General features: G+C 30.3%; 1 protein-coding gene across 1 annotated transcript; it reads left to right on the top strand.

Annotated features, from left to right (window-relative positions):
- The first annotated feature begins 5882 nt into the window (after positions 1–5882).
- Positions 5883–66085, top strand: LOC129958320 (sushi, von Willebrand factor type A, EGF and pentraxin domain-containing protein 1-like). Its single transcript, XM_056070718.1, has 32 exons — positions 5883–6500; positions 14198–14412; positions 15604–15783; positions 18084–18233; positions 20173–20409; positions 20550–20729; positions 23391–23484; positions 25862–25977; positions 28322–28576; positions 31508–31608; positions 32225–32369; positions 34432–34659; positions 35876–35988; positions 37749–37949; positions 38082–38262; positions 40514–40675; positions 42979–43140; positions 44447–44608; positions 44784–45035; positions 47910–48064; positions 48540–48819; positions 50735–51008; positions 51828–52035; positions 54218–54368; positions 57101–57157; positions 60002–60133; positions 60314–60436; positions 60574–60611; positions 60725–60823; positions 60949–61000; positions 63238–63734; positions 65815–66085. Exons 1-32 carry the CDS (start codon positions 6064–6066, stop codon positions 65965–65967), a joined length of 5790 nt encoding a protein of 1929 aa, XP_055926693.1. The 5' UTR covers positions 5883–6063; the 3' UTR covers positions 65968–66085.
- Positions 66086–111587: the final 45502 nt, after the last annotated feature.

The raw sequence follows: 111587 nt of genomic DNA, 5'->3' as shown, positions 1-111587 counted from the left end.
GAAAAGACTTATTTCACGGGATATGACAAATGGTGCCCTTTTTACATTCAGAATCTATTCCCACGGGGGCACCTCAGCAATGAGGATGAGAAGCTTCCGGTATGGTGAATGGTTCTCCCCACCCTGGTGGATGCAGAAATGGTGGGGGTCTGTTACCTCTTGTCGATGACAGGACATACTTCCTACGGAAAGTGTTGTACCGTGACCGGTGATAGCCCTTAGGATTCAACCATAGTTCCCAGCAATGTTGGTGTCGCAGTGGTCCGGTCATTCAGATTTTTCCTGAAGGGTTGGAGTAGCCGGTTATGGTTACATTCTGAATCTATTCCATCAGTAGAAGAATTCACAGAAACTCTTACTGTATGTACCATTACCCATCATAGAGGGTCTATTTCAAACTATATGAAAAAGATCTATTTTCACTACAAATAGTTTTCCTCAGTTCCTTGAACACACCAAACAAGCAATTTTTCTTTCAAATAAATTATTTCTGAATCATAGAATAGTTAGAATTTTTTGAGCTATAATAAAGATTATACAGAAATAAATTACCTGAAGCATTTATTTCAGGAAAAAAAGTAAATGAATGAACCAAGGAAGGGAGAGACGATTGATCAGCGAATCAGTTAAACAATATTTGCTTCCTGAAAGTTATTTTCAAATTCCCAAGGCAATTTAAGATTCACAATTTCTAAATGCTTTTGAAAACTCTTTTCAGGACAATGTATAAGATATCGTTGTACTCGGAGTACAATATTTTTTAAAGGTAGATATTACATTAGATATCTTTTCTAAATATTACATAGTGAACGCCAAAGCTGTTTCCGGATGGGGATCTGTAATCTCAAGAAATAACAGCTTGAAATGCCAAGATTTAATCTGTTCATTGTGTCTAAGATCGGCTCTTTCTCATATCTTTCTCTTTCTCAGGACTGTTATTTTACATTTCACTTTTATGAAACAACTGCCATTTTCTTTAGGAAACAACTTGAGCTAACCAAAGGAAGTGGTCTGCCTGAAAATTTTTCTCACTCACCCAAATGAGGGTGCCATCCTCTCGACCAGCCGCTTAAAAATTGGAGACCTTGAGCAAGACCGTGAATGTTTCGAGTGTTCAGATTTTTATTTTCAGAGTTTCGCACGTGAGCTTTTTGTGTTTAGAAATATAGTGAAGAAAACCGAGTATGCATTTTGAAAGACTTTTTACGACACATTGATATCAAAATTTGGTACAGAATTGAAATTTTACTAACAAAAACACTTACCAAATTTCCTTTTACTAAAAAGTTATATTTTTGAGTTATCGTATTTACATGCATCCGAAAATACATACTGACAGACTGTCAACCCCAGAATAGATCTGGTTCAAAATTCGATTTAATTCTACGCTTTAGATGTTAAAACTGAATATCAAATTTGATCTAGCTAGTGTTTTGTGTTCTGCAATATCGTGTATTCATGCATTCGAACAGGCGGGGAGGCATATTTCCTGCGAATGAATTCCTTTCAAAATTTGATAGAAATCTACAGATTTGGTGTAAAGGCCATATACCAAATTTCATACGTGTAACTCAAGATGATTTTGAATTTTCATGTTCACAAGCAGAAATATGTTTTTCGTGCCCCCCCCCCCAAAAAAAAAGGCCGAAGCGTGAGGATTCATCAAAATTTCAATACCGATTTTTTTTTTTTTTTTTGACGATTACAATACTTTCTTTTTATATATTTTGCATCTGAGAAAATTAAAAATAGTACATCATATAAAATTTTTTAATCGATGTTTCTCATGTGGTTTCAGCCCCAGAGTTTATTTAATGAAAGCATATAAATTTATATATCAACTTTAAATATACTAAACTAAATAATATAATAAACTAAAGTAATATATTAACTTTACGTTTGGAATGACCAAAGGTAAAGTTAAAAACATCGAAACTGATGAGAACGAGGGTTTGAAGGTTGAATTCGATAATTTCAGCAAATGATTATTATATTGCTGATACTCACTGAATTTATTTCCGTGGCGTTCCGTTCCGAATAAGTATGTTTATATTTATTTCTCTCTCTCTCTTTATTTTTAACGGTTCGCAAAGTTTGCAAAAAGTAAGGTGAGTGGGATTTCATTGAAAGGAGGGAGAAAGAGAAAAAACACGTGTCTATCTATTTATGAAAGTGCGTAGGATATGTTTATTTATCCCACTTTGCTTTTGTGATCTTTGTTCCTTTGACTTTGTTGCTGAGTTGTCTTTTTTTCTCTTTCAATACAAGTTCACAGTTAAAAAGGTTTCCATTGTCATTCATTTTGTACGTGTAATTGATGTCGGATGGTTGTATCTTTTCCTCAATTTATATCCTTGCTACCACAATAAATATATCACAAATTTCAAAATGAAACCAAATTTCGGATCGTATTTATTTGCATATATAATATACTATAACAACACGTTCATAGATATTGCCTTTTTGTGCTTTGTATAAATTTTTTTTTACAGCGCTTTTGAATAAAAAAATTAAATTCTAAAATCTAAGTCTGACTTAATATTATTTCGACTTTGAGCCTTTCAGTCGAAAGGGAATTAAATCATATATTGAGAAACACCTGCGAATATTTTACGTATGTTAACATAACAGCATTTGTTTATTTTGTTTCAAGAATAAAGACGTAAGCGTTTATTCTTTATGGTTGATTTCATTTATAAATTTTGTTATCTTAAATCTTAGAAAAATATTCCAATCGTCCTTTGTGCCGTTTTGTACATGCATTGACAATACCCCCCCCCCCCACACACACACATTATTTAAGCAGTAAATTCTATGCGTTTTCTCATAGTATATATTATTTTAACTTTTTTGTTTTTCTTAATTAATATTTTATGTCTGCTGATTTTATATTTTTGATTCCACCTGTGTTGCTGGGTCTCTAGTTCAAAATTCGTTTACATTTGTATGTTTGTCTTATGAAAAATTTATTTTCATTATGTTTCTTCACCTTCCACTTTGTACAACTCAACAGCATGTGAACAATTATTGAATTTTGTTTCATATATTTGTATGTGATTTGTATGCCTGTCTCTTTTTTCCTTAGAATTTCATTCCAGTGTTGATTGAGTTTTTGTTTACATCTGAAAGCTTTAATGTTACTAGCCCACAAGGAGCCTTTTCCTAGATTGTTTATGAAAAAAAAAAAATGTTTCAAAACAATTCATTTTCAAATCAATCAAAACTTGATAGTATTTTTTTAATGGGAATAGTTCGTATTTCTTTTTCATGACAATAATATAAAAATGATGCTCGCTTTTACTTTTTTATTTCGTTGTTTTATTTATTTGTTTAATTATCCTTTTATTTTATCGGTCAAATTCTGGAACTCTTTCTAAAGAATATAAACTGAAGACAGTTTGAACTTGCGTAATAGTCAAAAGAATAGCAGTATGTTACTTTTTATGTTACATTAACAATAATAGTAAGGGATAATAATAATATCAAATATAATTAATAATCAAATATATTTAATATAAAATATATTTAATAATATCAAATGAAAGCAAGCTATATATTTAGAATCAGTGAAAGAATAAAATGATACTGAAAATCATTTCTATTCTTTCAGTGATTAGTCATTTTACTTAGTGCGTTTATAGGCTATTCACATATAATCTCGTAATCACTTCTAGCAAAATATATCTTTTTGTCTGGCAAAAATCAAATTCATATCTGTCGCAATTTCAATTTTTTCAATGTAATTTTATTATTTTAAAATCAGATTGTTTTCCTGGCACTGTTTATTTATTGCATTGATTTTGTAACTCGTATTTCAGTTAATTTGGGGGATTTTCTGGATGTCTGTGCCAAATCCCAATTTAAGAATGGAATTATTTTTTTAAATTAATTTCATTTTTTTTTCATACGTTATACTTTAATAATATGTCAAAAAATTAGCATACTTAATATATGACAAGAAACTAGTATTTCATTGCTATGGCTAATATTCTTAACGACTTTTAAAGCCCCAATATAATTTTTTGCTTAATTTGTTAAGTATACGCATGTATTCAAATCTGTGTTTTTTTTTCAAATGATTAATTGTGTTTATATTTTTAAAAGGTTTGATTAAAAGGAAACAAATTATTTATATCCTCAGTTTTTAAATGCAAATATTGACCCATATTCTTCCTTCTTTCAAATACACGATATATCCATATAGTATAATATCAGTATTTTATTAAATGAATTCATGAAATCAGTATTTATTTATGACATTGATTATTTTCTGATAATACAGCAGTACTTCCTTCATTCATTTATTTAAGAAATAACCTGAAAAATAAGCAAACACCCAGATAAGTTTTATGATATCTATTTTGCATCGAAATCATAATGCAGAATATATATATATATATATATATATATATATATATATATATATATATATATATATATATATATATATATATATATATATATATATATATATATATATATATATATATATATATATTGTTTACTTTAAAAGAAAGATTTTGAAGCACTTTGGTAAGTATAATTTTGGTAACATTTAAATTCACATTTTATTTATAAAAACTCTTTCTTACGGTGAATTTTTATGAACATTTCCCATTTCGTATGTTGTTATAATCCTGAATAATAGTTTCTGTTGAGTAGTCTAAATCTGATATTTAATATTTAGAATAAAAGTAAATTGAGGAAATAAAAATATGTTAGATATACAACATGCAAAGCTATAAAACTGAAATACTTTTTTATCTTATTTTATATGAAACACCTCCCCCCCCCCAACAAAAAAAAAAAATCCGTATAACTCTTTTGATATCCGCCTAAAATAAAGCAGCGTGAACTTTTTTGAAAAAAAAAACGTTGATGTAAACATTGAAAATTAAATTGATTTTCAATTTCTTTGTCATTATCATGTCTATATCCATTTCTCATTACTATTATCTATCGTAGACATTATAATATATCATTTAAATGATATCATAAATTAATACTAGGAAATCGATTTTCACAATTTTTATTTTAAGTACCAAAAGACAAAATTTGACTTTTTAAAAGAAAGCTTAACTATATAAGCCCTTTTTGTTAATTGGAATTTTGATTTTTCAAGATTCTAATTGGATATATTACTACTAACTGGATAAATTTATAAACAAAGAAGTAATAAAATTTTTCACTTATTAATTTCCTATCATTAAAAAATAAATATTTCCAACATGTTATTAATAAAACCGATAATCATAAATTATCGACAGCATTGCGCATTAATTAAATAAAAAAAAGCCAAGAAAATAAATAAAAGATCGAATTACGTTCTTTCAAATCATTCTTTGTAAAGTACTGTCAAATTTTAGTTATTTTCAACAATTTTTCTCTTTATTTTTTTTCTCTTTCTTCTGAAAATAATGTAAACACTCACTTTGGTATTATGAAAATTTTCGTTGTTATGCAACTTACGTTTTTTAAAAAAAATATGTGAAAACTTCTAAGAATACCCGCTTTCTGAACACTCTATACTGCCAGACATTCAGAGATTAGTATTAAATAAACTATTACTAGGAATATCTTTTTAACGATGCATTAATCTTTTTCTGTATGCAACAAATTCTCAACAAAAACGTTTTATTTGTACAATTAATGAACAATTTCAAGCATCATTCTTCATCAAAGAATTTATTCCACTATTCTTCTACCTCAAAAGCTCTTCCAATTAATGTTCTTAAAACGAGGAACATTTTAACGGAATTACTATTTCCGTTAACCAACTTCCAATTAACTCGCCCTTAATTTGTGCATGGATCCCTAACGCTGCGACTCACATGAGCGCGATGGAAGTGCCGAATGAGATGTGCTGAAATTGCGGGTTTTCCCCTTCCTTTCAGACGTTGACTTTTATTAGCAAAATATATTGGGTAATCCTTATCAATTCAGAGGAACCAGCGTCTTAGTCTTGATCTTTGATGTGTATTGCATTTGAAGCACTACACAACACACTTAAGAGGAATCGACAGGTCTTAAAATCTTTTCAGTCTTATAAAGCCATTTATTAAGATGAAATTCATAACCTTTGTTTGCTTTGTTGTTGTTTTAATTACTATTACACTATGTGATAGAGTAATAGTTGAAGAAGAACTACAGCCTTTCCTATCAAGTTTGGAAAAATATGCCCTAACTCCAAATGCGGTGGTTTTCGTAGTGGATGAATCTGGAAGTATTGGCTCTAAGACATACCAAGATGTCAAACATTTTATCCATCTAATAGCTCGACGTTTTTCAGTGTCAAGCGAACACAGCAGAGTTGCAGTTGTTTCCTTTTCTGATTTTCCTAGGACGCATCTTAATTACATTAAAAACACACAAGGAAGCAATATGTGCAAACTTTTGAAAGTTGTCGATAACATGGATTACATCGGTTCATGGACGCATACTAATTTAGCTATGGATTCAGCTAGAGATATACTTGTGCAAGCCAGACCCAACGCAAACAAGTAAGTGCATTTTTATATTTTTCAATGATCTGAGCATGTTAATCTGGTAAATATCGATTTTCAAATTCAGATTGCAATTATGGAAAAAAAAATGCAATAAGTGTGAGGTGTATTTTATGTAAAATATCGTGAACAAATTAATAAATGACAAAATGTCCTAACGTCATTAGATGGATCATAATCGTTGCACGCTTCGATTTAATTTCGTTGATGATGGAATTTATCATGATGAATTGAAATTTTTTAACCGTTTAATTACTTATTTCCCAATACAAAGAAGTAAGTGTTTAATAGACATTCCTTAATATTCTAAACATCTTAATTTGGCAAATATTAATTGTCAAGTTCACATTGCGGTTAAAATAGCGTCGCTTATTTAGCAGCACCATCTATCTCAATTTTCTGAAAGGCGTTAGAAGAAGCTAAATTTTTCGTTAGAAATAGCGAATAGTTTTGACTTTTTTTTTTTTTTTTAATAAGCATGACTTGCTTTCTCATGCTTCTACCAGATGTGAACCAGTTACTATTCATGAATTGTAGCGAAACTTTATTTTTCATCTTATAATAACATTTGGCAAATTCCGATAAGTAATGTTGCTTATAAAGTGGCTATAAGTGTAATCAGTAAGCTCATTCTGATCATGAAATATCATGTACAAAGTAATAAATATCTGATAATAGTTTTACAAAAATAATTACTCTACCATAATCCTTATACACATTTGTTTGATTTAACTTCTTTCCTGTTTGTAAGGATAGAATTTGGCGCTCGATTTTTCACTTATTTTCTTATGTTCTGAAATTGTGTATAGTTGCCTGCTCCCGATAACAATAAAATATTTTACTATTTTTATAACTTAATTATCAGTTAATCAATTGATTGTAATTAAATTTTGATTCCATATGAGAGATACCATATAGAAGTAAATTTGTGAAATAGTTCATTAAAAGATTTCATAATATTTATAGCGATGGATAAAGAAATATATTAAATTCTGAAAAGTAGAAAATGATCAAAGTATTGACATTTTATAAGAAAGAACGATTTTGTCAGTGTACAAAGATCAGGAGGTTAAAACAAAATCGCAAAACCTTGGGGCACTAAAGGCAAAATGATAAAGCTTTTTTTTTTTGTATATTTTTATTAACGTCCCTCTTTGAGATGCAGAATGCTATGAAACCAATGATATTAACTGATAATCGAAACCAAGTATACTTTTAGAGATGCAAAATTTAAACTTTTTTCAGTGACTTAATATCATTTTTCAGGAAGTAAAATGTTATATAATCTGAAGATTCAGTATTCTATTAATAAGGACCAGAAATGAAAAATAAAACACTAGCTTAGATAATTGATCTATAACCTTTCTAAAGTAAATTTCGTGTAGATGATTAGCATTTAGAGCGTCATATATCAATTGCAAAATAAAGGAAAGTTTGTGTAAAGTAATAATAAGGTTGCTAATGTTTAAACTTAATAGCAGTACTACTTTATAAAGAATTTACAAAGTTTTCCCAAAATGATTTCAATCCGTACCAAAACAGATGTTCGTTGTTTTTTTTTTTTTTTTTTTTTTTTTTTTCGTTTTGTTGACAAAAATATATCCATTGTAAAAGATTTTTGGATATTGTTATATAAAGTACCTGAGAGTACTACACCCATTCTCATTTCAAATTAAAGTTGTGGCGTTTGTGGCAATGCTGAAAAAAAAATGAAAATTCGTATTTAATATTGTAGTCATGATGTTTGTTTGTTTAAATATAAAATAATTTTTAATATAAAATAATCTTTTGATTTTCACTTTCAAATTAAAATTTTGTTGAGCACCTTTTTTTTTAAAGGTAATTGAATCGTTTTCCTGTTTTCCTCGATAAAGCCCACTTCTATTCAATTTTATTTCAAATAGTCAAATAAAGCAATAATAAAAAAAATACAGTTTCCTTATTTTTATTTGAAAAACTTATTTGATTCTATTTTAAATTATTCAAATAAAAAAAAGGAATTAAAAAAAATAAAAGGTTTTTCAAATTGCTTTCGAAAATTCAAATGGTCAAAAAGTTTGAATCCGTCACCTTAACATATGAGATAGGGCAGATAATTTTTAAAAAGTTTTTTTAATTTTGAAGGAATAATAACATGTAGGAAGTTTAGAGAAAACTTATCTATTATTACTAGATATGCCCATCTAGAAGGGCTGTTATCCTGCTACCAAAATTTCATTTGAATGCCCATCTAGAAGGGCTGTTATCCTGCTACCAAAATTTCATCAGAATGCCCATCTAGAAGGGCTGTTATCCTGCTACCAAAATTTCATCTGAATGCCCATCTAGAAGGGCTGTTATCCTGCTAAAAAAATTTCATCTGAATGCCCATCTAGAAGGGCTGTTATCCTACTACCAAAATTTCATCTGAATGCCCATCTAGAAGAGCTGTTATCCTGCTACCAAAATTTCATCTGAATGCCCATCTAGAAGTGCTGTTATCCTGCTACCAAAATTTCATCTGAATGCCCATCTAAAAGGGCTGTTATCCTGCTACCAAAATTTCATCTGAATGCCCATCTAGAAGGGCTGTTATCCTGCTAAAAAAATTTCATCTATGATTATTTCAGATCAACTAACGAAAGTTTAAGTAGAGAATTAGCAGAGTGTTTAAGAAATTAAAAATATTATTTGTAATAACTTTAGATGTAAGTACATAGCAACATAAAAAGTTTTGTTTCTTTGCGGTGGAATCATCTTTATTAATAATGTCAACGGACACTCAAATCAAAACTAACCACTAAAATTAATCTGAAGTAAATAGAGATCCACTAACAGAAAACAAATGTAAAACCAAATACAAAATGAAATTAATTATGAAAGAAAATATCAGCAACAACCTCTAACTGAAATGAGAATATTATGAATTTGCACAAACATAAGATGATTAAAATTGCAAGCATCAGTTTATTAATCTTTACTACAATCCAGTATAAAAATTTGATTAAATATGAAATTTAAGATCCAATAACTAATTTCTATTCATGCTATACTTAGCTTTACTCACACCCCGATAAATCATCCAATTTAAACTCTAAAAAAATTTGATTTGTTTGATGTCAAAACGGAAATTCGGATTTCCTATTCGATGAAGACATAAACCAAATAACTCCACGCAGAGTTACAGGCAGCAGTGGTCGATTATGTATATTGATTGAGGATGAATGGAAATATTATCAGGCGAATAGTAAATCATATTTCATCTATTCAATAAATATTAAAAAATATATACGATATCAAAGAAAAAATGGCCACTTTGGAAGGCAATAAACATTTATACACAGATTTCATCATCCACATGAAGGATTATTGGACTAATTCAGCTAAGCGTACTGCTATTGTATTTTTTAAAATTTTCTTTTCAAGATGAAAGAGCCTATTTTCTGGTAAAAATTTAAATTAATGCTCAGACCACCAAGTGGCTATATTAGTAGCACTGGCTGTATTATCTTCAGATATCTTATTTGTAATAACTATGAGGCAATATAGCAATCAGTATCGGATATTTTTCACGTATGCATGTATTACTGCGCAATTTTAGGCCGCGTTGGCCTGGTGGTAAGGTCTCGGCTTTGAGCCGTAGGGTTTCAGGTTCGAGACCCGATTCCACCGACGAACCGTCGTGTAAGGGGATCTGTTGCACGTTAAATCCGTCATGCCAAACGACCTCCCGCTGGTGTGGTGTGGTGTGGTGTGGAGAGGGGGGTGTCAGCTTAGGTGTCGTCCTCGTCATCTGATCGCGGTTCAAAATTACGAGGTCCGTCCCAAAATAGCCCTAGTGTTGCTTTACAACGGGACGTTAATATAACTAAACTGCACAATTTTAATATGCAATTTTTTTTTATCAAATATAGATTTTATTCACGTATGTACGTAATTCTATACTGTTTAAATTGGAATTTTAATAGATATTATTTGCATAACCATATAATAAATTCAAATATCCGCAGCCTTAAGACAAATTCTTTTTAATGCTACTTAATTCCTAAAAATTAAATCCATTAAAACGTCATCCTAATTAAAGCATTTGTATGTTAATTTAATTAGTCTAGTTTTCTTCTTTAACGCCATTCAAAATCTAATAACAACAAATTATAAGCGCACTGCTATTTTTCTACGAATTCCCTTCTCTGTCTATTTCTTAAAGGCGGTTGCGGATTAGATAGCTGAAAGTAACAACTAAGATGATCTAAATTTATATTTATTTTTCCTTCATTAAATACATTTGAAATGAAATTAACAATATAAACTTATTTTGGATTATCATCGACAACTGCAAATCTTTTTAAATGACACTTACTGCACAAACAAATCTTTTTTTATGAAAACTTGAAGATAATTGAATTGATTAGTGAAAAGTAGAGATATTGTTTTCATCTGCATGCATTTCTTAATGGAATCATTATTGTTTAGCCGAAATATAATTGCACCATAAGAGTCCCTCAAAACTCCTGATTAAATATGAGACATTTTTCAAATAATGCTGAAATTTTGTACATATAGCAGATACTGTACTCTTCAATTTCTTTTATGCATGGATACTCTATGGAAATTGTGCATTTTTTCAAATTTAATTAACCGTAGTTTTTCTTAAACATCTTTTTCTTTTTATCTGCAGTTTTATAATTTAAAGAATAAATTCTCATAAAATATTTTGAACAATTTTGATATTATGTACCATGGTAGTTAAAAATAAAAAATAAAGAGATAAAATATTTGTTAAAAATAAAATAAAAAATAAACATTAAATGTCTTTTATTTATAAAAAAATATAAAAACTCGATTTCGAATATAAAATTCTTACTCTGATTTTCTTCAAAATATAAAAATAATAAATGGGCAACAAAGCCCATTCTTCCGAAAGCGAGGCTTTAAACTCTTGGAGGGTATTAGGAGGGGGGTTACGCTGTGCAATGGCTCTTCCGAGACCATCCCAAACATGTTCAATAGGATTGAGATCCGGAGACCTCGATTGCCAGTTCATACGTCGAATATCCTCTTCCTCAAGAAAATCATCAACGATCTGGACTCTGTATGGACGCACGTTATCGTCCATAAACATGAAGTCTGGGCCAAAAGCACAGCGGAGCAACCTCACATAGGCTTCAAGGATCACATCCTAAAGCGATGTGCATTGACAGTACCCGCATCTAAGACGTGCAATGGTGCACAACTGCCCAACATTATGCCACCCCAAACAAGGATTCCTCTGCCACCAAATCTGTCGATTTCTTTTACGTAGGAGGGATGATTGCGAGCTCCTCGCTCTTTCCAGTTGAAGATTCGACGAGTGTCACTCTGTGTGGTAAATCACGACTCATCACTGAAAAGAACACGCCCCCATTCTAGCTGCGCCAAGACTGATGTGTTCGGCACCAGAACAACCGGGCTTTTCTGTTGGGTGCAGTCAAAGGGACGCACTCAACTGGTCGCCGGGCATAAAGGACCCTGCTAGACGTCTGTATACTGTTTGTCTGGAAATTCTTATTCCAGACACAGCAGCAAGGTCACAAGCAAGTTGAGGAGACGTTGTCAGTCTATGCCGTCGTGCGCTTAGTGCCAAGTAGCGATCCTGTGCAGGCGTCGTTGCTCTGTGACAGTCTTGGCCGTCTTTCCTGGTTACAGTACCACTTGTTTGGAATTGATTCCACAACCTGAATACCACTTGCGGTGTCACTTGTAACCATCGAGACACCTCCGCCTGAGACTGCCCAGCTTCAAGCCTGCCAACGGCTCTCCATCTCAAGGAATTGTCTAAACGATTATGAGAACTCATTCTCACTGGAAACAGGTTAAATTTTTTTGTTTTAATGCAATATTCAAAAAATTGCAGGCAAAACACCCAGATGCTTAAACGGTCTAATTTCAGTAGTTCCTCAAAAACTGGATTTTGAGGAATTAAATTTTACTGGTAGCTATTTAGAATTGCATTGAAAAACATTTTTGTGACCTTAATTTTGGAAATGACTGTATATATACCTTTTCCTTCTCCTCTTCGACAATTTTACAGATTTTTTTAATAATTTTATGTTTTCGTTTATCCATGACTCTTCTCAATAGTCCCCACATGGTAAAGTTTACATGTGATAAATTTGGGGGTTGAGCAGGATTATGAATCAAAGATATTCAAAGGGCATCAATTCCTTTTTCACTTTTTCTAAGAATTTAACAGGGATTTTATATATATATATATATATATATACTATATATAGTTACTTACTTTGTCTTGACAAAATTCATCTGTTTCATGGTTGACCAGATAAAAGAATGATATTTCTTCTCTAAATATTAGCTATAAAAGATTATTTTGGCAATATGAGCAATTGATGTTTACATGTTTTTTTCCAATTTTTTATACTTTTGATTTTCCATCATATACAGAAACAGTTACAAACATTTTTTAATATTTTACGAAACAAGTCTTCAAATTTTCTCTTCTTCTTTTACAGTATCTTGCGATAATCCATTTTTATCAAATTTTGAGTAAAATGTATTCAGAGAAAGTGTGCCTGTCCTACTGTTTAAATATATGTTAACATGGTAATTACAAAATGAAGAGAGTTACATGAATTAAGTTATTTACGTAGATTTAACATCTCTAGTGTAGACATCTATCAAATTTTGAGCCAAATCAAACAAAAGGGGGACATTCTATCTGTCTGTACTTTCAGAAAAATATAAACGCGATAATTCAAAAACGCAATGACTGAAATATATCAAATTTGAAATGTGATTTCGAGATTGCATGTATAGTTCTGTGTAAAATTTTTGTTTCAATCAGTTGGGAAAAATGCGTTTAAAATACAAATTCTATTTTCGGATACTATTATCGGCATGCCAGGGATTAATCGCCAAAAACCTCGCCAAGAATCATACGATAGATTGAGTAAAAATGCTGAACTCACGTCCAAGGTTAGTATTTCATAACTATGTGCATCAATACTATGCAAGGCTTTCTCTGAGGGATAACACTTTTATTAGAAAGTATTCTAGAAAAGTTTGGGGATATAACTCCCGTTTGTTTTCCTACGCATACATTTTTTACTATATTTTTTCATTCGAAATGTGATTTATTTTGATCAAAAGTTCCTTCTGCACATAAATTCTTTCGTACATATTTGCGAAACGTTACAATATGAGCTTAGTGTATCCTCATAGTAGCTGTATGCCTTTTTTCGGGGTTTTACATTGTTTTCAACAATAAATTGTATATGTTTCATGCCAGTAGCTTTCGTGATTATTTTTAACCCTCAGAAGCCTGAAAAATGAAATGTATCAGAGATTTATTTCGCTAACCTTTTTCTAAAAATGTCATTCGTTCAATACTTCGAGAAAACAAAATGTCATATTATTTGAACAATTTAGACAGCTGAAGTTTATTTTTTGTAAACTTTTGTTCAAAAGAATATAATGCAATGTTAATATACATACAGCCAAATATTAAAAACTAATCAATTGCAAGTGTACAATTTGATTTAAAAGTTCGGTATCAAATTTGAAACTTAGGGCATTTAAAGGTTAAAAGCATAAAACAATTCTAATTTAACAATTATTATTTTATTATTCTTATGCTTCACTTTGTTAATTGTGGAAGACTTTTCATGTAGTTTCTTAAGACCATTAATCAGTTTCTTTCTTTCTTTCTTTTTTTAAAGAATCATAATTCTCATCACTGATGGTGAGAGCAACGCAGGTTATAGTCCTGTAGATGCAGCTCAGAAACTCAAACGAGATGGAGTTGTTATATTTGCAGTCGGAGTGGCCAACGTGAACACTGAAGAAGTGAACGCTGTTGCAACTTCACCGGATCATATTTATATATTGAAGAATTTCGATTACATAAAACAACTGAATACATACCTGAAAAAAGGCAAGATAAATCTCTAATTTCATTAAAGTTGTATTGAAATATTATATTTCTATTTACGGTGAAATAATTCGCATTTATTTGGACCAAATATTGACTAACCTTATACACAATATAATACCATATTACATGCGCAAGATTTACGAGTATATTTCAATACCAAAAACTCATTAGAGATTTCACCTTTCTTACAAAATACTTTACACACGGTAAAGTTTGCAAGAAAAATAGGAATTGAAGCTTGTTCTTACTATATGCGAATGTTTAAAATTAAAAGAATTTTTGCTTTTGGTCGATTATCCCTAGAAGTACAGGACATATTTTAATAAAATTTGATAGGTAATAGATTGAGATAATACAAAAAGAAAAACCTTACAACAATTATGATCAGCTATCATGATTGTGTATATGGGCCATCAACATAGGAAAGTGTTAAACAGTATCACGCTTTGTTTGCATTCTGCGCACTCATTTTCAGAAATAAAAGGGCTTACAACGCTTGGTTGGTGTAATAAGAAAGGCAAAAACAATGGCCAGAATAAAAAAGTATTTTTCAAGTTTACAATTCTGAATTATTAAAATCATAGACTGTGAACATGTTTGATAAGGCTGTATCGCCCTGTGTTCTTTTAGGTTTAATTCGGATAATGTCAACCAACACACCAGGCTATATACTTATTCACTAAATTATAAAAAAATGAACAGTTATATAACAAAAAATTTAAGAAAAATTAACTAAATACATTTTAAGTTCTAAAAAACTTTAATATAATTTAAATTAAACTAACTCCGATAATGATAATGAAAACGAATTTTTCGGATATAAACTGTAAATGGTATTAAATGTATAAAGCTTAAGAACTAAAAAAAAATGCTAGTTCTAATAAATGAACTAGAATTATATTATCTCAGAAAATATGGAGTAAAGATTAATTATTTCAACCAGTAAATAATTTTTATTACCGTTATGAGCAGAAATTTAAAAATGAGCAGTAGATCAATTCAAAATTTGAAGTTGCGCTGGTCCATTTACGTTTACTATCTATGCATAAATCGGGCTTACATCGAGCGATTGCGATATACGAAAACTGTAGGCACAACAGCTTTGCCGTGTTTTAAAAATTCGGGTTATAAGATTTCTCATAATACTGGAATCTATCCCATTTCAGTTTTCTTATAAGTTTTCTTTTTCAGAAACTCGTGAAGTGAGCTGGGATTACACTCCGGACGTATCAATGTGCAATAATTTTTGTGACAACAAAACCAACTGTTGTGATGACCATGCTAAATGTTACTGTGGAACACTGAGTGGAGATTATCAATGTGTTTGTGATCCAGGCTACAATGGAACAGGTGGCAGAAATAGTTGCCAAAGTAATACATTTTTATTTAATTCTTAACCTATTATAATTTTATTAAACACTAGTTGATATAAACAGTGTTGCCTGGATTTAAAATCCTTTCATGTGAAATATTTTTATAGTAAAATCTACTTTTGTATAAAATATTACAATCTTCTTCTTCGTGAACAAAACAGCCCCTTGCAGGCCTTGACTGCCTCAATCACGCGCACTTTTTAGCGCTTTCTATTTCCTGCAACTCCCTTCCAGTTCTTTATCCTCAGAACATTCAGATTTCTTTCCACGTCATCCAGCCATCTAGTTGGAGATCTTCTGGCCCGGGATTCCATAGATTTTTAAAAGTGCATATTTTGAGGACGCTGTTTTCAGAGCTTCTGCAGATATGGCCGAGCCATCTTAACCTATTGCTCCAGATAACCAGTGTTATCTGTGGTTGCCTATAGAGTTTGTATAATTCAAAATTGAATCTGGTTCGCCAACATCCTCTCTCTAGTACTGGGCCGAAGATAGTTCTAAGGATCTTTCTCTCGGGCATGTTCAGAGAACGCTGAGTGTCCAAGTTTCATTTGTGTAGAGCAGAACAGGCATAATAAGAGTCTTATAAATTTTTAGTTTAGTTTTTCGACTGATTAAGTTGGATCTTAAAAATATTACAATATGTATGTAAAATATTTTTACCGTCTAAAATTTTTATCTTCTGTTCTTAATTCAAATGAGAATAACACATGAATGAGGCTATTTGAAAGTAGCGCCGATTGCTTTTCTCATAAATGCTGGAGAATAAGAAAAGTTGTCTTCGTTTGAGCAATTGACTTAACCTTAAGGTTATATCATTGCTTTAAGATCAATAAGAGAATTGTCAAACATAAATGAAAGAGAATTTGTAAAAAATACTGGTAGAGTAATTCAAAGAGTAGGAAAAGCAAAATTTCTGATTAATTGAATGCTTGATTAATTTTTGTGGTTGTATATGAAAAGTTGACAGAATTCTTTCTCATATCTTATATATAAAAAAAAATGTGCAAAATTTCATTGAATTTGATTTAGTTGTTTAGAGATGTGAAGAACACATAAATAGTTATAATGACTTTTTATTTATATTTAGTTTTTTATAAGCTTTTAGTAAAAAGGTACGAGTTAATTAATACGTACCCGTAATTTAATACGTAAATATGTTTTGTTTCCAGCAAATAATAGATACTTAAATGTGTAAAATATGTTCTGGTTTTACCTTTTGTTGATGGACATAAACTGATTCAGAATTGTTCATTAAATTGCACATTGACATAAAATTGTACATTACATGAAAAAAACTATATATTTGGCAAATTAATTAAATAATTTTTTAATATTTTTTTTCAAAATTATTTTTAAAGCGTCTTTAAAATAACTACACAAGGTGATTCAAAATTCAACCTGCAAGCTATCAGCAGGAAAATGAGGGAAACAAAGAACAAGCTATAATGACATAGGAATGCATGAGTGGTAAACTCGCCTGGATGAGCGAGAGGATACAGGAAGATGCAAAGATGACAAACTAATAACAGTCGGAAACTAATAACAGACAACGGTGTGGGAGCTTCATGCGTCGAATTCGGTTATCGAACATCCCATAGACCATGGCTTTGAGGGTTTCTCACTAAAGTCTTATATAAGATATATTGGGTTGTACCAATGTATCCAGTTACTCAACTGGCGAATAGTAGATTCTCCAGTTGAATCCATTTAGATTCTCCAGTTGGCATTTTGGATCAAATTTTTCTATGAGGTTTTTGATTGTTTTTTTTTATATCTTACAACATCTAGCAATTTGTTTAGCGAATTATTATTATTATTATTTTGCCTGTAGTATTTTTTGCGATTTTTTTTGTAAGTTTTTTTTTCGGAATTCATTTTTTCGTGTTTTTGACAGTCTATATATGAAAGTAGCTTCATCCCCCTCGTTAGTTTTAGCTGCAGATGCCTTCAAATAGGTAAAGTTATTTCATGATTACCCTGTACATACTTTGCTATCTTCATAAAAAAATGAAGCCAAACTTAAAATGCGATGTATCGTTGAATGAAACAAAAAAGGCAAAAGAAGAACACAGCTGCTGATTAATTTTATTATTCTGTTCTTTTATTACCCTGTACATACTCTGTTATCTTCACAAAGTGATGAATCCAAACCCAAAATGTGCTGTATCTTAGAATTTACCCGAAAAAGACAAAAATAGAACACACCCGCTGTTTATTTTTATAATTCTGTTTTCTTAATAAATTTCTAAATATCTTTTTGTTAATTTCTTTCTTTTTTTCTTTTGTTGTTTTCAGAGTGTCCTAAGGGAACTTACAAAAGTGCTCTTGACATTGATGGTTGCAAAAAGTGCCCGGAACATTCGACGACTGCAAGTGTCGGAAGTCTTTCTTTTGAAGACTGCACATGTAATGTTGGCTATGTCATGGCAGGAAATTACTGCAAACGTAGGTAGATAATTTTCTGACTGAGGAAATGAGTATTATTACGAAATATATTATACCTTAGTCGGAACTTTCTAGATTGTTCAGAGTATCTCAATTTTTTTGGCCAGTTTAGAATACTTCAAATCAATTTTAAATAATTTCACATTCAGCACAATATTTACGATTTAATCTATTTTCCCTTTTAAAAAAAGACAAAGCAATAAAATGTAATTTTATAGACTTATCTTTTCTTTCTGGCATTAAATAAATTAGCTTGTTTTACAGAACAGCATCTTAAAAACAGTTCTTCTCCTTTGAAAAAAAAAATGCGATCTCACTTTTAAAATCGCAATATTTTTTTCTAAATTTAATCTGAGCATACATATGAAAACAATAAACTACAAAATTATTAATTTAAAAAATGAAAATCAATATAATGCAATTAATCTGAGAAACTAAGTGAAATACTACTTTAAATGAAATGAGTTGCTTTAATTATTTGTACATGCTTTTATTTTTCGTTTTTTTTTTGTTTTTTTGTTTGTTTGTTTGTAAAGATAGAATTTTGTAATCGATTTTTCAATAAGTTTCTGATGTGTTAGAGTCCTAAACTTCTTTTACACATATGTTATGTGTTTTCAGCAGTAATAACTATTTAAACATTTTCAGAACTTAATTATCGGTCAAGTGATGCATTACATTAAATGACAATTTTGTAGGAATGATAACACTTGGTTATGAGTTTGAAAGAAATAATTTTTAAAATTTTATAATGTTTACAACAATGTGGAATGGAGTATATTGTAAGATAAAAGACAGAAAATATTAAAAGTAAAAAAAAGTTTTAAACAACTTGTTTCTGATTTCAACTTGTATTTATTAATTAATGAAAAGTAGAATTCTTTAAATCGGAAATATAAACAAGAAAGTAGATTCGTAAAAACATGAGACGTTGAAAAAATATAATAAAGTAATTAAACCGCAATATATATCATAAAAAAAATTCTGCAATTTTCATTAAACATTAAAATATATTATAAATGTGATTAAAATATTCCAGTTTACTTTGAATATTCTGTCAGCTCATTATGCTCTTAAGTTTTGTTTTGATCTCCGTATTGTCGAAAAAGAAATATATATATTCTACTGTTTAGTACTCTAATAAAAGAGATTATAAAAATAGTGTAAATTAGCAGTCTTGTAAAAAAAGGGTTATCATTCTGTTTATTTCTGTTCTTTCATAATAAGGAATAATTTATATCTCATGGGCTGATTTGATAAGGAAGTAAATAAAATCAGATTTGTAAAAGTTGTAAAATGGGTATAATTAAAATTTGTAATTATTAAACGCCACGACCTTCAAATAATAATTATAAAGAAGTGATTAATTCAAAAAGAGGGTGAACAGATTTCGATTTTAGTTAAAGTATTAAAAGTCCCGAAGACATACTTTCACACTTAAAATGAACCAGGTTCTTAAATAATCTAATGACATTTATAGTATTGAAAGTATCAGTCATAATAAATATATAATTTTGTATTAGAAGAATTTTTAAATCTCAGACAAGATTTCAATATTTTTCAAGCTTTTATTTTTAGTATTCATTTTTCTTATGATTTTTTTTTTTGTGCTACAGAATCCATATTGCTTAAAAATCATTGCAATTGCATGTTATATTGAAAATTCGCTTGATTCAGAAAATTAGACAGAAATAGATAGTATATCAATCATCGTTTCATTATAGATATTATCTTATTCCTGAAGAGCATTTTCCTCATACCATTTCTACTAAATGAAACTCTTTTAAATAATATTTAATCAGTTATTCAGCAACTTTAAATTTTATAAACTAATAAAAACTGAATTATCGCAAATTACTTATTTTCTTTTTATTGTTAACTTGAACTTAAATTTAAAAATGCACATTTTAACTGCTGTCCTTTCTTTATGCTATTTCAGCTATCGAATGCGCTCAGCTGAATCCTCCGGAAGGTGGAGTTCTGATCCCTAAGAATTGCAAAAATACCTATGGAGCTAAATGCGAACTGAAATGCAAAGAAGGCTACTGTCCTTTCTCCTGCAATCTGGCTTTTTCAGGTGCAGATTCAACTGTTCTGCCATGGAACCGTAGTCCCTTGCCTTCTAGACAATGTTTAGAAACTGGGAAATGGACCGGTGAAGACTTTTATTGCGAAAGTAATAAGGATTTTTTTTTCTATTTTTGATATTATTTATTAATTATTATTAAGAGACTCACAATTTTTTAGAATAATTTTAGGAATGAATTCTTATTTAATAATGTATTTTTCTTAGATTTTTTTTTATTTGATTGTTAGAAATGAGATGTCCCGCGTTGGATCATCCTCTTCATGGCAAGCACAACTGTGCTGGACTGGATTTCGAATTCGGCATATCATGCGAATTTGAGTGTGATGCAGGCTACGAATTACAAGGTTCCAGCGCTCGAACTTGTCTTATAAACGGTTCTTGGACTGGCACGCAGACTATCTGCAAAGGTATTTGCAAATTTTTTACGAATATTTTCTAAAGATAAGACTGTTTTCTGATTAAAGTGTAATAAGTAATTGTTAAATTCTTTCCTCGCATATAACCCTTTTTAATGAAACCAGCGTTAAAAAACATTATAATGTTGATTTTTTAAAAACTGTATCTCATATATGAATTTTCAACAAGTTAGCTATTGAGATAAAAACTATACAAAAAAAAGTAATAATGGGATTATTTTTTTTTCACTACTTTCTACTTCAGCCCTTGATTATATTCTTAAATATTTGAACCAGACTTAATTTAGCGCTTGGTAATTGCATACTGTTTAACCAGAATCGACTTCCCTCGCCATGCTAATATTTTTGGGGTAATCGAAAGACTGAACTATCATGATAAAATAGTCAGGCGCTAAATTGAACGCAAAATGGCCTACATTACAGCGCAATCCATACGCTCACACCCCCATGAAAAGGGGGCGACCGACATTGTCATGGAGGCAGCTCAGCCCCTCCATCCACCACTTTTCAATACCCTCCTTGGAAGCAAGAGCTTGATTACTTATACGGCAACTTCTCATCTTCATATCTGAGGTGCTTCCCATTGTGATTATATAATGGGTACTTGATTGTCTTTGAAAATCATTGCATTTCGTATAAAAATAAATGAATACCAAATCAGTTTATTATTTATGTGTATGTTTTTCCTCGCAATATTTGATTTTTATATTTGAATATTTGAAATATTTTTTGATTTCTAAAAACATAATCTCTCTGGGCGATGCGACGAGTGCGTGGATGATATGTCGCTGGATACGTGAGGGAATTTTCGCTTTTTGGAGGGTACAGAAATGAGGTGAAATTATTGTTGATGATGGGTCTTATTTCCCATCAATGAAATTAGGGCATTCGCCAGTGATGATTATTTTATAGCTGACTGTAATGATTTCGGCACGTGATCATGCTTTGCATTAGTGACCAAGATGTTGGATTACCGTTTTACGTTGTGGTTCAAAAATTACAGCAACAAGAGTTCTTAAGGTGTGGTAATTTCACGTGCGAATCAAATTTCGTTTTTATATAGAACATATGATCACGGCATTTAACCCCCCCCCCCAATTGGAGATAATTATGCCATAGCTCTCCGAAATCTCTGTTAGAAGAAGGCAGAATTTACGTCTATATGGTCGGCAACTGACGTGAAAAGTGTAATAAGGTTTATGAGTACTGAAAACATCCCCAGTAGAAATGCATTGCTAATTTACGGAAATTTGAGGAGAAAATGAAGTGTAAGAAAAATAGGTGAGGTGACGATCCAAGGAATTTGAAATAAACAGCACAGATATGCAAGGCAAGCAAAGATGAGGTGGACAAGCCTGTCCATCACTGATGACGCTATGTGCTGTATCGAAGCTCTGACTCGAGATGATCGTCAAATTCATGTAAAGGAGATTGCATCCATTCGAGATCTCCAACTAATTTCCAGCTCGATATCTCCATTGGCAGTATACTGGATATTGCGCACAAAAAACTGACTTACTGGAAGGCGTGTTCTCACTGGGCACTTTGGCAACTCAGAGACAACAATAATGTCTCCCGAATAGGAGTGTCTTTGTAGCGTTTAATTCGATATCAAGAGGAAGGTTTCAGGAATCCTACACCAAATCGTTAATATGGGAGCATCAACTGACATCTGATACGAAGAAAGAATTCCAGAACCAATGGCGAAGTTTAAGAAGCAATCGTTAATTAGCTCTGCAATTTGGATCCTGATTTTTTTCTATGGTATTTAGATAGATTAGTTTACCAATGGCACAAATGTTTCAACAACCATGGTTATTATGTGAAAAAGTAATATGCATAAATTCCTTTCTACCTTTGTCTATTTCTTTGATTTCGTACATAAACTTTTTCTCTGTGAGAATTTGTTACTTTTCTTTTTGAACCTCCCTTGTATTTCTTGTTGAGAAACAAAGTTCCTAAAATTATCTCATTTGAAAGGGAAAGGAAAACAAAAGGAGACCAAGAAACATAAAAATTAAGATTGTTAAAGCTAAAATTCTAAATCAAGCAACAGAAGTCTTCTGTTCTTCTTTTAATGCATTGAGCTTTTCTTAAAAATTCCTTTAAAATCTTAAGATAGAGAGAAACCATTCATAAAATTTCAGTTTATTCCTGGAACATAAATTAGTTTTCCTCATTTTCATGAATGGAGAAATTATCAAATGGGCATTAAAAAATTAATGCTTTCAGTATTTTAGGTGAAAATAAAACAATTTTCAAATTTATCATTGTACAATTTGATTATACAATCAAGTAAGACAGAGTTCTTAAAAACTTACATCACTATTAATTTATTGCATTCAAAAAAATCAAACAAGAGGGCCAATTTGCTAAGTTAATTTATTGACTAATTAATTAATAAATTAATAAAGTTCTCTCAATATTAGTAAAACTTGAATGGAAAAGCATGCATCTCCATTATCTTAAAAGAATACGTTAATGGAATTTTCTTTCTTTTTTAGTATTTTAGAGAGCTAATAGATTTACCTTTATATATATATATATATATATATATATATATATATATATATATATATATATATATATATATATAATATAAAATTAAACAGATTTTATGTACCACATTTGAAGTAAATGTCTTCATTTTAGCGATGAAGTGTGAACCTCTAAAACGAAATCAGCATTTGAAAGTGAAACCGAAAAAGTGCAGTAGTGAAAAAATGCCGGTCGGATCACTTTGTCGGTAAGTTGAATTAAATCCATTTTTAAATTAGCAATTTGATGTTTGTTTACTTAAATTTATAGTAAAAGTAGTTTATTTCGTATAAATATTGTGAATTCTATTTTAGTAATATTGACTTAGTATTATAACATTTAATTGCACAGAATTCACCATTAGAACTTATTAACCATTGCAAAATTAGACATTTTTTTATTTTTCGCAAAATATAAGATAAAATGTCATTTAAATTTAAGTTAGTAGCTTTTCTGCCTTTTATGTTGTTGCTAATAAGGGACAGTACAAATATATTTAAATTAATAAAATTTTAATCGACTATATTTATCGATTATATATATACACATATTGCATGTAAACTGGTTTGGATGAACGAAACTTAATTCCAAAATGCGACATTTTACCCAAAACGTAATGTCCATAAAGCAAATATTTAGGTTTACTACGTATATTGTTAGCTATAAAGGAATAAAACTTTGCGCCAATAACGACAAACCTTTAACACGTCAACACATATTAGAGGCTGGTAAAAAAAAAGTATATGTGGCATTGAGCAACTAATTGGAGCATCCTACAATTTTCTCTAAACATCATATAAAATAAACAACGAATTTCTAGTCTATTTTTATAAATTTCTATTCTAGAACATCATTTCTAGTCATCATATTAAAATGAACAACAAATTATTTTATTCTAAAACCAGAATGGCTAAAAAGACTTTTGGATGTCCCATACTAGACAGTAGGAATTGCCAAATGATTTGCTTACAATATTTATAAAATGTAATTCTGAGCTGAAGTTAGAGAAAATTGTGGCTTGACCTACCCAGATACTTAGTGTCTGGTATTATTTAAAAGATTTGCATTAATTAGTTTTCATCCAATTAAAAAAAAATCTTTAAAAGAAAAGGAAACTATTAATGGACTGCACTGTAGAAATGCTTCGAAAATTTACGATTTATCTATTTTTCATGTATAATGTCTTTATTCTGAAATGATGATATGGATGGTTTGTGCATGTTGAGTGTTATCTTCGCCGTCAAATCACAGGTAAAATCAATGACATCCAAATGTAGAGCATACTCATAGTTTCTAAACCTGTTCGCAAATCAAATAAAATGGAACCTAATTCTCATGTATGTATTATACGAGAAGAAACAGTTATTGAAAAATTGTTTATCTCTTTCATATTTCAGTTTTATTTTATTGTTACTACACATTTGAAACTAAGCGCATTTGTCCAGAGTTGTTGTCATAAATTAAGCAATGCCGGAACACTCAGACTTGATTGGTATTATAGAAGGGGTGGAGGCACACAGTGGAGTGAATAACAGAGAGATTACCAGGGGATTATTTCACAATATATATATATATATATATAATATAATGTTTTTAAAATATGTAATTATATTATCTAGATACTGGAATCACGAAATAGTAAAATGTCAACAATGTATAATTTGAAATTACTATTTGATATTTCATTTTGATTAAACATTAACATGAAGCGTATTATAGCTCAAATGTTGGACAAAAATTTTTGGAAAAGATTATATTAATTTCAAGGTTAACTAAAAGTAATAATTTTTTACGTAAAACTATGACATGAGTAATGCAGAAAAAAATAATGGATTTTCAGAATCAAAGCATAAAATGCGTTTAAATGTTTATGATCTTAACATTTTTAAATTTCTACTCACCACTGCGTGCTAATGGTTTATTATTTTTATTAATTAGAAATATTAATGACATTTAAGAAGATAAGAATAAGACAAAGTTACGTTAATTTAAGATGATATTTTAGAAGGATTTTTTTCCCTTATTTATTATTCTTAAGAGAAAAAAATATAGTTCCACCACCTTCCGATTCCACTAAATCCTCACATTTATCCCAAGCTGTAAATTTAATTAAAAAAACCATTTTAATTAATTCTGTGCACTCTTTTAATAAGATTTTTTTATGTTTGTAAAGATAGAATAGTGTAATCGATTTTCCCCTCACTTTCTGTTGTGTTACTTTTATTGTCCTAAAAGTTGAATACTTATATATTTTTGATGGTAAGGAACTGTTGAAACAATTTCAGAGTTTAATTATTATTCAAATCAGTAAACATTGATTTTGTATTAAGTGCACCACCGGGTAGAGGATTCAAAGAAAATCAATTTCAAAATTCAAAAATAGTTAAAATAAAAATAAAAAAAAAATCTACTCTTTTGCATACTTATGAATGAAGGTTTTTAAAATGATCTTTTTAATTAAATTCATTATTATTACAACTATCAAAACAAGTCATTATCTAAACATTAGTATAAATTATTTAGAAGTTTGCTGTCTGAATGGTAAATTCGGGATGAATTTGAAAAGCTGTTTCTTATATTTATAGGTATTACTGTACTGAAGGTTACAGTTTGGTTTCAGACAATGGCAAAGCTGATGGAATCAACGAGTGTCTTGTTAATAAAACTTGGTCGAATGCTGGTCAAAAAATATCATGCGCTGGTAAATTTTTAAATACTATTTATGTGACCATTATTTCATACTTTATATTATACATTATGATAAATATGCATGTGCTATGAAAACAATTCAGGCAGTACATGAACAAGTTTAAAAATTAGAATTATCTTATTATTGCTTCCGAATTGTTTTAATACTGTATATTGTTACCTATAAATTAGTGCATAGATGTAGTTGACATTTTGATTTGTTTTAATTTCAAAATGTACTCTTTTTGTATGTGATCGAAAATTTTTAGGTCATACATGTTTAAAACATCTAAAATTATTTAAGAATATTTTTAATTAAATTCGTTGATGTATTTGTTTAATTCAAAAAATATTTCTTGCTGTGAGAGATACATTTAACTGCAGCGCACATCGCTACCAAAATGTATTACTAACTCGAAATACGTTTATAATTGCATTTTGGTGTAGGTCTGGGCAATTATAAATATATTTATTCTTAATCAAGTTACCTTCATGTATCTATTCTTTTAACAATGAATTTTGCGCAAGTTCTTGTTGACGAGATTCTTGACGACGTTCTTGTTGATTTTTTTGTCTTGTTGCAACAAAAGCTAAATGGGTGTAAAAAAATCAATTTTTTCGATTATGATTCAAAAATGAAGCTTCTTAGTTATTTCATTATTAATTATGAAATGCTGTCAAATACATTTAGTTTTCAAGACCCAAGTAACATATTTTGTCTTACATTTTTATGGGTAGGCAGGTCATCGTCTGGTGTATTATTTTGTTTTCAAGAGAATCTTATATTTCTTTTACAGCAATAATTTTCGAAGATGCAAAATATCACATAATCCCAAAATAATCTCTAAATTCCTTTGTATGAAATCCATAATCTTCGTTATTTCTGCAGATACCTCCCCTGTTTATATATATTTTGAAAACAAATTTCTTTTAATTAATCTGAATGTATCTTTTTTAAACTGTTGTCAAACTAAAACAGCAATGACATGAAATCTGAATTTCAAGTCTAATAAAGATATTTTATAATATACGACTATCAATCTGTTATTCTTATTGAAATTTACTGTAATTGAAAGGTTCAAAAATTTCTGCTTTGTTCACAAATTTGTTTACCTTTATTGCGTGCGTGATTCTATTTAAATAATAAAGTTACATATATGTAGCCATAAACTTTTTAGACTTCTGTATGAACATTATTCCTAAACAACAAGAATGGTTTCTCCGAATTTTTTCTCGTATAGCCTCTGATAACTGTACTTGTGTATTATTAACCGTAACCATTGGCGAACAATTATTGCGAAAGGGATTATTAGAGTACAACTTTTTGGATTTTTTTTTTGGTAATTGATGACTAGTTTACGATTAACAAAAAAAAAAAAAAAAAAAAGTCAAAATTGAACGGAATGTGTTTTTACGAAATTCGAATGCATATTTTGTACGTCTTTTTTCCGGCTAGTTAAAATAAAAGTTAGACTCAGAAATTGAAGCAATTGAAGTCACACAATCACATACCAAATTTTGTAACTATATATCATGTCGTTTCTGAGTTATCACTTTTTCGTGACGAATTTGTTTCCAAATTTTACAGATATCTACACCTTAGATTTTAAATTTATGTTCTAAATTTTATCCAATTAGCTCTCTTCATTTTGTAGCTATCATATTAGCTTTATTAAGACAATCAAATGGGTTTCATTACAAATCTGATAAAAATCTATGAATTTGTCATGAAAATCTATAAATAATCTATCATTATTATGGTAGATAATTTATAAATAAAAATCTATAAATTATCTACAATTTTCAAAATTTCATGGTCTAGCTCAAAGCGTTTTTAAGTTATCTTCTTAACACAGAGAGACGTAATTCCAAAAATTTTGGTTTTCGGACTAGGTGAGGTGTGAAGCATGGAAATTTATCAAAATCTCGCATTCCAATTTTTTGACGATTAGAAACTTTCTACTTTTGCACTTCGCATAAGAGGAATTAATTTTTTTAAATTAAAAAAAAACTTTTCAAATGAATATCAATTTATAGTATGATATATTAAAAGTAAAAAGAAAAAAGAAAAAAAAATGCGACTTACAGCTTTATATACGGTTTCCCTGTTCCTTATAATTATATTTAGTAAATGTTATGCGTATCCTAACGAATACAACACAAAAGTTTGACTACTGTGGGACAAAAATTGACAAAGATATTTCATCTCAAAATTTCAGCTGACTCAATTTATATGTTAATTTTTGTTGAGATAATTAATAATAAGTCCTAAATATTTGTTATTGGAAATATCTGGTTTTATGAAAATAATGATGTTTTGTAAAATAAAAAAAATAAAAGATTTTGTTATCTTTCAGATATCTCCCCACCTAATATAGAATGTCCGAAATCTATCGTTACTTCAACAGATCCTGACAAAGCCACAGCTCGAGTATCATGGAAAGAAGCCACTGCTGATGATAATGTATTCGTTTCTGACATATTCATAAAGTCTCCTGTATTCATTAGGAAACCACCACAAGCTTTTCCAATTGGTGTCACAAAAGTTGTATATGAAGCAATAGATGGTTCTAATAATTCCAACTCTTGTTCTTTTTCTGTCACAGTTATAGGTAAACAAATTTTGTAAATCTTTTTTCGTAATTTTTTGGATTTACGAATAGAACCATAAATTAATGACCATTAATTTATGTCAGTTTAATTTTCTTCCAACTTTGATGGACTATAAAAAAAGGACAGGAATAGAGAACAGAATGAATTTATTAAAAAGTTATATACAAACATGGTTTCTTTTCGAATAATTGTCTTGAAAATTCAGATATACGTCTTAGCGATGCAACAGATTTCTGATTCCCTCTTCGAAGAACACTGTTTTCAATGATATGACAATACCCTTAACGATCCTTTAAAGTTCCTCATTAGTTTGAGAATTTCGATTTTTTAATCAGTTCTTCAGTTCTGAGAAGAAATGAAAATCGATCGGCTCTAGGCCGCTAGGCTGTTGGAGCTAAAGGGCGAAAATCTTCTGCAATGGAAGATTTTGTTCAATGAGTTGATCACATGATTCGAAAGAAATGGAGGATGCTGACAACCAGACAATTAGCTGGTCGACCAGCATTCCAAAATTGAGAATTTAAAAAGTGAATGTTTAGATATTCCTGCTCTATATTCTTTCTTTACCCTTCCAGCTGGCGCACTCTTTATACCACCAAGAATGGTCACGTGTACTCCTTAGATAAATTAAATTTAAAAATATTAATTATTGAAATTTGGTTGTAATTGGGTACAGATTAAGGCGAACAACTATTTTGACCAATTTTTATTTAAAAAGAAATGGAAAAAATATAATCATAAAATGTAAAGACAATATAAAAGGACTAAAGAATTAGTAGGATGAGCTGAAAATAAAATAAATGAAAATGCCAATATTTCATTTAAAATGTTCACATTTGCAATGAAAAAATTGCATAAATATGGAAATAAAAACATTTAAATTTACATATAAAAAGCAAATAGCCAATTACCCAATTCGTCATTACCCCATTAGCCAGTTACCCCCTTCATCCCCCTTCATTGCATCGTTGCTGTGCGAACAAATGTGCTTCTAATGCTTCAAATTTCTAGGAAATCTCATAGCTGTGATTCTAGTAGTCATTTCGGCAGGTGTGGATTTTTTTTACCTGAAGATTCATTGTTCACTTCTTCTAAACCTAGTTCTACTTTTCTTTTTGAACTCTTTTAGTTTTAGCTCTCTTTGTAAAGAAATGGGCACTTTTTATTCATTGCATTTTTTCATAAGAGTGTTTACTAGCTATCGGATATATTTCCATATAAATAGCTTCTCATTATTGTTTGTAGAATGACGTAGCTGTAGATTTCAGCTACATTATTTTTGAATTAACTACATTATTTAAAAAAGATACAACAAAAACTTTCCTCAAAGATCGAGCGTATCTCTGCAATACAAACAGAAGATTTCCAGAATTCTATTAGCGACTTGAATTTCAAACGTTGACTAATAGTTCGTCGAAAAGAGCTGAAAGAATTGCCAAAGTCATATTTTCGTAGTGCCCTGTGTTGAAAAGATATAACATTAAATTCTTATCTAATGTATGTCTTACATACGCGGTCCCGCTGGAATGTTAAAAAAAAGTTGAAAGAACTTTCAGACTAATAAGGAGCTTAATTTGGCAAATTTTGTTAATGAGCATAACAGCCAGTCGCAATAATCCTTGTTTATACGGATTACTTATATGGTAATGGGGTGACTGGCTGTAATTAAAAAAAAAAAGCAGGCAATTTATTAATGTCCCCATAGTTGACATTTAAAGCACCAAGGATGTATGGGATGTATGATTTAAATGTAAAGAGCCTATAATAAATATTTATGATTTAAGATTACTTACACCTTTAAAGTACATTATTAAGATGCTTAATATTTAATATACTACTTTCTATATCCCTTTAACTGAAATAATACTTGATGGGTAAAAACAAACGAAATTGGAAATCAAGTGAATTTCTGTTAAAATTCCTTCCAATCTATTAATCTACTCTTTAACGACCTCGAAGGCATTTTTATACCAGATCTGCTAGATCGTTCATCATTTACCTGAGAAGTACAGTGTTGTGATAATTAAATAATGCATATTGTTACGGAATTTCCGGGGTTCGTTTGGATAGAGGAAGTTATATGGTGTGAAGAACGCTCAATCACCAGGCGGCAGTAGAAAATAAAACAACGACGTTTATTTACACGAAGACACATAGGAGAGCACAAAGACGACAACTATATACAGCACAACAGACGATTATCTTCAGACGAGACGTGCAACATACAACAGCATACACAGCAGCGTACTACAAGAATCTACTGCAGACAGTAGCACACAGCTTAGTTCAGCACTAGCTTCACTCCGTCGCTGCTCCGCTTATCTCTGGAAGGTCGGTTCCGACTACTCTTCGACTCCACTGGTTCGCAACCCAATTCACCACTCCCCGGCAGCTGCGGGTGCTTCCTTTTATAGGTCCCAGGAGGCGGGGCTAGAAGCCTCTCAACCAATCAGGAACGTTCGAGGCGTAACTCGGTTCCTACTGGACGGATCGGGAAAATTCTCGATGTCTCGGGTATAGTCTATTTTGGCGCCAAAGTCTCCAAATGGTCGCAAAGTTTGTCGCCAAGCTCTGGAACCTCCGACGCGACACCGGACTCCGTCCAGTATAGATGACTGTAAAACATTTTTTCCGATGGTAGAACCAACTATGCTGGAAAGCAGCATTACAGATTCGTAACAATATCAATGAATTTCTTTCCTGCCTTGAAAATCTTGCTAAAAATGTTTTCTCAGTAGCATGCCTTGTTTTTAAGATAATCTAAACGGCTATAAGGGTTTCTATGTTCATAAGAATTTTTAATCCTTTAAATCTAGCTTCAGAAAGAGAAAGAAAAATATTTCCAAAGGTAGTATTTTCTATGAAGTAAATATAGTAGATGAATCATTTTTAAATGATAAAATAATGTTTTTCTTTGTTTTGTTTTTTAGACAAAGAACCTCCAAAAGTTTTAGAGTGCCCTGCAAATATTGAAATATATCATGATAAAAGATCTCCAATCTCAGTTACCTGGAATGAGCCAGTTTTTTGGGTAAGGTTCAATGGCTGGTTTTTATTACTTAATTGATATCAAAATGATATTTTTTCCAAAGTCTAGGTATCATGAAATATGTACGATTTACATTTTTAGTACATGAAATGCATAATAATCAATTTGATTTCTTCACATAACAGAAAATAAAATATAAAAGATCATTTATTAAGTCATCGAAATAAAAGTTTTGAATAGTGAGATTAAAACACGAAGCAATAACAAGGTTTTGCTAGTACAAATTAAATATATTTTGAAATCTGATATATCACAAGATCGTATCTTAAATGGGTAAAATATATCTGTTTTCCGCACTAATTTATACTATCAGTTTATGTAAAACTTTTCATGAGAAGAATTGCCATATTTGTTTAGACACTGAAAATATAATGCTTTTGTAAATGAAAAAACTGAGTCGTTCCAATATATGGATATGCAAAAAATTGCTAGACATCTATATTTCTAATATTAACGATATTTTTTCTAGTAACTTTTCGTAAGAGGACTGAAAGACTGAATCAATAATGGTTTTGAAAGTGAAATGAATATATAAGTCGATAATCAAAAAGTTACTTGGCATAGATATATTAAATACTAACGAATTTTTCTTTTCCAGGACAACTCTAGACAGCTGAAATCTGTCACTCAAAATCACAAAAGTGGAGCCGAATTTTCTTGGGGCGATCCATATCCAGTTTATTACAACGTAACGGATCCCTCTGGAAACAAGGCCACTTGTAAATTTACGGTTAAAATAAGGCGTACGTCTTTCATTTTATTGATATTATAATGGGTTCATTTGCACTGTTTTAACAGTTTTATTATATTCAAAATAATATTGCCACATGATTTTAAGAGTTTCTTGTTTCAGTATTCGAATAAACATATTTTAATGAATAGTTCTATTTCCGTGTACTTACTTTTCAGCCTTTATTTTTCCCTCTGTGCGTGTAAATATACATACAAATTTAAAAGTGCAGGAAATGGAAAATAATATAACTATAGAACTTTAACCTTTCCGCTGGCGATGGATTTTTGGTCACCTCTATTCTATTTTTAGCTCAATTGAATGGATTGACCCTGTAGCTGCCTGTTTTGTGATCTTCAACACACGTGCACTTTTTCAACCGATTTCAGTGGATGCCTTTTAAAATAATTCAGTTATTTCTTTAAGCGCGGTCTCTAAGACCGCAACTCCCTGTTAGTGTCCCAGTGATAAACAAGGCTTAGCAGATGGCACTAAAACTTGGGCCCCGATATATCATCCATTTTACTGATCCTATTATGAAGTAGTGCTCCAGACACTTTTAAATGAAGCAGAAAGTGATTTTAGTGATAAGGAAAATTGTACAGAAGAGTTTTTCAATAAAAGTTCGCATTCAATTGATTCTGATATGTATGCTGAAACATAATTAATTTTTCTAGTGATAATATATTCTGAAAAATTTATAAAATATATTAATATACCAAGATATATATATATATATATATATATATATATATATACAGAATTTATAGGTTGATTTTTATACTAGTTTTTAACCTGTTTGTTTAAAATGCCCTAGTAAACCGTGCTATGAAAGTCACCCAAGCCGATAAAAAAGGGTCAATTTTACCCATTATCAATTATATTGTCTTATATATTCCTTCATATACCGTAAAAAGAAATATGATTTAAAAAGTAAAAAGTAATATGTTTTTTCAAGAATATTATTCATTGTAACATGTAATTTGAGAAGAAAACGTATGTTCCAACGGATTTACTTTTTTCAATGATAATATATTTTGAAAAATTTCTAAAACATATCTATATATCAAGAAAAATATCTGTAAAATATATTGGCAGTTTTTCATACTGATGCATTCATTAGAAAATTTAATTTGAGTGTAAATAAAATGCGGTCTCGTAGACCTCGCCTCCCCAGTTAAGGGTTAAGATAAAAAGAAATGTCATTCAAATTCATTTGATTTAATAAATTTTTACTGAAATAAATGTACAATTTTGAAGATTTGTTATTCTTTTAAAGATGAAACACGTAATTAGCTCCTTAACTGTTTTTTCATTTAACGAATTAGACAATACATTTTGTTTTGGAAATATTGACTTAACAAAATATTTGTAGATCTCTTTTCATGTATAGAATAACGAATTCATGTATAGAATAACGTCATCATTGTGTCGAATTATAATGACTAAGATTGATTTAATTTTAGATTAATCTAAGTTTAAAAATGGCAGAATAATTAGATCAGTGACGAAATATTAGAGGAGCAAGAAGGGTATAATTAGCTTGGACGTCAGGCTAATGGGATTGCCATGGTGACAAAAATTTAGTGTATTGGTGCCAATTTTTAGAGCCAAATATGATGAGAAACTCAAAACATAATGCTATGCTTCTCGTATAATTTATCATTACTTAGTTTTTGGTGATAGCTGGTAAGGAAAATTCATACTACGCCTCGAACACTACTAATCCTTTCAACATACTAAATTCAATTCACGATCCACATTCAGTTACACAATTAAAGGGCCAAATGTCGATGGAGACAGCTCATCAGACAACCCAGTCTCCAAATTCCCATATCATATCAATGTGAGAGTAGTACTTGACTCACGAAAGAAAAAATAAAAGTACTTTAAGCCAACATGAACAATGGTTCTTAAATGGATTCAGATCTTGAATCCACGATCCTCTTGAAACCGAGCTTTTAATGTCGAGTCACTGCATCCCATTAATTATGATTCAATTGTTTATTGATTTTGTTAGCTATTTTTGTATTCCAGCCATAATGAGTTCTCCATGTTTTCTTTCATTATTTCAGATTACCCATGTCCACCGCTCCAAGCTCCGGTCAATGGTTTCGTGACTTGTGACACATGGGAAGATGGACGTTTGTGCAGTGTTCACTGTGCTGAAGGTTACCGTTTCGCCACCAACCAGGAAGTTCCGAATACCTTTGAATGCAAAAAAATAGGCCAAACCGGAGGCAAATGGGCTCCTTTCCTAACTAGAAATTCTAATTTCAATTTCCCTATCCCAGATTGTTCAAGTAAGTTTAATTCATAAATGAATATTATTGTCAGAGATTTAGAATATATTTTCTTTTCTTTCTTCCAACAACTTTGTTTTTATCTATCAAATATGGACGTTTCAAAACCGAATAAACAAAGAAGAATGTATTCAAAAATGATTAAGTTCCAATTATTGGTATTCATAAGAATCTATTTGATTATACGAATCAGGATGGATCACCAGTCTATACATTGAAAAAAATGGATTAATTTTTTTTTTTATTAAAGTAGTCAATGTTAAATTTAGGAGCAGTGGAACCTTGTGAAAGTGTGACAATTTAATAATTTAAATAATTAATTTTTTACACTAATGTTAGATATTCATATAAGACAAATAGTGAAGAATTGAACATTTAGATAATTTTTACTCCTTAAAAATATTTAGTCTCAATAGTGTAGGCACATAGTCACTGGTCAGATTGTTTGGTCTCAGATTTACCGCACAGTGGTCTATTCTTATTGGTGGTGTACATGTATGTTTGACTTATGTGAAGTGTGTGTATTTATATCAAAATTTTATACATCAAAACATTATATATCAAACAAAATTTTATATACCAAAGCACTAAATATTTTTTTAAAAAAGCGATTTCAAAAAATTGTTTCCTACAGAAAGCACTTTTGAAAATTAGGAAAAAAGTTTATTTAAAACCAGGGAAATTCTCATTAAATACAATTTCAGTATTCTCAAAAAACTTGCTTAATTTGCTTTGAAATTCTTTGAAAAAGAATTGCCACATATGTACTGCCACTGAAATGATTGATGATAATATTGAAGCATTGTTTTTCTTCCCTTTTGATTATAACACATGGTTCATGAAGCTCTACTGTAATCCAGAGCAATTATTAGTTGCCCTTATAAAATGGTTTCATTGTACAAGTTCAGTAATCTCAAAATATTTTTTTTTTATTAATTTGCTTTAAAATTCTTTGAGAAAGAATTATCACATATGTACTGCCACTGAAATGAAGATTTATGATAATATAAAAGAATTGTTTTTTTTTTCCTTTTTGATTGTAACCCATAGTCCATAAAGCTCTCTTGTAATCCATACCAGTTATTAGCTGCCCTTATAAAATGGTTTCGTTCAAAAAGATTTGGTTGAGAATAGCATATGTAGACTTTAAGTCAGGGCATTAGTCTTATGTTTGCAGTTCTGCATTTCTGTTAAATTTATTTCTTTTCTAATATAGAAATTCACAAGCGAAATGCTGTCAACGAAACAATTCAGTTTAATTACAAAGTGGATGTCTGTAACGAAGAAATAGCAAATAAACTGAAAGAAAAATTTGTATATACCTTAAAGGTTAGTATAGTTTTAACCGGATGATTTGAATTTTGTATTTGTGTGCATTTCTTCGACAAAATTATTTTTATTATGCGTTTCTCAATGATGTTCATTTCATCTTTTTAAGGCATACAACTCGAATTTCTTCTTAAACGAAGGAAAGAAAACAATTTTTTTCGCTCATACTGAAAGTTTTACTTTGTGTTTAAGCTACATTAAACGTTAATATGAAATCATATACACTGTTATCCATATTTATGGATCACATATCACACCATATTTATGGATTATCACACCATAAATCCATATGTAAATATTGGATTTATGGTGTGAAAGTGATACAGATGGAGTCATTTGTTATTTTTGAATTTCTCTCTCTTTATATTTTCTTGGTGCGGAAAAATTATTTAAAGAATCGAGTACCTCGTTTCGGAAAATCAAATATATGTGGCATGCAATTATTGGCATGCAGTTGGGGCATGCAGCTTTGCTGGTTGCCCCAAATTCATCTTTGTGGTGTATGGACTATCAGTCATTTTTTTAAAGTAGAGTCATGGCGGAATGTATTTTTCTTCATAATTAGAAAATGTGCCCATGGGAGACGGGCTGTTGTCCTGTTAACAATATCTCAGATTTGATTATCATATATTAACTGACGAAAATAGTCGTAAAAAATCTCATTAACAATGACGGAGTGCTTAAGGAAAGAACATTAGAAGTTAACAGTAATGGCCTAGAATTCTAAATCGTTCTCTGATGTGTAAATGTTCGAATAAAGTGTTCTTTTTTGTGTAATTCTTTGAATGTTCTAACTCAGGCCTGGAACATTGAAATCAAAGCTAATCACTAAAAAAAGGATCGAAACAAATAGTGGTTTTATAATAGAAAAAAAAATTGCAATACCAAATATAGAATAAAAATGCCGAAGAAAATATTAAGAATAACTCCATTTTATCCATGAGGGAAGAATATTATGACTCGGCATAAATTTAAAAAAATAAAAACTGCAGACTCAGCTAATTGGCCTTTGTTACAATCCTGCAATAAATGATGTAAATAGAACGCGAAGTTTAAGATCCCATATCTAATTTTTATTCACGCTTAGCTTTATTCATATGTTGATAAATGCCACTTTAAACATTAAAAAAAAATTTCGTTATTTGATGCCAAAATAGTTGGAAATTGTACATTAAATAATGACGCAGACCGAAAGAGCAAGATAATTTTAAAGTCCGCCCAGCGTTACCGATGGCGTTGGACGATTATAAAATGATTAAAAATACTCAATCGAATTATTCTTCGATTTCGAAAAATATACATAACAACAATTTTTATAGTTTTAGGTTGTTAGTTTCTAAGCTGGCACCAGGATAAGTTGTATAGAGGGGGATGGAAGATTCAAGTCCGATTTTTCCTGTTTAAATAAGTTATACTTCTGATAGGAAAAGTTTAAATAAAAAGTGATAGACGTATAAATAAAAGTATTTTCAGGGATTTTCAACAAATCTGAATTTTTCAAAAAATAAGCTAGATACCTATTTGGAATTTTTACCAATTCAAGAAATTAAACTAATAAAATTACCGTTATGTATTTTTTTTAAATTTTAATACTTTTCATTACTATTCAGTAATTAATACCTCTATACGATATAAATATTTTAAGTTCGGTAGTTTTTTGTTGTTGTTATAGCAGTTTTTGAAAAAAAAAGCGCTTCTAATATGTGATATGCAATAATTCTTTTCATTACAATTTCAAGTAATAAACCCATCTTACATAGCATTCCTTTGGACCAGTTGGGGGTATCATTTGTCCAGCAAAAAGAGGTTGCAAGCCTGGAAATGTGCAAATATCATGCGGAAATAATCCTCTTCGGAAATTCAAAAGAAGTGTGGATGCTCAAAGAGACTTGATTGTGAAATTAAATGTGGCTATGTATCCCGGTGAAGATGAAGATCTAAATGGGACAGTTATATCAGAGGTAATTATAGTAAAAATACAGATAAGTAACGATTTGCTTACATACTGGAATAGTAATAATTTGTTTTTTATTAATATTTGCTTTAATAGGTCATTCTTCTCTTAATAATATAAATGAATTTCAATTATGTAGGCTTCGAATCTAAATGAAGATAATATGAATGTGTCGCAGTCTTTAGTGAAAGAAATTGAATCAATAGCAACACAAAATGTGAAATTAGTTTATAATGTGGATTCTATAGAAGCTCCAAAAATCAGCCTCCAAATTGATCTAATTTGTTCACTGGGTCAGATTAAAAAAGACAATTCTTGTGGTAAGTGTTATAAATATCGTTTGCTTTTCCGTTAACAAAATAGCATTCTAATAAAATTAAAAAAAGAATAAATTTACTTAAATAATGACATATTTCTCCACAAAAAATCTTTTAGTTTAATAAAATTGATATGATTTTTTTCCCAAGTTAGAAAGGTCAATGTCAGCATAAATCTCCTCTTTCTATGGTTTATTCTTGTTCATTTCCTTCAAATTTGTTCATTGAAATGTTAAATGCTTGCAAAGGATTAAAAAGTTTAGCTGATCCCCTGTTCTCCCAAACATTTTATTACCAGTGCAGTCTATAACTCTGTACTGAATCATATCTATTTTGTTCGTATAATATTTTTTAAAATTACCTTTAAATTTTTAATTGTTTTACTTTTACCGTTTCCTACATAGGTTGTCAACTAAGACGCATACATGATATCTAATCTCCAAATTTTTAACAGACATTAAACACATGACAGCGTTCGTCGATTTTGTCCACTATTACTGTGTGAGTTATCGTGTTTTTGGAAGCTTTTTTGGTGGCGTTTAGTTTTATAAACTTAGTCATCAATGCTAGTCCTATTTCTTCTTAATTTAAACTTAGAATCAATGCTAGAATGTTTGTATTTAGTATACATGCGAGTATTCTTTCTATTTAGGTAGAATTTAGAATCGGTGCTAGAATCTAACCAATGCTTCTGACAGTTAATTAACTTCTATAAAAATTTCGATGTCGAGTGCCGCACTTAGTAAAATTTAAAAAGACGATACATACTCGTTTAATGTTTATAAATGCGTTCCTATTAAAGAAATTTCTTAACTACATGATACATTACGGATTGAATTTAATACAAAATTTCAACGTCGCACTACAGTTCTAAAATGAATAAAAAAATAGCATTCATCGTGGTTATGATAATAAAAAAGCCATAAAAGTAATAAATAGCACGATTCTGTCAAAAATTATTTAACAGGGATTTTAGTTGTTATGATGCAATTCCATTCATTGGAATGAATTCGAGTGATTATTTCTGTAACAGCAATTACAATTATTTAGCGAGATGCTAAATGTACGTTTTCTAACAAGAATTGCAGAGAAGTATTTTTATGAAGTGATATCTGAAAATCTATCTTAATTTGACATTTTCCGATTAATATTAGATATTTGTAAAATATGCAGGATGGCAACTTAAATCTCTTACAGTCCCCTTAATTTCGGAACGACAACGTCTATAATTATTATGAAATTTATTGAAGAGGCTGCTTACACAGCCACCTGGCGGAACACTTTGGAGTTAGTGTTTCCGGTAGAAGAAGGAGAGGGGGTGACAATTACATAACTCTAGAACGTTATCGATTTAATTCAACAAAGACGCATCGTGCTCAATCACACTAAGAACGCTTAAAATGCACAATTGTTTGCTTACATTTCCCGAAAATGTGACATCACGAGACATGAGTAGATGGAGATACGTTGTTTTCCAAGAGGAAAAAGATCTAACTGAAACAGCAAGTATAATGTGTAACCTTTCTGCCAACATTGCAGAGTTTTTGATGACGTGTATTGTCGCTTTTGCTTGCGCACCAACTGATACGATAAAAAATATGCAAAGAGACATTCAGGCAGATTTGTTTCATCAGTAATGTATGATTATTCACAGAGAACATTTAACAAATCATATCAGATAGTTGAAAAATATTTATATGGCTATGATTTTTTCTTTCCTACTCTTACTATTTAAAGTGAATAAAAATTACTTATACGTAATACAACAAAATTGCCAAAGAGAATGTGATAGATTTGCCCCGTAAATAAAACTCAATTATTCAGTGAAAATAATAATTAAAGAATAGAAACGTGTTTAAATGCTACATATTTTTAAGATTCTTTCTTCTTTCTTGTTGTTGCCATCTGGAACGAATAAGAAGGAGCTAACGGAATCTGTTGATGACGACACTAGATATCACAGAAACTATTGCTCAAAAATAATTTCTCGTGAACACTTTTTTATAAACAGCGATTTTAATTAAAACATTGAATCAAAATCCTAGCTGCAAGTATTGAGATTACACTTGATATTTAATAGAAGTTCATGAAATAACTTGTCTTAACAAAATTCTCATAGTAATTTTAGTCTGTTAGCCCAAAACTTTTAAAAAATACTTCAATATAAAAGTTCCATTTTATGATAATAAAACACATACTTCTTAGTTGTGTTTTACTTAGATTTGCAATTCATAACTTATTAATTTTTTTACAGTGGATTGTCCAGCTGGTACATATAAAAACGATAATATGGAGGCCTGTCTCGATTGTCCGCATGCAAGTTACCAAGATAAGATAAACGCTTTCTCTTGCCTTCCTTGTCCAGAAGGATATACGACATATGAAAAAAGATCGAAGGCCTTTTCTGACTGTAAAGGTAAGAGTATTTATTTTGCCAAGTAAAAGCTCAATAAACTTGTAGCTGTATTTGACAAATCCGGATGAAAGATTTCTCCAAACACACCGCGTAAATGCTCTTTCATTGCCATCTCAATTGCTGCATCAGCTCTATTCAACACTTCTAATAATATCTAGAAATCACCAGGGAATCTTCCAAACTAACAATGTTAAATGCTAACTCTTCAAGTGTTTGTAGATTTTGTATGTACTCTTTTCACTCATCCATTAGTGTTATCTTTTGCTTCCTCCATTAAATGGCGTTTTCTTTTTCACCACTCACTTAAATCCTCCATAATATCAACAATTCTTCTACGAGTATCATGTAAAATTGTATGTATTTGTAAATATTTTTTATGTATTCCAGAGTTTTGCTTGTTTTTTATTGTTAAATTGTTTCTTTTTTTCCCGTCCTTTTTTCTCTAGCTTTCATTGTATTGTTCTCCTTTTGTAATATCCATTTTTATTTATAAATCATAGTTGCTCTTATACCCCAAAGATCTTATACCTCACAGTATAACCCTTACATTAACATTTATTAATTTTCTGTATAGTTAACCATGGGTAACTTAGAAGTTTTGGTAAACTTCTATTCTTATTCCACTCGTACAATATCACAAGGAAAATAGGTACCCGGACAAGAGATCAGGTCATGTCATATATTTGTTAAATCGGTTCACTAAGTTTTCTAAAATTGTTTCAATCCATTTTTCGTTTTCTCTTCGCATCAAAATAAAACATCGACTCTATGTAGTTAAAATAAATTATGCCGACTGATATTTTTCCCTCATTACTGCAATTTACTAAATTTTTCTAGGTTTTTCGATATGGTAAGTGGTAATTCTTGCCCATTCTGTTCATCTCCCTTGAGTATGCGATTGCAAAGCTTTTTCACTTTTAAATAAGAAGCTGTTAATCTCAAAGGAAAATTTTAAATTAAAATGTCACAGGCATTAAAAATACTTATAAACTACCGAACATTAATTATATTAAGTCTAATTAGATCATGAATAAATTTTTAAAATGCTCACATTTGGAAATATATATATTAATTAATATTAAATTTTGGGAATTCGACGAAGCACATGAGAATAATTGAAAAAAATTCCTAATCGGTATACGGATTTTTTTTTTTTTTTTTTTGAAAAAATTCAACTTAATTTCTGAAAATATTTTTCTATTATCATTCTTGCTTTCATTAGAGGACTGAAAAAAAATCTTTTCTGGAAATGTGTTATTCTACAATTTCAAATGGTATCACAATAATCAATTTTGAAAAAGATGGGAAAAAAAAAAAAAAAAAAAGGCTGAGAAAAAAAAAAGTCTTGCTTTGTGGTAACTGATCTCGAAAAACAATGAAAAGTAATGTTTACGAGCGTATTTGTCATCAGAAAATGAATTCGAGTTTAATAATTAAAACAAAATGTTAACATCAAACATAATTTTCACCTTATTTTTCACCTATGCCTGAGTATACGAATAAGAAATTAGACATACCATTAGGTATGCTGGTTCTCACTGTTTCTGGATGTATAATATTGATGTAGTTGTGTTGGTCACATTTCCAATGTCGGAACATACTTCTTGTGGGCAAGGGCTTGTGATGATCATTTTGTAATAAACCATAGCACCTGTGTTATTGTAGCAAAGACATGGTCAATCAGGATCTAGATGCTGAAAGAAAGTCGTAAATTTCTCTTTCCTAATAAGCGCCGATATTTGTGTACAGAGCGTATGATTAAGCCTAATAAAATTTTCTAAATGATAGAATATTTTGAAGCATAGAAAACTACTTAATAAATAAGAAAATGGAAAAATGACAGTAAAGAAATTGATCGAAATTCCTGATGCACACTACTCAAAGATTTTTTTACTATAAAAAAAAAGACTACAAAAAAGTCTGACAACCTTAGAGAGTTTTATTTTAGGAAATATGATCAGTCCGACAATCGCCTGATATTTTAAATCTTGCAATGTGCACAGGGTCGAATATATTCGTTTGTGGATTTGCGCCGCCATATTATTTTCTACGTTTTTATTTAAAAACAATCTTGTATTTTGCTACTAACTCAAATTGAAATCCACATAAAGGCAATAAAAAACGTAAAAAACGTGAGAACATAACTTGATATTTTGAACCATGACCAGACGATTAAAAATACAATGAATGCAATAATCCAAACAATTTAGGAATGCAATTCTTCAGAAACAAAGTTTCAGATGCCATATAAATTTTATTACTTTTGAAGAGCATAACTTAATTGGGGATTTATTATTTTTCAGCTCCCTGCAAACCTGGTACTTACTCTCGTTCGACTTTCGAGCCTTGCCAACCTTGCCCACTGAATACATATCAGGAACACGCTTTAAGAAAAGAATGCACCAGATGTCCTATCGGATTGCTTACTTGGAAAACTGGTTCAAATTCCTCTACAGACTGTACTTGTATGTTGCATTAATATTTCTAATTAGATTGTATTTCCATTAATAAGAGTGAAAGTAACTGGTTCTCTTATCTTATTAGTTATAATAAGTCAATTAAATCATTAAAATTTAAAAGGTGTGTAAATCAGTAATTATTTAATTTTGTATAATTATTTTGAATCGAAATTATTCGATGGTATAATTTCAAACTGTAGTTACCCAGTCCAATAAACTCTTAATTTTGAAAGATAAAAGTGAAGATTTCAACCATTGGTTAGTATAAAGACTGCGAAATGTTTTAAAGTGATTTCTTAGATAATTTAAAATCCACCAATACGCTTCGAAAGAGAATGTCAAATACATTTAGCACCTAAATCAACAATTAAATACAGAAATATCAAAAATAAAAAAATGGAAAATAGAGGAAAATTTTTGATGCATTGTCTGTTTAGAGTTCCAAAATTTTCAGAGGCTACATTAACTTTAAAGTTGACGAAACATAATCCAATGAAGTTATTTGCTGCCACTTTACAAACACATTTAAATTACAGCCACATTACAAAAACAATTTTAAATGAAATTTTGTTGAATACAACAATCCAAAAATAGAGATGCATAAATAGACAAATGATTTAAGATTAAAAAATGTGGTAATTCGTATAATTTTAGGCTATATTATGGAGAGGTATTTTAATTTTATCATTTATAAGCATAAACATTTAAAAATGCATATATTTAAAGGAGAATTTGTGAAGATATTGCATCTCTTGATACTAGTTTTTAATCGTTTTTTTCTACTTAAAAAGGAGGTTTAAAAGTTTGCATTTATAAATATTATTAACCCTTACCTTCCGTAAGCCTCTCATACAATGAAAACAATGCTTTATAGCTATGTCATGCATAAAAATCTAGCGTCCGATACGGTTTAGATGTTGAACGTGAGATTGAATTAAAATATATTTGGGGTTGACCTATTTTTTATTTATTTTGATCAATTAAATTAAGCTTCTGATGGTAATTTTGGTTACAATGACCGCTAAAGTACTTGTTAAGTAAAGTTATATAAAAAGATGTTCTGGTTTAGTGATTAATTCATTTGGTTGATTTTTTTAACTAATATGTAATATATCATTTTTGCATTTTCTGTTGCTCTTCTCATTTTATTTTCGTATTTCATGCTGTTTTCAAGGACTATTGAAAGGTATTACTGAATGCATGATGCTACTGAAATGCATTTTTGAAAGTTATAAATTTTAACGCGTCTTTTAAAAATGCAATCCTCGTTTATAAACGTTCAACATCAATTGAATATATGTTATAATTTCAGCTTCGTGCAAACCTGGATCCTATTCTGACACAGGCTTAGAACCTTGCACTTTGTGTGATTTTGGATTCTATCAAAGTCAACATAAGCAAAATGCATGTGAAATTTGCCCCGACGGTACCACTACAAAAGCGAAAGGTTCCATAGCTCTGGACCAATGCGAGAGTAAGATTCTAACAACTATTATTAAAAAAAATTAAAGTCAACTTTACAATACATTTTTGGTCGGATGTTTTTATTTTCTGTTTCATTCTTATTACAACAATCTTGTCAGTGTATTTTGGAATGATTGAATGTTAAAACATTTATTTTGCTGAAAAAAATTCATATATTTTTTTAGAAGTCGATATCTGTAAAGACCTTCATCCATGTTCAAATTTCTCCACGTGTATGCAGACAGGAAGCAGTTACACGTGCATATGTCCACCTGGAAGCTACGGAAAGCACTGCGAACAGACAATAAATTTCTGTGAATCAGATTCATGTTTCAATGGAGGAACTTGTGTTAGTAAACTTGATGGTTATATATGTTTGTGCTCTGAAGGGTTCTCTGGGCAAAACTGTGAGATCAACGTGGATGACTGCAAAAAAAGTAAATGTTTAGTTTACAATTTTAAAATATTTGTAATGTATTTTTTCTCTTTTTCTAAAAAGAGTATGATTTATATACTGAGAAACATATTTGAAAGTAAACTGAGTAGTGATGTACCAAAATTTCAAGGATAATAATTCCCTTCTACATTTGATATCAAGTTTAGAGTAAGATGAAGTAAATTGGCAATAAAATAGTCTATTTTCAACTCTGACAAGCTACATTTCTTAAATTGTGTTAAATATTTATATTCTTTTGAAAAGTATTTTACATTACACTATCCGAGAGTTGTTATAATTTTTCATTCGCTTGTTTTTAAAGCAATAAAACAGAATAATCACTAATTTTTCCTCTTATGTTCGCTACTGTGATCATTTTAACCTATGGTGTGGGATAAAATGAACAATCTGTAGGACAAAAGGATCGCAGATGGAAAAATTGAGATGAATCATAAAATTTTTACAATAAAAATGCGATCAACTGCAAATAGACAATACATTCTTTATTAAAATATTCTCTTAGAAAATGTTAACATTTGAATTTAAGTATCAAAAATTAAAAGTATAATATCATCTAGTATCGAGCATTGGTTTCTATGGTATTTGTAGGTTCTGTTCAGTATCGTTTATATTTATATTTTCTGGGAAAGTATGCTTCTCTACAAGAGGAGATTTAACAAGATATTTGAATGTAAACAAGTCATTTTCTGCTTATACAGTCTTACCAACAGAAGTTTCCATTAACTTTTTACTGTGGCATTTTGCTAGGATCCAGCAAACAGCAGACATTTTATCTGAAGGAATTTCTATAGTATTTCCATTTTTCATTCTTTCTTTGCCTTTCTTTTGAATTGCAGTACTACCATAATTATTAAATGATACCATTTCTTCATTTTATCCTCTGAATGCTTTTTACAAAGATGTGTTGTAACTATATCTATAATCAGAACTTCACATGTTGTTAATTGCACATGTTTGCTTTTTGTTTTCGAATTTTCCTGTGCAAGTTTTGTTTCATTCAATGTTGGAGGTGATAATGCTGAAAAAATAAACATTTTTAATTTTTTCAAATGAGATACGACAGCTTTTAAGACAGCAAAAACTTCATGACCTTCTTTCGAAACTGATGGAGTTTCCTCTGTTTTCTTTAACACTGAAGGAGATTTGTTGTATGATATTGCATTACTATTTGGTCTTGTACTTCAGCTTTATGAACTGGACTCAATTCACAATCATGAAAACCCTTCCCAGCATTTTATGAAGAGAATTTCTCAGCCAGCTGCTTTAAAAGTATAGATAAACAGCTTTAGATACATTCTGCAATCTGCTCTCCTGTAACCAGTATTTTAAATTTTCCTTCCACTTTTTTTTAAAAGATCCAAACAATTCAAGATGTTAATTGCAACAAATTTTAAAATCTCTGATTGCTGAAAATGAAATATGCATAGTCAAAGATTAACATTATGAAATATGCATAGTCAAAGATTAACATTATGAAATATGCATAGTCAAAGATTAACATTATGAAATATGCATGATATGTGAAAATTGGACTTTTTCAGTTCTGTAACTGTAGACAGGAAAAATGACCCTGTGTAATGCTTAAACAGTTTGAAGAAAGTATTTAAGTTTTTGATATGAACTGTTACTCATTAAAAGTCTGAATTATAATAATGATAATGTATTATATTGTTTAAGTATTTGCCAGATTACCATGATAATACTATAACTAGATTTATTTAATATGGGATATAAATTCTTAATTTTATAATGATGTATGCATATGTCGCCTTTTTCTCAAAAAATAGCATTTAAAATTTTATCTATTATCTAGATATGCTCCAACAGTTAAACACTATGTTCATTTTACCCCACTTTATTTAAACTGCTTTAAGATAAAACATGAAATGAATACAGCTCTCCTAGGCATAGAATTATATTCCTTAGGAATAAGAGTAGAAATTGCACCAGTTCTACTCTTCATTAAATTTTCAACAATTTTAAGAGACAAAAAAGTCAAAGTAAACATTAAATATTCATAGACAAGAATCGAACATAAAATCAGAAGTATACCAGCTCATTCTAAAAGAATGTTACCAAATCAAAAAAATTAATTAAGGAATATTGTTTATGATGCAAAATACCTCAAATACTTCAGCATGCCAATAAAATAAATAAATTTGTCGATTACTGTCTATTTTTATAGACTGTTCGTTTTACCTCGTATGTTTATTTTACCCCTCTTTACTCTATAAATTATTCCTGTGAGAGTGAGTGAAACTAATATAATAATTTAAATAATCTCTTTGTAACAACACATCGTTAATCGTATAATATAGGTAATTGGATGGTGAAAGCAAATGAAAAATTCGATAACTTCGGTAATTTTTATCAAGATTCTAAAGTTGATTAAAATTAACGATTCATAAAGAATTGTGAAGAAAGAATTAGAATGTTCCTGTTGAGTAAACACGTTTCTTTTATTCTTATATTAACATTTTTAACTTTAATTTAGAAACATTTATTTACTTTATTATGGGTAAAGATTCGTATATTATTTGTAATAGTTTTCCAATTCTCGTGACAAAAATCAGTTTATAATCCTTAATTTGTAAATTTTCAGTTTCTTATTTTATCAGATTTAACTTGTTGGTATTTTGAAAACTTGGTATTTAAAACCAAACTGTATTCGATTTCTTATCGTTTCTTTTTAAATATAACAAATCCTTCAGTTCAGAAAAAGTTTAAAGTTAAATAAGACTGACCGAAAAATATCTATAAACATCAGAACAATTGATATTTATATACAGTTCATAATTATGTTAAAGAAATGCAATTTTAGTACCCTAATTAATTATAGATATTTCGTTTTCAGATTCCTGTTATAATAAAGGGAAATGTATCGATCTTATCAATGATTTTGCATGCGTCTGTCAAGAAGGATACACAGGCTCAAGATGTGAAATAAATATTTTTGATTGTTTATCTGATCCTTGCCATAACGGAGGAACATGCTTCGATAAAGTAAATGTAAGAATTTCAATAAATTACTTTCTGAAGCAAAGTGCTATTTTCACCTATGCTACAATTTTTCAGAATTTCTATAGCTGATCCTTATGTGCTATAACTTTTCTAATAACCATATATTAACTACTATATACTATATAATTGGAATAGGAATGTTATTTTGGATTAGAAATTGTTGCAATTAATTGCTCACGGTTTTTTTTTTTTTTTTTTTTTTTTTTATCTCTGTTCTACAAGCACTTTTATTAGTCTTCCAGGAATAGATTGCCTTGGACAAAATATACTATTAAAGTTATTTAAATTCATGATATTCATTCAGTTTATTTTAAACCAAAGAGCTTTAATGGCTTTTTATGCACTTGTTTATATGCTTTAAATTACACTCTAAACGACCTTTGTCTTTGCAAATAAAGAATTTTTAATAATAAATATGTTGATTAATTTATAAACTGAAGTTTATTTTTGTATGATCTTTTAGGGATACAGATGTTGTTGTCCTCCAGGATATGTTGGGGAGCACTGTGAAAAAGAACTTGGTCCATGTGACTCAGTTGTATGCGAAAACGGTGGAACCTGTTCCTCTAATGAAAATGGATTTGAATGCAATTGCAAACCTGGATTTCAGGGAATATACTGCGAAGAAAAATTTGATTATTGTTTCAATTATACTTGCTTCAATGGCGGCTCTTGTGAAAATGGATTTGATTCTCCCATCTGTAAATGCGCTGCAGGTTACATGGGACTTCACTGCGAGGAAGGTAATTCTACTTCGTAGTTCTACATTCAACGTTCTTTTTATTATTTATTTGGCTATGCATTTTGTTTCTTGTATTAATTAGAACATCATATGCTTCAATCCGATTTTAATCATTTTTTTAAAATTTGAGTGATTGTGAACACTATCTAGTTACGGGATCGTAAACTTTCTATGTTATTTACATTTTTTATACAGTATTGTAGCAAGGATTAATAACCTGAGGTCATCATTCATTTAAATGAATTGTGTTCGAAAATAAAACATACTTTTAAAGATTTAAGGGAGTATGTTACGAACAAAGTGATTTATCGGTTATTATCGCTTTATGCATGGTTATGCATAAAGAGCAGGCATGATATTCTTTATAGAAATGTCGTAACGCTGTTTTGACGGGGGTGGGGGGGCCATTTTTTATGTCTGCGATTAATGAAAGCAATCACGAATAATAATTTTTATTAAATCCAAAAATATTTATGAGGCACATATGGATAGCCCTGAGTTCTTCCTTTCTTTTTTTACATTCAGCGTTCTTTTTTTTTTATTTGGCTATGTATTTTGTTTCTTGTATTAATTAGAACATCATATGTTTCAATGTGATTTTAATCATTTGTTTTAATTTGAGTGATTGTGAACACTATCTAGTTACAGGATCTTAAACATTCTATGTTATTTACATTTTTTTATACTGTATTGTAGCAAGGATTAATAACCTGAGGTCTCATGATTCACAGTATTTTCCTTTTCGTAAATTATTGCTAATATTTTTTAAGCATTGATTTTATTTTGTATCAGGGTCATTCAGGGGTACATTTCGGAATCGAATTTTGTCATTCTTGAGATCGATTAAGTTTCTTTTATGTAATAATTCTAAGCAGTTTTCATGTCTTTTAATATAAATTTAGTCATTTTATTGCTCATTTAATCCTCCTTATCTTACTTAAAGGTTCATGTTTGGCAAAATTCATTATTTTATATAGTTCCAAGTTTGTGTAATGTCTGGTTTCTTTCTGTTTTTGATTCACTATTTGTTTCAAACCTATTTCAGTAATTAGTTTTAATTAGAATGTTTGCGAATATTATGGATAGAGAAGATTCCAATGTGTAAAACAAAATTTATAATGGTACTGTTTATTTACATCTAAATTGTACTAAAAATAATTTTTTTTATTTCCTAAGCACACTGTCAATGTGCATGAGATTTTCTGCAACAATTTTTGTTAGTTAATCTGAAACAATCATACCTGAGATATTGCTAACAGGATAACAGTCCGTCTAGACAAGCACATCATCTATTGATTAATAAGTGGTAAAAGTGATTAATTGATTTATTATATCAATCAATTGATAACTAATAAACGATTTATCATATTGACCGTAATATATACATAATCGCATATTTCAACATTTATGTAAAATAGTACAGCCATGCACAATGAAATCATTCATTACCAAACATTACAATTGAAACAACTGACTGTACAGCTTTAAAAAAAATTATTCTTTTAATTTAAAAGTTAAAATGTTTATTTTACGAAGGGTTTATTTTTTAATTAGGGTTTACTTTTTTAGTAAAGGCTCACTTCTTTTTAATATGGGTTAATTTTTTAAAAAAATATTTGCACTTTCATATCTTTTGTTCTATTTGTTATTTTTAAAAAAAATGTAAAATTTTCAAATGAAAGTTTATTAATTTATTTGCATAGGATTAAAACTTTTTATTAAATGTTTTTTTTTTGTTTACAAGTGGCTATTTTTGTTTAATTTCTATATTTTTACAAATAAAGGATTTTTTTATGTACATAGATTTTACTAAATTAAAAAAAAAATTGAATATCTTCAAAAGATATTAGCAATCTCTGGTCATAAATGAATATTAAATATAAAGTATGAGTGCTCATAATGGATTTTTTTTTCAGAAATTATTCCAGTATATTCTCTGAATTTCAAATCTCCTACCACTTCAAACTACGCAAAAGTGGAAAATAAAGATCTGTTATATGCTATCACTGTTTCTTTCTTCATGCGTACTCAACTGAATACTCCAGAAAGAAGGCCTACTCCGCTTTCTTACAGTTATTATGACGAGGAGAAGAAACAACTGGTTGACAACGCCTTAACTCTGTTTGATATCAACAGAATAGTGCTTTATTTACACGGAGAAATGTTACATACTGGATACGTCGCCAATAGGCAAGTTTGAGTTGATATATTTTCATTCCTAATTTGACCAATTTATAAAAGCCTTTTTAGTTTCTTTAATAGTAGCTTGCGTTTTTGTAAAATCTGATAAATAATTTTTAACACAAAAAAGGGGCTCCAAATTTTGGTTCTTAAAAAATTTTCATTTTGCAAGTGAAGATGCAATTTTTTCTTATCGATCCACGTTACCCTTAGTTATCATTTTATAATATATAACAATAATTCTGTCTGAAATTTTATCCATTTTAGTTGATGAAACACTAAGTCTATCTGATCTAATGGAGAATCTACTAATATAAATATATAACTTTTCTAGAAAAAAATATATTCCAAGATAATTTTTAAATTAAAAAATTCTTATTTACAGATAATTAATGCATACACTAGAAATCAAGATAAATAATTAAAATTCGCATATTTTGTGTTGATTCATACCTTGGGCTCGCTAGAACTTCAAAATTTAAGAATTTATTACATTATAGCTATAGGAGAAATAGTAGATCATATACTAAGATCCAACAAGCTGTCAGGGTACAATAAACTGAAATTAAGAAAGAAATGTCTCATTTTCATGGAGATGTTTCTAAACTGATTAGAATATTACTCGATTTAATTTAAATTCATATAACGCATTTTCTCTGAAAGGAAAATTTGCAGAAATTTATCTAGCTCAGTTTACAATTTCAGTAAAAATAAAAGTTCATTTTTAATTTTAAAACAATTGCAGAAAACAAATATTAAAGAATGTTAAAGACAATTTTTAAAAAAATATTTACCAGTACAATTATTATTGTTTTCGATTTCCTACAGTGATGCTGACTGGCATCATTATGCTGTCACTTGGGAGAGAAATGAAGGAAAATGGTCGTTCTTTGTGGATGGAAAAATTATCATCAACGGTACCCATGTGGGAGATGGAAGATACTTTTGGCCAGGTTTTTTCGTGCTAGGACAAGAGCAAGATAGCTTAGGTGGTACGTTTAGCATATCTGAAGCTTTTGCTGGAGAAATTACTGAGGTAAGTTGGTTTGTCAATAACACGATTCATTAAAAAATTATTTCTTCTTCTTATCAATAAATTTCTTTATTAAAAATAAAATATTGATCTCTTATACACAGACATTTTCTATAGAATTCCATAAAACAAATTTAAGACTCATTTTGATACAGCTTGATTTATACGGTGACCGTGATAAATCTCCAACTCACGTAAATGGAAGCTAAACTAGCCAAACTGAAAGCAAACATACACACTTTCACTTTGGATTCCAAACTAAACGCGAATAATTCTAGCTTGGCATTATTCTTGGTGTCGTTTTAATAGCGGTCGCCGTGGATATCAAGATGTACCCTCATTTCTTTTTCTTTTTACTTTTTTCATTTTGCTCTTCTCGCCTACTTGACTAACACAAAAATGCTGAAATTTGTTATTTCCTGCAATTTTTGAGCATGAATAATTAGACTTTCGAAAATATAAATTATTCTTTGTAAATTTAATAAATATCATAATTTTATATTTGGCGTAATCTTTTGTTGCTTAAGAAGTAAAAATGTATATAATGGTGGAAAATTCAGTAGATAGTTGTGTTTGGTGATATTTATTGTTGGCAGAGGAAAGCAATGAAGTTTCTTATCAATTCAGAAACGAATAGTTCTTAAAGAGTTATTTAAAAATGCTTTTTAACTTCTATTTACCTAAAATGTTCATAGCCGAATTCAGCGTTTTCGATTTTCTACATTTTAACATCATTAAATGAACAGATATTAATGTCTGTTTCATATAATCCATTCTTATTTTACATATAAGAACGGTTTTGGAACTGTACTCCAAAACAGAGAATGAAAGGAACCAGTGGTGTAACTAGGGTGGAGCAGGCAGGGCAATTGCCAGTGGTGCAAAACTATGGAACAATTTAATTGAATTTAATAAAAAGAGCGTTTTTTTCCTACTCTTATTCATAAGAAATAAAATAAAACGTCTTAAAAGCAAAAGCGAAGAAATTTTTCTCTCTTTTTAATATTTCTATACATTCAATTATATCGATAAGTTCAATCAAACATCTAATTAAATTCTGTACGCAAACATCATTTCTGATTAGGGCAAAAGAGTCACGAACGCTTCAAAACTTTTTACATTAATTAGCGATATGCGAAGAATCTTAATATAAATGAATCAAGCTAGCAGTATTTAATAAAACTCGGACTTAATATAAATAAATTCGGAAGGTCATGTTTCTATTCACAAAACAAAGTAAAACTTCGATTACTTCGATTGCGCCATTTTATGTAGATATGTCTCTGAAAAGAACAGAAGAAAATAAAAAATTATATATAAGGATATATCGACACAGAGATATGTTCTGAACTTCTGTCGGCTATGGGCTATTTAGTTTTACAATCCGGGATAATGTTGCCTTCTTCACCTATTTCAGCAGTAGTTGATGCAGCGCCCTAAGCATTATTTCGACATGGAATGTCAATTTGTTTTCACAGCCTAACTGCAGTTACAGCTATTGATTAGAATTCTTTAATTTCATAAAATCTTCCAAATCTCAATAAAGCAATATCGGCACATTTCACTGATATATTTTTTTTCAGACATTGCAGTATATTCTTGCAGTTTAGAAGCCCAATGAAAGACACGTCACTAAAAGAATATTATATACTTTCGATAAATTATTTCCACCTTTTATAAAAAGTTATTATTTAAGGACATTTGAAAAGAGAAAATAAATAATGAAACAAATAAAAATTTCGTCTTCGTACAGCAATTTCATCTGACTCTTTCAGTTCAAGTTAAACTCTGCTAGAAAAGTCAAATATTCCACTCCAACTTCTCAAGGGAAAAAAAATTTCTTGGCGAGAGAATAATAAAGACATAGATTCCAATTCTTTCCCAAATATTTCTCTACAGTACACTGAACCTTATTAAGTAGTAAAAAAACCCAATAAACGTTTCCGAGTCATGCAATAAACGGTTACAAAAGTGAGTTAAAATACATTGAAAAACATTTTAATTTTATTTAAATATCTCATGATCTATATTTGAGTCAGTTCATAGTGTGGTTAATGCATTACATTAGTAAATAGATTTCTTTGAGTAAAATATTTTATCACTATCACCAACTAATTCTGAAAACAATATTTTTGTTTTCAATCTTCATTTATTTATTAAATGTTAATATATTATTTTCATTTAGTTCAACGTTTGGAACTATGCTATGTCCCAAGAAGAAATTACATCAACATTCTCCTCTTGTGGCAGAGTTGGCAACGTTGTTCCTTGGCCGAGTGTTTCATATTATGTGCATGGCAGTGTAACTGTTTCGACTGGCAACGATCTATGTCAAGGTATGGATTATCATTACAATTTGTACCCAATAGGGAAAAAAATATTTCTGGTTTTCATAAAATTTTTGAAAATATTCAGCATTGTACTAATTATTGAACAATTGTTTTTTCATGTTTGTAATTTTGAGATCAGTATTTCCAAAATATATTTAAATGCGCCTTTATTTCAAAACATGTTTCATTTCTTTATGTCAAATAAGTAAATACCTTTCTTTTGAAATAAACTAACTTCGCCATAATTTTTCTGATGTTTTCAATTAAATATCTTTGCTAATGCATCATGCATATACTAGATTTATTTAATTATTTGGTAAAACATAGATATTTTTTTCTTTGTAAAATAATAGAACTTCAGCTGTTTATAGAAGATAGAATTTGGATTATTTTTACTTAAATAATTTAATGAAAAACAGAAAATTAATGTTTCCATGTCATATAGAGTAACATACAACTAATGCCTAACCAAGTAGATATTACACATTAAAACTGCTAGTTTTAAATAACATACTAATATTTTCAATGTTTGATATTATAACTGAGAAAACAAGATTTCTTCAACGTCGTCTAGAAGTGACGCATTCATTCAGCAAACTGAATAATTTTACATTATATAATATACGACATGACAAAATTAAGTCCATAAACGCGTGCGTTTTTAAATTTAAATATCAATTACGAAATTTTATTAAAAATGGGAAGGAATAAAGGGAAAAATGGTTTAAAAATTGATTTGACTCTGAGTTATAGAAATATAAATATTTTTAGATGCAACACACTCCTGTAATTACTTAAAATTGAAAAAAAAACCTACAAAAATACGAATCATAATTAAACCATGCAATTTATCTTTCTATTTTTAAAAGTATATGTATTAAATGATTATCTTTCAAGTCAAGAACTATTGTCCATATTTTTAAATTGTTTAGAATTAATTCTTATGTCTAAATTCCTTCAATCAGAATTCTGATATTTCTACTGCATCCCTTATTTTAATAACGTGATATTTTTGGAAGTGTTAATGTAGTATTGATTTATTCAAACATTTTTTTTTTGTAAAATTTTGAGATTAATTTGAAAGAAGTCAGGTCAACAAATGTCATTTAAAGCAGAATGTGAATGAAACTGCTATAAAGAGTTGGATTCTGAAGTTTTCTTTTAAATTCTACATGCTCACTAAATTTACTTTTGATATATTATTTATCATACACCATATAGAGAAACCAGAGTCTAATTGTACGAAGGGAAAATTGAAACACGCACTTTAAGTAGAGGATTTTAAAATTTTTAATCAGAATTTTCCCTAAATATGATTCTTACGACAGACCTTATTACAACACAGTTAGTGCCCAAGCTAAAACGATAGCAAGAATTTGTGGACATGTGCTTCGTTTTGGTTATTTAATAAGGAAAAAATATTTAGTAAAATTTGATTTAAGATACATTAATTTATCTTTATTTTTCATTTTTTTTTCAAAAATATATTTATTTATTTTGCCCTTACGCTAAGTTCTAAAAAACTGCTTTATTTTTTTTTTTTCTAATCGTAATATTGCCCCGAGATTTCGTTGCAATAATATTTGCAACAAAAATGTCCAAAACTACGCGATACGGTAATTTGTAACACAATATATTGGGACAAGTTATAACATGTTATAGGTTGCGAGATTTATATTGACTTGCTTTTGATTCATGCAGTTTTTCTTCATCTTTAAATATCAGCATGCACCCTCAAAGATCAGATCTCTACCTAAAGTTTCACATCAGAAAGAGAAAAAGAAACAAAGCCTCACTTAGTAAAAAGAAAACCCCCCTTCTTAACTGACTGGCATGGAAAAAAGAACATTGGAAAAAGAATATGGTGACATAATAAGAAATGAAAACAGAGAGAGAAGGAGGATATGGAAAAATGAAAGATTTAAGAAAACAATTTCGAAAGAGAAACAAGAGTAAAAAGGATGAAGAGAATTCTGAACTAATATACAGATTCTGAAAAAAGAAGATTGGTTATGTCCTAGCTCGCAGAAATGCCTTCAGCAACAATGACGATATATTATATTATAGTATTACATAAATATCCCGTTTTGAAGTAACATTAGTGGTATTTTAGGACAGACCATATAATTTTGAGCAGCATTCAGATGATGAGGACAACGCCTGAGAGGTCATGCCTCTTTAAGCTTCCGCACCACACCATCAGGAATACGTTTGGCCCCTAAAGGGTCTTGAACTAGAGACACTCCGGCCTCCGAGTCAAGACATTAAAAGCAGATTAAACGACTTAAAAACCATTAAACGACCCACAATTCTCATTAAGGAAAATAGTTTCAATGTTTAATTTACAAGATTTGGTTTCAAAATGAATGAGATAGGAAATAGTCTATCATTTGTTTACATTGATTGCAATTCTGATGCAGGCTTTTATTATGATTGATTAAATTATACTTCTGTTTCTGATATAAACAAATTATCGAATGTTTTCATGTATATTATAATTAATACTTAGGATATAAAAAATAGTTATAATCAAGGAATCATAAATAAATCAAAATTATTAGCCTTTTTTCCACACAATGTTGAACTAGCCTCGGTCTCCCCTACTGTATACCACAATGATTTTTTGGTATATTATTTTACATCTTTATATATTTATTTAGCTTCGATCTCCCTTACTTCATATCACAATACTTTTATTTTTGTTATTTTATTTAATATCCTTATATATTATTTTTTAGGAATTGGCACTTGCTCAGAGAAAGACTGTCATTGCTTCTATTCGACAAAGGAAATAGGTAAGTGAATAATTAAATTATCAGCTTATTTATTCAGTGTTTTTGGAACGGTACATCTCTTTCACGAATGATTATAAAACTTTCTTTAGAAATTCAACAGAGTCAGGATTTATGATAGTTTTTTTTATATAATTTACAATCTGTTTTTCTATTTTGTGATCCAGTAAAATTTATTGACTTTGAACCTTTCAGTATTATTAGATCGACCATAATTTATTATATCATGAATAATTTAGAAAAAAGAAGTTGATAAATATGTTTGTTAAAAATAAATTAAAATGTATTAATTTCTGAATACTTAATTCCGTTAAAATTTTACAAGTAATAATAAACAATTTGTTTTGTTGTTGAGTTATTATTACTAAAATAATATGCATGTATTAGCATGTTTATACTCAAAATTTAATTAGGGAAAAAAATTACCGCACACTCTTGAAGAATATTCAGCTTTTTATTTCATTGTTCCGGTATAATTATTATTATACTAAAACTACTGCTTAATATTTCCTAAACTAAATGTATATTATATAAATATTTTCCTCATAGAATTATAAGTTTCATAACTAACTTTAAAAAAGGAATTAAACACTGAGCAAATTAGAAAGAAAAATCAAGGCATGAAAAGGAAAACGCTGTAAGTGTCAAAAAAAAAAATCCATTTTAATCAATGTAAAGTTTTAAATATGGAAAACTATGGAGATTTCAATACGCTTCTGTGCAGATAAAAAAAAACCATGGTTGCATAAAGACCGCTGTATGTGGCCTGGAGAATGTAGTAAGTGCCATCAGCGCAGGCATGAGGTATGACATGGAAATGGCAATACGAACTAAAATGTAGCCTAAAACTGAATTTGCGCTTTCTTGTAGAATTTGTAATTCGACACTTATTACGTTTTCTTGTCATTGAATCATTTATCTAAATATTTAAAAATCTGCCGATGACCTTCAGGATTGTGATGGCGAATTAGCAGCCAAGCTAAGAAACATGGTGATGATGGCAGGATATATCTACGCATTTACAAAGCACTTAATAACTCTTAAAATGATTAAAATTAGAAATATATTTTTTTCTACTCAGTTTTCTATTCTTTGATATTAGTTAACATTCCATTCAATATATTTGTCATAATTTTGGTTTCCATTTTCTTTATTTCAAATGTATTTTAGAGTTTTTTCTTTCTTTTAAATTTATCGATTCATCGTAATCTTTTTAGTTAATCTAATCAGTTAGTCCCACTGAATGAAAAATAAAATTGTTTATAGAGATAATTCATTCTTCGGATAAAGCATCGCACATGAGGTTTTGAGAATTTCATCTCAAAACAAATGCAAAACTTCACTTAAGTCTTGACAAAAAGTTTAAGTGGTTTCGTCATAACGATCGTGCATAGTTATTGACCGTGCAAATAATAAATAATCATGTAAAATCATTTTTCCTTTACACAGGTATCAAAAATATTTTCTTATATTGCATTTCCGGTCAACAACAATAAGCAAAACTAAACATACAATTTATTTCGTCTTTTATAACCAATATGGACCGTAGTGTGTTGATTGCATTTGAAGTTGACAACAATTTTTTTTTTTTCCCTAAGTAAATCTGAAATGGCCAAGTTTGAACAAAATTCCGATAAGACGAATATAGAATATCTGCATTACTGCAGATCTTACTTCCAGGACAAACTTTACAAATTGTTCATTTGATTTTAATTGCTTGGAAATTTCATTTAATTTATTAATTTATTGAATTGTGATGCAATAATATAAATTTTATTCTTTACTTATGAACAGAAAAAGGCTTTCAAATAAATTTTACTTACAATTTTACTTACTTAATTTCTTGGAAATTTCATTTAATTTATTAATTTATTGAATTGTGATACAATGAGATAAATTTTATTCTTTACTTATAAACAGAAAAAGGCTTTCAAATAAATTTTACTTACAAATAAATTTTACTTACAATTTTACTTACTTAATTGCTTGGAAATTTCATTTAATTTATTAATTTATTGAATTGTGATACAATAAGATAAATTTTATTCTTTACTTATAAACAGAAAAGGGCTTTCAAATAAATTTTACTTACAAAGACAAACAACTTACGAAATTCTCCTTGATAATTGAAATAAGTAATTTAAAATTTGCAAAAAACATGAAGAGAGATATTTAAATGGCATGGTGGGCGCGTTTTGTAAATTTCTTAAATTTTTTAAAGAGATATAGTCGTTCTACTAAGGTGTTGATTGTTTTCAATTGTATTAGAATAATTATTTTTATGAAAAATTCGTAAAAAATTATATTTGCTGATATATTTTTCATTATTGCTTTTTATTTTGATAGATATACATATATGTGTGCGTATTTGTCTCCTTAATTTATCTTTAAGCGAATGGCTTAAAGGATCAGCGCTTTTTCTTAATATCTGCCATTTTGTAAATAGTTTTGACTGCAACGCTGACTTAGGTAATACGCATTTAATCTGACCACGGCTGAAAATTATGATGACCGCCCTCATCAATTTACTATGACTTAACATTTTAGTATTGTAAACAGATATATGGAGTACGGCGCTGGTATAGATATTATGTATATAATTTAGCTATGGTTAAAATGGCAATGTCTGTCCACAATAGTTCTAGTATGGTTTTAACATCTTAATATTACTCCACACATCCATTTCTACTTGAGAATGTGAATTAATCGAAAAATTAAAAGTTTTTAACTGCATCACATTGAAGATGGCTGTTAAATTTTCATTGTGAAGGACTTCAAACTTTAACTAATGTATATTTTGTGAAGGACTTCAAACTTTAACTAATGTTTATTTGTTTATCCTTCTAGCTATTATGTGCCAACATTCTGTTCAAGGTTGTGATCCAAATCCATGTGCCAATTCTCAGTCTTGTATCGTAAATAATTCTAGATCGTTTTGCAATTGCGATGCTGGATTTGACGGAAAATTTTGCGAATATGGTAAATATGCAATTTATTATTTAATATTTTTATTATATATATTTAAATAAGTAAAGACACTTCTGGTACAGAAATGTCTAGATTTGAATGTGCCTTTCATCGCTCGAACAGCAAAATTTCGGTTAATATCTTGGCGATGTTTAATTTTTTTTCTCAGAAATTGCATATTTTGTATTTTAGATTTAAATGAATGCTTAGAAAACAACGGAGGCTGCAGTCATATATGCGTCAATGTTTTGGGTTCCTATGAATGCGAATGTCCCGATGGCATGCTTCTTTCTAATGACGGAAAGAATTGTCAAGGTATGTACTTCCTGTTGACAATTATTATTGTCTTGTTTAGTAGAAAAATAATTACAAATTTTGCATCACAAAAGTAATTTCCCAGTTTGAGAATGCATAATATTTCACCTCATTGCTTTGAATTTATTTTTTAACAGATGTCAGCTTCTGTAAAGTGGAGGATCAAGTACATTTAGTAAGTATCAATATTATACAATACACCTCTTAACCTGTAATAAAGGAAACGTTCTCTCAATTTCTGAATGGATAATGTTTAAATCAAAAGATTTATTATGCATTCTTTTATAGGATGGTGAAATTTGGATGTCGGACTGCCAAGAATGTACATGTGAAAGAGGAAATGTGCAATGCATGCAAATACAGTGCCCTGATATAAAATGCCTCCCGGTAAGAATTCTTCCTCAAATATATATTAAAAAAGTGTTTCTGATTAATGTATGCTAATTAAAAAATTAATTATTTTTGCTGAAAGATAATTAAGCTGATTAATTATTATTATTATTATTATTTAGGAGGAAAATTGGGTTCATCTACCAGGAGAATGCTGTCCAAAATGTGTATCTTGTGAGTAATTATAAATATTTTGAACTTTTTTTTAAAGATATGAAAAGAGGAGAGTTTTAATATATTGACATGGCTTTGGAACTGAAAGTTTAATTTGCATTGTATAAAAGTCTCAGTGGATTCGATTTTATATCAAAATATTTGAAATCAAAGGAAGCAGTGTCTGAAAATAATAAAAGAAATTAATATAGATTTATTAAATCGATAAGGTACGTGATTGATAGAATAAATTGCAATGAAAACTACTTGTATTTTCCCATTTTTTTCTGACATTAATGATATGACAGGTAAATCTTTCCTTTGTATTAGTTAAATTGTATATTCAACTCTTTTGTAGGTGATACTCATCTAAAGACTAAATTTTAAAATGTATTTACTATATGTTTGTGATTTATTTCCAGATTACATTTATTTTTTAATGCCGTGTTGGTTTCGATACAAATCACCACGATTAATAGAGGTCCAACAGCATTCATTTTTCATTTATTACATTATGATCAGTTAAGGTAAATATAATAAGGTCAGCAATATAATAAATAAGGGCAGCAATATTTCCAAAATTCCATTCTTGCCATCGTATTCACGACATGAACTCCAAGTTTTCAAAACATTATATTGATTTAATTCTCTTTATTGAAATAAGTTTCGAGGAAAATGCATAATCGTACTTTCTTTTAACTTGAAAATTGCCATTTATACTTTAGATTTGAACTGTTGTAAAACACTGTTTGTAAAGAAATAATTATCAGAGTTGAGGAAATGTTAAATGCAAATTATTACGTGGATGTTAATTTGCAGTTACAAATTCTGTAATTAACATGCAACATAATTTTAGTGCATCAATATAGTTTAATTATCGGTCAACTGTGCACTGCACAAAAGGAACGTTTTAGTTTATATTTTTATCCTTACTCCCTGAGTTCGAAAAACACATTTTTGACATTATGTCTGTCTGTCCATTTGTCTGTGACAAAGATTATTCAAAACCGTTTTGAGCCAGACGGATGAAATTTGGAATATGGTCTTTGCACCCAGTTTGCTGTTTCCTATAAAATTTTTAGCAAATTCCATTCAGAAAAAGCCTGTCTGTCCGGCTCTTCGAACATAAATAAACACGATAACTACAAAACAGTGAGATATCAATACTAGATGGATAAAATTCGGTACACAGATTTAATATCAATATTGTGGATATTGGGGGTTGAGCATTTATCTGTCTGTACCTTCAGAAGCATATAAACATATAACTCAAAATTACAATAAATAATAATAATAATAACATAATTTCAATATATCAAATCTGGTAATGTGCTGTGTAAAATTTTGGTTTCAATCAGTTGGGAAAAACCCGTCTAAAAGACAAATTCGATTTTCGGGTACTATTAACTGCATGCCAGGGATTAATCATCAAAAAAACTCGCCAAGGATCTCACGATAGATTCAGTAAAGTGCTAACTTTCACGCCAAAGGTTAATACTTTGTAACTATTAAACAACTATGACATGCTTAGTGTTCTCTGTCTTTTCAAAGGTCACAAAATTTTCCGGGGATAGGGGATAACACCTTTATGGGGGTGTATGGAAACCACTCCAGCTGGTTTTCATTCGAAATAGCGTATTGTATGCGAAAAAAACAAATCGAGATTTACCAACGAATACTTTAGAAGAGCTCTTATGAGTTGGAAAATATAACAGGCAAAGGGTGATTAAATAATAATACAGAAATAAGAATAAATGATATTAATAATTTCTTTCTGAATTTGCTTATTATTATTTAAATTTTGATAGCATTTTCACAATCGCATAACTCATACATTGCTATCTAGGGGTCACTTCTCACTTTTTAAGAGTTCCTCACTACTATCCAGTACTTATTTTGTTTATAATTATTATACATCTGAACTAAAGTAAGTACATGCCGCCATTGTTTTCACTACTGAACAACTCATACACCAGGGGGAGCTTTTCATTATTATAGATTCTCGCTGCAATATAGTACAGTGGTTGTTATATAAGCAAGCCAAAAAACAATGAGAAGTGCAGAAATATTTTTTATGAGATAAGAATATAGTTAAATTCTAAAGAATTACAAAAGAAATAATAAATATGAAACTATGAAATATGAAGGACTGATGTGATATTGTTTTATAAACCGTAAAATTAAATACATAATCTCCTTATAGTTAAATATATTTCTTTCTCTCCTTATTTTTATTAATGCATTTATTTTTCTTCCAGATGCATTTTGTTCCATCTCGTCTAATAATACCCTCCTCATGTTTGATTACCGCTCCATTGAAGTTTCCCCCTCATGTGATTTCACATTGATTGAAGATTGCGTAGAAGGCCAATTCAGTTTGCGCCTGGAATCCAATCATCCTCTTGCAGCTTCCAATCAATCAATTGAGCAAGCAAACAACCTGGAATCAAATCAAAGCCTAACTACTGGGAGAAATCTAGTCATCTTTCAAGACTGCCAAACTCTTCGTATCTCAGATATTGGTGAAATATTTGTGAACAACCAAATCGTAGATTCATCATTTCAAAGCAAAGAATTCCGCTTAGAATCAAAGAATGAAACTATAGATATTTGGTCTAAATCTGGACTTTACCTGCAGTGGTATTTTAATGGAGAAATCCTCGTTGCTACTCCGTTTGACGTTTCATCAAATTTGTGTGGTGTGTGTGGGAACTTTCAAGATTACCATATGAAGAAAACAGGATATAGTTATCCTGTAAGGACATTATTTGATCTTATACATTTTTATTCCATACTTTAAGCTTCAAATAAGGATGCATTTCAAAGTTGCTAAATCAGAAAGGAGTCTCCCACCAATTACTATATAAAGAGCAATATTTTCAAGTTAATTTATGACTAATCGAAATAGGGCCCGCTAGCAATATTTAAGTGGGCGCTAAATTTATTTACAATTTCTTTTTACAAATAATCTTGCATTATCAAAAATTATATATCCTTGCGATCTTCTTTGGAAATTTATTTTTAACGGTAACGTTTTCCAAATTTCATGATAAAGATGTGAATTAAATTGAGTTCACTATAATGCAATACATATTTCAAAGTGCCAATAAAGGCAGCTTTAATGCAAATTTTGTCCTATGCTTGAAAGTCTAACATTCCTATGTATGTAAGTTTCTATTTTTTAATGTTCTATATTTCATATTCGCGTTTTATAAAAGAAAGCAAGAAACCAGTTTTCGTTTGCTATCTTCGGAGAGGCAGAATTTAAAAATTTTCAATTTTCTCAAGTAACACTTGAAGAAAGAAACAGCTGTTTTAATATACACAGAAATATAGAGTTATTATATGATTGAACGGCAACTAACTGTGCTGTAAAAACTACAACTTAACTACGAAGAAAGACGTCTTGAGTCAGATTAAACTCTTAATTCGATCATTTAATTACATCACTTTATGCTTTAACAATATGGATAATGGTTCAAAATGTTTCAATTGATTTACGATAAATACTTAAGCTTATATAAAAGTTAATAAGAGACTTTAATAATAATAAAGACTTTAAGCTTAATAATAAAGACTTTAATAAAGACGTTAATAAAGACTTTAAGCTTATATAAAACGTGAATAATTATTTTGTATCGAAAAGTTAAAGAATGAAAAATAAAGAGTTTATTGATTTATACGTCATATGTGCACTTATGTAAATAATATTTACAGAAAAATTTTTTATGACAGCAACCAACTCATGAAATATATTGTCAGTTTTGATTCCAGTTCAATTTGAGGCTCTAAATGCAATAATTTGCATCAAAAATTTATTTACTATTTAATATCGTCGATGGATTACAACCTGTACATTTCAGGAAGCATTAAATTTATATTCAATTGATATGAAAGAATTGAAATATACATCAGAAAAAAAATTAACTAGTCTTTTGGCATTTTTGGGAAGCATATCTTGAAATTATTATGAGAAATATTCAATATCTATCAATAAAATCATTAAATTAGCAAGCAATCTAAGACAATTTACAAATTTTTGTACAATCTATGTTGGATGCTATTATAACGCAGCTAAAATGTTGTTGCAACCTTCACATTTTCTATAAATAATTATTTATTCTCAAATGTATCTATCTATATGTTTAAAATAAATGACAAAATCGAAGAAACAGTTCACCAATCCCAATTATTGGCGCAATTTTGCCGATATTTCTTCTTTATAAAGGATTATGTTCCCTCGATGCATCATGTATGCTGAAGAAAAATGATGAAAATCTTTGACAGGGTGCTCCAGCCATAATCCATGAACCGATTTCGCCAATCTTTATTTTATCTGAAAGTTCATGATCAGTAGATACGTCATCAATCGCCATCCGACCTTCTTCTCTTCACCACCGACAATTTTTAAAAAAATTCGCAAAATAATTCATTCTCAGATCGCTCCTCCTCCTTCTAACCTCTACAACTGGACCGATATCGCAATTTTATTCAGTGCACCATTTAGCAAATATAGCTAACCAATAAGAATGCTCTATATTTATTATTCAACTATAATTCAAAATAATATTTTGTTTTGCTGTGATAATATGTTCATCAAAACTAATTATCATTACTAACAAACAGCTAGTTACCGAAGGCGGCTTGTTTTAATAATTATAGATATTAACCTAATAACACTGTAATTGGTATGATATAAAATGCTTTTGACTAATCCTCCTTCAATAACATAATCTAATTGTCCTTATCTTTAGCTTACTAATTTCTTAGTCTGCTTTCTTTAATTTAAATAATCAACTGATACTCCTTATTAACATTCTTTTTAATATTAACAGGCAGAAGAAGAATGCATATTTCGAAAGGTGGAAGAAAATGATGATCTGCAAGCGTCCAGAAGTCACCTATGTTATCTCATTTTTACGGAGAAATGGCTTCAGCTGTTAACGATATTTTTAATGCATAGTATTTTAAACCATTTTATACACTAAAAAAGATGGTAATCCAGTTATCTTTGAATCAAGTGAACAACTGTATGAAAGAGCTTAATCTCACTTATTTATTTTTTTAAATCCCTTTCTATGAATAAAGTATTATATATGACTGAAATTCAGTGGATTGAAATGAAACAGGTTTTCTAAATGAAGTGTTTTTGCAAATTCGATTTATAATTAATTATACTTTTGTTACACAGGGAACTGCCAGAATTTTTGTTTTGATATACGAGATTTATATATGCAACAGAGCAATATACGTTTAGAATACTGCATAGAAATAGATGATTCAATAATAAATAATTAAAAAAATACCATACAATATGTTAAGCATTTACACTTTAAGATTAAAAAAAAATGAGCAACTAAATTAATGAAACAAAATCATTACTTTTGTTGATACTATCTCAGTATTTTTTTTTTTAATTTTTAGCTTCTACTCTAAAGAATTCGACAAATTATTTTTAAATTGCAAAATTTCATAAAACAAAATGCGAATAATTTTTTTTTGTTTGCTCTTTTTGGTCTTTTATATTTTACTTCATCCAAATATTTTTTCCCTATCGGAAACAAAGAAGACAAAGTGAAAGTATTGTGATCATCAAAGAATTTGAAAAATCTGTACGTTTCATACCTTCTTGAGCAAGAAAAACACAGTTTTGAAATCATGTCTGTCAGTGATTTTGATTACTTAAAAATGCTTTGAACTAGATAGATGAAGTTTGGTATGTGATCTTTACACAAAATTTGTAGATTTCTCCAAAATTGCGAGCAAAATTCATTCTCGGGAAGTTTGTCTATCTCATTGCCTTTAGTGTACGTGAACAACATAACTACAAAATGCAAGAAAGATGTACAAAGTAGATGAATAAAATTTGTACAAAGTAGATGAATAAAATTTGTACAAAGTAGATGAATAAAATTTGTACAAAGTAGATGAATAAAATTTGATACACAGTATTAGCATCAAAAATACAGATCCACATCAAATTATGAAATAAATTCGTCAAAGAGGTGACTGTATGTTAGTCTGTAGATTCGTATACATGTAATCGCAGTAAGTCAAATTTGCAACGACTTAGATAGATGAAAACTGGTATGTAATCTTGCTATAAAATTTAGCTATAAAATAGCGATTTCTTTGTCAAATTTAGGTTTCATTGGATCTATAAAAAGCACATTTCTTTTTCTGAATTGCACATATGTTTTTCTTCACTATAGTATTGCTGAAACATAAAACGCTCACATGTGGGACTGGAAATAGAAATCTGAGCAATCGTGGCGTTCATGTATTTATTCAAGACTTATAATTTTTATTTAGGAGAGAAAAGTGATCACACCATTATAAAGAAGTATATAAGAAAGTTTCGGAAAATTCCGCTGCTGGTTCATGCTCTACCTAAACATCGTAATTCATGCTCTACATAAATTGTATTCATGCTCTACCTAAACATCGTAATTCATGCTCTACATAAATTGTATTCATGCTCTACCTAAACATCGTAATTCATGCTCTACATAAATTGTATTCATGCTCTACCTAAACATCGTAATTCATGCTCTACATAAATTGTATTCATGCTCTACCTAAACATCGTAATTCACGCTCTACATAAATTGTATTCATGCTCTACCTAAACATCGTAATTCATGCTCTACCTAAACATCGTAATTCATGCTCTACCTAAACATCGTAATTCATGCTCTACATAAATTGTATTCATGCTCTACCTAAACATCGTAATTCATGCTCTACATAAATTGTATTCATGCTCTACCTAAACATCGTAATTCATGCTCTACATAAATTGTATTCATGCTCTACCTAAACATTCTGTAATAAAATTAGTACAGTGTTAAAGGTATGTGACTATGCTAGGGATGAATTCTTTCAAAAATGTTATGTGAAAATTTAAAAATATAATTATTTTATAAAATTTATTGAAAAACCCTCTGTGAAATAGTAATATATTAGTTAAAAGTCAAAAATATTCCGAAAAGTGAAAGAAATCTAGGAAGGTTGACTATAAGCGGGCACAAAGAAAAAAAACTTTCTAGATTAAAAGTTTTTCTAATGATTTGTTTAAAATTTTGCAAATATTACCTAATTCGTGAGGTAAAAATGCTGTGTATTTCTATATAATTTTTAAATACTGGGGTTATACAGGTAAAGTACATGAAAGTTTCAATTTTTTCACATTATGAAGCATCAAAACAAATGTATAATCATTTAATTAAACAGAAAATTATGAGTACATAACATATTTAGAAATTATTATACCAAATATGAACAAAAAATATGTATTAGGTTTTAATTCATAAGGTTTTTCGTAAAAAGATTTCACCAAAATATAGAGTTGGAGAAACAGTATTAAAACAAAGATTATGCAAGTATGAAAATGTGTGTAATTTTGCAAAAAATACATGTATAAACAAAGTTCAAATGGTTTTATAAAAAAGACTGTCCAAAAATTAAGAATATAAAATAAAAATAGATATTTTCCGCATAATTTGAATTTTTAATGTAGTCACCTACTTAAAAGTAATAGAAAGAATGAAAACAAAAATTGTTATAAACATTATTACAAAATCACTTATGAATTAAATTAACTTTTCTGGATGTGTACAAGTCTCTATTCATTGAAAATTTCATTCCATAATACCATTGATATATTTAATTAAAATAAAGATTTATTAAACGAAAGCTACTTTATTCTAAATTAAGGAAAGTACGAAAGAAAAGTGTTTTTTTTAATAACTTAACTGTCAAATACTTAATAAATTACTTATGTATTTAAAATAATAATTAAAACCAACAAAGCTCCAACCATTGGTCTGATTTCTCCTATTTTTCTTTTATATGAAAGCTCATGCTCCTTAGATATGGTTGAATGCAATACACCATCTTTTATTTTTAAGAGAAATTTCAAAATCCTTAATTTATTTTACATTCTCTGTGGTGAAGCACATTCAAAGAGTCAATGACAATCTCTTTACTGATTTCAATTTTTTTTATTTCTTATGAAACCTCGTGACCCCCTAGGCCTTCATCAACCTCTATTTTCGAAAGAAATTTCAAAAACACTACTTCATTGCTCATTACATATAGGGGAACAGCTTAACAGAGATCCTCAGTCACAATCACTGAAATAACCCCGATAATTTTTATTTCATATGAAAACTTATGCACCCTAGATATGTCTTCGATTATCGTTTGACCTCCGAAGCCCACCATTGTCAAGATATCACAAAATAAAGCTCTTACAGAAATCTATACTCAACACCTGGATCGATTTTGCCAACTTTATTCACCATTTTGAAAACATAGACAATCAATCAGAATTGTGCAAATATGATTTTTAAAATGCTCTCTTTTGTTGTGATAAGATATAATTTATCAAAGTTGGTTGGCATGACTAAATTATATATATATATATATATATATATATATATATATATATATATATATATATATAATATGACGTACAAACAGCTCGTTGTTGAAGGCAACTAGAAGTATTAAGATATAAATTTGTAAATTGTCTCCTGCTAAGGAAGATAGTTTTACAGATGGCTTTAACGAATGATCATCTGAAACAAGTCATTGATGGAAAACTGGAAAACCATTTGGCGACACGGTGATGAATCAAGAGACTTTGGCGACGAAATTGGAGATTCTGGAAGCTACAAGAATTCTGGTGATAGATATATAGGACTCAATACAAGAATTAAGTGATATATCCATGTCCTGGAAACTATTAAAGTCGAGAGACAAAGTTGAGAAACGATCAGTATTGAGTCAGTGGACAGCACACGAGTCAAGAGATGTGAATAGTTGACCGAAGGCTCTCTTCTGCGAGTTTCTATTCCTGAGAGCTTTGTGCTGATACGATTATTTATTAGTGATATAATGCAAAAGTGCTCTTCTTGTACACATTTCGGTTATGGTTCATTACTTATGCACTGTCATCTCCGTGTAAAATAAAACTTCGTTGTCCTTTGTTGGACTGTTTCACTGTGCACACCTACCCGGTGAATTTAGCATTGGTGTCATAAGTGGAGTAGTGCAATATATGGTGTTGCAGACATCTCACGCGAAGGTAGTTGAGAACGTCGATCTGATTGCGTTGCACAAAACAATGGCTGAGAATTTGAAGAAATCTATGCAAGAGGAAATGCGATCTGCACTAGAGAAAACGGAGCAAAGACAAGAAGAGATGATGAATCTAATCCAGGCAGGAAATGAAGAGATAAAAGAAGAGGTTGAAAGCATTTGTCGAGAGTCAATTCAACGGAATTAAGGTTCATGTTGAGAGATGTGTCGGAAGAATGGAAGAAGATTTTCAAGAAGAGAAAGAAGACATCGGAGATGGAAAAGGAGAATCTGAAGAAGTAAATAGCTAGAATCAAGTCGAAGAAGTGAAGAGACGAAGATCGATTGAAGTCCAGTGTCACATTGACCATTCATCATTTGAAATTTTTTCATTGTAACCATAACTGTTGAAGTTTAAGGGTTGTTTCTCATATTTTTCTTTGCGCATTTCTCAAAATACCTCAAATCAAAATTTGATTCAATTCTATGAAGTTTAATGGTAGCGGGATAGTTTATATATTATCATCCTGCATTTTTATACAAATAAGGATGCTTCTAAGGTACTTCACATATCTTACTTTCATAAATGAAATCTTAGGGGGGGGGATTCGCATAAAAGACGCTGTTGCGATTGAAAAAAGAGTAAGAATTTCCTTCTGTATAGTGTACAGTCTATCAACCATTAAACTTTATTCGGGACTGCAGCTATGTTGCATGGAAATTACAGAATCCGTAACTACAAATTAACCTCACCATAATTATTTGAGTTTAACATTTGTTCAGCATTCAGCAATTACCTCTCTACAAACAATATTTTAAAAATATTCCTATCTCATGAGAAAATGGTGTGTTTTCAAGGCGAAACAACTTATGATGAAGCGCATTCCAGACATTTTTACTTCAATTGAGAAAATCAAATACATAAATTGGATTAAGATCCATGTCAACTGTGTGAAAGAGCTTAATATCACTTATTTATTTTTACAATGAAATGAATAAAGTTTTCTATATGACAAAAATCTCGTGGGGTAAAATACAACAGGTTTTCTGAGACTAATGCTATTGTAAATTTTATTTATAATAAATTATAATGTATTTAGGGCAAAGAAAATTGCCAGAATTCATATCTTGTTTCAGGAGATTCACATCAGGAACAGAACAATAATTATGTAGTACTACATCGAAACAGATGATAGTATAAATAAAAAATAAATAAAATTTAAATAATAAAAATAAAAATTTAAATAATAAAAATAAAAATTTAAATAACAAAAATAAAAATTTAAATAATAAAGTATGATCTACCGATGAGTAAAATCCATGGTATGCAGTTTGCAAGAGTACAAAACATAACGATAAAAATAGAAAAAAATGGGAGCTAAACTAATTAAGCAAATTTATTACTTTTAATAATAATATATCGGTAATATTTTGAAACTTTCACTTTCTACTATACTGAATTAGGCAAAGTATTTATAAAATTATAAAATTTCATGAAACGATTTGCCGCTAAAATTTTTTTGTTTGCCCTTTTGGATGTTTTATACTTTATTTAGGATGAATATATATATATATTTTTTGTAGACAAAATAATTGAAAATTAACGATAGAAAAACTTCTTAAAACGAGCTATTTCATTATGAACGGTATGAAAAAATTTAATAAATGTTGCGCCAAAATTAAGTTTCATGCTAGAATAGAAGATAATTGGATCACAAATGTACTAAAAATGCCTTAGAATTCATCATTCCAAGAGCATTAAACAAAAAAAGCATTAAAAGTGAGAAACGTTATGGCCTGACTCTGACGAATTGCCGGATGTGACGTAAAAATTAACTGATATCATTTGGCCTATTTTGAAAAGCTGGGAGATGGACGTGAATCAGTTAAATAGGTCTGGACTCTTCTCGCTCCTTCATAACGTGCTACCTGAGATATACCGATAATGGAAGAAGGGAGGAAAAGCAGTTTAACACAATCGTATTTATTATAGCCTTCCCATTTCTTTAAGATCCCATCCCTATTTCATTCCCTTTTCCCTCTCAATGAATGCTTTCATCTGTTATGAGGATGAAGATCAGACATCAGCATGTCAGATGCACGCTATGCAGTGTACAATTCGAATCACTGACTGTAAAATAAACATGGGGCAAACTAAAGCAGTTTTAAAAAACAACACCCAGTATTTTCATTCTTTGACTATCGTGTGCAAATAAAGAGCGGTTATAACAAAGTTAAATTATAAAAAGCAACTTGTTTTGCATCAAAATGAAAGAGGATTGAAATAATCAATAAGAAAAAAAAATTATAAACGAAAGCAATGTCACCTTTGTAGAATGAAAAATTCGAGGCTCTTCCTGATGATAAATATTGCTAAATACCGAATTTCACTCTTGCATTACATTTTTCGGTTAAAAACAGAAAAATTGGCTATATGTGATAAAGATGTACACAGATATGTACACTCTTTTTAAATTGCATGCAATAAAGATGTACACAGATATGCACACTCTTTTTAAATTGCATGCGTCAATGCGCAGGCAACTAAAAAATATAAGACTACACACTTGAACAGCAATATGTACATTTTATATGTAATGATAAGTTAATATGTAATGCCAATCACAGATATTAGAAAAAATTGTTTGTTAACGAAGCAGGAATAATATTTACACACCTTTTTTCTTTTTGGCCATTATTTTTCAGATTAAAGTATACCTTAATTATTCAAAAAATATGTTTCTTTTCCTACATCAGTATATAAAAGGAACCAAATTTTGTGTCATTTGACTCATCTTTTTCTTGTTCTGGAGATATTTTATGTTTATAACTGAGACCAAAGGTGTTAAAACAAAATCATGCATAACATAATTTTTGAAACTATTGTAGGTTGATTTCATCTAATTCTTTTCAAGTATTAACTATTTCATTTTAATACTATTTATTTCCAGTGGAAGAAGGCATAATTTGAGTATTTTAAGCCTCATTATATCAAGCATTTTTATTAGCTGGCAATATATTTTTTAAATTATTACATATAGAGCAAACTAGAAAAGGGAGCGAATACATACATTTTTTCAATTATTTATATTTTTTTCAACAATAAATCAGCTTCTAAAAGGTTAAAACGAAGCAGATGATCAAAGTTGTGAATGAAAAGTAATCAGAAAGAAAACTACAAGGAAAAAATAATTCAAGTGACATTGATCCAACCCTTTATATTTGTAATGCCTTTCAATTATTAGTTAAATTAAGCGATTTCTTTTATTCATATCTTTTTTCTTTTTTAATCGTTTTTTTTCCAAAATAGCTTAAACGCTCAATACCGTATTAACGAGAAGATGCTTCGTTAATCTGTAAGCGATATAAATAAAAATTTTACAGTATTTCTCAGTAACAGCAGTCTTTTTCTTTATATTAAGCATTAAAAGATATTCAAGAACTTATATTAAATAACATCGGTAGTGGTCTGCCCAAAATTTTCTCGCGTTTTTTCTAATACAAGTGTTATTCTTCAGAGAACGTTTAGAATGGAATTGGCGTACAATAGTTACGAAATATTACTCCTTAGCGTAAATTAAACATTATTACTGAATCCATCATGTGACCCTTGGAGAATTTTTGTGGCGATTAAACCCCGGCATGCGTTTAATAGTATTCAAAAGTCGAATTTATGTTTTAGATTCGTTTTCCCCAATCAATTGTAACAAAAATTTCACACAAAACAACATTTGTGACACAAAATCCTATATCAAATTTCATACATTGAAGTCAATGCGTTTCTTCTTTTTCACCTTTACATGTTTTTTAAAGTAGAGATCGATAGAAGGTTATTTTTTTTTTGTATTTGGATCAAAATTTCATAGGCTTTCATTTCATACTACAGATGTTAAATCTGTGTACCAAATTTTATCTATACTATTGATGTTAAATCAATGTACCAAATTCTATCTGTACAGTTCTTTTCGCTTTGTAGTTATCGTGTTAACTTATATTCGAACAGCCAGACAGACAGACTTCCTTTGAACGAATTTTTCTCAAACTTTAACAGAAATCTACATATTTGGTGTAAAGACAGTATACCAGATTTCATAAATCTAGTTCAAAGCATATTTGTCACAGACAGACAAACTTGCAGAAGAATGTCTAAATCAAACTAAGGAAGGTCTGAAACTTGGAGATTCGTTAAAATCTCTAGCTCGAATTTGTTGACATTACAACACTCTCGTATACGAAAAAGTAAAAATGTTGTATTGATAAAGTATAATTAAAATTAAATTTTGCTTGACAAAAATCATCTTTATTATATTTTAATTATTTAGTCCTTATTTGGTATTTTATTTTTAAATTTACTTTTAGACAAAAAAATTTGTAATCAAAACTTTACTTTTGGACCCTGTTCATTAGTATCGTCTTGGAATCTTTTAAAAGAGAAAAGGTTAATACTGCAAATATGACCTGCTGCCGTATGAAAAATGTTCCCCTTTGGATTCTATACCCTCCTCTAGGTCTAAAATTGTTCTGTGTTGCTTCTATTAACTCTACATGGATGGCATCTGTTTAAGTTTGACCTTCATTAATTTGAATCCCCGCTATTTAGAGGGATTAGTTTGGGAATTCTTTCTCATAGTTGTAACTTGAACTCTGAGATTTCAACATCTGGAAATAGGGGTATGCTTTTAATTATTATGCCGTGATTGGATGAAGACAATTTTTCCCCGATATTCTTTTAACTCCTTTTTCCAATTAATTATTTATTAATTTTGACTGATCAATGAGTGGCAACTTGACCAGGGTCGTGAAATTTAAGTGCTTGCACGAGTTTTAGAGAAAGAAGAGAGACATTTTTTTCTCTTCTGATAGTCAAAAGAAGATGAGATATTTATGTATTCTGGCATACGATAGAGATATTGCTGATTCCTAAGATTTTCAAACCTGACAACTTAAGGAAAAGATTTGGTCCTTAGCTTGCGGCTTGGTGACTGAAATGAATGCCATTTACCCTTACTGAGTTTATAGAAGGAACGGAATGCAGAATTAGGGGTAAATAAAATGAGCTTTGATTTGCGGCCAAGAATTTGGAAACTGAAATGAATGCTTTTACCTATACTAAGATGACTGAAGGAATGGAGTGTAGACTTTAGCTTGCGACATACAACTTGGAGGCTGCTTTTACCTATGTTGGGAGGCTAAAAGGAAAGTGCAGAATTACTAGTTTTGCTGACTCCGTCGACCTGAGTTGCCTTTAAGTCAACATACCCCTATTACCACCAGGATATCAGTTCGGTGAACCGGCATGTATTATGGACAGATTATTATAAAAACAACGGTAAACTTAACCAAATCCTGCCGATACTACTTCACTCAATGGTGGCGGAGTGGTCGACTGTACACAACAAGAGCAATAAGCCCTGTTATCACCTGATCAAGCTATGCAGTACTCATGACATCCTTCCCCCCCAGTTTGCATCCACAGACGCAGATAAGTATTTTTATTATTATTTTCTTGTTTACCAAGATTAGCTTTATTTAAGCGGGCCAAAATTTCTCCTCCAACGCAGCTCAATATAAACTCCTACTAAAGTTTAAGACTATGCTGATGTAAGTACTATTACCATAGGTTGATATAAAATTAATTAAATATGATTGCAAAATTATTGTGAAATATATAAAGTTAGTAAAATGTTGAAAATGAATATTGTCGGCTCAGGAATGTAATGTTATGTATTTCAGGTTAAAGACTATATTGATGTATGTGTTGTTACCATCAATTGATATAATTGTAATAAAACTGGAGTTGAGAAATTAATGAAAATACTAACCAATTAGCAAAATTTGCTCAAGATATACATCCTTTGACATAATTATTGTGTAATTTTTGAGAACAACTGAATGAGAATTTCTATAATTAAGATTAATTGAAGTTTACATTAAGATATGTTTTTTTATATAAGAAAATGAGTCAAGAAATGTGAAAATTCTGTCACGATTAATATTTATTTACAAAATAAACATTTTTTTTACGTATTTTTTACTTGGGAGAAACCATCAGAGTTTAAGTCAAACATTGATTTTTTTTATACTTAGTGTTATTGTGTTTTTTGTTGTTATTGAGAGTGTATGTAAAGTTGAAGTTATAATAATCTAAAATATTAAATGTGCAACATTGATGCAAGTTAGTTCAGCTAGTTGTCATTTACATTATATATAATAGTAAATGTGTTTATTGGTTTAAATTACAACTTTGTCATTTTTTTTCATTAACATAATTAGCACTCATTGCGGCATCTTATAAAAAAGAATCCAAGAAAGTTAAGATTTCTTTTTACTTGAACACAAAGCAATGTATTGTATCATTTGATTAGTCTTTTGTTTGATTTGAATTGGTATTTTGATTGTTTTATAATACCACAAAAACGAACAGCATCTTTGAAGTATCTTTTTTTTTGTATTATTCTTTACAATAAATATATGCGTCAAATTATTCGCATTACCTAGTTTTATCATTCTTCAAAATTAAAAACACTTTCGATTAATAACACAGACAAAAGAAAAATTATAATAGAATTACTATTTCCGTTTACTATCAATATCTAACCGTTTACATCCCTAATTAATTTATCAGAATCTTTTTAATTCTCATCATTAGGTACGTTTGGATGCAAAATAATACCAGGAAAGAAGGAAAATGTCTTTTAATTAACTGAAATATATAAATCAATTTAATTATAAAAAATTAATTTCTGCCTTCAGCTGCAAAATAATTTTGTAGGGAATGCAATCTACATGTTCTTGCGTTATCAGGGAAAATGATCATTTGACGAAAATATAAACATGATTAAAGATTTAATTTGAAGTGTTATGAGATATAATTCGTTAACTTATCTTTTATTTGTTTGTGAATCTCCTATTTCAGTACTTACAAGCTAGAAATTGAAGCACTTAAAGAGAAGTACTGAAATGGCGTTTTTTTTTTTTTTTTTTTTTTTTTTTTTTTTCTTTTCATGTAAGTGCTGACTTTTATTAGCAAATTGTATTGAGTATTCCTTATCGTTTCAAAAGTAGCAACGTCGGCGTGTTCATCTTCGATAAGCATTGCATTCGAAACACTGATTTTAAGAAGCATTAAAGAGAGATCCGAGTTTCGTATAACTATTAAGATGAAATTCATAACTTTTGTTTATCTGAATGTTTTTCTAATTGCTACCGCAATAAGTGATGAAATAGATGAGAAAGAGCTTCAACCTTTCCTATTGAGTTTAAAAAAATATGCCCTAACTCCAAATGCAGTGGTTTTCGTCGTGGATGAATCTGGAAGTATTGGCCTTCAAACGTACCAAGATGTCAAACATTTTATCCAACTAGTAGTTCGCCATTTTCCAGTGTCGAGTGAATATAGCAGAGTCGCAATTGTTTCTTTTTCTAATTATCCTAGGACACATCTTAACTTCATTAAAAGCACACAAGGAAGTAATATGTGCAAACTTTTGAATGTTGTCGAAGATATGAATTACATTGGTTATGGGACGGCAACTGACTTGGGTATGAATGAAGCTAGAAATTTACTTGAGCAAGCTAGACCCAACGCAAACAAGTAAGCGTATTTTTATATTTTTCTGTGATCTGAGCACCGTTAATCTGGAAAATATCTATTATTGAATTCAAGCTACAATTATGTATAAAAAAAAAGATGCAATAAGTATGAGGTGTTTTTTTTTATGTAAAATATGTTGAACAAATTAATAAATGATAAAATTTCCCTAATTCGATCATAAATGTTACAGGCTTGTATTTAATTTCGTTCATGATGGATTTTATCACGATGAATTGAAATTTTTTCACCGTTTCATCTTTCATTTCATGATGTACTAAAGATCCGATATTCAGCACAGTTGTGCTATATAATATCTTCATAACTTTTTCATTAAACATATTGATTTTAATTTTATTTCTACATCATATAAGAAGCGTCGTCTATAGGAAATATCAGAAATGGATAGGATGATTCTAAAATATTTATGACAACGTATTGGGAAATTCATTAATGATTGTAATGTAGAAAATTTTTTAAAAAGTTTTCAAAGGCAACTTTTATAAATACGCTAAATGTAGAAAATATTTTTTTTTATTAAATGACTGGAGAACAAAGCAAAAATCATAAGAAATTTGAAAAGAATATGATAGGAAACTTACACCCAAATGAATATCACATGAAAGAAAGGAGATTCCTTGAAAATGAAAAATATGTTATAACTTTGATTGAAATCTGAAATTACTTAGAATATTTCTTATGATGTCTCATTCTTCTGCTGAAGGGTGTCTCGAAATTAATGCAAGATCTGTATTTTCCCCCATTCGTGCAGAAAAGTGCTGGCAACCTTATTAAAAAACCATTTGATAGCTGATAGTTTAGGGTTAGTGTCTTTAACTCAATAAAATGGACTGTAGTTTTTTAAACAGTTGATTGTCAACAAAGTATATCAAATTATGATTTGATTATTGCTAATTAAATTATCGCTTAATAGGAGGTAAATGTGAAAAATAATAAATGAGAAATTCGTCCCCTGCTTAGTAAAGGAGCATCTATTTCTCGGCGCAGCTCGCACAAGGACCCAGTCCGAAATGAGAGGTTTCCTTTTTCGCCACCCAGGGGAGACTAGCGCTGGAAGTGAGCTTAATTAGTTAACAAAGATGGAGCGTTGCAAGATAGAACAAAGTGTTAACGCAAAATTTGAATTAAATAAAAAATTTTTCTTTGAATTGTTATATTTTTATTGAATCGTAAAGTAAACAGGATAGGGTTATGTATGGAATAACACATAGAGCAAATGGCCTCCACGGCTTTGCTGCCACGCTCGCACTCTTTTGTCAAAATTTTCCATGCCCCTTTTGCATAAATGTAGCTGTTCTGAATTTTCGCCGCTAGAGGGCACACCTATAATATGTTTATTAGGTGAACGATGTAAGTTGGTGTTCTGTGAATCTGTCTCGTGATGTCCTGTGGTGTGTGTGAAAAATAAATGTATGTGAATGTGTAAAATTCGTATCGTCTTTTATTCGAAACATGAACATTAGTAGGAACAGTGGCTGAATTTCGATGATTCAGCGTTGAATTTCCTCCTTCAAAGCACGCGTGCTTGTGGGCTTGTTGGCATAGACATTTGACTTCAAATTATCCCACAAAAAGAAATCCATTTGGGGTTAAATCACACGAACTAGGGGGGCTAATACTCATTTTTGAACTGTGACCGCAAGATTTTCATTATTTTTGAAATATTGTTCAACAATGAAAACGTTTTTATCGCTCCATTTTTACTCACCCTTAACTATCAGCCATCAAATGGTTTTTTTAATAGTATTGCCAACACTTAACTGCACGAATGGTGGCAAATTAAAATCTTGCTTTAATTTTGGGACACCTTTTATTTTGTTTCAATGACTGTGGAGATAAAACTAGCGGAAATGGTATCTCCAAAGTTTTCTCGTAAACTCTTTAATGAGAATTTTATTTCCCTCCCCCTTCGCAAAAGATTGTTGGTCTTGGGCAGGGCCATAAACACCACGAGTGCACATGCATTTATTTTCAGAGTTCCACGCATGAGATTTACGTTCTTCATAGTAAAGAAAACATGCATTTGCGTGTTAATTACTTGGCCTCGGTAAACAACAGTTATAAAATATCGAACTTTGGTATGAATCTAGCGTTTTTACTGAACAAAGAGAGCAACGTTTGGCGATTTTTAGCGATTATACACAAGTGACAAAAAAAAATCAATATACAATTTAATAGATTATTTTCCGAACTATTAAAACCAAAATTTCATATAGAACTATAATTGTAATTAGATCGCATTCCAAATTCTGTTTATTTGTCATTGCGTTTTGGATTTATTGCATTTACATGCTTTAACTGCAAACTTTATCTGTCTCTTTATATTTTGCAATTATCAATCATGATCATTTGAACAGCCGGGCAGATAACTTCATCAGGATAGATTATGCCCAAAATTTAATAGAAAATCATGATCATTTGAACAGACGGGCAGATAGACTTCATCAGGATAGATTATGCCCAAAATTTAATAGAAAACTATAGATTTGATATAAAAACTATATACCGAATTGAATTTGTCTGGTTCAAACAGTTTTTGAGTTATCATATTCATATATATTCACATGTGATTCCTAAAAATGTTTTACAAACTCAGGGAGGGTCTGAAGCGTGGTGATTCTCTAAAGTTTGAATTTTTTGACAATTACAATAATTCCTCTTTTTATAAGATAAAGTAAAAATTATTTGAAAATGTGAATAATAAAATTTCATGGCATTATTTCATATAAATGACATTTAAAATATTTTAGTCAATAAAAACACTTGACGAATATTATATATATTATAACAATTTCAGCAGAATTATAACATTCTAGATTTGTATTTTGTTTACTTTAAATATAATATGTGGATAAGAAAACCGTGCCTTAATGGCCTTGTTTTAGCTCAAAATAATTCACAATTTCGGCTATTTTTTATTGCAGCAAGAAATTGAATAAAATGCATTTATTTGAGAAAATGTGATGAAATTTTTCAAATAGTAATGGTTTATCAGATTAATTTTATATATTTAAATGATGAATGTCACAGAATCATGCTAGATTAATATTCCTATTATCTCAAAGCCCATGTATTCAAAATAACAAATCCATTCCTATTATCTCAAAGCCCATGTATTCAAACTAACAAATCCATTCCTATTATCTCAAAGCCCATGTATTCAAAATAACAAATCCATTCCTATTATCTCAAAGCCCATGTATTCAAAATAACAAATCCATTCCTATTATCTCAAAGCCCATGTATTCAAAATAACAAATCCATTCCTATTATCTCAAAGCCCATGTATTCAAAATAACAAATCCATTCCTATTATCTCAAAGCCCATGTATTCAAAATAACAAATCCATTCCTATTATCTCAAAGCCCATGTATTCAAAATAACAAATCCATTCCTATTATCTCAAAACCCCTGTATTCAAAATAACAAATCCAGCTTTTTATATAATAATGCACTAAAATCTTAAATGCACCTTTTTGATTGTAAGATGAAAACAACCAATGCTTTGTGTTCTGCATTGAACGTTTCGGGATAACCGGAAATGTCCCAGTTTTTTGAAACCCAAAGGCTTTCACTGAGGACTAGGTCGAATAAAATAATAAAATATTTTAAATTAAGAGATTATTGGAGGATTTTTAGATTATTTTTATATTGAAGAATTGACAGAAGAATATTGTATCAAATTTCCATGATTTCCAGTCAATGTAAGTGTACCTTCTTTTAGTCGAGAATCTTTTGTAAAAAAACTTTGTTATAAAGCAATGCATTAGAATAGGATGCAATTTAAATAAAAATAACTCATGCGAGTTTTCAACCCCTTCTTATATTTTGGGAAATAATCTGACTCTTTGTTTATATAAATCAATTGAAAGCAAAATCACCAAATGAAAAAAATGTTCTTCCCCAGCTTTTATAATTGATTGAACATGGTATCATTAGTACGAGAAATCTGGATAAATCAATAAGGGCCGGTGGTAAGGTCTCAGCTTCGGAACGGAGGGTTTCAAGTTGGAGACCCGATTCTACCGAAGAATCGTCGTGTAAGCGGGTCTGGTGCACGTAAAATCTGTCGGGGCCAAATGTCCTCCCGTTGGTGTGTGGAAATTTGGAGATGGTGTACCATCTCAGGTGTCGTTCTCGTCATCTGACTGCTGTTTAAAATTACAAAGTCCACCCCCAAATAGCCCTGGTGTTGCTTTAAAACTGGACATTAATATAACTAAACTGGATAAATCAAAACAAATGAAATGCAAAATAGTAATACCATTCAGGATTGAAGGAAGATGGACGAAAAAGGGAAAGCTTAAAAAAAGAGGGGCATCAAAGAAAGGTGGGCTCGGTGCTCCAATGACAGTTTTAAAGGAATTAAACATCAGTACTTTTACTATGATAGTGAGAGGACATCGTATCGCATTGAGACACCTATCAGAAACAATGAGCATTTCATTAAGTGCTATTTACACGTTTCACATAGAAAAACTGCTCATGGTATGTGTTTGCGAGCCGTCCAGATTGCTCATCATTTTCTTACCAAAATTAAACTGAAAACTGTTCCCCATTCTCCTTGTAACCTTGATTTAGCAACATACGGGTTTTCTAAATTCAAAGAAACACGTCCGGCTTGAGCGTTTTCCATCGTCAGAGAGGCAGTGGTAAAAGTTTCGAAGATTTTGAAGCATCCGTCAAAAAATGGCTTCCAGTATGTGTCTGAAGACTAGAAAAAAGATAGAATAAATACACTGCGAATACTGTGATAGCATTTTAAAATAGACCATTAAAATTTAAAGAATGAATACCAGTAATTATTTTTTATCAATTCACGACCATTCTTTAATAAACGGCCCCCATAGTTCTCTGAAGTTTATATAGGCTCCTGAAAAGACATAAAATCCTCTAGAAGAATCTTCCGATATTGAATCCTAATAGAGGTATCACCATAATTCTTGTATTTTTAGAACTTTCCTTTTTCCCGGCAAATTCATGGCCAAATGGTCACTCAGCTTGTCACCAAGGCAAGGTTGATGGGCCTGGCACCCATCAATCCATTCAACATCATTAATAATATTAGTACATTTCTCTTTTCAGCGATGAGAATCGCAGTACAAGAAAACATATTTGTAACAATATTCTTGCTTAGATAATATTGTAATTTCATGATTAAGATATAATGGTGAAAAATGCGTCTGATGAATAAAATAGAGAACACAAGGTATATTATATTTGACCAATTTATTGATACATAAAGTATATTTTATTTGCCTAATATGTATACCGGTTTCTTTGCTTACGTTTATGGTACTTCTTTCGTTCGAAACTTTAATGTATTGCCATGACAAATGCATGACATTTTAAGTGTATTTATTTGCCATATACTGTTTTCAACTCATCTTCTTCCATTGAGCGTATCACATGTTAACATTTGCCTTGATGATTTTCAATAGATTCAAACAATTCTATAAATATATGAAAGATTCTTTCACATGCTTCACTTTATATATGATAAATTGTTTTCATATGGTTTCTTAAATTCACTAATCATCTTCTTTAATTCAAAAGAATCATTATTCTCATCACTGATGGAGAGAGCAACCCTGGACACAGTCCCTTACCTGCAGCTGAGAAACTCAAGCAAAATGGTGTCGTAATTTTTGCAGTTGGAGTAGCCGAGGTCAACAAGGATGAAGTGGATGCTGTTGCTACTTCAAAGGATCATATTTATATATTAAAGAACTTCAAGTACATAAAAGAATTGAATGACAAATTGAAGAAAGGCAAGATAAATCAGAACATTCATTAATATTGTACTTAAATACGTGTATTAAATGAAAAAATAATTTATATTTGTTTTACACAACAGTCGGCAATCTCTACTAAAAGCTAGAGGGTGGTTTGTTTCTCTTTTTGGTTTTTAAATCTGACTTACGACGCCTAACAAGTACGAAATTACTCGCTCTTGTGAAGTCTTTATTCGAAATGCAGGTTGTCCGCAAAATTCAATTAATATTTCAAAAATTACTGAAAAGGCAGTTGCTGATGTGTAGTAATCAAATTTATGTCTTATATTAATTCCATGTCAAAGTTTTTGATTATACTGTATTTCTGCATTTCAAATACCCAGTTCGGGAAAAAATGAATTTTGAAATAAATATGGTTACTCCTTAAGAAGAGACAAATTATGCTATTTCGCATATTGTCTCTCTGTGAGATTGTATTAACCATTTAGCTGCGTTCGAAGTGCATATACGTCAATCCAAATTTTCCTTTTAGTGCTGTTGACATGTATTCATGTCTTGGAAAATTGAAATTTGCCATTTCCTATGAAAACGCAATTTAAGCAAGATGTAATACAAATGTCATTTACTGTGTTTTCTTTATAATACCTTTCAGCCTGCGATAAATTAAAAAAATTGGGTAAAATTCTTTGCCATACAAATTATTCCTCATACAATATAGTGCTTTTTTGCAAAATGAGTTATTTTCACCAACGCATCGGATATTCCCTGCAGTTTTCTTATATATCGGGATTTCCCTGCACTGTATTTATATATCAGGTAATCCCGGATTATGATTTCAAGAAGATAAATGAAATATGATAACTATGAAAGTCCTTAGTAATTTTTGATTTGAGAGATCAACTTAATACTTAGAAGTTTCAAGAACTTCGCTTGATTTTTTTTTTAACTATTGTATACATTAACGTTGGACGACCAAGTACAGCTGCAAAACCACACGTATCTTCTGAAAACTTTTCTTCAGCTTTATGCCAGCCACATCTTCAAGAGCAAATGTATTTTGAAGAGATTCCTTCTGCTCAAGAAATGGAATCCGTGAATAATCACGTTACGGGTGCTCGATTAGCGAGTGATGTTCTACTTTGTGTGGCATCTAGTTTTGAAAAATAGCACACTTAAATTCACTGAATTTCTTAAATTATTTCTTTAATTTTCCCTGTTTATAAATTTTATCTTTTTGAAATGTTTAAATTATTAATAACATTACCTTTTTCAACAATGAATTGTTAATTATTTTTATCTAATAAAAATGAAATCTTATTCGCTTAGCTTCGATTTTTTCGCAAATTTTATTATGCAACTGTTTGTCTTGCATTCGACGTGTATACACGTCATCGTTTGATTTTGGTTAAGCATCGCATGAGAGGCTTTTAAAAATTCCTCGGTTAACTGGTTAAAGCGTCCTGTATCGATCAAAAATTGAGAACTCTAAGGACTTGAGTCAAAATATTATCCGAATGTTTACTTAAAAATATCATTCAGATTATTTCATTTACTTTTCAGCTCACTAATGAGTTAATATTTATACTACATATCTTACACGTTTATACTACGGTTTATGTTTATACTCTATTTACGTTATCTTCTCGCTTATATTACTATCCATTTTATACTAATGTTTACACTTTTAACAGCATAGCAATGAATATAGCGTCGTTTTGATGTATTTCATACAACTATTGGTGCTTTTACAGTAGTACATTTAATGAGACAAAAAAACCCCTTCAAAATCTTGTTCTCATTTTGCATTTATTTCTATAGACATATGTATTTTATTTTCTTAGATAAATCTTGAAACTAAAAAAAGACTATGAGGAAATCCTGTATTTTCAATTACGTTATGAGGTTCTCGGCTAGAATTTAGATATAAAACGTTTTGTCTTTCTTGCTTTTTTTACATGGTAAAATTCGGAAAAATAAGTTACTGAAATTCGTAAATTTTGTGACATACATTTTAACCACCGAAACTTCAGATACTACAGTGCTAGACTTGAACCATATGGAATTAACAACCAGTGAATATCACCGTCATGGATTACCTCTCACTAATCTACAGCCATAACGCTTCAGAAACCTAAGTAGCTAAATATTACTAATTCGATAGGTCAGAACAAGAATTTGACAGTAAAAATTTCATTTTGATTCAAATTTGAAAATTTCAAATATAAATATTATATTCGATATGTATTTTATGTTTTCATTTTATTTTATATATCTATGATTTATACGCAAATCAATCTGTTTTTCTTTCGGTTCCTATTGATAAGCCATTATGTCAGTCGTTGAATTCTTCAACTAGTTAATTATGGTTCGGACAGCAGTTGTCAGATTTCAATATCAATCAGATTTTGCTTCATTCTGCATTTTCGTGTCAATTCTTTTTACTTTCTGGTATATGTAATATAGATCAAATATAGTAATCGTCAAAAAATTCGAATTCGAAATTTTGACGAATCTCCTTTTTCAGACCTCCTTATGTTCAAAAAATAAATTTTTTGGAAATGTCCGTCTGTCTGAGACAAAGATGACCGAAAAATGCTTTGAAATGGACGGACGAAATTTGGTATACGGTCTTTAATACCAAATTTTTAGATTTCTGTTAAATTTCGAGCCAAATATGTTCAGTGGAAGTCTTTCTGTCCGGCTATTTGGATATAAATTAACTACGAAGCGAAAAGAGCCAAACGAATTAAATTTAATACACAGAATGACCATCTATACTGTAGACACCTTTCAAATTTTGAGCCAAATCCAACAACAGGTTGATCGTTTGTCAGTCTGTGCTTTCAGAAACATCAAATCGCGAGAACTCAAAAACGCAGGGAAATGTATCAAATTTGGTGTGTCATTTTGTGACTACAAGTGTAGTTCTGTGTCATATTTTTGTTTCAATGTTGCGAAAAACGTGTCTAAAACACCAATTCTATTTTCTGATACTATTACCCGATGCCCTATTATTACCGATTATTATGCCAGGGATTAATCGTTAAAAATACTTTCAAAGTATCACACGATTATTTCATTAAAAATTCTAAATTCACACCAAAGGTTAATATTTCATAATAATTGTATATCAATGCCCTGCAAGGCGTTCTCTGGAATTATACTTCTATTGGAGAGTATGCGAGAACGTTTTGGGAATAGAACTCCCCCTGGTTGTGACATCCGATATTACTGATGTGTGTCGTATATTTTCTGCAGTTTATCTGTAACTGCGTGTATTTAGGACACAGTGTTTCAAAATTTGCGATTAATGTTGGCAGTTTTTGTTACGTGTATACGATTAATGTAGTCAGATTTTGTTTTGTTACGTTTGTGGAAAACTCGTATTTGCATTGAATTGAAAAATACGAGTATCGTAAAAAAAGTCGTATTGAAAAACGAGATATCCCTTTACTTGTAAAAACCACCTGCAAATTATATTTTGATTGTAAGTTTGTCGATTAGGATAAAGCATGGTCCACGCACATATATTGTAACCATAGTGCAGCTACTCTTCTTCTGCGGTTGAATTAGAAGTGATCCAATTAAAAAAAAAAATACATTTTCTTGCATTATCAGGTTGAATTTTCCTCTGACAGATGCTGTTCTGTAACCTCACAAACGCTTCTATCACACTATATCTCTGGTAAGGAGAGACGCTGTAAGGGAATTGGAGGTCATCAATTCTAGCAGATTACTAGGCCATCAATGCTAGAAGAATGGCACGTCTGAAATATCTGTAGGTTCATAAAAAGAATGCAACACAGAAATATCATACACGCAACTAATGTCTAGATTGCATTGTGATGTCGTGTTCTTAGTATGTACATTGTTTTTCATTCCTAGAAGGATATCCTGATAGCTCCTGTACAGCATGCAACAGACTTTATTACATTAAATTTTCTTCGTATTGTTACAAATTTTTTTCTACAAATACCGCCAATCAATCGTAATAATGCAGCGCATTTAATCGCTAGTTCAACAGCTTGCTTGCTGTTTAATCCTCTAATCCTTTTACTTGTCTGCGACTCCGACTACTCTCACACACGACTTCTACAGCTTGAGAGTGTCTGTCTTTTATGGTACCGGGAGGCGGTGATAGAATCTTCCAGACCAATCAGGGCGTATCTGGGTGTATCTCGGTTCCTACTGGATGGATCATGAAAATTCTCGAACTTTCCAGTATTATCCATTTTGTCGCCAAATTCATCGCTGAGTCGCCAAATGGTCGCCAGGCTCAGCACGCACAGGACAGATCTTACAACGGTTTTAACGGTTTTCCCACGATGACACTATTCGTGCCGGGTAGCAAAATTACAGATTTGTAACAGTGTTTTTATTTCAATAATAATTAACATATCTGGCAAACCTAGGCTGATAAGATTTTCATCGTCGCATTTGAACTCAGCTCCTCTAATTAGCAGCTGGTATAGTTCCATTTTGAAGCAAATGAAATATTTACATTTTTATCAGTATTATAAAATCATGATTTAAAAAGAAACTCTCTAAATTTAATCTCTTTTGTAAATTCCATTTGAAGATCATTATAATTTCGAAAAGAGGTGTTTGTACAAATATGAATTTTTAGATTAAAGAATAATTTATTAGAAAGGCAATTGTTTATTTACTGTATCTGCAAGATTTAAAAAAAGTGATTATACATTAAGTATAACTAATATTTTCGATGAAAAAAAATGATTGGAATACTTTTTTTGGTTGGTACAATTTAAACTCATTATTTATGAAACATGTCTCGGATTTTTTTTAATTCGTATTATTTACCCTATATTGAGGGAAATAACTTCATTCCTTGATACAATGAAATATATAAAAAAGTGATAATAAAGAAAATCAAGAACAATTAGCTCTCATGCAAAGCAATTAATACCTTGCTCCTGGTATAAGTTTGAAGATATCCTACTGTGCTGACACAATGCGAAAAATCTCTAAATTAATTTTTATTTTCCAATTATTTCCTTTTTTCTCCGTTTTAACACATCGAACAGAGAAATCCTTTTATATCTGTTTCGCTGTTTTTTTTTAATATTATTAGAAAATATGCATAATTGTTTAAACTAGGGAATGAAGTTTATTCATAAGTCATTCATAGTCATGATATCCGTTTAAGTCGCATGAAACTGAAATGCGTAGGTCTTCTAAACGTGCGTCGGCATAATTTGGTCTGTCAATAATATCTCACATTTTTTTAACATTTTGCACACTTTTTGATTGGAACAATGAACTTATCGCGAGGAATTTTTGTGTTTAACAAAAGATAAAAGCAATTTTTACACAATTGTTTTTCTAAATTTCCACTTAGCAATTCTGAGTTATTAAGACGATCTACATTTAAAATAATTTGAAGATAATTTTTGAAATTGACATCTGATTATATTTACTAATCAAATTATAAAAAAATAAAATTTTACTTATTAAATAATTTAAATTAAATGACCTAATTATATTATAAAGTGTAATGACTTTACTATAATTCAGAATAGCATTTATTTGTACCACTTTTATAATGCAAAAGAAATGAGCTAATGAAAACAAAAAGCGAGATTAAGCGAATTAAGCAATGATCTAAAATCTCAAAATATTTAGTTCTTATCTAAGTAGTTGAACTCTATTTTTATCGAAAATATGATCTAAACATAAATAAATAAACAAGCAATTATTTCCATCTGTGAAAGAATAGATATCAATATTCCACAATGCATAGTAGATTCAAAAATTAAAGTGGTGTTATTGAATATACGTTTTCCTCGGGAGCACATTATCCGATATGGGTTTCTGCCAAATTGTTTAAGTGATCATGTTTTATGCAAACGAGTGTCTATCTTTATTCAGCTTTCTTATAAAGCTTTCTTTTTCAGAAACGCATGAAGTGAGTTTTGATTACACTGGGGATGCATCAATGTGTAACTTTTGCGAAAACAAAAGAAACTGCTGTGATGATCATGCAAAATGTTACTGTGGAACACGCAGTGGAGATTATCAATGTGTTTGTGATCCAGGCTACAGTGGAACAGGCGAAAGAAATAATTGCAAAAGTAATACATTTTTGATACCTAACATATGAAAATATAATTAACCCTTTAAAAGGATCTTTTTTTCTAGTCATGATATATTAAAATATTTTTAGGATTGAGTTTGGTTTAACCCTCTGGTTGCTTAATTCTTTAAAATCACTATTTAGATGCGATGTTTGCAAATAAGTTCAAATATTTTTCAAAAAAAGTTAACTGATACTATATGTTACACAATAATAATATAATATAATAAAAATCTGTAATCGTAAAAATAAACACTCTAAACTATGAAAAAACGTGGGATACAGCAGAAAATGGGCTGGTTGCCAGCTCGCGGGATACGCAGCTGGAAGGTTAAGAAAAGTAATTCATTAAGCTTATTAGGTAAATTAATTAATTTCGTCAATTAATAACTAAGTAATAAATAAATACACACCATTTAGTGTGATCTAAGGAACTGAAACATCCAAGTTTCAGTTTTATTGAAGAATTTGGGAGAACTTATGCCAGCCTACATAATTCCATATAAAGATTGTTGAGTTTGTTGGGAAGCATACTTCCCATAGCTCTAGAAAGGGTTAAAGTTTTCGTTTTTGCAAATAGATCATTAAGTACATAAGACATGCTCTGGTTTTATATTCTGTAGACGGAATGTGAAATTGTACATTACTTGTGAAAACTATATTTCAATGAAATTACTTTTAATTATCTGCTTTTTTTTTCTTACAAAATTAACACATTTTTTGTCATTAAAACATACAAAGAGGTAAAAAATTGAGTATTCAAATTTTTAATGGATTTAGATATTTAAAAAAATTATATGATTAAAACCATATAGGTATATATGTCCAGGAAAGTAAGTTGTCTGTGCTAGAGTATATACAAAGATGCAAAAATTGCAAGCCATATTGTGGAGTGAAATTCATTACTTGGTGAATACATTCCGATAACGACTCAAAGTTCTTACTATTCACAGTTATGAAGGATTCACTTTGGAATCGCTTTGCATAACCTTTAGAAAAAAAAGTTGGCATTTTACTGGCATTTCCAATGGCGCCAAAGTTGATTGTTCGGCATCTAGTAAGAAAAAAAATCGTAGCTGCATAACCGCATGCTACTAATCCATCGACAGTTTTCACGAACAGCGCCATCTACCTTATCCAAATGGTGTTTCCGGTCATACTTTCCTCCATAATTTTAGAAAATGTTTCCTCTCCCACTAATTTGATTCATCCTGAACACTCGAGATTTCTAATATATTCACTTTAGAAATTCTAATATTCTAATTATATTCACTTTAGATTTCTAATATATTCACTTTAGTTCTTTGTTTAATGTGCAGTTTTTCAAATGAAAGTTGGAAAAAATAATTTTTTATAAATCGATGTCTAAATTTTATGATTTTTAGCATATTTTTACCATTGTTTCTTTGGTTGGTAAATTAAGATAAGTTTTGAAATTTTTGAAGTTACATTTAGCAAAGAGTATTAATAATTCATTAGAGCCTTTTTTTTAAAAAAAATGCATGATTTTTAATATTAAGAATATGAGATTTTCATTTGGTGATGTAACAAAAGCAATTATTATTTTTAGGCTTAAATACTTCTTTCCTGGAGCAATCGACACTATTCTTATTAAATATCGAACTATTTATTTCCCTGATGCAAGTCCTTGCATTAAGACTGCTAGATCTGTATTAAATTTTGGTTGAAATTTACGAAGTGTTGTCTATCTGTTCATTGGTCAGAAAGTGAACATGATTATTCAGTAAAGCAATGAAATAGATAATGGTATGTGGTTTTATCAAAAAAATTTTATATATGATTCAGGTTTTGTGACATTCGTCGACTAGTCGACTGCACGTCTACTCATCTATATTTAAACTTGCTAACATAGAAATGCGGCAAGCTAAAGATATAAATTTTTGAATGCCGTCTTTAGACCTAAACGGTCGACCTGAATTAATTTCTGATCCAAATTTTTCAATTGAAAGAGGAGTTGTTCTATAATACATAATTTTCTGTTTATAATATGAGGAAGTTAAACCAAAACGCACCGTTCTGTGGAAGTAAAAAAGAAGTCGAAGAATAAACTCTACTTTTGGTTATTTGAGACTTCTGCTTTTTAAATAAATTTCCAAATATGTTATATATATTGCTAACCACTTCATTTCTTTTATTGCTTTCAGAATGTACTAAAGGAACTTACAAAAGTTCTCTTGCGACAAGTGATTGCATAGAATGTCCTGAACATTCAACAACTCCAAGTGAAGGAAGTATTTCATTTGATGAATGCACATGTGAAGTTGGATATATCATGACAGGAAATTACTGCAAGCGTACGTTGATAACATTTTATCAATAGAAAGCTTTTTTTTTGTGCTTGAAATTGCTTATGTTAGAGGATCATGTGATTGTTTTCCCAATTATGCGAATGCATTAGTTAAAAAAAAACTCTATTCCCTTTTTCGCTAACAAACAAAAAAATTAGTCGAATAAAGTTTATGTGCATTTTTTTTCCTCTTCAGTATTAAATCAATTACTTTTTCAGCAAAACATCTTCAATCCATTTTTGCAAACGATCGACTCATTTATATATATAATATAAAAAATGCCTCTTCCATATTAAAAGCGGAAATTTATTGAAAAAATAATTCATTTATATAAATAGAAAAGTGTTTTATTTATGAAAAAAATTTTAAAAAATGAATCGAATCGAATACAATTATTTGGTAAAACTTTATGAAATGTCTTAAAACATGACAATTTCCTTAACTATTTTTGTTTTTAATATTTGGGTGAATTAGTTTAAAGTATTAAGCATTCAATTATTTGAAATTAATAATCTTGCGAAAGAGATTTAATTTAAGAGATTGTTTAATTTTACATTTCAATCGTCTTTAAAAAAATTGGAAAATATTTTGTTCCTATTTTGGATTAATTTGATGAAGTAAGAAAGCTCAATGGACGCGTTTGCAAATAGAGAAAAGTTATACAAACATCTCACATTTTAAATTAAAATAGATAATACAGCGAAACCTCAGAGTAGTATACTAGATATTATTTAAATTAACGTTTAAGATAAAATTTTAAAACAACAATTTCATAGCTTTTCCATTCATAGCTTTTATTCATGCAAATTTTATGTTAAACAATTAAATCGGCTCATAAATTGTGATCAAAAATAGCATTTTATATTTTCTGGATTTAATAAAATAAAACAGAAAAAAATGAAATAACCATGGTTTCATTATAGTTATGTTTTTGAAGAACTCTTGCCTTATATCAGTTCTACGTATATATCGTTACCTTATACTTGTCATATTCATTCGTTCTTCCGGTGTATTAAATAATATTTAATTCGATATCTAGAAATTTGATTGGTTATAACAAAATGAATATTCCACAATAATTACTGTCATATTTACTATTAACTTGAAACTTTATTTAAAACTATAATTCTAGCAACATTAAACATAATCCAGCAACTGATTATACAATTGAATCATTTGTCAACTATACAATTTTTCATATTAATACCTCATTTTAACCCTTTCCAATAAGATTTAATAATAAAAAATTGTGCATTAATTTTTATTTAAGAAAATTTAGTTTATTTATAATTCATACATATTGTTAATTAAAATGATATGATTGATATGGATATAATTTTAATTCGTGAATTCAGATTCAACATTTTTTCAAAAGTCTCTAATGACTTCTGGTTATGGAATAGTTTTTGCGTTTACACTGGGCCAGGGGTGGCGAACCTTTATGTATCAACATGCCATTTTTTCTAAAGAAATGAGGTATAGACGTATACCTCAGACGAGGTATTCTAAAGAATGAGGTATAGACGTACCGTCAAATAATTTTGACTTGTGATTACTGTCTGCTACTGCTACTGCTTACTACTACTCATCTGCCAAACGGTTTCTAAGAGAGTCTTTAATGTTATTCATCTCTGAAGATAATGAGTCACAGGCATAGGTAGATAAAAATATGACTAAAATAGCATGAGCCAGCTTCTCCAAACGGTTAGATGTGTCTGGAATCGAATTCCTTGTTTCCAAAATTTCGTTACTGGCATTTTTATTTATATTACTTATTAATCTTTCTTTTTCAACTTTTTTTCTTGTTCCAATAAACTTTTGAATCCATATTGAACTAGACTGGAAATCAATCAGTTGCATTTCAAATTCTTCAATTTGCAACTAAAATTGAGAAGTTCAGTTTATCAAATAAAATCACATCAGGGTACATAATAAACTTGAGCATTTCCGATAATTCTTTGAGCTTAGAAAATCTGGCTGAAAATTCCTTGATTGACGAATCAATTACGGAAATTCTTCAATAACTTTTTCTTCGTATGATTTCTCATGTACTTTTAAATCTTTGATATATATATATTCAAATTTAGGAAGTGCTTGTAGTTTTTTTTAATAATATATTTAATAAAACATGAACCCAGCGTCAAAAGCGCGATTGAGATCCATCATAATGATAATTGTTTTAATTGTGCTTTGAAGCTTTGCGTTCAATTCATTGAAATGTTGGCACATGTCTGTAAAAAAACATCCATTTTGAGAGCCACAACTGTGGATATTGTTCAATTTTCCCCACATTTTGCAGAAACAGTCTTTCTTCCAAGCAGTCAACAAATCCGTGAAGTACGTTCCCGCGTCTTAACCAGCGAACATTATAATACATTAGTAAGCCATTATACACCGAGTTGACTTCATCCAACAAAGCCTCAAACTTTGACTTATTTAAAGCCTACAACGATATGAGGTTGATTATTTTTATGACTAACGCCATTACATTATCAAGAGATGTTAAACCATTCTTAGAACACAAGGCTTGTTGGTAAATAATGCAGTGGAGTTCAAGAATCGAATGTCCTACGTCTGTTTAAAATAAACTAATGAAACCATTTTTTTGCCCACCATGCTTGCAGCACCATCAATTACTGAAATAATTCTTTTCAAATCAATGCCTTTCTCAGCAAGCGAATTTTTAACAGCCGTACAAATATCTGTGCCCTTTATTAAATGGAATGGAAACACCCGTGTTTGTTTGTTTGTAATACTTCATATTGAACTTTGTTATTTTGACCTAAAACGCAAACCGTTTTGATCTGCGGCGTTCCCGAAATATTGTGCCCCATGCCATCAATGGCACGCGTGCCAGTGGTTCGCCATCCCTGAGTTAGGCACTCCCGTAAATTTATTTATTTCAGGTACATTATTTTATTTCTTTTCAAATCCATTCTTCTGATGTGTCTGACCCCAGAGCGAAAATTCACTAAAATGACTTAATAGTCGCTAAGAGCGTTTTCGTCTTCTTGGTAATATTTCATTATCATTAGTTTCATTATCGGTAAATTTATACTTATTTCCGGATTCAGTACACTAGAAAATTTAAACCTAATTCATTATCATATTCAACAGTAACTTTAGTCGCATGACGAGTATAGCTCGTCATTGTGCTATATGGCATGAAAAACCAATGACGAGCTATAATCGTCAATTTACAGGAAGGGGTTAATGTTGGTGACGGACTGCATGCTTCTCAACGGTGGCCAAACCGTTACGATGCCTCCTGGGCCGGCCATTCCGTCTATACTTCAATAACGTGAAGCCAGCTGATAAAGGAAGGTAATTTTCATACCCACCAGGCTTAAATCGGAAGATCCATTGGATCTTTTTCCACGTGATCCTCAGTTCTCGAATCTACGACTCTTCAAACAAATCACCGTGATTACTGATTAATTAGTTAATCTTTGTTAACAATAACTGTTCCAATTTACTATCAATTCATAATTACAGGACGTAGGATTATAAACTAAACATTGAAATGAACATTCTAACTGTTGATCTTTATTTATATTTCAGCTATTGAATGTGCTCAACTGAATCCTCCAGAAGGTGGAGCTCTGATCCCTGCGAATTGCGAACATACCTACGGAGCTATGTGCGAACTGAAATGCAAAGAAGGCTACTGTCCTTTCTCCTGCCATCTGGCCTTTTCAGGTGTAGATTCAACTGTTCTACCATGGAATCGAAGCCCCCTGCCATCTAGAAAATGTTTAGAAACTGGAAAATGGACCGGTGAAGACTTTTACTGCGAAAGTAATAAGGAAGTTATTTCTATTTTTGATATTATCTAATATATAAAAATGAATTTTTGTTTGTTCGTATTCTATGCTCTGCCGTATCATTCATCCGATTGCGATAAAACTTTGCCAACTTATTGATTGCATTTGCGCGAAAGTTACAGACATAGTACAATTATTATATGTAATATATAAAAATGAATTTTTGTTTGTTCGTATTTTATTGCTGCCCTACCGTTCATCCGATGGCTATAAAACTTTGCCATCAGATGAACGGTAGGGCAGCGATTGCTTTGCTAGGCTCAAAAAATGTCTTATGATGAAAAGAAGCAAATATTGTTTAAAAAGGGAATTTGTTTTAAATATTTGAATTACGGCCATACAAGTAACAAATCTAGAGTTAAACTGAAATGTTTAAAATGTAATAAGCAGCATGTAACTTTAATGTGTTCTAATAAAAAAGAAATTCATTCATTTAAAGCTAATGAGAGTAGTGAAGTTGCAAATAATCTGTCAAATAATAATTATAATAAAGTATATTTGCAGATTATCTGTGTAGAAATTGTAGGTCAGGGAAATAAAATTCGAGTTCGGGGACTCTTATATAGTGTGTCTTCCTGTTCATACGTTAGTGATAGTTATTAAGTACTTGAAACTACTTACTACCTCTCAGACGTGAAAAGGTAATTCATGGCCTATTCGTAGGAAAAGAAACTGCTCCATTAGAGCATGGTATATATGCTATAGAAATTAATGATTTAAATGGCTCATTCAAATTGTGTAGTAAAGTTTTTTCTGAACGTAAGATTTGTGGTCTTGTTCCTAAAATAGAAAACCAGCATATATTAGAGAATTTAAGAATAAATAAGATCGAATTATCTGATGCTTTTATAACGAAGATGAAATTGACCTTTTATTAGGAGCAGATCTAATTGGGAAATTATCAACGGAAAAGTGTGTTCAGTTAAATTTTGGCTTAGCTGCAATTCATACAAAATTAGGATGTACTGTTGTTGGCAAAGAAACTGGACTCGGTTCCACTAATGGTGAAATATTTGTAGATTCTTCTGTGCAAACAGTTCTGTTTTTGTATGTTAATGATATTTCCTTAAAAGAATTGTGGGAAATTGATTCTTTAGGTATTCGTGATCCCATTGAAAATGTTTCAAAAAGGAAATTATTTGACTAACAGTTAAAAGAATTTCATGAAAAATTCATTGTTCTTCCCGATGGCAGGTAAGAGGTGGAATTAACGTGGAAATTAGATTCTTCAAACTTCCCAGATAATAAAAAATTAGCTTCGAAACGACATGAGAAAACTATAACGAGAGCGCGAAATAATAGTTGTCTTTACGAATATCAAAAAATATTCAATGAATGGGAAATTTTAAAAATTATTGAAAGAGTCCCAGAATTAGAATTAAATAAAAAATGCCATTACCTTCCGCATAGACCTGTTATTAAAAATAGTAGCCAAAACACTAAAGACCAGTTTTCGACGCGTCGGCACGAGAAAAGGGAAAAACGTCTTTAAACCAATATTCATTTACTAGACCCAATTTAATCGAATTATTACCTGATATTCTTGATAGATTCAGAATGTTTCCGATAGGTTTAAGTGCAGACATAGAAAAGGCCTTTCTTTAAATTGGGATTGCTCCAAATGATAGGGATTATCTTTGTTTTTTCTATCCTAGTAATGAAGGACAAATTTATAGGCATTTCTAGGATTACTTCTAGCCCTTTTATTTTAAGTGCATCAATTGAACATCTCCTTGATTACGCTCCTCATGTCTTTGCTGACGTGGTGCAGAAATTAAAACATTCATTTTATGATGATAACTGTCTTATAAGTGTGAATAATGTTACTGAAGAAAAAAATACATTTTATTGAAACAGCGCAAAAGGTGATGTCGAGAGCTTGTTTCAATCTCCGAGGATGGGAAAGTAATTTTCCATGAGAATATATGTGCAAATCATCTGGTGTAACTTGTGTTTTAGGTATGCTATGGGATCTTGATAATGATTCTCTAATGTGTAACATTAATTTCAAAACTTTAATTTGTGAAACTGGAGTTACTAAAAGATTAATTTTGTCCCTTGTACCACAAATATTTGATCCCATTAGAATGTCAGTCTCAGCCACTTTGTTCCCCAAACTTCTGTTACAAGAAACTTGAAAGAGTAAAATTTCTTGGGACGAAATACTCCCGAGTTATTTTATTGAAGAGTTTTTGTAAATGGCTAAATGATATATCTTTATTGAATAATGTAAAAATTCCGCGTTATATGGTAATTCTAGAAACTTCTGAATTTCATGTTTTTGTAGATGCCAGTAAAAAAGCATATGCAGTCTGCATTTTTGTGCGATCTGTTTATTCGGATGGAGTAAAAGTTACTCTTGTACTGGCGAAATATAGAGTTTCTCCCTTGAAAATTTTGAGCATGCCGCGCCTCGAACTGATGGCATGTTGTATTGGGGCAAGGTTGGCGAATTTTGTTCGTAATGCCCTTGACTTACCAGATATGAAAATCACGTTCTAGACTGATTCTTCAGTTGCTCTTTGGTGGAGCAAGGAGATTGGTCAGTTTTTGTTACGAATAGAGTGAAAGAAATCAAACAGTTATCTAGATCTCAGTTATGGCGCCATGTGCCAGGAAATATTAACCCGGCTGATTTATTATCAAGAGGTTGCTCTATTAAATATATGCTGAATTCTGAATGGTGGAATGGCCCCAACTGGCTTTTAATGCCCTTGGAATACTGGCCATAAGATAATATTTGCTATGACATTAACGAAATAGAGACAGAATGAAGAAAAACGAAATTAAGTAGTGTAAATTTTTCGGAAGAGACAACCCCCTGGTATGCCTCTAGGTTTTCTGATTATGATAAAATTATAAATGTGGTTGCATGGACTTTACGTTTCATAAATTAATGTAAGAAAATTCTGTTTCTAAATCTTCAAAACTTTCTCTGTCAGAAATCGAAAACGCAGAAACTGTATTGATACGTTTAATTCAAAATCAATATTTTGCTGATAAAAGTTCGATATCGTCAATTGACATTTTTGAAGATGATGTTGGTATTTTAAGAGTTAAGACACATATAACTGAACGTAAAAATGTACCAGACTTTTTGAGTCCTATTCTTTTGCCAAGTGATTGTATATTTACTAAGTGTTTGATTGAATCTGTTCACAGAAAAAATTGTCATGTTGGAACTCAGATTATGCTGTCTATTTTAAGAGAAAAATTTTGGATTGTAAAATCACGTAAAACTATTAGAAATGTACTTAATGGTTGCTTGAAATGTAAACGTTATAAAGCAAAACCATTGGCTACTGAGTCTTGTCCGCTGTCTGAAGATCGAGTTTCCGACACAGTGGCCTTTGAAGTGACGGGAGTCGACTTAGCGTGACCACTTTTCTTGAAGAACAGTCTGAAGGTTTGGATTGGATTGTTCACTTGCGCTGTGTACCGAGCTGTTCATCTAGAACTCGTGGCTTCTCTACCGATTCTTTTCTAACGGCATTCTGTCGATTTATAGCTAGAAGGGGTTGACCAAGAACCGTCTACTCGGATAATGGCGCTAATTTCAGAGGAGCAAATAATGAACCATCTGAACGAGATTGGGAAAAAATCATTAGGGAGGCAAACATTCGTAGAATTTTGTGGAAATTTAATCCTCCCACAGCTTCCTGGTGGGGAGGCTTTTGGGAACGGTTGGTTTGAGTTCTCAAAAAACTGTTAAGACGCTCTCTCGGAAAATCGGTCTTGTATTTTGAGGAACTCGAGACTGTGTTATGCGACTGCGAGTCTTTTATAAATTCGCATCCCCTAACTTATATCTCTGAAAATTCAGATGATCTTATTCCTTTAACTCCCTCTATGTTTTTAATTGAGAATCGAAATTTTAGTACTAATGGCATAAACATGGTAGAAACCCAACGTTTAAGAAAAAGGATAAGATATGGAACTAAGTTGCTGAAAGATTTAAGACTTCGTTTCCGAAAAGAATATTTGAGTTTATTAATTCAAAAACAAAATAAGAAAAAAGACATTCATAAACCCAAGATTGGTGAAGTTGTATTAATAGGAGACGGCAGTAAAAAACGACTGAATTGGCCTTTGGCGAATGTTGTAGATGTGTTGCCAGGTCGCGAAGGAAAAATTCGTACCGTTAAAGTAAAAACACAGTCTGGAGTTTCTCTGAGACCTGTGCAGCTAATTTTTGCTCTAGAATTAAACATTAATGAAATTGATTCTCTCACAAAGAGTGAGAATAAAAGTGTTCAAAATGAAACTACATGTAAGGACGATTTTTCTCACGCTTCCTCCACGCCTGAAGCTACAGAATGTAAATTTGCACGATCTGGCAGATGTATCAAAGCTCCCAATAAGCTTAATTTATTCAACCAGACTATGTATGTTTTTGAGTTGCAGTAATCACTCAAAAAGTGGGGAGGATATGAAGACCGTTCACGTTTAAAAACAAACTGAAGTGAACGGACTGTTCACAAGTATGCGTGCTCTTGTTCCATCAATATAAAATATGTTTCGTAACTGATTGTATATAAGCATTGTACATAACCGTGTTTTGAGTGTGAATTGATAAAAATATGTTGCGTCTAAATCAAATAATTTAAAATGCAAGTGACTGTATTTGCTGATGAATTTTATCACCTTTTTGGATAATTCACCGAATTAAAGAAGAAATTGGGCAGATTTAAAGGGCCTGATATATCGAAACACTTCTGAAATGAATCGGATGTAACACCTAGAAAATCAATGTTTTTCACATGACCACTTGTATGTTGGATCTCACGAATCAGACAGCCAAGAAATTTCTTTTTCCTGAAGATGGAAAAAAAAATTGTCTATCCTAAAGTATACTTGAATAATTAAGTTAAAAAAATAGAATAATCATCATTTATACTTCTCCTTTATGTATCATTCAATTTCAGTGAACGTATTCATTGTCGACAAGAAAATAAATATCACTCTTTCTGTCATTCCTAATTAAACAAGATAGCTATTTCAAAATTCAAACGATATTTCCAGAATTCTGCGGCAGCAACGCACCGGGTACCAGCTAATATATTAATAATTATTATTACATTTTTAGAATCATTTTAGGAAAGAATTTTCAGTTAAGAATCTATTTCTCTAGAACTGAGTTTCTATTTCTGTTCGATTATTAGAAATGAGATGCCCCACGTTAGATCATCCTCTTCATGGTAAACACAACTGCAGTGGAAGTGATTTGGGATTTGGTGTAACTTGCCGATTTGAGTGCGATGCAGGCTACGAATTAGAAGGTTCCAGCGATCGAACTTGTCTTACAAACGGTTCTTGGACTGGCATTCGAGCTGCTTGTGAAGGTATTTTTAAATTTGACAAATATTTTTTAATTTAAGACTGTTTTTGGTTTAGAATGTAATAAATAATTGTTAATTTCTTTTCTCTCACATAACATTTTTTCAAAAAAGCAACGACAAAAATATTTTAATGACGTTCTTATAAAACCTTATTCTCAGATATGAATATTCAATTTGATAATTCTTGGAGTAAAGACTAGAGGAATAAGCTTAGACGAATGAAGAGTTCAAAATTGTTTTCATTTCCTACAATTCTACTCTTCTAGTGTATTTCTGTATATTGAAAAAATGCGTTTTGTTTAATTATATCTTGATAAATGAATATCAATTTTTTTAAATCTTTCCTCTTTTCCCTATAGTAATAATACCAAATGCTTGTAAAAATTCACAAAAACATAAGTAATTAAAAAAAATTAAAAAAATGAAACATTAGAAGCAAAAATAAAAAAAAAATAAGGTTGTTGAAAAATGCTTCCTCCAAGATATTTAAAACATCTAGTCAACATTCAAAATTATTAATAATAATTATTAATTAAAGCATTAATATAATTGGTATTTATTTTTTGATCATAAATTAAGTTACTTCCTTTCAAAAATGACGAAACAATTAAAACAATAAAAGATTTCTGCGTTTTTCATTCCTGATGAAAAAGAACACAACGCAATTGTGTTATGCAGCAAGATAAAAATTAAAATATTTAAATTATTTTATTCCTTTTAACATATTCATTTATATGGTTAAAAGAAAATTGAAAATCTTTGGAAAGGTTAAAAGGAATGCATTTTTACGATCCTGCAAAAAAAGAAGTCTTCTTCCTAGAAAAGATCATGTTTTTCCTTTTTAAATAATATTGCGGTGAGTTTCCATTGAAAATTAATATATAAGAAGAATATAGCAGTTTATTCACTAAATTTCAAATTTCTTTTTTTTTAGAGATCCAGTGTGAACCTCTAAAACGAAATCAACATTTGAAAGTGAAACCTATAATCTGCAGTCGTGAAAAAATGCCTGTCAGTTCTTTTTGTCGGTAATTCACTTAAATTTCATTTTCAAGTTAACTGACAGATGCTTTTTTAAATAATTATTTAATAACAGCGTGCTTATTTACTATTTATAATGTCAATTTGTTTTTAATGTTATTAATTTAATAAGTATTATAACTTATTGCATAATATCAATAATTGTAGCTTTTTTTCCCTTTCAGTTTAAATGTCCTTTATTTTTAAAAACATGTAATAAGTGTGCTTCAGGTTTAACTTGATTTTTTTTATCGCTTTTTCTGCTTTTAACTGTAACAAATCTTACAAATTTCTTTAAATATAAAGCTTTTTAATTATTAGCTACGACTAAAAATTAAAAAAAATAATTACAATGTTCAACATTAAAATCATGTGTATATTCTAATTATACATATACATGTAAATGTATATTCTAAATAAAAATATCAGTTCGCTCGATTTTTATATTGTTAATAACGAAACTGATAAACAAAATTGATTATTAGCTGTTGTTTTACAAATGTCAGCTGCTGAAAAGCGTGATGAGTAAATATATGAGTAAATCTTTTCATTTTGCTTGGTAATAAATGAAAACGGTGATTCATTACACGTTTACAACAGTTTGAGGGACATAGTCTCTGTTCTGTTTTTTTTACCTCTAAACTCAATCACTGTTTTCAAACGTTGTTTGCTTCGCAACTCTTAATGAATATATTATCTTAATTTATATTTTTATTATATACTAATATTAGATAACAGCTTAGTGCTCTCCTTTTCTCGTTATAAAATTCATCAAATTTCTATAAACTGCTCTGATAATTTTTGTTTCCCGTGTGGTGAAGTAACTCTTTCTGACCAAATGCAAACGATCACGTCACTGATTGATAAGACATATCTTCATGATTTTGATAACCTTAACTGGCTACTCCGACCCGCCCGAAGGCACAGGGAAAAAATGGAAAGAATTGCCGAGAAACGTGTTAAAACAAGGAGATTAAACAAAACACAGGCTTGTTCTACGTGTTAATTTTATTGCTTCACATTCCCTATTTAAAATATCCCTAGAGCTAATGATTTAGCGGTATTATACGATTCTGTTCTCTTGTGGTCATAAAAATGTAAATAATCTGATTTGAAAGAATTAAATATACTTTCATGAAATCTTGGTTATCAATGTTATTACTTCTAAGAATTCTGATTCTCTTTTTATTCTCTAAATTTTACGGCCGTTTCATAAGAAAGTAGAATCACCAAGAAGTGTTTTTCCTAGGCATTCTTTTTCGCTTTACCGAATACCCGTTGTATTGATTATTTAAAGAAAAAAATGCTGATTATATTATCGTATAAATAGATTTATACATAAGCAAAAAATATTTTTTACTGTGCGAGCTTCGACGAATGTGATCTTCGACAATCAATAGTATTTTTAGAATGAATTAAGAACACTGTTTCTCTTATTTATAGATATTACTGCACTGAAGGTTACAGCTTGGTTTCAGAGAACGGTAAAACTGATGGAATCACTGAATGCTTATTTAATAAAAGTTGGTCAAATGCTGGTCAAAAATTATACTGCGCAGGTGACTTTTCAAATATTTTTCATATGATCACTACATTAAACATATTATATATTATGATAAATATACATTTTTTACAGAATTATATTGCAGTTTAAGTGTTTTAAATGATTATAACTGTCTATTATTGTCTTCGAATACATAATTATCATCAAAGGCAATTCAAGAATTGATTGAAGAAAAGTAAAGCGGTTCATTATTTTTTATAGATGATGACATACCATAGAATATCTTTTCGTTTCAATACAATTTCATTGTCGCTGCTGTATTCATTAAATGCAAGAATTTTGAAAATCTTAAAATAATCTTAATCTGAGTTGTCATTTCGATAATAATTATTGTATTCGATAATTTGATCATTTTCTTTTTTTTCAAAATTTTAAACATGAATGACATGAAGTACAAATTGCTTGCCAAACGGAAAACCATTTAATATCTTACTATTATCAACCGAAATTATTAATTATTACTCAAATTGCATTTACAATTTACAAAATTTCCTGCTGAATTTTATAAATGTTTACTTTTTCATATACGGAATATAGAGGAAGTATAATTGTCTAAAATTAGAGCTCAGGATTTTGAGGAATCTCCTTTTCAGATCTACCGGAGTCCGAAAAATATTTTTGTCATTGTCTGTCTGTCAGTCTTTTTTGTAAACACGATAACTGAAAAGCCCTTGGACTGGACGGAATAAATAATGCACATGTAATTACGGCAATTTGTATATTCCTATTAAATTTTGACGAAATCCATTCACAAAAAGTCTCTCTGGCTTTTCCATTGCAATTGAACTCAGTAACTATAAAATGCAAAGGGCTAGATAGATAAAAATTAGTGCACAGGATAAGCATGCAAAATATGAATTCTTATCGAATTTTGAATCAAATCCTTTAAATAGTTAATCGTCTGCCGTTCTGTACTTTCACATGACTGTAAATGCAATAACTCATAAGTTCAAAATTTAAATCAATGAAATTCGTCATCTTGTGACCCCCCCCCCCCCCAACTGTAGTTTCGTGTCAAATTTCGGTGTCAGTCAGCCTACATAGAGGCGTTCGGAATACATACTCTCGCGATAAATTTAGTAAACATAACATGTTCACATTATTATAAAATTCACAAACATATTATAAAAATCAACATTTCTTAACTATCGTCCAATTCCATATAAGGAAATTGAGGAGTCATACAAAATCCACTATTTTATCGGAGGATAAGGATAAGAGGTAGAGGATAAGATCTTTATTGAAACGAATGTGAGAAAGTTAGGGGAGACCATTTCCAGTGTGTGTGTGTGTGTGTGTGTGTGTGTGTGTGTGTAATTACTTTCACTTTGCGCGAAAAGCGTTCTTATTAGCGAATATTCAGGAAACAGAATTTTACTCTCCATACCTAGTCAAGGACTTTTTAGATATGGAATAGGCTTTATTTATAAAAAGATGAAAAATAAGAGTATTTTAGTGTTTAAAATCTGTATTTCAAGAAAAGTCAAAAAATAATTTGATTTCATATTTACAGGCTTTAAATTTCTAAGCGATTTCGCCATCTCTAAATATTTATTTTAAAGTTCCAAAAAGATAAATCAAAGATTAATAGAGATATGCACGTTTCCTATACATTAAGTCTTTATGTGAGCGATGAAAACAATTTCAGGGAGGGATAAATTACTTGTTCGTTCACAGAAATTACTGCGTTTTTGCAAATGAGTTTACTTTCTCTTGCTTTAAATACACAAAGTATTGCAATTGTCGAAAATTCTACGTTTCAGAATCCTCACCCCCTTCCTCTGAGTTTGAAAAACTCATTTTAACTCGATTTCTTGTCTGTCACTTTGATAAAAATTTTACAATCGATTTTAAACTAACTTCCCGATGAATTAGAAATTTGAAATTTTAAACATAGCTCAAAACAGGGAGACAGTGCAATATTAACTCATTTTCTTATCATTTGGTACAAATTTTGTCATCAAGTGCAGCTCTTTGGAAAGTTGGTTCAAAATTGATTGTAAAATTTCACAAACTCAAGATTGAAAAGCAGGGTATAGTTATTTAAATAAAAAAAATTAACATATTGAAAAATATAAAATATTTTTTCCATGTCCATACTGATTGCCTTGATAATTTGTGATTGTAAATTTTAATAATTCAAAATCGAAATCAAATTGTTTATGCTTTTTAATCCGTTTTTAAAGCATTATATTAAAAAAAATATTTAAATATTTGGAATTGAGTGTGTCCATCTGTGAACAAGGTAACTCAAAAACGCTTTGATCTAGATAGATGAAATTTGGTTATACTGTCTTCGCATTAAAATTGTAGTTTTGTATAAAATTTTAAACAAAATCCACTCATAGAAAGCGTCTGTCTCTTTTGAATTAAAAGTGATCACTATAACTACAAAACATAAGAAACCGAATGTATTAAATTTAGCACACATTTTTACAGTGTAAAGTGTTGATTCTTGTCAAATTGTCAACCTAATAAGGTCAAGAAGATAATAATTGGCGATATGTACATTCACATTCATGTAACTGTTATAGTTCAAAAATTAGGAAAGTTAAATATGGTGTATGATCTTGAAACTGAAACTTTCTGTAAAATTTTGATTTCAATCAGTATAGAAAAAAAAAGATTTAAAAGCTCATATTCGAATTTCTATACTATAGTACGAAGCACAAAACGCGCATGCGAGGGACTCTGAAAATAGAAATTTCAGCACTCGTAGCATCTATGGCCTTGCCCGAAGTCAACGATGTTTATGCGAAGGGGAAAAGGGAATTTACACTTTTATTTGGGAGAATGCGTGAAAATTTCGAGAAGACAACTCCCGCTGATTTATTATGCGGAAGTCCTTTTGACTCATTTGCTTGTAGAAATTTTTGAATTTATAAAAATAATAATTTTTAATTTATTTTTTTACAGATATCGCTGCACCTACCATAACATGTCCGCAATCCATCGTTACTCTAACAGATCCTGAGAAAGCTACTGCTCGAATAAAATGGAATAAAGCTACTGCTGATGATAATGTGTTTGTTTCTGACGTGTTCATAAAGTCTCCTGTATTCATAAGGAAACCACCACAAGCTTTTCCAATTGGTGTCACTAAAGTTGTGTATGAAGCAATTGATAGCTCTAATAATTCAAACTCTTGTTCATTCACTGTCACAGTATTAGGTAAGTTTTCGAACGCTTTTATTTTACTTGGTTTGTTTCACGTTTATATTGATGGAATTTTGTAGCCGATATTTTCACACTTCCTGATTTAAAATTTTGTGAAGTGACAAGTTTTTCTATTACAGTGTGCTATTTTATTATTTTCAAATGTTAATTATCAGATAGTCGATTAATTTTAAATAATTTTCTTCTATACAAAAGAATTCATCTCCTGCTGAATTTGTGAGAAATTTATTACAAGATTGCAAAATTTATTACAAGATATATACCAAAATGAAATGTGAAATGTTTTAGGTTAAAAAATAAAATTAAAATGCTCTTAAAAACACGTTTTCACCAATAACTAAAGTAGAAAATAATTTTCTTGTAAAAAATAAGGAGGTTAACTTATAACTGTAAAAACATGAAATACTGAAAATAATACTATAAGAAAATTAAACCTCTGAGTATTATTAAAAAAAAATTCTAAATATTAATTAAAAATTAAAGATATATAATGTATATGATTAAAATTTCAATTTGTTTAGAGTATTGCTGTCAACACTTCATGCAATTTCTCTTTAATCCGCATATTTTTGATAAAGAAAACTATTTACAATACAATAAATTAATAACAAATTAAATACAAACAATTAACTATATTTTTTACAATACAATTATAAAGACGTATTTTTTTACAAAACTATTTTATTATTATTGCTATCTAGCTTTTCTGTAAAATTAAATCCATAGCTTTTATCAATTCTTAAGATGGGTTTACACTCGGCCAGATATAAGACGGCCAGTAAGCAGTGCATGCGTAGAAAGGCTGAAAAATACTGTTCGAGCCGTGGCAAGGGCTTGTCCGAACGGGATAACAACATGTCGCTGTTTCGGATCCCCCCCCCCCCGTTACTACGCAAGCGTTTGTAGAATTTGGCGGGCTTTTTTGGCAATTGAAAATTTTTTTCACTTATTATAGATTAATTCCAACATTTTTTGCTCTTTGTTCTTTCTGATCCGAAGTTGTAGTTGTTGTTGTTTCATTTGCCATTTTTTTTCTATAGTTTTCCAAATTTAGATATGTTGACCTTTTTTTTTTTCCATATTTTTCGTGCACATATCCATCATTTTAATACGATGAGTAGTGGAAGAAAAATTCAGAGATGCCAAAACGGCAAATTATAGTCGAACATAAAATGCCTGAATTTATTTTATGAAATAGAGGCAAACATAAGTCAGTCCCTTTCTGCGTATGCATTGTCTTACTGGCCCGTCAGTGTAAACTCACCTTTAATCTAAATATGCCAATAGAGAGAGAGAATATGTCTTCAAATTCTGTAAAATTAGCTGTCTTGGATCTTTGCAGAAATAGCAGACATATCAAAGCGTTTTGCGTGTCAATTTTCATAGATTGTTCTATGTCTTTTAATCCTAAAAATATATTTCTCTATCTGATGATAGTTAATTTTTATAGAATAATATTGTATAGAAAAAAAATATCGACCCACCCCCTACCTTACTGTGATTTTTCAGAATACTTATGCGTTCTACCTCCAAAATAAGATCCATATAAAATCGTAAAAGAGAAGTATACATTTGGTTTATTTATAACAAGAAACAGTAGACTAGTTTAGAATTTAATAAATGTTTTATAATTAATCTACCTTGCCTACATAAAAAATTAAGTGGAAAATGGTTACGTTTTCATGGAACTCATTGCTTCGGTTTTATTTTATATCTTCAAAGGTAAATTGCCTTCAAATATAATGCACTGTAGTAGAAATTTTAAAATTTTATTGCATTTTAAAATTATAAGCCAAATTTTCAACTGTCACTAAATTTCAGTTTCTCAAGAGTCAGAGATGACAGAGACCTAGAACTATATTAAATTAAAATTATTATTATTGATAATATTTTTTAGCCGTTTAATAATCTTATAACATCATTATTATAAAAAAACATTATTAACATTGTTGAAATAAATATGAATTATTTATTACAATTCTGCCGAAGGTCACAATTCAGGAATATATCAATAGATGTAGACTTTGTACATGAGTAGATGTAGAATGTTCTGCTTTAAAAAATAGTCTTGTGAAACAATAATAAATATCTTATTTTAATACAAAACAGTAAAACTATATACTCTGCTCAAAACAATTAGGGGATATTGTTAGTTCAGTTTGAAACAACTATACAAACAACTTTTTTAACAAAACTAAAGAAGAGGTTCAAAAGGAAATTTATAATGTTCACAAAGTTGGGAATGTGCAAATTTTTTTCTGTAGAAAATTGCACATTTTAGATCAGGAGTGAACAGTGACCTGTGACATTCCTTCGGTACGAGGAGATTAAAAGCAATTGATACGTGTTGAATGTTTTGGAACAGTGCATGCTGTGTCTCAGTACCGTAACTTAGATGAATCGTTAGCTTGGAGGCCAAAGACAATCCGTTGTAGTGCAAACATTAAGAGTTTCTGTGGTTTTCAAACTACTGAATTGGTTTTTGGAAAGTGGAAGTGTTCAACGAAGATCAGGACAATGTCGCACGCATGTGAACAAAATGAAGATAGATATGTAACATTAACGGCCAGAAGAAACCGCACTATGAATGCCACTTTATTGCAGCAGCACCCTCAGAGCGCTACTGGTACTAGAGTTTCACTTCATACTATTCGAAACCGACTCCGGAATATGGATTTGTATACTCGCAGACCTATGGTTTGCGTTTCGTTAACAATGGCCCACTGTGCTGCCTGCAGAAAGTGAGAAGGAACAACTCGGGTAGGGACGAGATGAGTGGAGAAATTTATTCTTCATTGACGAGTCCCCCTTTAGTGTACAACCTGACAATTCTCCTACGGAGAGAGGGGCCGCGTTGGCCTGGTGGTAAGATCTCTGCTTCGGATCCGGAGAGTTTCAAGTTCGAGACCCGATTCCACCGAAGAACCGCCGTATAAGTGGGTCTGGTGCACGTTAAATCCGTCGGGGCCAAATATCCTCCAGCTGGCATGGTGTGGAAGTTTGGAAAGGGATTGCCAGCTCAGGTGTCATCCTCGTCATAAGACCGTGATTCAAAATTACGAGGTCTGTTCCAAAATAGCCATAGTGTTGCGTTAAAAAAACGGGACATTAATATAACTAAATTCATATGGAGAGAACCTGGAACTAGGAATAATCTTGAATTTGTGCATGAAAGTGTCCGATTTGGTGGAGCCGGAGTGGTGATTTCGACCGGTATTTGTATCACTGGCAGCACCGACTTGTGCATTATCAGAAACGAAGCACTAACGGCTCAGCGATATAGGGATGAGATCCGTAGACCTGTTGTGGACCTTTACGTTGCCGCTATTGGGCATGGATTCATTTTCGTGGATGATAATGCCAAGCCACATCGTGCTCAGGTGGTGGACAATCTCCATTGTGACGAATTAACTCTTCGAATATATTGGCCAGCATATTCCCCAGATTTGAACCTAATAGAACATATTTGGGACATTATGGGAAGAAAAGTTACTAGTGGCTCATATCACCTCCAGAAAAAATACGGCAGCTGTAAAGCTCTCTTCTACAGAAATGAGAGAGAATACCCAAGTCCCTTATTGATAACCTCATTGAATAGATGCCTTGTAGTTGTGACATTGCTTTTGGTAAGGGAAATCCTACTACTTATTAAAACTCCTTTCTATCTAAGAAATCTTTTTTTGTTTGTTTGTTTGTATGTTATGCACGAATTAGGCGTTTTTTTTTATTTTAAAGACAAATATCATCAATAAAATTTATTTATTCTTTGTTCGTTGTTCCATTCCCTTTTCTCATACCTTACAACATTTACACAAAATAAATTCGTAATGAAAACATTTCCTCATCCGCAGTTTATGTCCAAAATCATAATATTCCTTAATTGTTTTGAGCAGTGCAATTCACTGCTATATTTTAACATAACGTATTAATTAGCTCCAATGAGATCAAACATTTCTAAAACAAAATTGCTTTTTACAATGTCGTTCAGGCTTACCAAATTTCCCAACGAAGGTCGGCAATTACCAGTTCTTGAAATTTCTCACAGCAACTCTTATCTTGCATTTAACCACTTGCGGTGGAAAGATACGCTTCATACGTCAAGATGTTTTTGTCACAGAAGCGCCAACCACGTGCTACACACGTCAGCTGACAGTTGTTACAGTAGTAAAAATGATGTTCGCGAATCGTCGACTTGAGATTGTTAGTCATAACACAGTTTACAGGAGCACAATGTTAGGTCGATAAAGAATTCATTTAAAAGATAGAAATCTTTTTCCGATTTCTATAAAAGTATCGGATACTTTGCGTGGCTTCCCTGTTAGTTACAGTGAACTGTTCTGGCACGCATACCGGTGAATTTCTTGCAACAGCAAGTGGTTAAGCTGGGATCTTAACATTCAGAATCAATCCCATTGACAGTATCTAACCTTCATGCCAAATCTAGAAAGCTACCCTTTCAATTAATCTCTTGCCTACTAAAGATTCAGGTATATAGCGTACCAGCCCCTTGATACACAGGAGTTTACACTGCACCAGGTGTTTAAAAGGTCCTGAGCTGAGAACCAGGAAATGAGATATTTGCTTGCAAAGGAGAAGCTTGAAGCCAACAGAGAGGTATTTGGCTGCCCAGGGGAAGCTTGAAGCCAACAGAGAGGTATTTGGCTGCCCAGGGGAAGCTTGAAGCCAACAGAGAGGTATTTGGCTGCCCAGGGGAAGCTTGAAGCCAACAGAGAGGTATTTGGCTGCCCAGGGGAAGCTTGAAGCCAACAAAGAGGTATTTGGCTGCCCAGGAGAAGCTTGAAGCCAACAGAGAAGGAGAGAGGAAGAAAGAACGCAAAAGTTACAAGTA

The sequence above is a fragment of the Argiope bruennichi genome, chromosome X1 (assembly GCF_947563725.1).
Source record: "Argiope bruennichi chromosome X1, qqArgBrue1.1, whole genome shotgun sequence".
NCBI classification, from domain to species: Eukaryota; Metazoa; Arthropoda; class Arachnida; order Araneae; family Araneidae; genus Argiope; species Argiope bruennichi.
Note: the sequence above shows the minus strand (reverse complement) of the source record. Positions and strands in the feature narration are given on the sequence as shown.

Excerpts from the sequence above, each read along its gene's own strand:
- LOC129958320 (XM_056070718.1), top strand. The coding sequence starts at position 6,064 with ATGAAATTCATAACCTTTGTTTGCTTTGTTGTTGTTTTAATTACTATT. Across the intron at positions 15,784-18,083 it reads TGGCAGAAATAGTTGCCAAA|AGTGTCCTAAGGGAACTTAC; the intron begins GTAATACATTTT and ends TGTTGTTTTCAG. Across the intron at positions 57,158-60,001 it reads CTATTCGACAAAGGAAATAG|CTATTATGTGCCAACATTCT; the intron begins GTAAGTGAATAA and ends TTATCCTTCTAG.